This window comes from Schistocerca nitens, chromosome 11 (assembly GCF_023898315.1).
Source record: "Schistocerca nitens isolate TAMUIC-IGC-003100 chromosome 11, iqSchNite1.1, whole genome shotgun sequence".
Classification (NCBI taxonomy): Eukaryota; Metazoa; Arthropoda; class Insecta; order Orthoptera; family Acrididae; genus Schistocerca; species Schistocerca nitens.
The window spans coordinates 111558183-111702361 of NC_064624.1; the positions used below are offsets into that span (position 1 = coordinate 111558183).

The 144179-nt window shown below is 42.0% G+C and overlaps 1 protein-coding gene across 1 annotated transcript; it reads left to right on the forward strand.

Moving 5' to 3' along the window:
* Positions 1–2798: 2798 nt before the first annotated feature.
* Positions 2799–97391, forward strand: LOC126212941 (ankyrin-3-like). The gene is made up of 5 exons (XM_049940458.1): positions 2799–2873; positions 18135–18304; positions 58181–58757; positions 77347–77496; positions 96817–97391. The coding sequence occupies exons 2-5, from the start codon at positions 18217–18219 to the stop codon at positions 97301–97303; spliced, it is 1302 nt and encodes a 433-aa protein (XP_049796415.1). The 5' UTR covers positions 2799–2873; positions 18135–18216; the 3' UTR covers positions 97304–97391.
* The last annotated feature ends 46788 nt before the right edge of the window (positions 97392–144179 follow it).

The following is a 144179-nucleotide window of genomic DNA, read 5'->3' on the forward strand; positions in this document are numbered from 1 at the left end:
ATGCAGATGAAACGACCTTGGTTTGCATCTTGTGGTCCGCTGTGAGCACTCGTGGAACCCATCGTGAGCGCCTCTTTCAATATCGCAGAGTGTCGATCACTGCAGACGCACTTCCAATGCTGACGAACAATTGTAGAGCCAATTGTCGAGTTGTGTTGCGCCGGTCGGCACGAATAATGGCTTCCTCACGATTCAACATGTCTGGAGCAGTGGCTGTGACAGGACGTCCCGAGCGTGGCTGATGGTGGAGCTCTGTTTCTGCATTTCTTGAGGCTGTAAGTTTCTTTACCCATCACCCAGCTGTACTTCTATCAACTGCAGCATCGCCAAACACTGCACACAAACGTTTATGGATGTTAACAACGGTTTCTTTTTCTGCACACAATAATTCAATAACAGCATGCTGCTTGTAAAGTGAGTCATATGTAGACGCCATTTAGACGCTGTACTAACGGTGTGACATCTGCCACAGCTTCATCGGCACACTGAACAAACATAAAATGTGATGCAGCAACAAGGACGTTTGTTTATGTATATTAATGGCTTTTTAAAAAAAATGTGGGACATCACTTACTCAACGACACTGTTACAAAGAATATTCTTTTTTTGATTAACGGGAAACTCAGAAAGTCTTTTTTCCATACCTTTTCATAGGTGTTCATTTTACACCCTTTAGGTGAATGGCATATGTCAATCTGGTATTCAAATTGTTCCACACTACAGCGAGCAAGTCATGAGTTTCAGCTTCCACAGCTGGTGTTATGCGATGTCTCAGTTCATTCATTGATGTTGATAACCGAGGCACATACTTTTATAAACCCCCACAAGAAGTATCACATACAATCAAGTTCGTTGTCCATGTAGGGTCGTAATGTAGGGCTGAATCATTCGGTCCATCGCGACCAGTCCATCGTTCGGCGATTCTTTGATTTAAAAATTTCTACACTTCAAGACGCCAGTGTGGCAGTGCCCCATCCTGTTGGTAAATGGGGTCGTCAGAATGTGGGGCACGGAACAGCCACATGAAGTTGTACAACATGGTAGGAATTCTCCAAAATTTGATGTGTTTTGTGTAGTTTCACAGGAAAAGGTGTACAGTCCATTTTTCTTTGCGGAGAACGCTGTTCACTCAAGCACATATCTCGATATGATTCAGAACTTCCTTTTCCGAGAGTTTGAGACTGCTGAGGATGAAGTGGAGGGATGTTAGAAGTCACTGTGGGAGTTTTTATTATTTCTTTTGATTGGTGGAAACCGGAGAGCCTATCAGAAGTAGATAACAGCCATGTCTGCAGGTATATAAGAAACAATGTTTTCTGATTCAGCAGTAATCAAAAATACCCTGAAGAAGGTGTGGCTTACAACAGGAAAGGAAACGTCGGTAGTTTTGTATGTATTGACAATGCAGTCGCAAACCCACAAAAATGTTGAATGGCCGCGAAAGCCTACGTTTATAAATGTACCTGAGTACAGGCGTACGTGGAAGGTGGAATTAGGACTGCACTGAGTTTGTAATGAAGGTGGATTGAACACGAAGCTTGGTAAAGAGATGGCGGATAAGCAAATGAATATAACGGGAAAAGAATCTTGAGGACACCATTACAGAAAGACTAGGAGAAGTAGGAGGAGATGTGATAAGAGATACTATACTGGGATAACAATTTCACAGATCTGTGGAAGTTCTGAACTCGAAACAATGAACCTAGCGTAGACCTACATTACATCTGAATTATTGAGGCGCGTGGGAGAGCCAGACATGACCAAATTATTTCACGTGGTGAGCAGGACAAATGAGACAGGCAAAATATCCTCAGACATCGGAAATAATGCAATAAATGCAATACTAAAGAAAGCTGGTGATGGTGTGAATACTATGGAACCATCAGCATGGCTGCAAGATATGACATTATCTTCTGAAGAGAAGGCGACCTCGGGAAATATCAGTCTGGAGTCCTGAGAAATTCTGGAAAACGTAACTCCAGTAGAGGCAGCGAATCGATTTGAAAGTGCCGGCCGTTTTGTATGCAATGAGCACAAGACGGCAGGTCGATGTCGGGACGTGATAAATTGGCAAAAAGATCCTATCGTGTTTGTACTTGCCTCTGTCCGTACGTTGTCTGAAGCTGGTTCATTTGTACATAGTTATCAAAGAGGAATGGTACATTACACGCAGCCACGCACTGCGGTGCAAGGACAGTGCTCGAAACAAGGTCCTAAGTGACAGGGACCCAATAAGAGGGCCACACGTTGTCAATGGCAGTCGGTTTCAAAGCCGACAGGAGTAGCTATTGTCAGTTAATACGTACCATTCTCAAAAAGTTTCCCAGAGAACATAGAGAAGCGGACTGCACAGAGAGCACACTTGGAATCTGACACTTCACAGTGAAGACGTTTCCCACAGCCGCATTCACGACTGGACACCTCCTGTTGGCCAGCGACCACAGCAAATGGGCAGCAGCTGCCTGGCGCCGTGCAGTGTGTTCAGGCGTCTCGCCGTTTGGCCTCTTGTCAAACGATGCGTAATGTCCACCGACGGCGCAATGTGTGGAGGATGCAGAAGAGAGGGCAACACTGCGTTGGAATAAACACCGTGGTTTTTGTTCACATTAAAAAGCATTCCTGGGCCCACGATATACACACAGTTCTTAGTGCTTCGGCTAAGATCAGATGGCAGAAATACTTCGAACGTCAGACCTATGCAAGATTTATCGTTGTCGGTACGGAGGGGGGAGGGGGAAGGAGTGGGGGAGGGAGGGGGTCTCGAGGAAAACGGCGGACAGAGTGGGTGGGAGGCTGCAGCCCAGTCCATGACAAGAGGCGAGTCTCGCTGCCGACCACCACTGCACTGGCTGCCGTGGCGCCCGACGTGTCTGGTGAGTCTCTACATACTCCTTCCATCAACGTACGGTAGGTATATACTGTGCGTGTAACTTCCCTCAATTTGGCTGTCTCCTGTTCTCAGTGTTGTCCACACTGAAAAGTGCCGGCTATGAAAATGGGGAAAACTAAAGTGAGACCGAGATGTTTCTCTCTTTTCTAAATTACTTTCCGCGACCTGTAGCGCGACAGTTCTTATTAAGAACTCCCGTATTGGCTAACGTTAGCTTTGAAAGTTACTTACTATTGGTTCTTACAACATAATTTATGTATTGGTGCTACTAGCAGTGGTTCTTGAACGAAAGTTGCTTTTATGTAAACTTGTCGGATACAAATGACAAGTGAAGCAGGCGAGAGTTCCGGAATGAAACTCTCACTCTACAGCGGAGTGTGCGCTGATATGAAACTTCCTGGGAGATCAAAACTGTCTGCTTAACCGAGACTGGAAGTCGGGACCTTTGCCTTTCGCGGGCAAGTAGGAAGGTAGGAGACGAGGTACTGACGGAAGTGGAGCTGTAAGGAGGGGTCGTGAGTCGTGTTTAGGTAGCTCAGTCGGTAGAGCACTTGAAAGTCAAAGGACCGAGTTCGAGTATCGGTCCAGCACACAGTTTTAATCTGCAAGAACGTTCCAGAAATAAACCTATTGCTGCTTTCTTGGGTTTGTTACCACTTTGCATAAGTAACCAGCCATGCTACGGCAGAGATTGACATGATAGTACGTCGATCACACATGTTGAGCAGGTTTTTGTTTTCTCCACACATTCCCCATCCACAAAATTAGTAGAAATTGGCCCTTAGCTCAGGTACTGGGTACGATCTTGGTACCAGCAGTTATAGCTGCATGGCATGCTACTTAGCGACTACGATAGATCGACCATTATACGGTAGAAGGCAAGGTAGGACTGAAAACTGTACCTCTGAATGTTGATAAACTGAGGAACGAATGTGGTAATATGCCCACATGAGTGTGTTGCACTATGTCCAGAACATTCCTGATCACCCTGCCATGCATGTGTTGAACACGTATGTAAGAATACTTAGCATTTGTGTGTTGTTGTTGTAGTAATGATGTTAGTGGTAGTAGTAGTAGTAGTAATAGTAGTAACAGTAATAGTCTTTAATTAGTAGATCACTTTTTACAGGCATACTGGACACGTCTTGATATTACAATTTAGGAACGATAAATTACTGTAAGTCACATACAGAGACATTTGCAGCCTTATAGGCCTAGAATGGCAAGAGTGCGACAAATAGTTAGCTGTGACCTTATAGTAGGAATAAACCTAGCATTTACCGGATATGATTTACGGATACCACGAAAATCTAAATTAGATGAGTAGATGAAGAGTAGAGCATCCACCCTCCCAAATACAAGGCCAGTCTGTTTATGACGGTGCTACCTCATTCGGTTTATCTCTTGCGTACAGTACTTCCAGTGGCAGGGAGCTAGGTTGGAGGGGTAAGGTGCTGGTGCCCAAATGAAACAGTCTATTACACAATACGAATTCATCAAACAAACTCGATAACTTGAAAAATTACAGAGGTCCGTGATTAATGAATTTCGCATGTTATATGAGCCACAGCCTATGAAACGTTAACAAAATTAAACTGTATTTTTACTCTAAGGCCGTCTAGCAACACTACTCACACTTCACAGATCAACAACAGCGGTTGCTTCGAACTTAACACCGAGTGACGCATTCAGTTAAATTCAAACAGAATGAAATAATAGGTCAAAAAATGAAAGAATCAATAAGTGAAATTAAATGTTTATCAGGCTTGTAGTCAAATAAATTCTTAGTACACTAACCAATGGCAAAAGGTTTACTAGTTACATAGACAACAAAACCAAAATATCTTCATGAACAATATGGAGACGCTCTATACAAGCAAAATCTGAAATAAGAGCTGCTTATACTCATTAGGTTTTCCAACACAATTGTTCAAGAAATCTGACATGATTTAAAATTTACAGTCCTCGCTCCGAGAGACAGTTTGAAGTTACAAGTCAGTACCGAAAATCATGATAAGCCACTCAGTTCAAACCGGCGACCTATTGGCTCAATCTATTATTTTACACGTCAAACGGGCACGCTAAGAGGCGCCTAGTCTCTACAGTAATTAATCTTGCACCCAGAACACAAGGAAACAGTGTGCTAATGTAGCGATTAAGATAGTGGACCAACAATTATACCTGTTGTCACACACGCCAGCACTGTGTGGAAATAATTTTTACGCTCTCTCGGATTCAGGAACTTAGGTGACCAAACATCCGCCCCAAGGTAATGGTCTACCTTGGTCCTTTTAAAACAACTTCGTCGGAACTGAAACGTGTTGTTGTTGTGGTCATCAGTACAAAGATTGGTCTGTTGCAGCTCTCCATGCTACTCTATCCCGTGCAAGGTTCTTCATCTCCAAGTATCTACTGCATCTAACATCCTCCGAATCTGCTTAGTGTATTCATCTCTTGGTCTCCCTCTAAGACTTTTACCCTCCACGCTGCACTCCAATACTAAATTCATGATCCCTTGGCGCCTCTGAAGATGTCCTACCATCGATCCCTTCTGCTAGTCAGGTTATGCCACAAATTCCTCTTCTCCCCAATTGTATTCAGTACTTCCTCATTAGTTACATGATATACCCATCTAATCTTCAGCATTCTTCTGTAGGACCGCATTTCGAAAGCTTCTATTCTCTGTTTGTGTAAACTATTTATCGTCCATGTTTCGCTTCCATACATGGCTACACTTCATACAAATACTTTCAGAAAAGTCTTCCTGACACTTAAATTTATACTTGATGTTAACAGATTTTTCTTCACAAAGGCTTTCCTTGCCATTGCCAGTCTACATTTTATATCCTCTCTACTTCGACCATCATCAGTTATTTTGCTCCCCAAATAGCAAAACTCCTTTACTACTTTAAGTGTGTCATTTCCTACTATAATTCCCTCAGCATCACGTCATTTAATTCTACTACATTCCATTATCCTCGTTTTGCTTTTCTTGATGTTCATCCTATATCATCCTTTGAGTACACTGTCCATTCAGTCCAACTGCTCTTGCAGGTCCTCTGCTGACTCAGAATTACAATGTTATCAGCAAACATCAAAGTTTTTATTTCTTCTCCATGGTTTTTAATTTCTACTCCAAATTTATCTTTTGTTTTCTTTACTGCTTGCTCAATGGAACATTGGGGATAGGCTACAACCCTGTCTCACTTCTCTCCCAACCACTCTTTGCCTTTCATGCCCCTCCACTCTTATAACTGCTAACTGGTTTCTGCAAAAATTGTAAATAGCCTTTCGCTCCCAGGATTTGACAACTGCTACCATCAGAATTTGAAAGAGACTTCCAGTCAACATTGTCAAAAACTTTCTCTAAGTCTACAAATTCTAGGAACGTAGGTTTACCTTTCCTTAGTGTAAAATAAATCGTTGGGTCGGAATTGCCTCACGTGTTCCAACATTTCTACGGAATCCTAACTGATTTTCCCCGAGGTCGGCTTAACCAGTTTTTCCATTCGTCTGTAAAGAGTTCGTGTCAGTATTTTGCAGCAGTGAAATATTAAACTCATAGTTCCGTTATTTTGACACGCGTCAACACCTGCTTTCTTTGGGATTGGAATGGAATTATTAAATTCCTTTTTAAGTCTGAGGGTTCCTCACGTGTCTCATACATCTTGCTCACCAGATGGTAGAGTTTTGTCAGGGCTGGGACACCCAAGGCTGTCAGTAGTTCTAATGGCATGTTGTCTACTCCCGGGGCCTTGATTCGACATAGGTTTTTCAGTGCTCTGTCAAGTTCTTCATGCAGTATCATATCTCCCATTTCATATTCATTTACGTCCTCTTCCATTTCCGTAATAATGCCCTCAAGTACATCGCCCTTGTGTAGAACCTCTACATAGTCTCGCCTTCTCTCGACCTTGCCTTCTTTGCTTAGAATTGATTTCGATTTGAGCTCTTGATATTCATTCAGATTCACCTTTTCTCCAAAGGTCTCTTTAATTTTCCTGTAGGCGGTATCTATCTTACCCCTAGTGATGTATACCTCTAAATACTCACATTTGTCCTGTAGCCATCACTGCTTAGCCATTTTTCACTTCCTATTCTGGCGTTAGGAACTTGCTTATTCTGTATAAGAAATAGTAGTAAATAATTATAGTGATGCTGTCACTGTTGGTTGGTGGTTGGTAATATTTACTGGCAAAATAAAACCTAACACTAGATTGCGTACTTACATCTATCAGGAGACGTACTGATTGATTACGCGAAGGGGTTTTCTTAATTGACCTTTTGACCTGGATTGCCTTCACGCTATCAGAATCTTCGATGAAAATACCTAAGGGACCTATGTGAATATAAAAATGGAAATGAAAGCAAATTAGTCGAATTTCGTAAGAGAAAGCTTAGCAGATCGGAAGTTGAACACATTAGTGGTCTCCCAAATACAATCGAGACACTGCGATAGAGAGCGAACCTGTACAAAGCTCATATACAATTTGAACATCATTTTTGTTTAGTGTAAGAAAAGAATAAGAAGAAAATTACTGCATCGTAAATACTAATATATCTTGAACAAATTGGCTTGAAACTTCCAGACTCTGACAAGTACAGAATAAGTACATAACTTACATCTGATATTTCTTTTGTACATGGCGCAGTCCAATAATCGCTGCTTTGTCAGTCCATTCCTTCTTAAAATTAAATGTCCTTGCGTGCGCGTAAGTACATCATATCTTCACCCGCGTTACCGAAACGTTTGTTCGTCGTTTGACATAGTTTTTACATAAGATAAAAATACAGTTGGTAGTAATGCTATGTAGTACGTCTTAACACGTCGGCGACGAAACGTACAAGGGTAATGAAGTCTCTAGATTATTTCTTAACAAAAGATAGATTGTTCTTTCTTCTGTTTCGCTGCTTATTGTATCACGCACTGCGGCAATGATTTTAAATATCTGCGCCCAGCGTATCATAGTGTTTATTTAGAGTACTTAAACGCTGGACGCGCGTCTTGGTATAGGCGCACATTATAAAAAATATTTCTTATCTCTTGCGCTGTGATGCTTTGCCTCTTTACGAACTACAGCTCGTTGGCTGTCCTTTTCTTTTATGAGAAATACCTCATCTGAAAAGTAACTGAAATCCATTAATATTACATTGCTTCCCGAGTGAGGAGCATGACTCCAAAAAAAAAAAAAAAAAGTTGTTCCAATGGCTCTGAGCACTATGGGACTTAACTTCTAAAGTCATATCAGTCCCCTAGAACTTAGAACTACTTAAACCTAACTAACCTAAGGTCATCACTCACATCCATGCCCGAGGCAGGATTCGCGGTAGCGCGGTTCCACACTTTAGCGCCTAGAACCGCTCGGCCACCCCGGCCGGCGCGATGACTCCGTCAAGATCATCGCGATTCACGCGTAGTCGTAATATTATTGCTCTCGTGAATCAAGTTAGTATTACTCGCTACAATTCTTTACAATAGATTTCATATATGACATTAGACAAAGTGGTTGACATATAGAATAACAGTTGAATATATTCCTACGAATGAAACTGATGGTAAATTGCTCATGGAGTAATTATATGACAATTGAGCCGTACTCATTGTAATGTATTATACAAGGATAACAAATGTTCATTTCTTGGTAAGAGACAATGAAGTTAGGATAAAGATACACATACATGGATACATTATATATGGCATAATAAACATTAAAAAATAACAAAGAAATAAATTATTTGACTTTGCAGAAAGTCTGTGTGCAGTGTGCACTCTTGGATAAATGTATTACAAACAACTGACATTCTTGTTTTACAGTGACATTTACAGGAATATTTTTGTCGTGGTCTTGACGAAGATTTGTTGCGGTAAACTATTAGCACTTTACTGATTTACGGCTTTCATGACCTGCAAAAAAATATTTCGCTACACTTGGGTAGGTATGACTTGCACTGAGAGTGGTAGAACTTCGGGTATATATGGTAGCACTGCACTTGAGTGAGGGACATCGATTGCACTTTCATAGTGGAGGAAATTCCGGGCATCACTTTGACTATGGAGGTTGAAGTGGTTGTCTGTATGTGATGGTGCGTTGGAAATACGTCGTGGATCGGGAACTGGAAGACTGGTTCTGCAAGGTGTTGAGCCGTTTGGTGGCGGGCTCTATTTCACTTGACACATGTTCGAGCTTCCATTCATGTTCTCGTACATGAAAAATACAGAGAAAATCTGTATTAGAGTGTGCTTACTTATTAAGAACTTAGTCTAAAAGAAAAGTGGATTAGGTAAGGATAACAATAATGCTTATGTACATAAGGTCTCATTCTCTTAGGAGTGCTTAGTTCTCGCATTTATTTATTTTTCTGGTTTTAATTGGGTCGACAAGATTTCGTTATTACTTGGCCTGGTCTATAAATCCGGCAGCAATTGTCAAAGTCGAGTTTGAGACATTTCAGATTAGTGTCTTGGTGATTTTAGAAGGTATATAAGTGCTCAACTCATGGTTTTATCAGATTTTATATTGAAAGTATTTGAAACACATTTGGCGCCCGCGCTCGTTGTGCAAAGGAAAGTGGATTGTTGAGTGCGCAGCGTACTCTGTGTTACGTCCGTTTGTCACAGTCACGTGACAGTAACTTGACGGCTTCACAACGCTAGCAGCAGTGTTACGAGAGAGGCGGAACGTTAGGTGCCTACTAGCCGTGTTGTGAGTTTTTACAGTTTTCCATCGACTCGGAATTGCGGAAGCAGCCAGACGCGGCGACACCCGCAGCTGTGTCGAAGAATGTGTCCGTGGAAAGGCGTAAATAAACCGGTTACGGTACGTACAAAACTCGCTCACTTGCTCAGTTCGGTTTTCTACATCGTGGTACAAGTACTTATAACATTACTTCACACGTGGAATTCCACACGTGTCCGTGTAGTTATCACCTTTTCAGTTCACACGTTGTTATTATTTCGTGTCCACATGTATTTGGTCGCCATGTTAAAGTTCACACGCACCAGTTTTATACGTGTCCGTTTATTGCTTGTCTATAGTCGGTTCACACGCAGCAGCATATATGTTTCCATTAGTTGATGACTGCATTACTACTAAAAAGTAGAGTTAACATTCGGTATGCATATTGTTTCTAAAAATTATTTACAAAGGAAAAATAGTCTATGTCACTTCAAAACCTGACGAATAGCGTGTCTCTTATTCATAATTTGTGCTTCCAAGGCACTTTAGGTTTACACCTTGTTCGAAATCTTGTTATTCTTTTCTTATTACAATAACCACTTTTTTCTCAAGTTCAGCTCTTTTATTTTATCTGTGTTAATTGCGTCGTTAGTTTGAAGACATAGTCAATGTGACTTCGTTTACGTGATGAACGGTTCATGTTCAAGTTTCTATTAGGGAAATTCGGAAGCTTACTGTTCTCTGTCGTGCAATTGCACGTAACAATCGTTAATTGACTTCGCGGTTTTCGGAGAATATACATAGCCTGTCAACAACTAAAGTATCACGAACATCCATACGTTCAGTCTGTAAGTATCAAGCATGCAATCAGTCCGTAAAATTCACTTCTCTTCTGGGTAAGGTAGGAAGATAAGGATGCTGATTAGAGGAAAACACAATAGACATTTATGGGGTGATCTGAAGAAAAAATTTTAATGACGTATGAAATGAGCCTAACATAAACTGTGCATTATCACCCTAGTTTTCCATGACAAGTAGTAAGCGTAATTAAATCGATACGGTAGCCTCAGTATTGTGTGATTCAGCTCTCCAAGCATTTCTCTATACATATCTAAAATTACTTACCCCATGCATTAGCAGCGAACAGAATCTGTTAGCTATCTCTTGTTCTGGTACTAAATTAGTTTACTTATAAGTGATCTTTGTAAGTATTTCATCTGCACTGTGCCTTAAAATTCTTCTGAGCGGTGCAGTTTTCTCCGTACTGTAATAAAAGTAATTGAGTTGCGCACTTCTTTCCTGCTACCTGGACCGTTATTGATTTATTTGACTCTCATATGCTAAGCTGCTGTCTGTGTCAACTGCTTTTCACAGGTGTTCTCATAAAAATTGTTGTCAAACACTCCTTATACATAACATAACATTTACCTCATAAGAGTTAACGACCTTAATGAACTTTTATTTACGAGCAATCATTCGTGTCCGAATGATCATTTTCATTTATTTCACTAAAGAGGAGAGAGCTCTGCTGTACCTAAAACTAGTGGTAGCAGGTGTCACTTAGCAAGTCCGTGCTATATTATTCATTTGTCAGCTCTTTCGCTGTGGCCGTTCATGGCTCAATTAACTTAAAACTTACATGTAAAGCTAATCTTGCTATCCTACAATAAACGTATTTTATTTCAGATGCTCACATAAATTACTTCTCTTGTGGAGTCAGATCGACATGGTGTTGCCCTGTGCATTGCTCTCATCTATGCTTATACTTCACACATAGAATGACTATATATATATATATATATATATATATATATATATATATATATATAGTGCCTTAACTTAGCAGAGATCTTCAATGGTTGACTCGGTATATCTCTGCGTGATGAAACTATAGTTTTATTAGTCCACACACAGGGCACAGGGTCAGCTAATAGATAGCAACCAATGTTCGGCTTTCTTAGTATAATAAATGGTCCTTCATACAAGTGCTGCCACTTGCGATTCTTATGATAAGTCAAAAATGGTATGAAGTCGGTCTTTAATAGCACTCGTTCATTTACATGATACGATAAGACTTTGGTAATGTGTTTGTCGTGCGCCTTTTTTCGTAGGTTGGCATGAGTGGTTAACAATATGAGAGCTTGTCTTAACTTGTCGTGTAATGTTACTTCAGGATGTTGTAATTTTGTTCTGCAGCTTCCCCGTGGAGACATAAAGAAGCTGCTAATGGTTTTCCGACTTGGTTGGAGTTGAAATGACAGTTATTTTCACTTGATTAGTATTTTGTGTCATACCAGGCTGAAAATTTGCGTTCGTGTCCCATGTGTACTGTGCATCACTGAATTGCATGTCATTTGACATATCGTTTCATGCTTGGTTCGCCTGCGTGTGAAAAATGGTCGGATTTCCTTTGCTATTATGACTGGCGGAAATAAGAAAAGCATGCGACGGATTGTCCTGATTATTGTTCCTGAACTGTTGGTTAAGTTGGTAAGGAAATGCATTTTGAGGCTGTAAAGAATTCATTTGATGTGATGGAGTGAAGTGACTTGGCTGACTGTACTGTTGTTTTCCCTTGTGACAATTTCCATTACATTTCCTGTTGCTCGGATTCTGGTTATTACTTTTGTGATTCATTGGTTAATTGCCGTACTGTCACTATGTGTTTTGAGAATTCGGGTTATATCTATTCTGGTTTGGATATTTACTATGTGGTTTTCGATTGCAGCGGTTGAAATTATTATGATTGCTGTAACGCTGAGCGTTTGGTTATCCCGTGTTATGCTGGTACGACATTCCGTTGACACAGCTTCCTACGTGCTGTTGCGAATCGGGCGGTCCATTATTGTAATTATTCCGCGCACTCGCACGCACGTCCTCATAGATCATATCCAAATTGTCAAGAACGGAAAGAAAGGCTTTTTGGTCCTCTTCACTAACTAATTTTTTTCCTTATTGACACAACAAGTTTTGACTTGTTTAAGATCATGATGACATCTTGGGTTGAGATGGGTGTGTCCCAATACTGAATTTTACGTAGATATTTTTCTAAATAACGCCTCAAACCGACTCCCTTGGTGTTGAAAGATTCGGCTGCGTAGACCTCCTTTCGGAGTCTTTGTTGTATACCAGAACTCCAGAATTTATTAAAAAAATGTCTTTTGAACTCTGCGTAGGTGTGTCATTTGTCTACTATTTTAGTACCCCAAACTGATACTTCGCCATTTACAGACCCTAATAAAATGTATTCACTGTCGGTCGTTCCATGATTCTGGAAAAGCACCTGTGAATGATTTTAAAAATACCACGCGATGTATATTTAGTTTTTTAGGTATAAAAGGCTGGAAAACTCTGTGTTTCAGCACACTCTCATCGCGCAATAGTTCAACGAGTGTCAGTTGATCGGTATGACTACGTGACGTTGAAGCTTTATGGCGCGTATTATTTACAGTTGATGAGAACTGTACTTGATACTCGGGATATTTACGAGTTTCTTGTTCTGGCGGTAGTGAATAATCGCTTTGATTGTCACCTTGCACTTCTACAGTTTACCTTTTCAGCTGATCTCTGTCATTGGTCAGCCTGTGCTTCCATTCCGGAAGATCGTGGCTGAACGCTCGTCTGATTTCTCCTAATTCACTCTTTAAACTGTCACCAGAAGTACTGGGAGCGGTTAGGATTTCTACTGTGGCAGATTTAACTTCAGCCTTTAGATCAGATTGTACAATACTCTCAATGTACTGACCCTTAGATTTTATCCACTTTTCAAATTCCTTATTAAGTGTAGTGCTTACTCCTGCAGTGACATCTTCGATCCTTTTGTCAATATTGACATCGGATATTCGCTGAGCAAGGTTTCCTACTCGCTCGCCAATGTGGCTGACACCTTCTGTCAATTGGCCTACTATCTTTGAATCAGGATTGTAATGCCTTAAAGAGTCACTCGCTGTTGATTTACACACATAGACTTGGGTCTGCAAATCTGTAAAGTCTCTACCAATATTGGTATCGGCGGATTCCACCATGGAAACAACACTGCCAGTTTTTGCATGTACGCTTGAGTTTGGCTCGCTTGCGTAAGCAGTAGTAATGGCTTTAATTTTTTCCTCCATGGTGTCATTCCAACTTTTGATTTGTGTTTGCATGTCGGTAATAAGAGAATTTATAAAGCTCATTCACGCTTGAGTCTCCCCTATCTTCAATTATAAACTGTTGAACCTGCTGTGTACAGCTCTGTTCTGCTCCTGTAATCTGGCATATCATATACAAGTAAGTTCTTCTGTACACACAACAATTATGCAGAAACTACCAGGCAGATTAAAACTGTGTGTCGGACCGAGACTCGAACTCGAAACCTCTGCCTTTCGCTGGAAAGTGCTCTACCATCTGAGCTACCCAAGCAGTACTCACGCCGCGTCCTCACAGCTTTACTTCTGCCAGTAACTCGTCTCCTACCTTCCAAACTTTACAGAAGTCGTCCAAATCAATCTGTGGGATAAGAACGTTTTCAAGCATATCGTGATATGTACTTCTTGTAACAGAATTATCGGCACCATACACCTTTTCCCGTGATACTGCACAAATCACATTCACTTTTCGACAGTCCCTCTTGTTGAACAATTTCATGTGGCCGTTCCGTACCCCATATTCTCACATTATGACGGTCCACCATCCCATTTACATGGAATGTTGCCTCGTCACTAAACACTAAGCGTGGCAGGAAACTGTCATCCTCCATCTTGCCAAGAACGAATTCCAGAACTCCACACGTTGTTGTTTGTCACCTTCACGAGAAGCTTGCAGTAACTGAATTTTGTACGGTTTCGTATGTAAACGTCTACGCAACACACGCCAGACGAACATCGTAGGCATGTTGAGCTGTCTAGCTGCACGGCGAACGGATTAATGCGGACTCCTTGTGGATCTATGGCGGATGCGCTCGACGTCTGTGTCAGACACTCGGCGACGGCCCGGCAATTTCCCTTTACACACGCAACCTGTTTCTTGGAATTGTTCATCCCGTTGTCTAGCGCTCTGTGCTATAGGATGATACACACAAAAGTCGCGCTGAACGGTTATTACTGACCTGCAGTCCCCAAAACTTAGAACACAAAGCGCTTTCTGTTTTCCCGACACCATTTTTATTAGAACTGAAGTGGGCGCACACTGCTGCTACCTAGCTGAAACCGTGTGAAACTCGAGAGTTTGCTCTTTCCACAAGTAAGTTGTTCGTACACACATGTGAAATAACATAACAGTCACGATAGTTTTGGAAGCGGATGACACATTTTCTTAGAGTACAGTTTCCGCCAGCACCACGCTCGGAAGTACCCGCTGGCGTGTCCTTAGCCGCCTTGGGTTCTTTTAGCTGGCTAACACCACTGCTGTAGGCGAGACACAGCCCCGTCCTTCTCTCCCTCTGCATACCAGATCACCACGTATAGACATACACAATGGTTTCATTTGAAAAAGCGAAGTTGATCGCCGTCTTCTACAATTAATATGAGTATTACAAGGGACTATACGTCGCTCATACAGCAGTTTCTCAGAATTAATCAATAGCAAATATCGTAACAATCTCTTAAATGGTTTCGACAGTATTTGTCTTAAACAGTGCAGCTGATCAGTCAGTATACATGGAGGTTCCTGAACATACTCAAATATTTTAATATGTTATTCTACAACTAAAACTAAAGAAAAAGTTCATATAAACATCAGTCCGCAAATGTTTAGTTACGGCTGTAAGGTGTCAGGCAAATCCAACACCTTCCATGAAAACCCTGACATGATAAGCAAATCCAGTAGTATGTCCCATAGCTCCGAATAAATCGTGACATTAAATTAACCAAAGTAATACGAGTAACGAGTGAGCGAATGTAATACCACAGACTAACACAAGAATGCCTAAATGCATGTCATACCTTCCCACCGTGAGACAGACGCAGTTCCGAGGGGAGAAACGAGAACAGAAGCCGAGAGCAGAACCGTGTTAAGCTAGAAGGCCCTACGAGAAGGGACGGACACCGACGTCGCCAGCTAACCGCTAGGACCACACCACCTGCAAGTTTTAGCGTGAGACTTTTCCGCGTCTCTGTTACATCAGGACCACCCCCCAGCCCATGTTAACAGATAGAACCCTCCAGAAGAACAGTATAGATCTTACGATAACAGAAAAAGGACCACACCAGCTGCAAGTTTTAGAGTGAGACTTTTTTTGCGTCTCTGTTACGTTGCAATCTTTAAAAACATTGCCCCACCACGAAAAGTATAACGTTTCTCATTGGATAGACAGAATTTTTGTAGGCGGAGCTTAAGGTTAACATTGAGACCCTGATTGGTCAGATGAAAAGACAGCCAGATAGTTCTTTTTAACCAACTTCGGTAAATTGTAGTAAGGAGAAGTTAGGAAAGAGTTGCTTCCGAGACGGCGAGGTGAGCGGAGCTGTGCTGCTCGCCGCCCCCTGACGAACACCGACAAGGTAATGAACGCACGCGATGCCGCATAACAGTGCATATGGCTTCACTCAGAACTGCAGAAGTCTCATCTGTTACACCCCCTTTTTTGCGTAATACTAGTGTCAATCGTCAATTAAAGCTCATGGTGTTCACATTTGCCACTTGAAGTAAAAATCTGAAACGCGATGATTTTTCTGTTATATAGTTATTGAGAAGCCACATCAGCCACTGTAATTTACGACAAGTTAGATAAGTAATTAAAGACAATTGAGGGTCACTGTAGACGATTTTGATAGTTTTCTCTTTTATGAAACTTAACTTAAATCTAGATTATAGATGTGATATGGTATAGGTCATCCTTCGATCCATTGTAGAACTTGGAAACCCATTCAGGGAATATTCGTTCACATTTTTGTTGAACGCAGTTGGTTTTTATCATTCTGTATTAAAACATTTCCTTTTATCAATAGTGCAATTTATAAACAATGTTTTGTGAGTAGAACAAAATTTACAATGGTAAACTTAACTGCTTTTTCGACGTTATTTTACCAGCTAACTAAAAATAGGAAAGCCTTGAACCCCTTCCACTAAATTTAGTTAGTATTAAGATTCTTTTACAGGGAGTGCAGTGGAGCTGACGCTGAAATCATTAAGTATTTGGTTATATCATCGCTAGTCTCACTGAACTCTTCTGAATTCTACATGTCATGTGTGGTCTGGCGTCTCCTTACCAGCAACAGGTCCCAGGTTCAAACTAGTCAATTCCTTAAAAAACACGCTCAGAGCGTCGTTGCGCGAAAGTGGTAGGGAGACACGATATATAACAAACTGACCCCACGCAGAATTTTAGACGGCTAATAAAGGATTTTGCCTGAAATTTAGCATCTTCACTAATACGAATCCATCGCAAAACTGTAAAAGTAAAGCATGATTTCCATTTACTTCGTTGTCATTGATCTGGTGAATGTAATAAAAAATTTTCCCAAATCGTGTAATTGGCGAGACGTACTTACAATTCCTTCAAGAAGAAAATGCCCGCTTGCTCGAAGATGTTCCACTTGCTACGCGATCGCTAATGTGTTTTCAACGGGACGGTGCGCCTCCACATTTCGCCAACCCGTCACTACACATTTAAATGAACATTTTCGCCATAAATGGATTGGTCGAGTTGCTACACGTCTGTGGCCACTCAAATCGCCCGATTTAACACCAATGAATATTTTTGTTTGGAGATGGGTGAAAGACATAGTTTATGAGGACATAGTCAAAACACGTGAGCCATTACTTGCTCGCGTTATGAATGCAATCGGCAAAATTAAGAACAACCCTGTGAAACTGAAACGAGCAACAAAATCAGTTCATACATGTGTAGCTAAATTCATTGAACTCATTGGGCACGTTTTTGAATATTTATTGTGAATGTATTGTGAAACTGTATGCCCACTGTACAACTTCCTTAACACTGAGCTTTGTTTTATCCGCTGTAACATGAAATCACGTGTGATATAGTATTAATAAAAGCAGATTATCTGACAAATTCATACAGTTTCAGTTAAAGTTATTAGCATCATTATTTTAAAATTAAATTCTCTACAACTTCTGCTGAAAACTTTGTGCAGTCGCCTCGAATTTAAAAAAACATATTGGGCCAAGTAATAAATTAAAAATTTTACGAAATTACTTCTTTGCTTCACTGGATGTTCTGAAAAACTACTGCAGATACACGTCTGGAGCATCTCTTATTAGTTTCACCAGATGAATAAGAACAAAATAAGTGGAAATCGTGCTTTACTGTAACCTCGTGCAGTTTTGCGATGGCTTCATATTACCGAAGTTGGTAAATTTCAGGCAAAATCTTTCACTAGCCGTAACTCCGTAGATGAACATTTGCGGACCTGTGTTTACACGAACTTTTTTCTTTATTTTTCCTTGTAGAATAACATATTGAAATATTTGCATACCTTCGTGAATCACCCTGTATATTCGGAACAACAGAATGACATCCATCTTGTAAAATGGTGTACTTCAGATTAATTTACGCTTCTTTATTTACTATACAGGTAGTTGTAAAAAATTGTGTTTTGTGATTACACTTGTTTGTAAAATTTCAGGTTCTTCAGCAGACTGCGTGTTCGGTGAAGTTATTTTGAGGGAAAAGTTTTTTACTTGGCCCGACACCTGCGACCTTCCGTGATGTTCCGCAGAAACGCTAGTTGGTTCATCCGCATTTTTGTGGCGGTGGTCATATGTAGTGGCTACAGTTGCCCAGTTTCCGTTACAGGTAAAAATTATGTTTTTTTCGATTCCTATGAGGCTGGGTATGATAATAGACAGCAATTTTTTTGTGAAGTAATGAAGTAAATGTTTAAGTTTTGCATTGAGATCTTTACGAATTTATTTTCCGGAATCGTATACAGAAGTCACCGGACATAGTTTAACAGCCGACAACTCAGGTAAGTGTTTCATCCGTTGCTCATGGTCCAACTGGTTCTTTTGGTGCTAGTTTATTTAATCACGGTAGCCTTATTTCTGGTTTGAGATGTCCTCGCCGGCGCCGTGGGGAGGCGAGCGTGTGCAAGCTTCCCTCCAGCTGCCTGCGCCGCCTGTTCCCTGCTTGTCTTATTCATACACACTAGAATAGTGGCCTACTTGAATATATAGAGGTTCTATTTTTAGAACAGCGAGAGAAGATATAAAATAAATATACATCATTTGTTCAGAAATCTCTCTCGTCCAAGGGTCGCACAAACTTGTATTCAGTACAGTTCGTTGCTCCTGCATGATAGGCAATACGCACGTCAGACGTTATTGCTATGCAAGTAGCATAACTGGCAGAGTCGGGCGTGACCCACCCGTAGTACACACAGGCGTGAACTTGTTGGGGTAACTGCTTTGGGTCACAGGGCAGTCATAACAATACTGCGAGGGAACTGCGGAACATCGTTGGGTATCAGTGTATCATTGCCTTTGGTATTGTAGAAAGCTCCAGTTCGAATGCCATTTGGTCATGATGTTGCGTATACAGGGTGTTTTTTATCACCGTGTACAAACTCTAGGGATTGATCGATGACAGCATGCGGAACAACAAAGGTCTAACGGACTTACGTCCGGAAATGAATGATTTCCACGCTAGAGACCACTTATTCAATCATACACTGTTACGAAGACTGCAGTCTAATAGTCGCTGTACCACGCAGCTACAGTTACAGTATGTACTGAAAATGCTTTCCATGTGCCTCAATCCATGCGTGTATACGCGCCGTAGCGTGCTCTGTCTCACATCAGCCAGGCTGCATACGAACAGCGTCATAGGCAGGATGAATACGCTGCTCTAGTGTCTCCACATCTGGAACTGGCTACGCGTGCACGATACTTCTGAGGTGGCCCCATAACCAGAAATCGCACGGGTTGAGATGCGGTGAATGAGCAGACCATGCAACTGGACCACCTTCTCCAATCCATCAACCAGGGAAGACACCATTGAGATGCGTCTGGACGTTAACGGCAAAGTGTAGCAGCCACATAACCATTTGAATCATCAATAGCACTTCTTCCAGAAAGACGCGCGCAAGAAATGGCGATAGTTCAGGCCTATTAGGCGATGTGGAAAGAAGACTGGTCCCAAAATACGGCCGCCAATTATCCCGGCCCACACATACCGGCTGCACCAATGCTAATGATTCGCTGTCACCATACCATGGGCGTTCTGCGTACCATCCCACAGATGCCTGTTGTGAGAGTTGAAGATACCACTCCACGTAAAGGTGCCGTCATCTGTGAACAGGATGGATAACACAGATCCCAGAATCGTGGTTGCCTGGTGAACAAATGGTTCAAATGGCTCTGAGCACTATGAGACTTAACATCTGTGGTCATCAGTCCCCTAGAACTTAGAACTACTTAAACCTAACTAACCTAAGGACATCACACACATCCATGCCCGAGGCAGGATTCGAACCTGCGACCGTCACAGTCTCGCGGTTCCGGACTGCGCGCCTAGAACCGCTAGACCACCGCGGCCGGCCCTGGTGAACAAATCAGTGACAGAACTGTTCCCTATGTGGAAAGTCTGTCGCTGGTACGCCCTGCACACACTGTAACTGGTAACGGTAGTAACAATCGTCATGGAGAATGTCCCACACGGTCGTCTGGCTTACCCTGTACTGGCCGGTCCACTGCCTGCTACTGAGATGGCGGTCGCCTTCCACAGTGCTGATTACATTTTCTTCCAACTCTAGTGTCTGATCATTTCGGGTACGTCCTTCACGACTTCCTGCATCGTAGGCCATGATGTGCGAGAAACAGTACCACCCTCTATGAGGATATCATGCATACTGTAACTGTAGCTGCATGATATTACACTGCAGCTTCTGTAACAATGTATGATTGAATAAATGGTCTCTGGCATACGGATCATGCATTTCTGGGCATCATCAGACTTTTTTGTTCCTTATCCTCTCATTGATCAATCACTAGAGTTTGTACATAGTTGAAAAAATCATCTTGAATATTCCATAGACCCTTAAAGTGATAAAACTAATCTGTCTGTGTAACGTATCGGTAAAATTTTCGCAATGGTTTACTTAGCTGTGTTATGTTCCACACCGTAAGTTTTTTTTAGAGACATACTGACGTTACAGATTTCATCTTGGACATGCAAGTTCAAAATGTGACACTAAGCCAGCTGAATTGGAGAATCCCGCAGTTCCCATGGCTATTTACTCATAATTTCGTATACAAACCGACTTCCTCTATTTCCTTCGTGTCCAATTAAAATCAGATATGACAGATAAATTCTCCTCTAAGAGTCACGTCCTAAAACTTGACATCAATTTTAAACATATTTCGTGTTAACTGTATTTAAATCCTGCTTGAGTTGTAATGTATTCCGTTTTCGTGCGCTATGTACCATCAGATACGTATTTTGTGCTGTAACATCAGCTGCGATCAACATTTATCCTCCATAAAAATTATCGGAGTAGCAGCCTCATTCAAAGAAACATCTATCGAATCTTTAATTGTGTATCAAAGTGAACAGACGTAAATTTTTTAAAATTTTCATAAGTTACCAGTGATGTGTAGTACGTGTGTCGCATAAAATCAGTGTTTCTGTAGCGCTTGTTGTAAGTAACATGTATCCCATTGTCTGCATTTACTGTAAACTAACGATAATTTTCATTTGGTTTTCGACTACAACCTCTAAAAATACCACGAGATTAGTAGCGTTTATAGAAGATGCTACTGCACTATAAAGGAAACATCCAATTGCGTACGGACTGCTTCAGATCTTAACGGTAACTTGCTGTACTTGGAGCTTAACTGGCCCAGAACATAAGAAAGGATCTGCAGGCTTACTTCAATGATACTTGTTTACTGTTCTGTAAAACGTTACACCAGCCACACTGCAGCCCTACTGTGAACACCGTCCTCGAACGTGGGAAGAGTTAGCTGACGTTCGTAAGTTAAGATCAGTCGCCTGGAAGCTGCTGTATATGGGTGTTTCTGGAGAGTTACCAGCAGTCATGTATCTGATATACCACAGATACCTGTTACTATCTCCTGCTGTCACTTCTACACGGAGTACATGATCTGTCCCCACTGATCCACTTGGCTGTCATCAGCTTCTACAGGAAGTACATAATGTGTCACTACTCATCCACTTGGCTGTCATCAGCTTCTACAGGAAGTACATGATGTGTCACTACTCATCCACTTGGCTGTCAGCAGCTTCTACAGGAAGTATATGATCTATCACCGCTCAGCCACTTGGCTGTCAGCAGCTTCTACAGGAAGTACATGATCCACTAGGCTGTCAGCAGTTTCTGCAGGAAATACATGATCTGTCACCGCCCACCCACTTGGCTGTAAGCGGTCTGTCAGAGGTAGGACTAGGCTGCGTGGACAGTAGAGCGGGGACGAGGGAGGACCCAGCACGCGGTACCTATCACCCTAATCAACAAATAGGAGGTGCAGGCTTCCACTGAAATCGAAACTGAGTCAGTGAGACTAAGTTCAGCTTTTGAGTAATATGATATGTGCAGTGTCAAGAAGAGGCAAACACGAAAGGATAGCATCTGTTAACACTAGGGAGTTCAAATGTACGGCAAGTGAATGTATCCGTTAGGGAAATGCAAGAAACGATGCGAGGGAAGACTAAGTGTACCCACTGTCCGTGGCTGGAAGCCTTATTCAGCCTGCCGAAGAGGTCATTCCGTCAACTGCTGAGGGAACGTGGTGCTACCGGCAGCTGACCGCGCTCTGCGGCCACACTTGGATCATTCAACCGTCAGAGAAGGTTGAGAATGGTGGTCTCACTCATTTCACTGAGACAATTTGCTGCAGTGCAAAACTGGTCGTGCCCCCCCCCCCCCCCACGTTCTGAATCGAATGTAACTACTGAAGTTTCTGTGACAAAGCAGCCTGAAATTTCTTGGACTTGCGTCAAGGGGTTGAGAACTCTATGGAGACCCTACATGGGTCAGGTGTTTGGTACACATCAGAGGCTGCTGCTAAGGTAGCTGTTTGGGTGCGGAGTGGACACAACGGTTTTCAGATTAGACTACTCTTCATCCAGTCCAGGTAACGATAGGGACCAGAAAGTGTCAGTAATAGTTCCAAAGAAGAGTCACATACTGGTGAGAGTATTACAGTTCAAGTGATGAACTTCTGAAGCACTGATAACAACGTGCCAGGTTTGAAGCTGGCTCAGTAGAGCTCACATAATACCCGGTACAGAAGGCTGGTGGAAACGCGGAACTGACAGCAGTGAGATACTGATAAAAATTTCAGCATATATCGAAAATGTACGTGGAGATAGTAGGGCATTTGTCCCACGTCACAAACAAATTGTACCGACCAAAACAGAAACATAAACTGTATGTGCGGCTGTCTGGGAAAGACTCAGTATCATCGGTGGGCATTAATTTGGAATCAGGTCCCTCTGTCAACTTCTAGATATACTCCAGATGCAACCAAAAATTATAGAGAAAACCGAAGCACTGTTACATAAGTTTCCAAGTCACACTCTCATTGTTGAAGTAGACTGTGAAAATGACAGTTTAGTAAGAGGTGGGGGTGACAAGATGTCTGGTGAAACACCTCTAAATGCGTTGTCTGAGAATTAACTAAAACAGTCTGTTTGGGAGCCCACTCATGATGTTGCACCTGATAGTTTAAAAATGACCATAACTCTTTGAGGAAGCTCACACAGAAACTAATATCAATGACCATGAAGCAACAATGATTTACAACGTACAAATGGCAACTAAAACAAGTAGCAGAATACATATATGTTCAGCAAACCAGATATAAAAGCAGTTGTGACCTATTTGAATACAAATCTCGAAATATTTAGCTCTGGAGAAAAACATGTAGAAAAATTGTGGTTCGGGTTTATAAGAACATTCAGCTGTACACTTTGTACATATGTAGAGCAGTTCATGATAAGAGGGACACTCCACAGTCTGCTGTCATTTTAAAGAAATATCTAAGGAAAAAGAGACAACTGGTCAATGAATGCTAGGCAAAACGTGGGGCTACATGTAGGAAGATGCTAAACGAGATGTATTTGGCTGATGAAAGAGAATTTCGTCTAACCTACTAAGATTACCGAGTCGCGGATAGGCACAAGGACTCATAATTAAAGCTTTCGGTCATTAAGGCTGCAGTCAACAATAGACAACAAGCACACACACACACACACACGTACTCACGCAAACGAAACTCACACACACGACTGCACTCTCAGGCAATTGAAACCACACTGTGGGCAGCAGCACCACTGCATGATGGGAGTGGCGACAGGGTGGGGGTGAAGAGGCGGTTGGGGTGGAGAGGGGTAGGGGTAGTATGTGTGGGTGGCGGACAGTGAAGTGCTGCATGTTAGATGGTGGGAATGGGAATGGTGGGGAGGGGGAGGGAAGTAGCAGAAAAGGAGGGAAATAGAGAGACTGTCTGTGGTGGTGGAATGACTGTTATGTTGTGATGGAATGAGAATAGGGTAGGAGCTGGACGGGTGAGGACAGTGACTGACAAAGATTCCCACAACCCGCCTGGCGTCCTCCTTTGTTAGTCACTGTCGTCACCCCTCCAGTAAGGTGCCCTGTTCCCATCCCAGCACTACACAGCCGTCATTCCACCACCACCCCCAGTCTTTTTATTTCTCTGCGTTTCTGCTACTTCCCCTCCCTCCCCACCTCTCCGCTGCCCTCTGTCTAACCTGTAGCACTTCACTGTCCACCACCCCACCATACTGTCGTTCCCCTCCCTGCCACAGCCTCCTCCTCTCTCCGCACCCAGTCGCCACTCCCATCATGCACTCGTGCTGCTGCTCACAATGTGGTTTCAGTTGCCTGAGACTTCAGCCATGTGTGTGAGTTGCGTGTGTGTGTGTGTGTGTGTGTGTGTGTGTGTGTGCATGTCTACTGTTGACGAAGGCCTCATTGGCCAAAAGCTTTAACTCTGAGACTTTTTTGTTGCGCAACTCAGCATTTCTGCTCTATAATGAGTTGCAACTTTCGTTTTTGTAATATTGTTACATTCCATCCTGGATTTTTCATAATTTTACTCCTACTAAGAATACTGTAACAGAATAGCAATGATCTCTCACAAAACCAAGAAAATTCCGGTATTATGTAAAGCTGGTACCAAATTTAGTGTTCAGACACTCGCAGACCAGGTAATGACAGCAATTAAGAATAGCAAAGCAAAATAAGAAACTCTGAATTAGTATCCCGAAATGTTTCTTTAGAGGTGGTATTGTGGGATATTGCTCTAATTTGTGACGATGACAGATATAGATGTACCATTAGTGTCATTAGTGTTGAGAAACAGCTGAGATTTAACAAGGCTCCAGAGGGTGATGGAATCTCTATCAGACCCTACACCGAATTTGAGTCTGATTTAGCCCCTCTCTTAACCAAAATCTATTGTAAATCTCCAGTACAAATAACAGTGCCCTGTAGTTGGAAGAAGTTCGAGGAGACACCCATCTAGTAGAAGAGCATCAGGAGTCATTCACAAAAGTAATGTGCAATATCCTTGCCATCCATTTCTTATAGGATTTTTCAACATATTCTCACCTCAAACGTAATGAGGTTCCTTGAATAGAAGGAGCTCATTGCCAATCAGTATGGATTTCTAAAACTGTCACTTCTCACATTTCCTACATGACATCCTTAAAGCCATAATCAAAGCAGTAAGGTAAATGCAGTAATTTCGGATTTTCGATAAAATCATTTGACTCACTGCCATAACCACACTTATTACCAAAAGTAAGATTATATGGGGTATGATGCGAAATTTGTGACTTAACTGAGGATTTATTTGGTAGGGAGGACTCAGCGTGTTGCTTCAATGCAGATAAATTAGTGTGTGCAATGTAAGTGTATTGCTACTCGAATTTGATGTAATTCTAAAATTAATAGTCTGTGAAAGAATTGAAACGTTAAAACTTCACTTGAAACACTGGTTCATGCAAGCGGGTAGTAGGTGTGTAATCGTCTGAAACTTGAAAGAAAGGCTCCTTTGCACATACAGTAAATAGGTGGCTAGCACGCAAAGTGTTCACACAATGTGAACTGAACGATGCAAGAACGGCAAAATTATTTTATGTAGCCTCGGATGTCGAAAAACGTAGGCTCATTTTTCAAGGTATTCACTGGTTACCACTGAAATACCGTACCAAGAAGAGAATATACAGCAAGAGCCATGAATATTTTTGGCACATTTTTTGAATAGCCACACGAGATCGACACTGCCACCACCTGCATCTCACAGAATCATTTAAGTACTGACTACTTGCATAGACCACTTATCTGTTCTATTAATGAATAATAAGTTTTTGTTCCCTAAACAATGGGTTTGGACTCTTATTTTATGCGCAATCATTTACTTAAACGAGGTCCTAGTCCTAGTGCTGCAATAGTCCCAGCATTGAACTGAAAACTAATTACCTCCCATAAAAAAAACCAATAACTTGTGTGGAGTAGTTGACACTATAAGTATTCAGTCAGGCCAAGTTTTGACGTACTCCACGTATTTTTCGTACAAGGATAGTTGATTTTTTATTAAAGTGTAATTGCCAAGAATAGATTTCAAGTATCGAAGTTAAAGATTGTTCGTCTTAAAATCTTAGTACAGTGTAACAGTTATCTGTAAAAACTAAATTCATAACAGTGACTGGTTAGGCTTGAAGGGCAAGCTTAATGATGATTGTGCAGGTCTGAAGTTAAAGTGTTTATGATGTCATGTATACATAGTTAATAGTGTATCTCATATCGTGTTATGACTAAAATGTACAGCCTTCACCTGAGTCTACTGATGGACTAGTCTCAGGGTCCTCATGCTAACAGCTGAAGCAAATTTAAGTTTCATGTAACAATTACAGCATTAGTGATGTACACGTGCAAGTTTTCTAATATTTGTGTGCTATAATAAGCAACTGTCTACAACTATTGGAATTATATTACATCCAGGCACGACATATCCAATTTGTGAAAAATATTATAAAGAAGCAAATGCTATTTGAAATAATAGTAAGGTTGTTGTTATTATGGTCTTCAGTACAAAGACTGATTTCACGCAGCTCTCCACGATACTCTATGCTGTGCGGGCCTCTTCGTCTCCAAGTAACTGCTGCAACCTACATCCCTCTCAACCTGTTTACTGTATTCATTACTTGGTCTCCCTGTATGACTCTAACCCCCTCCCCCACCCGCCCCCTCACCCCGCTTCCCTCCAGTACTAAATTCGTGATCTCCAGATGTCTCAGTGTGTGTCCTATCAACAGAGCCCTTCTTCTAACTAGGTTGTGCCACCAGTTTCTTTTCTCTCCAGTTCTATTCGTACTTCCTCATTGAGTATGTGTTGTGGAACAGTGAGGCTTCGTGCGAGCGATATGCGGTAGGAGAAGTAAAGTTTGCTAAGAAAGTCCCGGATGTCACTCGCACTGAAAAAGTACCTAAGGGCCACTTTAAAACTGAGTTTGAGGAATATTACAAGGGGGTAATATAAGTAGTATGTTAACATCGGCCTCAACTGTTCTGCCCGCGGAATGACACGTCGGACACGGTTGGCTCTGTAAAAAAAAAAAAAAAAAAAAAAAAAAAAAAAAAAAAAAAATTGGCACATTGAAAGTAAATGGTTAACCAAACACCAATTTAGGGTAATTGACACTATAATTACGAACTTGGACTTAACGTACATATAACATGTTAACACTTACGTCAATAACAATGACAGAACTTGAGTGGTTTGAAAAGTTTAGAAATCACGTAGAAACGTCCATTCACTAACCAATATGCGTTTTTCACGTATGCTAGTCCCACATGCAACAAAATGACAGTATTTATCTGTAGGGTTTAACAAATTACAATAACGACCCCTATGTAATGGTGCGTCCGTATTATACAGGAGATAAGAAGAGACTGATATCGTCTGGCAGTGGACGATGGGTTGCGCGCTTGTTTTTCTTTAATATTCAAAAATCTTCAGAGTATGTGTTTAATATCGATGTTTTACATGCTCTATGAGTTGGTCTATAGTTTATTAGGAGCGTCAGTGGTGCTGGCTTCATTTCTCCTTGTAAATCGTCAAAAATACATTATTACAATGCATAGTTAAATATTATACATTGGCAAATAAATGACTCTTGGTCTCTTTCAGTACTCAAATCAGTGTTTTGTGTGATAAGATGTGGTGGTGTGGAAATACATCTCACACCACAAGCTTTTATGCCCTTCATGTTTAAACTCTTTATAGCCTACGTTCCACTTCCATACTTCGCTACACTCCACACAAATACTTTCAGAAAATTCTTCCTTACACTTAAATCTATACTAGTTGTTACCAAATTTCTCTTCTTCAGAAATGCTCTTCTCGCCATTTCCAGTCTACATATTATATCATCTCCGTTTCGACCATCATCAGTTGTTTTGCTGCGCAAATAGCAAAACGCATCGACTACTTTAAGTGGCTCATTTCGGAATATAATTCCCTCAGCATCACCTGATTTAATTCGCCTAGATTCCATTACCCTTGTTTCGCTTTTGTTACTTTCATCTCATATCATTCTTTCGAGACACAGTCCATTCTGTTCTATTGCTCTTCCTACTCCTTTGCTTTGTCTGACAGAATTACAGCGTCATAGGTAAACCTCAAAGTTTTTGTTTCTCCTTTCTTGACTTTATTTGCTCATACAAATTTTTCTTTGTTTTCATTTATTGATTGCTCAAAAATAGAGATTGAATAAAATTAGATATAGGCTACAAACCTGTCTCACTCCCTTCTCAATCCCTGCTTCCCTTTTGAGCAAGGATAGAAAATGTTTCAAGGACACTATTTTCCAACAAGTAAGCTGATCGAAGAACCTCTTGTAGAAGTTAGTATTGCTCCACAGTTAACAATTGTTCACTTGTAATAACCATTCGGTGTCTGCCTTAATATATAAGTGTTGTGGTGAGCCACTTGTTGCAAAACGGTTAGTACCCTTCTGTGTTGTTCAAGCAAAACTTCTGTTACATTGCTTGATAAATTGTGCTACTGCTCGGTGTCTTATTTCGAAAACACAATTTCAGTACCAAGTAAAGTCGATCCCAATAGTTAACTCCCTTTATGAACAGTGCTCGCTCTTGGTACCACTTTTCCTAATTAGGCTGGCGACCGTTTCCTTGCGTGTAATCGCAGTTTACTTTATTATTAAAAGAACCGGGATTCTAGTCTCGTTTATTCTGTTATTGCCTCTTTTCAATAAGAATGCTTAGAGAAACGAGAATAGTCCCATACCTTCACCATTAGACACAGTCACGGTGAAATTAAAATCCTTTGCCAGGAGGAACATTAGGGTATATTACTAATTGAGAAAGAACCGGTAGTATTATGAACCTTAGGTTGCCTTTATAATCGTGTAGAAATTTCTGACGTTTTCGTCACTGGCGAAGCAGTGCATCAGCAGGTGTGGCGATTCGTGCAAGGCGACGGTTCCACCTTGCTTAAAATGCTCTGGTCAGCGCTCAGTTTCAGATAGGCGATGTGTGGTATTTCTCCATCAACAAGAGCTACAACGTACAAGGGCCTACGCCACGTCGGGAAGGGTAACTGGTAGCTCACAGTACACACACTCAGATCGTGTACGACAGCCTCCCATTCCACTAATATGCCCGGATATTCCGCCACTAACTCCAAGGTTGGCACCAGAACCACCCATCGCTAAGCAAAACTATTCCACAAGACCGTCACCACCGCCACTGGCATCCCAGTTGGAAAGAAACAACCACCTGCCACTTTACAAATACGGCCCATACGACAATTCTTAGACAACACATGTGTATGGAGATAAACTGCGATTAATTTACTTATAATCAGTTATTCAAAATGAAAGTCACAATCGCATTATTTATTTTGCCGCCAACCGATTTCAACTCGCGTTGGAGTCATCTTCAGGGCAATTTACACCATTTGGTCGCTTGCCGCCAACCGGGTCGAAACCGGTTGGCGGCAAAATAAATTGTGACTATCATTTTGAATAATTGACTCTATGACAATGATTAACGCCCCTCCCAACTCCTAGCGGCTATGGCAGGATTTAGGGTACAACAATGGAATGCGCTATCTGCGCTCACCAACAAGGATGTACCCACACAAGACCTTTGGACGTGGAAAACAGCATTGGCAACCATCTCCGATACAAGTTCTCAACCTGACACTGCAGCCCCCTTTGGGGATATCAGGTATACTGAAAAGACAGAGAGGGAGACCGAGAAGGAGCTGCGCTCTTCACCAGTGGTGTGCTGTGCCACACACCAGTACTGATGTACCACGACGCTATTGCAGCTTTCAAGCGGTAGCGGTCAGGTTCTCGTCTGCAGTTGGTCGAGTCACTATTGTAACTGTCGGCTGTGGTATATTTCCACCGACGAGTCATATGCATTGCACAGCAGCTGGAACCTCCTGTTACTGGGTCTGCGACCCTCAGCCGCCTACCTTGTTTTTTATTCCCTCGTTCCTTGCATGGACTGCTATTCTCATCCTGTGGGATCGAGTCACGACACTCTTCTTGTATCAGTGTTCACACAGCTCCCTGTAACGGTCAACAGGTCACGTCTGAAATGGCTCGTACTGAAGGCGGATTGGTCATGGTACTGTGCAGTAATGGATGCACCATTTCCCTCGTTCCCCAGCGAGAAGTCACCGCATGTAAGGTATATTATCAGATTAGAATGGTGTTTGAAAAACCAGGAAAAGCTCCCCCAGACGCATTACGGATTTTCTAAGGGTAGAAGTATTTTTGACAACTTCACATCCGGTGCAATGGACACTGAAAAAATCTTGCTCACTTGAGGGTACCTTATGACTTAATTTCTTGATTTTTCAGGAGCTTATGACTGTACTACTGCTGCACCTCGCACTTTTACGAATTATCTATGATTTACTAGCCTGTCGCACCGTTTACATCAGTGACCAGAAAGAAGTGTCATATGGGCCTCACGTGACGTCTTGTGGCATTCCACAGGATGCGATACTGAGTCCCTTACCATACACCCTTCATGTCGCCGACCTGAAGACTACTTATCCACAACGCCAAAGTTCTTCAGTACATGGATGATATTGTATCTACGCCCATTCACCATATCACTAACATGAAAAAGTGTTCTGACAATTCAACATTCAATCGCATTTCATCCTCTTCATCAACAACTTCATGGCAACAGATTGATTACAGTTCTCTGAACATCATCTACGGAAAGTGCAAAGTGATCTGGCGTACCTACGCTAAATTGTGTTAAAAGATAAACATTGTTTTAAACCATGGCCAAGCAAATCTTTGCAATGTGTACTAATCGTCAGTTGAACTTCCACGCTAACTAAAAAAAAAAAAAAAAAAAACTAAGTAAAACTGCCCTCTTGCTACATTAACGTTTGATGCGTTTTCTCAAGACCTAACGTTTTACTGATTTTCGTCTAAGTACACTCAACTAAGTCTTAAGGTGCTGCTTGCAAATACTGCAACACATTCCACTGAAAACAAGGCAATGAGTGTGGTACCAACACGACGGATGTCCCTCCCATTCTGGACACTCACTGAAGAGCCAAAGAGACTGGTACACGTGGCCATTATCGTGTAGGGCCCCCATGAGCACGTAGAAGTGCCGCAACACGACAGAGTAGGCATTCGACTGATGTCTGAACTAGTGTTGGAGGGAACAGACACCATGAAATCTGCATGACTGTCCATACGAGAGGTTGGGGATTTCTTCTGAACAGCACGTTGCTAGGAATCTCACATATGCTCAGTAATGTTCATGACTGGGGAGTTTGGTGGCCAGTGGAAGTGTTTCAACTTAGAAGAGTGTTCCTGGAGGCACTGTGTAGCAATTATGGACGTGTGGGTTGTCGCATTGTCCTGCTGGAACTGCCCCAGTCCGTCGGATCGCTCAATGGTTGTGAATGGACGCAGGTGATCAGACAGGATGAGGTTGTCTCTGTACCCGTACACGTCTGTCCACTCAATACAATTTGAAAAGAGACTCGCCAAACACGGCAACATGTTTCCGGTCATCAACAGATCAATGTCAGTGTTGACAGGTCCAAGAGATGCGTAAGGCTTTGTGTCCGGCAGCCATCAAGGGTACACGAGTGGGCCTTCTACTGTAAACCCCCTATCGATGATGTTTCAATGAATGGTTCGCATGCTGACACTTGTTGATGGCCGAGCATTGAAATCTGCAGGAATTTGCGGAAGGATAGCATTTCTGTCACGTTGAATGATTGTCTTCAGTCATAGTTGGTCCCGTTCTTGCAGGTTTTTTTTCCGGCCACATCGACAGCTGCGACGTGATGTTTTACCGGATTCCTGATATTCTCGGTACACTCGTGAAATGGTCGTACGGGAGAATCCCGACTTCTTCGTTGCCTCGGAGATGCTGTGTGCCATCGCTCGTGCACCGACTATAACACCACGTTTAAACTCACTTATATCTTGATAACCTGCCATTGTACCATCAGTAACCGATCTAACACATGCGCCAGACACTTGTCTTATGCAGGCGCTGCCGATCGCAGTGCTGTGTTCTGCCTGTTTGCATGTCTGTGTATTTCAATACGCATGCCTATAACAGGTTTCTTAAGCTCATCAGTGTACAATGACAAACGTTCCTAAGAGAATATTTGGAGAGCATCGGAACGGTAGCTCAGGAAACGCAAATTGGCCTGCGCACCCACCGAACTTCTATATAGTTATCCGTGGCAAAAATTAGAGCGAAACATCTGTGATGAAACACCGACATCTCCCGAAAATATGAAATGCTTCGTGACATGGATCAATACTGCCGTTAACTCCAGATGAAATTCTACGTGCCGTATTGTTTCTCCAGAATCACTTTATTACGTATAATGAGCTCAAGGCCCGTCTTAGCAGCTTCTCCCTGTCTAGAGGAGTTATCCCAGTTCATCACGCCCGACGACCAAGTTACCTGCGTCGACCGACTGCCCATGCGTTCGCCTCCAAGTAGCACGAAAAGGCGAAGCTCCCTTTGATCGTTCTGTCGGTTCGCACCAAAAAAGCATATTTTGTTGCGTTTTGTTGCCAATCACGGCAGAATAAAGTTCCTAGAGACTCTCAAACCTCTCTACCAGAAGAGTTTGTCTTGCAAACTCTCTGCACAATTCCTTTGAATAACCTGGTGGGATTGCTAAACGTCTGTAAGAGAGAATGTGGACTGTGGTTACCACTCTGACAGAGGAGGAAGAATGGGGAAGATACCTTCAAGTCCGTCGAGAACCAGTAATTTCTGCAACTACGTGGAACTCTTTTGCTGTTGTCGCATGTGGTAGCTTAATGTGGCTCGAGTTGTGCAACCTTCGACATATTAGTGGCTCATGTGTTCCATCATGCCAAAACACCTTAAAAATGAGCAGCGGATGCATGCATAAATCTAACAGAATGGCGATTGCAAAGCACTTTCGTAATAAGCAATTGGAGGGACGAGATTATAGGAAAGGTGGTGCACATATTCATCGAACTAGCTTTCCATATCTGAAAACGGCGGTTCAGCTTTACGTAACCTGATTCATGCGCATATTCGTCAACTGATTCGGTGGCACATATTACAAAAACAAACGCCACACGAGAACTGAAACATATATATGAATGTTTCTTTATTTGTCCCTCCTTCGATTCCATACTACTCGATCTTTTGCTATTAAACTTTGCTGATTTGTTGTGTATCAACAAACGGAGATTTCTCAATTGTATTAAAGTTGTCGAAGGAAAATCTAGAAACTGGAAGTGTCGAGAATAAAACATGCCAAGAATAAACAAGAGCAATTAATGAAAAAAATTAAGCAAACATTTTAGCAGCCGTTAACACACAATGGAAATGTAACTGACAGGCATCTCAGAAGTTGCTGACTTTCAACTGAATGCAAGTGGCCGAAGGCGAAAACGCTATCCATCTGTGCAGGTACGTCAACATTGAGGCGTTACCATAGACATATACTCAAATTTTATTTTCGAATAGGTGGTGCGCGAGTCCTTTTAACATATTTGTGTGTGTCACATTGTGCAGCGGAAGTTCTCGCGTTTCCGTATGTATGAAGTATGTGAAGTGAGTGAAACATAGATATAGACATATCTGTTCGTGTGTGACGTAACAAGTCGTGTTAATTATAAACTTCAACCTACAACTCGGAATAACACAACTGACACAATTTTCTCTTCTTTTGACAAACTAATTATAATAGTTTCCGCGAAGTAATACTTTCACTATCAAGCGAACCAGATGATGCAGTCGTTAGCAAATTTTCTTATTCGGGAAGATGAAGATTTCGAACCTGCGCATCCAGATTTAAGTTTTCGTGAATACCTTGTCGCTTCTGGAAAATTCTGGAGTGGTTCCTTAGAAAGGGAATTGCCGGATTCCTTCCCCGTCATTGAAACATTCCGACCGTGTGCTCTGTCTCTAGTGACCTAGATCTCGACGGGTTAGAGCCCCAATTTCCTCCCTTCCTCTTTTAAATCAGTTACGCCATCTTTACAACGAGCTGTTGGTCAATGTAGACCTCCAGCACGGAAGAAAAAGGCATCACGAACCGCAGAAACAAACGAGCACCTTGAAGTAAAATTGGAAAGCGATCGACTACGCGCTTTTAGATTCAGATGAGCACTGCATACCGATCTATATCTTGGTACATTACACTGTGGCGCTAATTTTGATTTGAGGCATCACACAGAAACATAATTAAACTTGTAGTGCTCTCTAAAATGAAACACCAGCAATACACAAAGCAGGTGGATAAGCGAAATAGACGAAATTACATTCATCACCCTCAACATTATCAACATTAGTACCAGGTGACATAAACCTATCGAACATTTGTATGCAGAAATGGCCACTCAGGTTATTTTAACATATTCACATGCAGCCATTCATGGCACGAAGTAAAAAAACTTAGGTTCACTGGAGGGTCATCAAATGAATGCCATAATATTTTCTGACTTTATACAAACATTAGTACAATTCACGTTCCCAAATGACATTACCCGGAGCAACATGTATCTTGTGTGAAAATTCTATCGCAACATTCAAAGTACAAGGGAAAATTTATCATCTTACAGGATCTCTATTAGCGTAGACAAATAAAAATACAAATTATTTCGCATTTACTTCATGGAAAACACTCATGTTAACGTTCTCAGTTCAGTATAGATGCTAAAGGAGAAATTGTCACTGCATTACAAATTTTATTCGATCTACAAACGAATTAAAACTATAGTTCATATCTGGCCTTGAATGAATACCTGCTGATGCTACAAAGTTGTAGCTAGAGCAGGCGGAACACCTGTCAGCCAACGGGAAACTGAAAACATAACTCCAACAATTAATGAAATAATGACAGTTACAGCTGATGCAGAGTTAAACTCGCATGTTCGCAGAGAATTTAGCTAACTTGATGTAATTCTTCTTCGCAGATATGGCGATGTTCATCGAGTATCCAAATCTCATCTCTCATACGAAGGATTGCAGTATCGGAGTGTATTTTGACGAAGAGAACATTGATGTCTTCACAATATCAAATGGTTCAAATGGCTCTGAGCACTATGGGACTTAACATCTGTGCTCGTCAGTCCCCAAGAAATTAGAACTACTTACACCTAACTAAACTAAGATCATCACACACATCCATGCCCGAGGCAGGATTCGAACCTGCGATCGTAGCAGTCGCGCGGTTCCGGACTGAAACGCCTAGAACCACTTGGCCACCGCGGCCGGCCACAATATAAAGCTAAGAAATTGAGAGAGTGCTACGGAAACAAATAAGGAAATTAGAGCTACGAATTACTATTCACATCGATTGATGGTTCGCGAAAAAGCTGAAAATCAGATCTTGAAATGTCAACAATTGTTCAGTCCGGAACCGCGCTGCTGCTACGATCGTTGGTTCGAATCCTGCCTCGGGCATGGATGTGTGCGATGCCCTTATGTTAGTTAGGTTTAAGTAGTTCTAAGTCAAGGGACTGACCTGAGATGTAAGTCCCATAGTTCTCAGAGCAATCTGAACCATTTTTTCAGTATAAAAAATCCTAAGTTGCTGATGTGCAAGTGCCTAACCTCCAAGCTGCTACACAACTCGCTGATCTTCAAGCTACCACTTAACTGGGCCGCGACCAGTCGGGCGCGGCGCTAATTCGTCTTCGCGTAGGGGCCTCCGCTCTCGCGTTGTCATCCTGGAAAAGCGTCGGCCAGCGTGCGATTGGCCGACGTCTTCTCACAGCCATCTCCATTCTATCGTCCACGACTGGTATACCGGCGCTTGACTGTAGCAGAAAACATCAGCGAACAAGTTGCAACGTCGCCAACCACGTAGAGCAGTTGCAGGACGTCCTAGTTTGTAGTCGTCGGACGGTTTAGGCCGCTTGTATACTGGTCGCCCAAACAATGCACAATGCTTCTGTTTACGGTTACTGTTAATCAGCGTACGTAGACCGATATCCTTCCTACAACTAAGCAGAGAAAACGGTGAGGTAGGCTATGATCCACTTATTTTGGAGCCCTTAAGGAATATAATCGCCTTTAAAACGAGGCACATAGGGACACTTCACTCTGTGATGCAGCGAATATTGCTCAACCATAGCAAAAACACACCTCATCTGCAGTAAAGTTCACGTCATGCTTAACCGGAATCGTGGGTCATTTAGGACACGCCGGAAACAATAAAACCGTCTAACAACGGAAACGCATGGAGATTTCTTCGTGCGCCACCCCCCTCTCCCCCCCTTCCTTAGTTTACTCAAAAAAACGCCAATATTAGAAGAATACCCGCTTTTGAAACCCCGTGCCACAAAATAATCGCGCACTGCGCTTCGTTGGCGTAGTGAACGCTATGGAGAAATGAGGCTGCACAAAATAGCTGTGCCCTGTGGCGGGGTGTCTACCCCCACCCTCACTACGTGTGCAACGGAAGTGAGTGCAAACTTGCCAACCGTTGCGGAATTCCGCTAAGCGTATGGAGTTTTTTGGCCTTCGTGGCGTAGCGGCGAAATTCTGACATTGTTAAAAATGTAGTGGAATTCAACTTTCTTTGGCGAAATGTAAAACCCTCGTAAATTTTCACTGCCAAGTACAAAACATGTAATATATGAACGGGAATGCAGGTACTTTCTCCATGATGACAGACATTAAAAGTGAAAGACTTACTAAGCCACTCGCAGAAACGTTAAGTGTCTTGTTGTAAGTATGACTAGACATCCAAAAAAAGAACGGTTATTGATCATTATTAAATTTCGTACGTAATTACGGAGGGACATTTCCGTAAGTTTGAAAAAACGTATCAATTATTATCTGAGAACTGAAGGTGATCAAAATATTGCTGCATCAACAAATTCATACATTTCACTGTGATTTTCATAAACATTGAAACGTTTCACACACACAATGCTAAAAATAAAAAAAAACTTGTAAATTAACTCCTTACGCCTTAGTTCAGATTCCATATAAAGAGGAAAATTACCTGTCGGATCAAACTACAATTACTATATTAACAGCAACTATTTGAATGAAGCACGATATTCAGGTCCACCACTGGACATTGTCGTCCTAGCTGTCGCTGATCGTTAAATGCCCCAGCTGGAAAGATATGGAATATATTTGTTTATAGCTTAAATTATTTATTTAGCATGTATATCGTCAGGGATTATGTAAACTATATCATAAATTACATTTGAAACTGTAGTGGAATTTGGATGTGCTAATAGCGGAATTAACTTATTTTTGGCTGGCAACATTGAACGGAATAAATCCAGTGTGTTCTATAGCTTCCCCTTGGGCAGTCACAATTAGAGTGACGAAGTTTCGGGCGTAGTATGTTAAAAGAGCCGCGTTTGAAAAAAAAAAACTATGAAACGGACAAGACAGAAATCGCTTCTGTTTTTTTATTTCTAAAAAAGAGACACAGAATTCTGATGCACTTGTTTCGAAAGAGAGTGGCATGTCACCACGTGATGCAGAATCTCAGCATGAAGAAGCGGGACCATCCAGAAAAACTGAGGATGAACCAAAGAAGGGTGAGTCTCCTATTTACCATTATAAAAAGGGTTACATGATTTTGAGCCGCAGTTTTGCAAAAATTAAGAAGAATCTTCTAGTTTAAGATTTAATTACAAATGAACAAATGGGCCTATCACTTGATACGTTATACCAATTTTTTCAAGTTTAATTCTGCGTTAGGCTATTATATGAGAGAATTTGGTTATAATGTTTAATAACTATTTTCTACTTATATTTATAGTAACAGTTGCCTGGATTATGGGCGTTTTCCCTAGGAACTACTCACTTTAAATCTCTTGAAACGTGTTAGTCTCATCTTAATGAAATTTCGTGTGGTTACAGCCACATGTATTGGCAGAGTAAATCTCAACTTAAGGAATTATTCAATCACTTATTGAAAGTTTCTTATAATTTTTCTAAAGTAAGTTTTCCATGGACAATATAAACATAGAAAGCATGTGATTGTTTTGGAGCTCTCTTTTTGTGGTACCTAATCTTCAAACTACGATCACTGTGACTGTTACAGTGTGATATAATTTTATGAAGTTTAATAATGAATAGTAGTTGCAACTTTGTCCATGTTGAAGTAGTTTCTTTGCCAGCAAAAATGGTGGACTGTTCATTGGCTGAAAAGTAAATGTGACAAAGAATGGTGGATAAAAAAATTTTGCACCCCTGGTGGTGCAACTAGATTGTGAAGAAATTATTAGTAAGTTAGTAGCAAGACGTAAAAGGCTAAATATAATACTTTAAAGTAGAGTAATTAATGTTTCTTTTTAAAGTAACTTACTACCTGAAGTTGCAGCAAAATGCCAAAGTGTCACAATTTAAATACAAAGACTAATATAATAATATTATTACTTAATATAAATGATTAATAATGATATTCAAAAATATATAATTACCTCCAATGTTAGCTTAGAATTAGTTGCGTTTTCGTAAATAAATACCTCAACAGCTACAATACATATGTTTTATTTAAAGACGCTTGCATCAATTAATGTTTCTCTACAGTTTTACCCACATGTAATATGGATGCTAACGTATTTATGGGTTTTTAAATTTCTGCTTGATTAACTATTGGCGTTAACAGCAAAATCTGTTTATGTGGTGGGGCGAAGACAGGTTTACCTTCTTAAATGATAGTGTTACACCCCCCCTCCCCCATGCAAAAGCTGTAGGTACGTTCCTGTCTCAGTACATTGTGAGATGCACCAGGAACAGGGAGCTCGCTACTTGAAATTTACTGAAAGTCCAATGTGACCTACGATTGCAGATAAGGGCTTCTTTTAGTCAGTGTATATTGGATTATTTTGGGTTTCAGGCACTTTGTTCCCAGAATGCAGCAGAGTCTCACCGAAAAAGAAATCTGTCAACTGTTATTAGACGAAAAATATTCAGATACAGAATCTTTAAGCGATTTTGAACCTTGAGATTAAGAGAACATAAGTGACGATGACACAAGTGGCGATGAAAATACACAGCAGGAAATTGCTTCTCATTCAAGTAATTCATAGTCTGGTGATTCAGTAGAGAGAGTTAGCCGGCTCTCAAGTAGTTCAAGTGGTCTACCCATCCACCAGCTAGGTCCAGAGCAGAGGCCACATCATCATCACTCACCTGCCTGGTCTCATCGATACAGTTCCTGAAAAACGCATCATGTCACCAATTCAATCACGGCAGTTGCTGATATCAGATGAAATGATCACACATATTTGCACTCACACTAATCAGAAAATAACAGAATATTCAGAAAAGTATTAAACTATTGCTACTTCCACTAACCATGTGAGTGTTATGGAAATGAAAGCGTTCTTTGGGTTGTTACTGTTATCAGGTGTATTGAAATCTGGCCATGAAGACATACAGGGTTTATGGGCAACTACTAGAATAAGCCGAGATATATTCAGAATAACGATGTCAATGAAGCGATTTATGTTCCTGTTATCTGCTTTGAGATTTCAATATATGAATTCTAGGGAAGGAAGAAGAACTAATGAAAGCGCTACTCTCACTCCGAAATATTTAGAAATTTCATTCAGAACTGTCAAAAAAAAAGCTGCTCAGAGTATTTGACAGTCGATGAACTGCTTTGCTCTTTTACAGGGAAATGTTTTTTCAGGGTTTATATGAACTCGAAGTCTGCTAAATATGGCATCAAGATTAAGTGCCTTTGCGATGCTAAAACATATTCTTTATACAATGCTTTTATCTATGTGGTTCACGAAAAAGAGGAAAATATTATTTATGTGGTCATAAAACTGACAGCAAACAATCACAAAACTGTGACACATGTTTTAAATTCATCTGTAAATGGCTTGCAGGAAAAGAAGTGTTGTGTACCAAGTGTCATTCTTCGTTCATGTACTGATATAGATAACATTTGGACAGTTCCATGTTTCGTTTTCATTATTTTTGTTTCTGACTGATGGCATGTAGAGTCGTTATTTATGTCAAGGGAATGTTATGAGAAACCCCATAGTGTATCTAGGTTTTTTGACGTAAGCCTTTTTTGTTATCATATAGCATTCAAAAGTAACATACTAAAAATCTCATAAAACATGAAACATAGGTCTTAAAGCTAGACAAATAATACAATGTAAAATTTTTACTCAATAAAAGTTTATTTATATTTGAAATAAAATTTATTTTAATACAATCATTATGTATTTTCATATGAATTATATCTTTTATGGGGATTATGTTGAATTTTTATTTAAGGGTCCATTTGGACCCACGATTATAGTTATGTTCGATAAAATATTGCTTCCAAGGGTTAACATCCATGCATTCTAATAATCAAAATCCAAACATTCGATTCACGCCAAACCTCTATAATGAGGTATTGGTTTCGATGGACGACATATGCTTATCAGTCCCTAACAAACTATTGGGAATAGCTGCCGCAAATCGAGCCTCAAACAACGGTTTCGTTCACAATAATATGAAGTTGACTAATTAGCACATTTGTTGAAACGAATGTTCTGGGATTGGTTCCAGAACAACGTATAGGCTATGACACAACCATGCATACAATTACAAGTCAATGTCATTGATAGTATATCCTACATGCCCCAGGAGGCTAAATCAGAACGTTGCCATTTCATTTATTTTGAAAAACATATGGACGGAATAAAGTCGTACCCTTGCAGCTGCGTCATCTGGAACTGCAGCAACTCCTTTCGATAGTGGCCAAACATCACATTCAGCAATAAAACTACTGTCGACTGTTCAGTCACTGTGACATCTTGTAAGGGATCCGTGATCCCACGAACATTGATGCTAGTATCCGACGCCCAGGCTGATAGTAGACAGGAGTCGATTGTCAAGCGCTGCAGTAGGCAGTGAGACTAGTGTCGAGAGCGGAGTACTACTGGAGAATATCGAGTGAGAAGTGGTGCTGGAAAGACGGACAAGAATGGTGGTCGAGTAAAATTCACCGGAGTATGACGACTGAGCACGTCCCCCTGATCGTCGTGGGGTTGACCCTCACTAACACCGGTTCGCGAGTTTTATGGAACAGAAAGTGACAAGTGCCGAATTACGTGTTTCGTGTCAACCACGTTGGCCAGCAACAACCATGGATTGCAGTGAGGATTGTTGTGAATGTTAACCATCAGCATTACGTGTGACAAAGAACTGAAAATTAACAACCAATAAAAAGATATAACTGTGATTAGACGTGTAAGGCGAAGGTAGCAACTGCCTCATCATTTGTGTGTTAGTAGGAAATATATATATCAGTTTGTACATCGCAACCTTTGTGGTCCTTAATAATAGACAAACTTTCTATCATTTCCACTATTCAATCTCAGAACAGCTGCACTTGGTTGAAATACCCCCGAAACCAACAGAAAACCGATAGCCTTTCTTCCATTAAGCACACGGTCATATAATCGTAATAATTAACTGTTTGGCGGCTTCGGTAAATTACACAAAATCCATTAAGGAATTTTAATCGGGGGTGTTTCATCTTGGCTCCCGTGAAAAGGACAGTTGCAATCTTCGGATCCGAACAATGATTTCTTAAGCACCATTTTTGGTTTCAGTGGAATGACATTTGCAATTATCGGACGATTTTAGTGCAAGAATAATTCGGTATTGTCGTTACCGTGACAAAAATTATAGTATTCCAACTAGAAACAGTGTAATGTAACGTATTTATGGTGAAATTAGAAATCGCGGGAACGAAGCACATTATTTAGACAATACAGTGCAAAAGTGACTGAGAAACAGTAAACAGTTTATTTTTACGAGTTGAAGTATGGACACGTAAACCTGCGTGAATTACTATAAAATTCATACTCTAAGAAAAGGTGCGTTTGTGCATAATAGCGAGTGAACCAGCCAAAATTCCTTTACAAAAGTATCAGGAACATGTATTCAAGTGACTTTGTATCCGAAATTGTTTTTTGATCGGGGTAAATCGCTCAATTTGATGTGGACCCATAAACTGTTACCGCATTCGCTAGTGTTGTTTTTGGCGTAATTGTTGGATGACGTCACCCAGAGTGTGAGCGGCTAACGAAAGCATCTGAAGCAGTGAAGAGATTCCACACGCCGCGACATCAAGGATTTAGACAGCAGAGATGTACCACACTGACCAGTGACTACAGCGGAGCCAAGTGGCTGAAGTAGAAACAACGACGACGCGGAGTTCGACATCTAGTGGCGTACCCCGGAAGTATACGACGCCTGCGCCACCTACCCGCCAATGAACGAAATACGTGACAACAGCTCCATCCCGTCGCTAACCACCGAACTACGAGACTGCGTCAGCGCGATTCGCCGCGAGCTTCGCTTTGCACACGGCACCACACCAGCTACAGCGACGCTTCGCCTGACAGCCGCCGCTCCAGAGGAGCCAACGCCAACACGACTAGTAGCGCGACTTCAAACGTCAAGACATCGCGACTTCGACGAGCGTCAAGGGGTGAGTGAGGACGAGTTGCTGGCGCGAGACTAATTAATATTGCACTATCTTCAGAGAGCGGAAGGAACTTCAAATTAAATTTGACAATTGCAGAAATTATAAGAACAATATTTTTTAACATTTTTTTGCAAATTTTCTCTGAAGCCTGGGATGCTAATATGCGCTTGTGTTCATGGTGTACAGCGCATAATTGTGCCTCATTTGCATTATTTATTGTAAACTACGTATTTATATGTCTTCTAAGTTGTGTGTTTGTTACTTCGAGAATTTGTGTATAAATGCAGTCATTGATGTTTGATGTGGATAGGCTTCTGTAATTTATGGTGTTCAATGGAGAGGTCAATTTTGTCAGTCTGCGTTAACCTAATACATTGAAGGATTATTTCGTTATTAGCTAATTAGTAAGTGTTTGGGTTACTTGGAGGTTATTTTAATTTTATTTTATTTCTCTTTCTTGTCTGTGCATAGTGAATAGTTAGAATGGATCCTGAATTGAAGGAAAAGGTTGTGGAGGAGGTAGTTAGAAAAATGGAGATAGGGCAGGAGGACAAGGATGAGTCAGGAATTGGTAGCAGTGGAATGTCAATGGACAGCCCATTGGGTCATTCAACCGGTTACCCTGAGACACCGGTAAAAACAATTATAAAGGAACTGAGTCTTGAGGATGGACTATCGCAGTCAGTAATACTTAAGGTGCTCCAAGGAATCGACAAGCATATGAGAGAGATGATCCAACAAATCAACAAGCGAATAGAAGGGATGTCCAAAGGAAGTGAAGAAACCAACAAACGTATAGAAGAAATGTCCAAAGGAAATGAAGAAATTAAGAAAGAGAACAAAGAAATCAAGAAAAGTATAGCAGAGATGTCCCAAGAAAACCAGGAAAACTTAAGGAAAGGACTGCAGAAATTCCAGGAACAGATGAGAATAACTCTTCAGGAGAGAGATGACAAGCTACAGGTGAAGGTAGATCAACTCCGAGAAGAGATGAACGATAAGAGAGAAGAGATAATCGGAAAAGCTGAGGGAGATGTGAAGGATGTCGAAACTGAATTGGAAGGGAGAATGCGAGAAATGGAAGCATACCAGAACCAACGGATTGAAGATGTGATACAAATTCAACAGCAGTGCCAAGTGAATATTGGTAAATTGGGAAATTGGCAAGTGAAATTGGAGGAGGCTGTCGAGCATGTAGTCACAAATGAGATCAAACAGCTGCAGGAGGGAGTCCAACAGCTAGAAACTAAAACCGAAGAGATTGATGGGAAGATAAATAGTGTCACCTTAACAGTAGGAGAGGGCAAGTTCGTTACATTAGTAAATGCTGATAATAGGTATACCCAGACCAACATGGGGCAAAAATATAAACCCAAAGGGGCATTACATCCAATGATATTTACTAAGTGGTTACGAGGAGTTTTCCCAGCACACTTACGAGATTCAGATAAAATTCAGTTCGCAATAGGCCTGGGGAGTTAGGAAGAAAGAAGAAGCTACCAGCTACAGTCAATTTCAGGAAGAATTTTTAAAGAAATACTGGTCCAAAAGTCACCAATGTGCGACACTTGAAGATTTACTGCATCACAAGTCCCTTAATATTTGGAGAGGTACCTTCAGAGAATTTGCTGAGCATCTATGGGAGTTGAATGAAACATTACAGCAGCCATTGAATGATGACATAATGATATCAGCAATTAAAAGGAGGTTAAGTCGTAGGATGCAAGAAGACTTATCTGGAAGCCTGATTAAAGATAAAGATACTTTAATGGAAGTATTGGAGCAATTAGAAACTATTCGTGCACAGGAAAACAATCAGATATGTGATCAGAACCAAGGTGGAAATAATTACCGTCAAAATCAACTTAATGGCCCACCGAATTACAGAGGTAGAGGTGGAGGTAATGGACATACGAACCATGGCAATGGTCGACAGTTTTACCACAATCATGGGAGAGATGATGATGATAATGACAGGAATTATGAGAGGGAAGAAGATAGACGAAGGGATCATGAGGTACGAATTGAAGAAAGTTAGTTGTAGGGAACCAGCAACTCTTTTGCTGGTATACCAAGTGGCGATTGGTACACTCCCAGCCGGGTGAGACTACATTTCTCATTTCAAGTTTCACTTCTCTATCATCTTTCTCTATCGCTAGATTAAGAAAGTTAAAGTATAGTACTTAGAATAGGCAGTGGTCATCCAAATAATACAGTCAGCAACGAATTGAAGAAAGTTAGGTGTAGGGAGCCAGCAACTCCTTTGCTGGTATAACAAGTGGCGACTGGTACACTCCCAGCTGGGTGAGACTTTATTTCTCATTTCAAGTTTCACTTCTCTACCATCTTTCTCTATCCTTAGGTTAAGAAAGTTAGTGTGTAATAGTTAGGATTGGTAGTGGTCATCCAAGTAATTCAGTCAGGAACCATGTAGCAGATTTATAGTTGACTTAAAATAAGGATAAGTAGTTACTGTTGATGTAGAGTATGAGATGTCAAAGAATCAATAAGTAAAAAATCAGCTTAGTGTCAGTACATTGCAAAATTATTAGTTCCAGAAGTAATAAAATGAGAACTAGATCATAAAGCTAATGTTTATAAAATGTGGTGGGAAGCTAATTGGTCAAACAAGAGTTTGTGTAATCTTACAGAGTTGTTTTATGCGGCATGAAAAGGTCAAGCAATTGTAAGAGAATTGAAGTAATGAATCAGCTTGTAAGTAGATGAACATATAAAGACACAAATACATGAGGAGATAGTTGTTCGAATAAATGATGTGAAATATTATGTACAGAGAGACTAAGGAGTCTGGAGTAGTATTTTTATGCAGTTATTGCAGCGAATATGGAGGATTGATGCAGGTCGAAGATATATATTTGTTTGCAGTTGAAGTTGCTGTGAATTTGAGGGAGTTATGTGTAATGAAGTGTATTGAGTATGAGATGTTTGAAGTATTGAAGTATATGGAGGATTGATGTAGGTTGAAGATATATATTTATTTGCAGTTGAAGTTGCTATTAAGTTGAGGGAGTTATGTGCAATGAAGTGTATTGAGTATGAGATGTTTCAAGTATTGAAGTATGTCATTTAGCACATGAGCAACATCAGTTTGCAAGTTAGTTGTAGGTATACATGTTGATCTAAAGTGTGCTGATAAAACAGAAAGTGCAACTCATGAGTAATGATTAATTCATGTATCCAATTAGCTATCAGAGTCAATTATGGTTGTGCTTAGGTCAAGCTTTAGAAGCAGAATTCTGGCACTGTGTAATGAATAATAAATATCCATATAGCAGATTTGAATTAATGTCAATATAATAGGAAATATTGTACCTTTCATGTAAGCTTTAGTGATAACAATTCACATATGGCAGTAATGTTTGGCAAAATGAAATGATCCGTAATTAAAAATGTTTCATTGGGTGGCCACATTAGTTATGGCGATGCAAATAGTTATGTAAGACATATTTAGTGGTATAATGGAGCATTTAATATTATTGAATCTGTAGAGGTATGAGGAATTGTAAAATAATTGCATACGTCAAGGTGTAAATGCTATATTTTGTTTTGATATTCAATTTTGCTTGTGTTAAAGACTCAAATGAATAAGTTGTGAATTTCTTCCCTAAGTTTGATGTGTGTTGCCCAAGTGAGTTATAAGTTAGAGTGATAGTAGTATGGACGGCAGGAACCCCGCTAAAAAGGACGGCATACCAAAGGGGTACCTGGCATTCAACCAGTTTGTTTTCTTGTCTTTGCTGTAGCTAGTTATAAGAGATTAGCCAGTAACAAGTATGTAATTAATGGCCCAGACAAACCTTTGAAAATGAAGATTTTTGGTAATTGAATGTAAGACAAAAATTTTTATAAATATTTACCATGCTATGTTAATTAAGATATATTGATGTTGTATAATGTTTCTGTAGGGGCAGTTTGCTACCAGAGTCAATAGGGTATTAATTGTGATATGATGTAATTTTCAGTGTTTGAACCAGAACTTAAATGTTCCTCATTTTCATTTATATGCTATGTGATAATTTTTCCTAGTATTCTTTTTCCCCTGTGGCTACAAAGAAAGTTTTTAGGGCAGGGATGCAAGGGATCAGTGATCCCACGAACATTGATGCTAGTATCCGACGCCCAGGTTGATAGTAGACAGGAGTCGATTGTCAAGCGCTGCAGTAGGCAGTGAGACTAGTGTCGAGTGCGGAGTAGTACTGGAGAATATCGAGTTAGAAGTGGTGCTGAAAAGAAGAGCAAGAATGGTGGTCAAGTAAAATTCGCCAGAATATGACGAGTGAGCACGTCCCCCTGATCGTCGTGGGGTTGACCCTCACTAATACCGATTTGCGAGTGATATGAAACAGAAAGTGACAAGTGCCGAATTATGTGTTTCGCGTCAACTGCGTCGGCCAGCAACAACCATGGATTGCACTGAGGATTGTTGTGAATGTTAACCATCAGCATTGCGTGTGACCAGGTACTGAAAATCAACAACCAATAAAAAGATGTAACTGTGATTAGACGTGTAAGGCGAAGGTAGCAACTGCCTCAGCATTTGTGTGTTAGTATGAAATATATATATCAGTTTGTACATCACAACCTTTGTGGTCCTTAATAATAGACAAACTTTCTATCATTTCCACTATTCAATCTCAGAAGAGCTGCACTCGGTTGAAATACCCCCGAAACCAACAGAAAAACCAATAGCCTTTCTTCCATTAAGCACACGGCCATATAATCGTAATAATTAACTGTTTGGCGGCTTCGGTAAATTACACAAAATCCAATAAGGAATTTTAATTGGCGGTGTTTCAATCTCCATTGAGGAGGGGGTTAGGTTAGTGGAGGCAGGCCAAGTGTACATCCTACACCATATGGTGGGTATTCTGGGTCTAGCCATCTTGATTGACATCACGGTCGCCATCTTGGATGACGTCACGGTGGCGATCTCTGGTGGCGACGATATGAACTAAGTCAGTTGGAGTCCAGACTCAGTGGCACACGCACTTGTTTGAAACTGGTTAAATAATAAAGACAAGTACATTTTTCCCACCATTTTTATAGATGTGACGCATTATCATGTTGGAATTTGAGCTTCCCGCCATTTCATGGGGGAGGGGTGGTTGGGTTAGTGGAGGTAGCCCAATTGAACTTCTTCCCGCCAAAATCCGCCATCTTGGATAATGTCATCATGGCGCTCTCAGGTGGCAACGATACCATCTATACAAGTTGTGCTCTATAGCTCGTGGCGAACACACATGCTTGAAAGTGGTTAAATAATAAAGAGAAGTTCCTTTTTCCCGCCATTTTTCCTGGTGTGACGCATTATCCTGCTGGTATTTGAATTTCGTGCCAATTTTTTTTTCTGGAGGGTTAGGTTATTGGAGGTAGCCAAATTGACCTATCTTCCTGCCAAAATTCAAACTTCCCGCCAAAATCCGCCATCTTGGATGATGTCATGCGCTGTTGCCAAGTCTACAGGCCGCCATCTTGGATGACGTCATGGCCGAAATCCTCAATACATCTGGCACAATGGAAAGTGTGGCCACAGCAGCCTTGGTTCTCTACTGCCCTGATACGTTTGGACACGACTCTTGACAGGTGACACGTACATAAGCTTCCTGTCTGATAACCTGCATCCATTCGTGTCCATTGTACATTCCAACGGACTTGGGCAATTCCAGAAGGACAATACGACTCCCTACGTGTCCAGAATTGCTACAGAGTGGCTCCAGGAACACTCTTCTGAGTTTAAACACTTCCACTGGTCACCACACTCCCCAGAAATGGACATTATTGAGCATAAGTGAGATTCCTTGCAACGTGCTGCTCAGAAGAAATCTCCATCCCTTCGTACTCCTGCGGATTTATGTACAGCCCTGCAGGATTCATAGTGTCAGTTACCTCCAGCACTACTTGAGACAGTAGTCGAGTCCATGCCACGTCGTGTTGCGGCATTTCTGCATGCTGACAGGGCCCTACATGAAATTTCTTTGGTTCTTCAGTGTATGTAACATTCAAATGCTTAGTGTGGGTAATTAGTTATACTTGCAGATCGTTAACCTTCCTACATGTAGACATACATGGTGTAATGGGTATAACTGGAGATATTTCTACAGGTGACTGAGAACAGTGTACTAAACAATATTATATCAGTACTTGCGCTATTTGCAGACTAATAATTATGGCTGTTAGTGGTCGTACGTTTTAGATGGGTTATTACTTGCAAGTACACATGGCACAAGCAAGCCATTGAAAGTGTACTTTTCTATGGGCAGCAGATCAGGTATTGAAGGGTGGATGCGTAGAGGCAAAATGAAAGTCTATAGTGACAGGCGTAGTCCATTTTTTCGTACAATTATGACGGTGAAGTACACAAGATATATAAAAAAGAACTGAAAGAAGTGTATATGGTTGCTAAAACCTTAAGTGCCTATACAATTTAAGTTAATCTTATTAAACTTTATTTTGTGTCTCAAATATGTTTAATTTTTGTGTCAGAAAAATCTGATAAAAAACAGATGTAATATGCATACAGGAGAGACGTCTTTCGTTATTCGGGAATGAGACTAGATATTATAGATAAACCGTAGAGTATTAACAAAATGCACACAACAGTATAATGTTCACGGACGAAAGAAAAACACTGGAGCAATCGCCTGTTCTCTGTTGACCACACAGGGGCAGAAACGAAAGTAGGAGAAGTATTGTGAAAGCATCACGGAGTTTTTGAGCATCGAGGAACAGGGTGTGTAGTCTCCAGATGGACTTGCATTTAGAGCAAAACATCTTTCCAACCCTGATTCCTTGGCCACCAAGTTGTCTTGGCGTGGAATACGACGACCACGGTGAGGTACAGCTATCTGTCCTCAGCAGGGAGCAGCCTCAACGACAACAACATTTAATGCGTAAGCACTGTAAGTTGTGTATGGATATATGTACAAAGAGACATAACCAACGAAATGTTTGACACAACACAAAATATAAACGTTTTCCTTGTGGTTACAAGTGTGTGAAAGGAAAAGCCAACAGCCAATGCACAAAAGATGTGTATGTGAGTATGCAGTGATTCTGTATACCTGCTTCAATATTGCCTATATGTGAAAGGGTAGTCCATGGTGTAAGCTGTTCTGAATCAGCAGCTTAAATGTCCAAACGCCACCTCTATTAACCCTTTAGCGACAGGTAGACGCGAGTGCATATTTCGTCCAAGCTATCCCTTTCCATGATGTTGCACCTGGCGCACGGCTCAGCTCCAGAAACAGGTGTTCCTCCTGTGCCAGTGCGTGTCTGCGGCCAATCACTGGCACTGAGGACAGTTGACAGTGATCAAGGACAGCGACAGGTCATACATAAAGCACGCCAGTGGCGAGACGCAATCAATACCTCCACTGCACGATTAACAACGGTGAAGTCATTGATGACAGTGCCATTAAAGCACAGTTATCAAACACATTTTCCGAAACTAATTCACCAAAGAAGACGAAGTAAATATTTCTGAATTCCGATAAAGAACGACTGCCTAGATGAGAAACATAGAAGTAGAGACATCCACGGTGTAGCAAAGCAGGTTAAATCACTTAATAAAGGCAAGGCCTCCGGTCCACATTGTATCCCACTCAGGTTCCTCTCCGATTACGCTGATGCTGTAGCTCCATATTTAGGAATTATATACAACTGAGTGCTCACAGAAAGTTCCGTACCTAAATTCTGGAAAATTGCTCAAGTCACACCAATACCCAAAAATGGAAGTAGGAATACTCCGCTGAATTCCAGACCCACATCAATAACGTCGATTTGCAGTAGGGGAAGATACACTGTGTTCGAACATTATGAATTACCTCGAAGAAAACGGTTTATTGACACATAGACATCCCGGATGCAAAACACATCGTTGTTGTGAAACACAACTACGTCTTTATACTCATCAAGTGATGAGTGCTATCGACAGGGCATGTCAAACTTATTCCATATTTTTAGATTTTCAGAAGACTTTCGACACCGTTCCCCACATGCGTCTTCTAACCAAACTGCATGAATATGGAAAATCGCCTCAGTTGTGCGACTGGCTTCGTGATTTCCTCTCAGTAAGATCACAGTCCGTAGTAATAGACGGAAGGTCATCGAGTAAAACAGAAGCAATATCCTGCTTTCCCCAAGGAGGTGTTATAGGCCACCTGTTGTTGCCGAGCGGGGTAGCCGCGCGGACTGGGGCGTCTTGTCACGCTCCCTGTGACTCCCCCGTCGGAGGTTCGAGTCCTCCATCGGGCATGGGTCTATGTGTCGTCCTTAGCGTAAGTTACTTTATGTTAGATTAAATAGCGTGTAAGCTTGGATGACCTCTGCAGTTTGGTCCCATAAGACCTTACCACAAATTTCCAGATTTTTCCCTCCGTTGTTCCCGAACAATATTAACGACATAGGAGACAATCTGAGTAGCCCTCTCAGATTGTTTGCAAATGATGCTGTTATTTACCGTCTTGTTAAGTCATCAGATGACCAAAACGAACAGCAAAATGATTTAGATAAGATATCTGTATGGTGCGAAAAGTGGCAATTGAAGTTGAATAAAGAAAAGAGTGAAGTTATTCACATTAGTGCTGAAAGAAATCCAAAGAAATTTTGATTACGCGATAAGTCACACTTAATGTTAAGGCTGTAAATCCAACTAAATACTTGGGGATTACAATTACAAATAACCTAAATTGGAACGATCACATAGATAATATTTTGCTTAGAGCAAACCAAAGACTGCAGTTCATTGGCAGAACGCTTAAAAGCTGCAACAGCTTTACTAAAGAGACTGCTTACACCAGGCTTGTCCGTCCTATTCTGCAGTATTGCTGTGCGGTGTGGGATCCCCATCGGGAGGGACTGATGGACGACATAACAGTACTGCGCTCGTTTTTCATTCATAATTGACTCTTGTCTTCCAAAGCTGAAAAAAATGTATTTGCCTAAGGTGAAAGACGTAAGAGCAATATACTGGCGTATGTTTACGATTATTTGGTTTATTAAGGAATGCCTACGTTTTTAGCATTTGTAGACTTAGAGAAAGCTTCTGACAATGTTGACTAGAATACTCTCTTTCAAATTCTGAAGGCGACAGGGGTCAAATACAGCGAGTGAATGGCTATTTACAATTTGTACAGAAACCAGATGGCAGTTATAACAGCCGAGGGGCATGAAAGGAAAACAGTGGTTGAGACTGGAGTGAGACATGGTTGTAGCCCATCCCCAACGTCGTTCAGTCTATGTACTGAGCAAGCAGTAAAGAAAACAAAAGAAAAGTTCAGAGTAGGAATTTAAATCCGAAGAAGAAATAAAAGCTTTGAGGTTTGCCAATGACATTGGAATTCTTTCAGAGAGAGCAAAGGACCTGGAAGAGCAGTCGAATGGAACGGACAGTGACTTCAAAGGAGGATAAAAGATGAACTTAAACAAAAGCGAAACGATGATAATGGGAAGTAGTCGAAATAAATCAGGCGAGGCTTAGGGGATTATATTAGCAAACGAGGCACTTAAAGTAGTAGATGACTTTTGCTATTTGGGGAGCTAATTATCTGATGATGGTGGAAGTAGAAAGGATGTAAAATGTAGACTGGCAATGACAAGGAAAGCGTTTCAAAAGAAGAGAAATTTGTTAACATCGAGTATAGTTTTAAATGTCAGGAACTCGTTTCTGAAAGTATTTTTATGGAGTGTAGCTATGTATGGATGTGAAACATGGACGATAAATAGTTTATACAAGAAGAGAATAGAATCTTTCGAAATGTGGTGCTACTGAAGGATGCTGAAGATTAAATGGGTATACCACGTAACTAATCTGGAGGTACTGAATAGAATTGGGGAGAAGAGAAATTTGTGGCACAAATTGATTAGAAGAAGGGATCTCTTGGTCTGCCTTTTCTTGAGGCATCAAGGTATCACCAGTTCAGTATTGGAGAGCAGCGTGGAGGGAGACCAAGATATGAATACATTAAGTAGAAAGCCGTAGGTACTTTGAGATGAAGGAGCTTACATAGGATAGAGCAGCATCAAACCAGTCTCTTAACTGAAGACCAAAACAACAACAACAACATGTTTACGATAGAAATCAGGAAGGAAAGTTATTCATACAGGGTAACACTTCGAGATTGAAATTTTCACACTGCAGTAGAGTGTGCGCTGATATGAAACTTCCTGGCATATTAAAAGGGTGTGCCGGACAGAGACAAGAACTAAAGACCTTTGCCTTTTGAGGGCAAGTGCTCTACCATCTGAGCTACCCAAGCAGGACTCACGTCCCCTCCTATGGGCTTCAGTTCTACCAGTACCTCGTCTCCTACCTTCCAAACTCCACATAAGCTCTTCTGCGAATCTTGCAAGGCTAGCACTCCAAAAAAGAAAGGATATTGCGGTGACATAGCTTAGGCACAGCCTGGGGTATGTTTTCAGAGTGAAATTTTCACTCTGCAGCGGAGTGTACGCTGTTATGAAACTTCCTGGCAGGAGTGCTAGTGAAGTTTGGAAGGTAGGAGACGAGGTACTGGCAGAACTGAAGCCCAGAGGACGGGACGTGAGTCGTGGTTGGGTAGCCCAGTCGACAGAGCAGTAGCCCCCTGAGTTTCGAGTCTCGAGAGGAGGAGGAGGAGATTAGTGTTTAACGTCCCGTCGACAACGAGGTCATTAGAGACGGAGCGCAAGCTCGGGTGAGGGAAGGATGGGGAAGGAAATCGGCCGTGCCCTTTCGAAGGAACCATCCCGGCATTTGTCTGAAGCGATTTTAGGGAAATCACGGAAAACATAAATCAGGATGGCCGGAGACGGGATTGAACCATCGTCCTCCCGAATTTTAATCTGCCAGGAAGTTTGAGGGTGACAATTACTGACCTACATGAAATGAAATATTCATAGCTTCTGAACGGTTTCCTTTATGACGTTCAAATTGCACTGTTGGCTGCGGGGGATGATGGGAGTTTGGTTCAAATGGTTCAAATGGCTCTGAGCACTATGGGACTTAACATCTATGGTCATCAGTCCCCTAGAACTTAGAACTAATTAAACCTAACTAAGGACATTACACAACACCCAGTCATCACGAGGCAGAGAAAATCCCTGACCCCGCCGGGGATCGAACCCGGGAACCCAGGCGCGGGAAGCGAGAACGCTACCGCAGGACCACGAGCTGTGGACGATGGGAGTTTGCGTATGCACGTGCGCCTTGTTGTTGTCGGCTATGTGCACGAGAAAACGTCACGGTACAACGTACCTGAACATATACCACTTGTGAAGGCCCACTACACGAGCAATAACAGCCCAAATTCGGCTCAAAGGAAGTGGTGCGACAGAGATCAAGATGAAGACAACCGGTCCGTGTGTGCTAAAAATCAAGGATATAATTCGCAAGTTTGAGAGAACGAGTAGCTTTCGTGCTGACAGTGTTCGCAATGTCGGTGGACCAAAACGGATGGAAACGCCTGAAAACATCAAGATGACAAGCGTTGTGTTTCAAACCAGCCCCAGGAAATTATCAGACGCGCTGCACAACAGCTGGGAATCAACTGGGAGGCACTGCGACGTATAGTTGTTGAAGACCTGCATCTTTTCCCATACAAAATTCAAACTCCTCAGCCATTAAGCCCGAGGGCCATGGAACAGTAGTTTTGTTTCGCCTACACTCTTGTCTACAGAATTGACGAACAGGACTTTGATGTGAATATGGTTTCGTTTCGCCCCTAAGCGAAATTGGCACCTGTGGTGGACTAAGACTGCGCATTCGGTGATCGAGAAGTCTCTGCACCCTCAACGGGTGACTGTGTGGTGTGCAGTCTCCAGTCACACAATAATCAGTGCAATATTCTTTTGGTGACTACCGAACGGTACATAAAAGTTTTGGAAGATGATATCATCACGATTATCCAAAGTTACCCAGGAGGCACAGGCATGGGCCTCGATTGGCCTCCATGTTCTCTGGATCTGAATACATCGACTTCTTTCGGTGGGGCTATATTAAGGTCAAGGTGTACAGCAATAGCCCAGAGACTGTTGCTGAGCAGAAAACAATTCAGGAACTCACCGCCAGCATCGATTTTCCGACACTTCAGCGGGTCACGCAGAATTTCGCTATTCATCTGCGCCACCTCATCGCCAATGACGGCAGGCACATCGAAGATGTCATAACCTTAATCCGAATATATGTAGTGACGTTTACATTTTGAATAAATTGTAACTCGCCGAACTTTGTAACTAATTAACATTTTTTTTTCTTCTTTGTATACAGTCAGCCAGAAAAATGTATGCACACCATAAGGAACGAAAACTATTATTTATGTGTTTATTTTACAACTAATAATTCATCACATATGTTGTACAACTTTCAGCTTAGCATAGGGTTACTTTAAGTGTTAAAATGTTTACAGTCGGCGGCTATACACATAGCAGAATGACGAGCGGTCGTTAAAATTCTCTAAGCACTATGGTACTTAACATCTGATGGCATTACTCCCTTAGAACTACTTAACCCTAACTAACCTAAGGACATCCCACATATCCATGCCGGAGGCAGGATTCGAACCTGCGACTGTAGCATGAGCGCGATTCCGGACTGAAGCGTCTAGAACCGCTCGGCCACAGCTTCCGGCTCGTCGCAACTATGTCTGTCACTGTTACAGTGGAGATCGCTGCACATGTCGCTGTAATCTCCTGGCGAAGTTCCTCCAGCATGCGTGGCTTATGTCGATAGACGTTATCTTTCACAGTTCCCCACAAGTAAAAGTCCGTAGGTGTTAGACCTGGCGACCGTGGAGGGAACACAATGGGTCTTCTTCATCCAGTCCAATGCCCCAGCTGCGGGACACGGTGGGAATTAGAATGCCCATCGAACACTCCATGTTGTTGTCGGCCACTTTTATGTGTATGGATTCGTTAGTAAGTGAAATTGGCACGGTTGGGGCTGAAAGTCAGTATTTGGCGATCGAGATGTCACTTCACCCTCAATGGGAGATTGTGTGGAATGCAATGTCCACTCATGGATTATCCAAATTCACCATGGAGGTGCACTTTTGGGACCATTCTGGTTCTGATGCACACAGAGGCCACTAGCATTGGGCCTAGATTGTATTCACTTTCAGATAAAACAGCTATGCCATGCATACCTGCTCTATTCTCCTGTATTACTACATGTAACACTTCTCCCCCTTCCTAAGTACCTGTTCGTTGAATAGATTAAAGACAATTGTTTATAGTACACCACCCTGCCGGACTCATTTGTGAACATGCGTAGAACCTGTGTAGAGTGCACTCCAATGGAAGTCTTCTCTTTTATTATACAGCTTCCACACAACATATCACTCTCTATGCGTATTCCTACTCTCTCCTGCATCTCAAACTTTATTTGGCCATTTTACATCCTGAGACATTTCCTGTATACCTACCAAAGCTATGTATTTACAATTTCAAATTAAGTTTAATGATATTACTCCTTCTTGGATTCTTCGTTTTTTTTCCAAATCCAAACTGACTTTCTGATAATCGTGTGTCAACTGTTCGAAGAGAGTGGAAGCTTTTATTTGATAAGGCATTCACAACTAAGCTAAGACTTCGGTAATTTTCGTATTTTAAGACATTCCTCCTTTAAGGACAAATATCGTATAATGTTTTCCTAGAATATGAGGGCAAATTCCCCTGTTTCTATATGTTACGATCGGGAGTATTTAACAGATTTCTAATACCAATTCTTCCACATTCGACAAATTCAGCTAGAATGTTATCTTTCCCAGGGCTTTCTTGTTTCTCGTATTTTCAGAGGTAACTGATAGAAAATAAGTGCAATAAATAATAGTAATTTAAAATGTCAATTAAAGGATCAACCTGATCATCTAACGTAGTAACTGGAACTGTGACTATTTTCAAAGCTAATAACAGCTTGTAATGAAGAACTCACACCAACAAAGGTCAGTTATCAGTGCCATCTGCAACAATTTGGTAGGGTGTCATCAATTATCAAATGACAGAAAAAATGTGTGTTGAAAATATGGCATATTCTCTATGACTGGCTCTGACATAGCCCCCTACAGTAATGGCTCCCTACCTTTCTGAGACCATTATCCCAGAGTGCAAACAGACACTATCTAGAGCTCCACCTCCCCCACCCCACCCCCCCTACCCTCCCAAACACACACACTAAGTCATCGTCTTTAGCAATTAACTAAACTCCACTAAGAAGAATATTTCCTTTGAAAATTTTTATTTTGAAGGTGATGAAAGGTAAATGATACTTAGCATTTGTAGACGTTTTATTAAACCTCAGACTAATGTGTCAATTATACAATTGGTACTTGTTATTTGTAATGATGTAGCCGTTCTCACTGCGTCTAAGACTACTCAAAAATGGAAGTTAGCTAACTGTCTGCAGTGAAGTTACGCAGTTGTTACAAAACTTGTTTCCTCTACACCACTTCTATCTCTATTGACACTTGTGTCACCCTCACCCTGCACCTTTACTTAAAATCAATCAAGTGAAAATTCGTGCACTCTACTTACTGTTTCTGAATCACTTGATTGCAGGGCTCCTTACTTGTGCAGTGTCAGAAATCGAACGATTTTAACTTGCCATCGCTTTGAGTCTGACTAGGTGCCACAAACAATAATAAAAATAAAGTACTGTAGACATCTTACACTACAATAGTAGCCACTACATTGTAAGTGTTGAGTTGAAGATTAATATTTTTTCATTTATTATTCTGAAGTGAGTGATGACGAAATTTCTGGTCATTTGCTACAAATTTTTATGAGATATTGAAATATATGTGATCTATATGTCTCGATTTCTCCATCATGGTACAAAGTGAAAACTATTGTGTGCAGCAGGAGGATTATGTGTGGAAGATGAAGTTCATATATTCGTTTGACAAGCTGTAGCATGCACCACATTGTGTCATTCATTACTTCTATAATTTAAAAATAAAAATTAATTAATGTTAACTTATGCAATAACTATTACATTGTTGTGAAATAGTAATGATAAACATGATCTTTTAGAAATAATTTAGTATTGTGAGCGAAACACAGTTGGACACAGTTGTTTGTACCCCACATAAATTTTAATTTTATCCACTGGGGGAGGGGGGGGGAGGGGGCCGTTATGCCACTACCCTACAAAATATTGGGTGTTGTCATGTTGGAATATTTCAGAAGTTGCCATCAAGCTATGCCCGCACCTCTATATCATTTTTCTAGAAAGTCATTCCAGACTGTGACAGCAGTTAGTTGATCCCCTGTATCAGTTCCTGGAGAGAAACATGCTGGGCTAGCGGTTAGGGGCAGAGGGATACAGATTTCAGACATAAAATATCATTGTTTTCTTAAATAAGTGCAGAAATTGGGACTGTGTGTTGAATAAAATATGCTCTTAGTTTTGTGCTAGATCTCCATTTTGATACTTTGAGCAAGTAATTGTAGAAAGAGACAAATGATAGGCAGCCTGTATTCCTTCCGTGGCATTTTTTACACGCAAATAGGGAAGTTTTAAGAGGAGATGTAATAGATTTTCAAAAGTATTATTTCCTTCATCTACACACTTTAATCTATGTTGTGTGTGAAATTTATCCTGATGGCAGCTTTAAAAATGCCTTTAAATTGATAAAATGATTAACTCTGCACTGGCAGCCAATCCCACCTTTCCCTTGGGAAACTGTTCCAGAATCCCTCACAGTGGGACGAGTTCAGGAGGCTGAGGAGGCCACGGCCGTGGATCTGGGTGCCCTGCTGGACGCCGGGGACGGCGCTTTGGTGACTCTGCTGGCCGGGGACACGCGGCTTGTGGCTCACAGGGCTGTCTTGGCCGCCAGGAGTCCCGTGTTTGCGGACATGTTCCGTCGCGTCACTGTAGAGGGCAGCAGCAGCCAGCTCGTACTCTCAGACACAGAGGGTCCTGTGCTGCGCCAGGTGCTGGCATACCTCTACACCCTGCAGGTGCCCCAGCTGCCCAGCATGGCCCCACAGCTGCTGGTCGCCGCCGACGTATACGGCCTGTCTGTACTGAAAGCGAGCTGTGAGGAACAGGTGGTCGCCCAGCTGTCTGTCGAGACTGCGGCAGCCGCAGGTGTTATCGCGATTAGGCACTCCGCTAACAGGCTGAAGCAGGCCGCCGTCGCCTTCATAAAGGCCCACTTGCTCCATGTGATGGCGACGCAGGGCTGGGCTGAGGCTGCAGTCAACGACCCACAAACTGTTGTGGAGTTGACTCACCTGATTGCAGAGACACCGACAGACACCAGGTAAGCATGAGACAAGCTGTTCAACTATGTTACACAGCTCTAAGTGTGCGTACTGACAAGCCTTCAATGTCCACCACAAAGTTTAATTAGATGTGCATGTGCAGTAAAATACACTACTACTGATATCCATTTTCTTGTATACACTATGTGATCAAATGTATCCAGACACCTGGCTGAATATGACTTAGAAATTCAATGAAGCCCTCCATCGGTAATGCTGGAATTCAGTGTGGTGCTGGTCCACCCTTAGCCTTGACCTCAGCTTCCACTCTCGCAGCCACAAGTTCAATCAGGTGCTGGATGATTTGTTGGGGAATGGCAGCTCATTCTACAAGGAGTGCTGCACTGAAGAGAGGTATCGATGTTGGTCGGTGAGACCTGGCACGAAGCTGGCGTTCCAATATACCCCAGATGTGTTCTGTAGCGTTCAGGTCAGGGCTCTGTGCGGGCCAGTCCTTCACAAAGACGTCATGCAACCACTCAGCCACAGCCCATGCATTATCAAAAGATGCTCTTTCATGTTGAAAGATGTAATCACCATCCCCGAACTGCTCTTGAACAGTTGGAAACAAGAAGGCGCTTAAAACATGAATGTAGGACTGTGCTGTGATAGTTCCACGCAAAACAACAAGGGGTGCAAGCACCTTCCATGACAAATACGGCTATATCATAAAACCACCGCCTCCGAATTTTACTGTTGCCACTACACATGCTGGCAGAGAGCGTTCACAGGGCATTCGGCATACCCACACCTTGCCATCCGATTGGCACATTGTGTACCATGATTAGTCACTCCACACAACGTTTTTCCACTGTTCAATCGTCCAATGCTTACGCTTCTTACACCAGGCGAGGCGTAATTTGACATTTACCACTGCGATGTGTGGCTTAAGAGCAGCCGATCGATCAAGAAATCCTAGTATTGTCACCTCCCGTCTGACTGTCATTGCACTTGTTGTGGATACCGACGCAGTTTCGATTTCCCGTGTGATGTTCTGGATAGATGTGTGCCTATTACAGATTACGACCCTCTTGAACTGTCGGCAGTCTCTGTCATTAGACAAACGAGGTCGGCATGTACGCTTTTGTGCTGTATGTGTCCCTTCACGTTTCAACTTCGCTATCACATCGGACCTACGCATGTTTAGGAACGTGGAAATCTCGCGTACAGACGTATGACAAGTGAGACATCAATCACCTGACCACATTCGAAGTCCGTCAGTTCCGTGGAGCGCCCCATTCTGCTGTATCACGGTATGTAATGTCCACTGAGGGCGCCAATATGGAGTACCTGGCAGTAGGTATCAGCACAATGCACCTAATATGAAAAACGAATGTTTCTGGGGGTGTCCAGATACCTTTGGTCACATAATGTATGTCATACAAATACCGGCGTTGTCTGCATTAGGTTGTCACACACTAATAGAATAGCTTGTCTAAATGCTCTCAAGGAACACGCATGCTCGAAGTAAGCAAACATAAAGACATTGTACTTCGCAACTAAGCAGGTTAAATGCCACAAACAAGAGCCGATGTCGAACATTTCAAATACGGTATCTCGTAAACGACTCGTACTTGGATCCTGCAACAAACACCACTGACATTCTGATCTACGCTACTTTTCGTTTGTTAATGTCAATAGGAGTTGGTCTATTTAGAAAAGTGTATCTTGGCACAACAAATACACTTCCTAAGTATTAGTACAATCTATGGATTGGCTAACAATAAGACCTCCAGACTACCAATCCACAGTATGAAAACAGCAGATGAATAGCACTTTCAATATCCGCAATGTTTCTGGAGGGAGCATTAGGTGATTTACCCTATATATTGGCAAAATAGTAAAATTTCTTCCATACTGACACTCTAACCTGGATCCTGGAAGTTGTTAAGGCCATTGCTCGCATAAAGTGGGAAATCCAGGTTCGGGTCCCAGTCTGGCACAAATCTTCTAATGTCACCAGTAGATTGTAGAGTGAGAATCTCATCGTATTTTAAACTGCAAACACATTTCTAATGCTAAATACAGCTGTGAACTGCAGCAGGGTCTGTTCCTTCAGACATGCATCCTTGTCTGAAGGACATGCCATAGGAGGTTTTTAAACACAGGCACTGTAAGTAGTATTCATATGCCCAGGTAAAGGTCGTGACAACAATAAGTAGGTTTCTTCCTGTGTGTGAGTTACAGTGATTGTTCTACAGCAAGACATGGAAACTCACGGTGATGTGTGGAGTTTTAGGTCGGTCATTGAAGCATGCTCGCATAGACGAAGTTGTTCGGCGATCGTACTTGCACATTGGGAAATTCAGATTCCAGTCCAGGTCTGACATCAAGCTTTTTACATCACCAGTAAACTGTACAGTTGGAGTATCATCGTATTCACGATTGTGAATACATTTCTCGTACTTCATGCAGCTGTAGCTCACAGCAGTACCTGTTTCTTCAAACATACATGGATGTCTGAAGGCCATTGCACAGTAGACCCATAAACACACACACTGGAAGTAGAAATAGCACTTTCTGATGGCTCACAATGCTTTCGTTGAATTCTAATAACATTTTCAACAAATCTTTTGTTAGCAGATAAGTTAGCAAGAAGAAAATCATGCAATAGCCAAGATTTCCATAGCTACGTGGATTATTTAGGTCTTATTTGCAGTCAACATTTCTATTGAATTGCATGTGTACAACAAGCTGTTATTTACGTTAGCTCCTGAAATGTTTGAAGAAAAAGGAAAATTAGCTGTGGCCACTGCAGGTTCCGTTCTAGTGATGAACACAATCATGGACTGCTCAGATCACAGACAGACACCACAGTGACATGAGCTGTTGGCAGCTAGGGAAAGCCCGCTCTGTTCTCTGTGCTGTACATGCTACCCTAAACCGCTTCCTTCAAAGTACCCTCTGTTCTCGTTTGTTGTCTCCCCTGCTTCTGGGAATGAGATACCTATAAATGGCGTTATACTCTCTAAAGTGAAGGTGAAGAAGCGGAGCAAGTCTGTCGCTCCTTACCAGGACCAGGGAAACATCTACACTAAGTGGTGAAAAGTATCCGGACTCCCCATAAAACATACGTTTTTCATATTAGGTGCATTGCGCTACCACCTACTGCCAGGTACTCCATATCAGTGACCTCAGTAGCCATTAGACATCGTGAGAGAGCAGAATGGGGCGCTTCGCGGAACTCATGGACTTCGAACATGGTCAGGTGATTGGGTGTCACTTGTGTCATACATGTGTACGCGAGATTTCCATACTCCTGCACATCCCTAGGTCACCTTCTCCGATGTGATAGTGAAGTGGGAACGTGACGGGACATGTACAGCACAGAAGCATACAGGCCGACCTCATCTGTTGACCGACAGAGACCATAGACAGTTGAAGAGGGTCTTAATGTGTGATAGGCAGACATCTATCCATATGATCACATAGGAATTCCAAACTGCATCACGATCCACTGCAAGTACTATGGCAGTTAGGCGGGAGGTGACAGAACTCGGATTTCACGGTCGTGTGGCTGCTAATAGGCCACACATCATACCAGTAGATGCAAACAATGTCTCGCTTGGTTTAAGGAGAGTAAACATTGTACGACTGAACCGTGGAAAAACGTTGTGTGGAGTGATGAATCACGGTACACAATGTTGCCATCCGATGGCAGGGAGTGGGTGTGGCGAATGCTTAGTGAACGTCATCTGCCAGTGTGTGTAGTGCCAACAGTAAACTTCAGAGGCGGTTATGATGAAGAGCAATTCATGGGTGGTGATTGCATCTTTCAACCCGAGCAAACACCTGTTCTGAATGCACGGCTTGGGGCGGAGTGGTTACACCTCAGTAACATCCCTGTAATGGACTGGCCTGCACAGAGTGCTGACCTCAATCCTACAGAACGTCTTGTGATGTTTTGGAACACCAACATCGTGCCAGGCCTTGCCGACTGACAAAGATACCTCTCCTCAGTGCACCACTCCATGAAGTATGGGCTGGCATTCCCCAAGAAACCTTCCAGCACCTGATTCAACGTATGCCTGCGAGAGTAGGAGCTGTCATCAAGGCTAATGGTCGGCCGACACCATATTGTATTCTAGCATTACCTATAGAGGGCGTCACAAACTTGTAATTCAATTTCAGCTAGGTGTTTGGATACTTTTGATCACATAGTGTATCCTAGAATGCTGCAGCACAGTTCAAGGTGTGCAGCAACGTATTTTAAATTCGCCATTCGTGATGTTTCCATTCTGTAAAACCTGAAATCTTCGTTGTAGTGGTCAGTCACATTAGTCGCTACACCCATATCAGTACAACAGTTTTTTGTGTTGTGTATCTCCCTTTTACTTTCTAGGTATATATGTGGGTTTCGCTGACAATTTCTGTAACAAAATTCATTAACTCTAAAAAACTATTCGAGGGGAATTAGTAAAAACTTTTTTGAAGTTTACTAATCTCTAAGGAATATGTTGTCATTCTCAATCGGAGCATATTTGGAACATCTCCCTTGAAGAAGATGATATAAAAACATAATTCTGAAACACCACATGACCACCTCACAAGAAAGGCGACTGGGTTTCACAACAGCTCTGCCGCTTCAGGCAGTTCCACATAATGCTCTGTCTTCCTTCATATTTCCTTCCCGCTTCTAGTCTGTTCTTTCCCATGACATTGCCATACTTCAGTGCACTCCCTTGTGCAACACACAAAGGAAGGCGCCTTTTTGTGTGAAAACTCCATACTAGGCTCTTAGAGGAGGGTCTGTCAAATGTCTACTGACCAGTCTTTGCTTAATTTTCCCTGTGCTTTTTGTAAATATTAGTCCTGCAGTGTTTTCTTCTGGTAGAACTTAGTGTTTTCCTTTTCTGACCTGTTCCAGTTATTGGTCCATCCCCAACCACGTCAAAATGAAAGACATCTTTAGATACATCTATTCTTTCTTATGAACATATCACATTATAAATACTCACTACAATGCTAGTGACTAGTAATTATCATAAATTACTTTTATTTTTAGATATATCTGAATATTTATGCACCACTTACTGAGCTGCTCCAAAAACTGGAATTCATATCATTCACATAATAATCCTTACACTCAATGATTCATTTCTCATTTATTTTTATTGTTACAGAAGTGTATTCCATAATTTTAAACGAAAATCAATGTTTGAATGAAAATGCTTATCGCCACAGCCATGTTTTCAAGATGCCTATTATTTACACATTAACTTTAAATATGTAATTCTATCTCAATTATTTAGAAGTAAAGTTGGGAAATCCATTTCTTAACTTAAATAGCGTGCATGTCACAAGACCCAACCAGTATCTTCTTCATTGCCTCAAGCTATGTACACTATTGCATTATAGCTATTCATCTGCTTACCATGACAACCAGTTCACACACAAGTATCCATCCACGTTACGTGCATATACATGAAGCCTCTATTCTTATGTCAATGGTAAATTCATCGCCCAGTTTCGTCGTGAGAAATCACAAACGTTAACCAACACACACACACACACACAACTACAACTGCCAAAAGTAGAAATTGCCACATCTTCAGTAACATAGTTCTCATTTGATACACGTATCTCCAACCAGGTTACTGCCATTGAACACCACTGCTACATGTAGCATTGTTTGCAGAGCTCTGGAAATACTTGTATTTTTCCATGACAGCACTTGCTCCATAAGCACTACTTGTAAACTGCACGTCGTCCAAACACCAGCCACAACTTTTTCACTGGTTATCACACTACATACAAATTTCCATCAACTGGCATATGTAGCATAGTTCCTTTGTCTGTGCATTGCACTTATGTTTAAATTATTATGCACTAATATAAAACACACACACACACACACACACACTCACACACACTCAAACACTTCAGTTACTACCTTGCAGTCTCCAGATATTTGCCTGCATCTTCTTCTAACTTGAGGAAGGCACAATGGACTTTCTCTACTTTCTATGTGAAACCATGATTTCATGAATTTTTACTGAGATATATTTGGTGCATTGCCTTATGTAACCTATTTCTCATGGTTTTCAATCATATTGAATCATTCTTGTATCCATGACATATACTAATACAGTCTGATAAATATCTTTACACTGAACCTAGTAACAAAACCAAATTCTTGATTTCAGTGAGAGACAACCTGTAATCAGCCCTTTATATATATATATATATATATATATATATATATATATATATATATATATATATATATATATATATACTTACTTATCGCGAATGGACCCAGAAGGATCACGCAAAGCTTTCTGACGTCGTTTCTTCCATACTTCTTTCATTCGTTCTCCATGTTTTCTTTTTCTTTCTTCTGTCCATTTTGTTCCTGGTCTCTTTAGTGCTTCCTTCTCCAACAACACATTCCACTTTTCCACCTTATTTCTAAAAGTTTTTCTATCTTTGACATCTTTAAGTTCAATATTTGCTTTTTGTAAATCTAATTTTACTTGGCTAATCCATGGTGTTGTCGATTTGACTTTTTCTATGTAAGTGAGAATTCTGTTGGTGAGTCGTGTGGGGGGATGTCTAGTGACATGTCCATAAAATTTTAATCTTCGCCTTCTTATGTCTGCTGCCAGGTTTGATATAGTTTCTGTGGTTCTTCTTGATTGTATCCGGTATCCTTCTTCTGTTAATTTTGGACCTAAAATCTTTCTCATAATTTTGCGTTCTTCTTTTAGTATTTTTTCTAAATCACATTTTGTGTGGAGTGTGAGCGTTTCACTAGCATATAGTGCTGCTGGCTTAATTACTGCGCAGTAGTGTCTGATTTTTGTGTTCGAGGAGATGCATTTTTTATTGTATATTTCATGTGTCATACCATATGCTCTCTTCATTTTCTGTTGTCTGATCTTCTGTGCAACTTTCTCTCCTCCGGTTGGCTCCAAAATTTCACCTAGGTATTTAAAATGTTTTACTCAATTTATTTTTCCATATTTTGTGTTCAAACTGTGTATATGGAATTTCGTACAGAAAAATTCTGTCTTTTGAAACGAAATTTGTAAACCTACTTTATCCGCGCATTCCTTAAGGATCTCTATTTGTTTGGTGGCGATTTCTTCATCATCTGCAAGTATGGCCAAGTCGTCCGCAAATGCTAAACAAGATATCTCCACGTTGTCTTTGGTTCTACCAAGATGGATTGGTTTCCAGTAGGATTGATTTTTTAATTCTTTTTCCCATTCCTTAATGACTTTATCCAGGACTATATTAAACAAAAGTGGAGATAGCCCGTCACCTTGACGTACTCCAGTTTTTATGAGAAAAGGTTCAGAGATTTCTCCCCTGAATTTAACTTTAGATACAGTGTCTGTCAGTGATTCTTTGATAAGCCTTAGTGTTTTGGAGTCAATTCCAAGTTCCTCTAAAATGTTAAACAAAGATTGCCGGTCAATTGAGTCATAGGCTTTCTTAAAATCTACAAATGTACAAATTATGGGGGCATTTCTAATTGCTTTGTGTTTTAATATTGTCTTTAAATTAAATATCTGTTCTATGCATGAGCGACCGGGGCGGAAGCCTGCTTGATAATCACCAATTTGGCATTCCAGCTGCTCTTGTGTTCTTTTCAGCAGGCGTGTTGAGAGAATTTTGTAGGTGACTTGTAAAAGTGAGATTCCCCTGTAGTTATTGACATTTGTTCTGTCTCCTTTTTTATGAAACGGGTGAATAAGGGCACACTTCCACTCCTCTGGTAATTTTTCTGTTTCCCATATTTTTGTTATTATTTTTGTGAGCTCTTGCAACATCTTTGGTCCTAGGTTTTTTAATAGCTCTGCAACAATGCCATCTTCGCCAGATGTTCTATTATTTTTTAAGTTATTAATGTGACATTTGATTTCTTCCTGTGTTGGTGGTAATGAATCCGGTTGAGCGTTGGCACAGATTTCTTTGGGAAACCTTAAACTAGGTTCTGGGCAATTTAGTAGGTTAGAAAAATATTGAGCCAATACTTGACAGTTTTCCTGGTTTGTTAGGGCTAATTTACCATCTGGTTTTCTGAAACATAAATTTTGAGGGATATATCCTCGTATTTTATCTACGAAAGTTCTGTAGAAGTCTCTTGTATTATAGTTTTGGAAATTTTCTTCTATGGCATCCAGTTGTGCCTTTGTGTACTTCCTTTTTGCTTGCCTAATAGATTTTGAAACCTGTTTTCTAACCTCGTTAAATAAATGTAGACTTTCTTGTGATTTTTTACTGTTATATTCTTGAAATGCCTTTTTTCTCCTTTCCAATGCATTTTCACAGTCTGAATCCCACCAAGGGTGTTTGAATATCTTTTTCAAGGGAATAGTTTCCTTAGCTATTCGCGTGATTTTAGAATGAAATTCTTCCCATGTGTTTGCCTTTTCCTTCTCCCATTCTTCTTTTACTTTAGATTCTTTAATCTTCTTGGTGTCATATTTCTGTATTTCTGTTTTCTTCTGATGACTTCTTCGTGCTGTAAACTTGATTTTAATTCTAGTTAGGTAATGGTCTGAATCAATGTTTGCTCCTCTGCGTACTTGGACGTCGTAAATTTCTTTTTGTACTGGGTATGAAATCGCCACATGATATATTTGAAACTCGCCAATTTGTTGTATAGGAGATCTCCATGTCTTTTGTTTTCTTGGACATTTTCTTAGAGATGTTGACATTATCTTCAGGTTATTCTGCTTACATAGTTCGACGAGCCTTGTACCATTTTTATTGGTAAATTTATGTGCAGGATATTTGCCTACGGTTTTTTGGTGGATTTTCTCTCTCTCTCTCTCTCTCTCTCTCTCTCTCTCTATATATATATATATATATATATATATATATATATATATATATATATATATACATATATATATATATATATACATATGTGTGTATATATATATATATATATATATATATATATAATAATTGTGTCTGCTTATTTTGCTGATCATACTCATAGACTTTTTCAGCCTCCCAGTCAGGTACTATTCAACGTTCACCTGTTTCGTGTGAGTGCACATTGGCCAGTGTGAATCAAATAAATCTATTGGCCGAAGCTTCAATTCTGTAATAAAGGTTTTAATGGAAGTTAAATTTTTACTGCGGTAGCTTCGTAATATGACAAATACTGTGCTCCATTTTTCTCTGAATTTCCTTCCCCAGTCATTTCAGAAGTATCTGTCATCATATTTACTGTATGTTCCCCCTACTGCCCAGTCTGTAGCATATGACCTACAAACACCATCTGATGGACATAGTAGCAAATTAAGTAAATTTTAACGTTTTGCCAATCTAATTTCTGAGTGATTGTAATTTGGTATGTTAAACTGCTAGTATGAGGAACTCATGAGAGGCAGTGTGTAACCTGATTGTCTCACTAGGTAAGTCATTTATCTTAGTGGATTAGTCGATCCACTGTCGCCTTTGTCTGTATTGGTCCCATTATCTGTGGATGGACAGCTGCCCAGTGGTCTCTGTGTTAATACATGTATCGGAGCAGTCTACCTCTGCACTGTGGGGCAGCCACTGGACACAGCAGGACCAACCCCCAATATACAGCCACACAGTGAGCATAGCGACTGTGGCCGGACCCTCATCACAACCGTGCAGACCACAGGTCCCCACTCAGGCCCCGTCTGTGGCATGTCGTGAGTTCTGTCACTACGTAAGCATATATTTAAACAAATTAGAGGAGGGTGGCGTTAGCGAAGTGTTATGGCGAAAAAATGGAATTTTAGTTTCTAAAAAGCAGAGATGGCAATGGTTAACAGTAAACTTATTGTTTTAAGCGATGTCAACATCTTTCTTTGTATTATGTTGATTCACTGTGGTAGTATGGGGATTGTTTCCTAAGCTAAAATTCTTTTCCAAAGTTTCTGTATATATTAATGTAGTGGATGGCGTTTCTAGTTTCATTGTTGGTTATATATCTCCCAAATTAATCTTGATGGGAATGGATGTGGAAGTAGGTTGCTGGTGCATTGCTATATGAGATGAACATAAATTTATGGACTTTACCAGCTGCAAAAGTGAAAGGTAGAGTCTGCAGAAAGTGAAGCATGTAAGACTGGAAAGATAACCTCCACGTAAGACTATGAACATCACTTCATGTGGAATTTATGTTTAAATATACATTACATCAACAAGAACTGAAGTTTCTGGAACGGCTAACGAAACTAAATGATACTTCACAGGTTGAGACAGTATGTGACATTATGTCAGTCATTGAATAATCCAATCAAATTTACACAGAACTTAGTGGCATGAACCGATTTATAATTTGGCATTGCAACCACACTTACCTGGACACATGCGTTGGTCCTGTTGGGAAGAACATCCTAAAGTCATTATATCCTCTCTTGAGGCAAAGTGGCTCATAACCATTGCAATTTGTCCTTGATATCACGGTTACTACGACTGCAATGGATTGACACCCGACATGATCCAACTTGTTAGATGTGGATGTCTTTCGGGACATGGGGGTATTTCAACGTCATGCAGACAATTCATGGAGATACATCCTATGTGTGAGTGAGCATTTTCATGTTGATTATTGATGTCACAACACTGTTGCAAGAGAGGCAGCAAATAGGGACACGGGATGTCAGTGGCGTACCATTGTGCTGACAGTGTCTTCAGTCAGTATGATTCTTGAGCTGAGGTCATACCCAGTGGTTCCACACACCATGACACCAGAAGTAACACTGCTGCACTACGACTGCAATGGATTGACACCCGACATGATCCAACTTGTTAGATGTGGATGTCTTTCGGGACATGGGGGTATTTCAACGTCATGCAGACAATTCATGGAGATACATCCTATGTGTGGGTGAGCATTTTCATGTTGATTATTGATGTCACAACACTGTTGCAAGAGAGGCAGCAAATAGGGACACGGGATGTCAGTGGCGTACCATTGTGCTGACAGTGTCTTCAGTCAGTATGATTCTTGAGCTGAGGTCATACCCAGTGGTTCCACACACCATGACACCAGAAGTAACACTGCTGCACTTCTCCAGAATACAGGAAGAATGCGACCTCTACCAAGGTCGCCGCCATAATGCCTGACGATACAAAATGTGATTCATTGCTGTAATGCCAGTAGTCTATGCGTTATATTCACAGCACCACCCAAGTAGTAGCCTTTTCTGTGTTGGTAGTAATGACAGCTACACGTGGCTCAATAATTCCATAGTCCATCTGCTAGTAGTCTCTGACACCAATGCAGGGACGAGGAAGACATGCTCATGGCCTTAGGGACTGTGAGCAAAACAATACATTACAGCGATTGGCTGGTCCAGCAACAAAAGTGTTATGTGAGGTGACCACGAGTGTATCTAAGAAGATTAGAAAAATGAGTGAAATGTAAGTGATACACTTTGATCGGTTGCAATGCTGTCTCGAGGCAGTAAAATATTGCCGGACATGATAGTGTGGCCAATCTGGCTCCAAACCTAGAGAGACCTTAGATACTTCTGTTAGTACAGGGTGGAGCAAATCAAAGTGGCCTGGGAGGTTGGATACGATTGCACGTGAATATATGCATGTAGCCACACCCTGTGACATGCACGACATGTGATCCACCACGTGATCCACATCAGTTCAGATTGTAGTGCGGGCTGTGCCAGTGTGAGTGGAGCAGAGCAAAGGGGGCGATGGTACTCTCAGTGGAGCAGCAGGCGTTCGTTGTGAAAAGTTATGAGAGAACGAAGTCATGGAAACGGTGTGGTCAGTTGTTTTCTGCAAAATTTAATGGTGTTAAAGTGTGAGCAACGAGTCCCATGCAACGCTTAATCCGAAAGTGATGTCAAACAGGATCTGTTTTGAACCAGGAAAAAAAGATGCCTAAACTCCCCTGCACACCACAAAACATGGCTACAGTGCGCCAGAAAATGTTTCAGAGACCTACCAAATCAATCCAACACCTGTCACAAGAGACCATGATATCACACTGATAATGCAGACCTGCATATCCAGGGTGGTCCATTGACTGACTGGGCCAAATATCCCACGAAATAAGCGTCAAATGAAAAAACTTGTCTAGCTTGAAGGGGGAAACCAGATGGCGCTATGGTTGGTCTGCTAGTTGGCTCTGCCATAGGTCAAACGGATATCAACTGCGTTTTTTAAAAATAGGAACGCCCATTTTTTATTACATATTCGTGTAGTACGTAAAGCAATATGAACGTTTTAGTTAGGCCCCTTTTTTCACTTTGTGATAGATAGCGCTGTAATGGTCACAGACATATGGCTCACAATTTTAGACGAACAGTTCGCAACAGGTAGTATTTTAAATTAAATTACGGAACGTAAGTACGTTTAAACATTTTATTGCGGTTGCTCCAATGCGATACATGTACCTTTGTGAACTTATCATTTCTGAAAACGTATGCTGTTACAGCATGATTACCTGTAAATACCACATTAATGCAATAAATGCTCAAAATGATGTCCGACAATCTCAATGCATTTGACAATATGTGTAACGACATTCCTCTCAACAGCGAGTAGTTCGCCTTCCATAATGTTTGCACATGCCTTGACAATGCGCTGACGCATGTTGTCAGGCGTTCTCGGTGGATCACGATGGCAAATATCCATCAACTTTCCCCACAAAGAAATCCGGGGACGTCAGATCCGGTGAACGTGCGGGCCAGTGAAAATCTTATATTTTAGACATACCATATTATAATGTTCAAAATAAGAAAGAAATAAGAGAAAAATAAGATTGACATATTTGAGGTACCTAGTAGTTTCCTGAGAGCATGGCAGAGGATGTCCTGAGGTGGTATTGTGTACCAAAACCAGTAACGAGTAGGCTAAATGAAAACTGCTACTAAGGACTAAAGCATAAACACTCATCAGCCAGAACATTATAATCACCTATGTAATACCTGATATGTCCACCTTTGCAATGGATAGCAGCAGTGACCCATTATGGTCTGGAAAGGAATTGGCACCACACTGCCCACACAAGGCACCTAATTCCCAATAATTCCTCACCGGAGGAATGAGCTCTTATGCCACATCGAGGCACATCCCAGATGTGTTCGATCGCATTCCCATCTGGTGAGTTGTGGGACCAGCACATTAATTGAAACTCGCCACTCTGTTCCTCGAAATACTCCATCACTTCCATTCCTTGTGATATGGTGCATTACCTGGTTGAAAAACGCCACTGTCATCGTGAAACATAATCCTTATGAACAGGAGTATGTGGTCTGAAACAAGCGTATATTACTTGTTGGCCATCATGGTACCTCGAACAATCTGTACTGGACCTATGAATGTCAAAGTGAATTTCCCTAGAGCACAATGGAACCAGCGCCAGTTTGTCTCTGTCCCACAGCATAGGTGTCCAGGAGCTGCTAATGGTCAAGTGCCCATTTCAGTCGTAGTTGTTGATGTCATGGTGTTAACATTGGCAAATGTATGGGTTGTCAGCTGCAGGGTCACACTGTTAGGAGTCTTGAGGGCACTGTGTGTTCAGACACACTTGTAGCCTGCACCATCTGTCGCGTTCTACCAGTCTGCCTGGCCCCAACCCCATGACGTCTGGACATAGTTTCACCTTGGTTTCGCCACATGTCGAAGGCACTCATCATAGCGCTCCTCGAACACTCAACAAGTCGTGCATTCCGAAATGCTCGTGATGAGGGTTCAGGTCATCATAAAATTCCCTCCTTCAAAGTGAGACATATAGCATACCTTCCCCATCCACAGATGGACAGCACATTTGCTGATCCTACATCGACTGTGCATGCGTCTGACTAGCAGTCATTCCTCGTGAAGTGACGCTGCTATTGCCAGTACACGTTTAATCGATGATAGACAGGTGATCATAATGTTCTGGCTAATGAGTCGGTTATTTATAAATTGCAATGATCGCTGTTCCACCTGAGAGGGTATTGAGAAAATGCTCAAGAGTCGAGCAGCTTCCAAATTATGTCAGCTGCAGATAACACATGCGTAGAAAGTGTCTCTGTGTCCTTCACAAGTATCACACAACATCTGACACTGTTCACGGGCATTATAAAAACGTGCTGTGGTGTCCAGTCTACCATTCATGGAGATTTGAAACCTTGATCAGTTACACTGCAGCTGGTGGTGTGTTTGTGTAAGAAGCCAGAATGACATCTCACCGCTTTTTCGGTATGCTTCAATTTATCTGTCACACATCGAATTATGTATTCTGAAACAGTAACTTGTAACAGTACACTTGTTTCAAACGGTGTCTTCACTCTTCTTTGGATTCACAGACTGAATAGCGTTCGGTTTTGAATTTGAATGTAACACCTTTTATTTCACAGATAAGAGAGACATCACAAACTACCGACCTGTTTCACTACTTCTATCATTTACCTAAATTTTTGAGAAGGTGATGTATTGTAGAAGATTATATCACCTTGGCAACAATAATACTGTCATCAAATCACAGTTTGCCTTTCAGAAGGGGCGCTCTACTGAGAATGCCATGTTAACACACCAGATAGTACAAGTATTAAATAACAAAAAAGCACAGGTGGGTATTTTCTGTGACCTATCCAAGGCATTTGACGGTGTAAATCATAATATACTGCTAGATAAATTTTGTATGGTCGATGGTGTAGTCAACCAATGGATCTTATCATATCTAACCAAAAGGTTGCAAAAAGCTGTATTTAGTAGTAACTCAACCAACAGAATCCAGGTACATAATTCTGACTGGGTGGAAATCACATATGGGGTTCCCCAAGGCTCTATCTTAGGTCCACTACTGTTTCTCATATATGTTAATGATCTACCATCTAATGTACAGCAAGCAGAATTAGTTCTTTTTGCAGATGGCAACAGTATTGTTATCACTCTCAGTATTAATACAGAACTGGAAGAAATGGTAAACAAAGTTCTCAAAAGTATCATTGTTTGGTTTTCTGTAAATTGTTTCACCCTGAATTTCACAAAGACACATTGTATACAGTTCTGCAGCTCTGGGGGGTACTGCATCAGTGATAAGTGTAACACATGATGGTGAAGTAATACATAGCGTGGAAATTTTTAAAATTCTTAGGTGTCCATCTTGATGGCAATTTTAATTGGAAAAATATAAATTAGGGAACGCCTAAAAAGCTTAGTTTAACTACATATGCACTTAGAATCATAGCAAATTTAGAAAAGAGATAAATCAGTAAGTTGACATATTTTGCTTCTTTTCATTCAGCAATGCCATATAGAATAATGTTCTGGGGTAATTCATCTTTAAGAAAGAAGCTCTTCATTTCCCAAAAACGAGTTGTAACAATAATATGTGGCGCTCACACGCGATCGTCTTGTAGCCATCTGATTAAGGAGTTGGGCCTACTGACTACCGCTTCATACTACATTTATTCCCTCATGAAGCTTGTTGTAAACAATCTACTACAGTTGAAAAGGAACCATGAGGTACATGATTACAATAACAGAAGAAAAAATTACATTCATTACTGAACATTAATGTTTTCTTTAGGTTGCCATTAAGGTTTGAACAAAAAATTTTGACAACTTACCCTGTGATATAGAATGTCTAACAGACAGTATGGATAAATTTGGAAATAAGTTGAAAAAGTTTCTTCTTGAGAACTCCTTCTACTCTGTAGAAGACTTTCTATGTTTGTAATGTGTAAAAGGTAATGGGTGGGAATCGATAACTCAATCTGTATTTCTTGTTACCATTTTGGTGATGTTTAGAGTACAAATAGACGTATAAATTAACCGGCAATTTGAATCTAAAATGACTCATTCCACGGCATGACAATCTATCGTGCAATTTGATGCATGGAACATGAAAGTAAGTAACAAGCGTTTCTTTCTATTGACCATGAGTGGGCAAAATTCACTTAAACATCTGAAAATTCGGTAACTGTCTTCTATCGTACCTCATTCGTTTCATATTATGCAACATTTATCAACGACATTGTACCTTGTAGACATACTGTATTTGGTTATTTTGTCACCTCCTTGTGAGGCATTAAAATACCAATATACATAAAAAAACTCGCAGTGTAGCTATCACACGGTAATGGCGTACGAGCACTCTGTCTAAGACTCGAGGAAGTCTAACGACTTGATGGAACAGTAAGTGATAAGAATCAATCCCTACATGTTATATGTTTACTTCTAGTACTCATAGATCAACTTTTTCATTATACCAAAAATACCTTACGCCTCAGTTGCCTTTGATGGCGAGTAGCGAGCGGCGAGACGGAAATGACGTCCCTTGTGACAGTAGTCTGCTTGGCAAAGGAGCAGTTCTGCGCTGTCGAGTTTCTCTCGCTGTACACAGACACGCAGGTCGACCCCAGTTTTCGGCGCATCATCCGCCTCACCCAGTGGTGACCCCCGATGCAGCCGCCGGGCTGTCTGCCGTTCACCCAGGGGGCGACGCGACGCCTGGGGCGGCTGGCGACTTAGGCTGTCGTCATCCTGGCCCCAGGGCAGAACAGGCGCCATTCACCGTGTCATCTCACGTCACGCGAGCGTTGCCTTCCTTGTGTCGTCTTGGGTCACCAATAATGTTCGGAAGCGACATCCCACAGACTAACAACCTTGCACAACATCATATCACTGACATAATTCATCTCCTTCTTGATTTATATCCCATTTCTTCGTGTTCTGGGATTATTTTCGCATCATTCTGACAGACAACAGCGACGAAAGAACCCAAAGAGATTTTTAGATACCTGTCTCCAATTTCTTCCCCCTATAGTCCGATTCCTTTCTCCTAAGCGGGTAGGAAGTCAAAATTTTTTTCAAAAAATCGACTTTTCGAAAATATGTCTGTTTTGTAGAGTACATCTTTCTGAATAGTTTTATGTATAAAACAAATATATTTCAGTGATTATAAGGCACGCTATTTGGTCCTACGTGTACCAAGATGAAGTGCTACACCCCTTACCACAGACGTCTGCTGTCATACATACGTGTATTTCACTGTGTAGAACTCGAATGTTTATATTTGCGCCAGAGATGGACATACGTGTAACAAAGGACTATTGACATAGAAGAAATGTCTTGATGGCGGCACCCAAACACCAATGAAAGCTTTAATGAATGTGCATGGAAAAGATTGCCAAAAACCAATTTTTGTGTGGAAGAGATGCACTTGCTGTTGGTGTTTATGATGCAAAGCCGGATATGTATTTTAGAGGAAATGGGAATCAAGGGCAAAGCGAACTGCATCAAACCTTTATATGCAATAAACAGAGAGCGTGTAGTGAAAGCACGTAAATCATTTTTAGAAGTGGAGGAATGTGGAAAAGACGAAAACTGATTTACAAAATGGAAAAAACCTCTTTATGGTGCTGGACAGTTCTAAAAGATGCCAAATGCAGTCAGAAACTTTAATGGCCATTTCCTGCAAAACACAAATTTCTGTTCTCAGGTACATGTAACATCCAAAATAAATATCCCATTCCTTTTCCAACGTGGTATCCTTATTAAACACAAACTCCTTAATGCAAAACTCTAGAATTTTCCATCTCTATTAAAAACTGTGGTAAAGTTTGAGATAATTAACTATAAAATTAGAGTTTTTTTCTAAACATGAAGCTTAAAATGTAACAGGTCATCCATTTTCTTGTAAATTAAATTAAATCTAGAATTTCATACACCTTTATGTATGGATTGTATGCTGTGCAAAATTAATCGAAGAATCTCTCTTACTTATGAAGAAAAGTGTACCTATAGCAAAAAATGCAACCAATAGTAAATGAACAAATTATAAAGTTTCACATGTAAAAAAAATTTATTTCGTTATGTTTTTGATCTTTCACTGCTATGATTGTGAACCCAGGTCATACTGACAAAAATTCTATAAATTTATTTGTTAAAATATAGACAGTAGAATTTAGTATCTTGTGGTGCGTCTTCTGCTCCAAGTCGGCCCGTTTTACCTCCAACCCCCCTTAACACACGTGCTACAAACACCATCTCAACCGAGCGAGGTGGCGCAGTGGTTAGCACACTGGACTCGCATTCGGGAGGACGACGGTTCAATCCCGTCTCCAGCCATCCTGATTTAGGTTTTCCGTGATTTCCCTAAATCGTTTCAGGCAAATGCCGGGATGGTTCCCCTGAAAGGGCACGGCCGATTACCTTCCCCATCCTTCCCTAACCCGAGCTTGCGCTCCGTCTCTAATGACCTCGTTGTCGACGGGACGTTAAACAACACTAACCTAACCTAACACCATCTCATGACGGCAGTACCACAAGCGCATTGATGGGGAACTCTCTTTCAAATTTCTCTGTGATTATGCTGTTGTCTATTGAAACTATGTTGACCAATGGTTGTTGTAAGCACAATTGTTGAGCTTTCTACAAATCTTATATTTATACTTTATTTTGTACCAAATATTGTGTAATATGTTAGGCTACAGGTATGAGAAAATGAGGAGAAGTGAGATGTATGAATACCTGAATGCTGTCATTCGTCTTACGTGGGCCACTACTGTCGTTGGCAGTGTGTGTTCTATTATCTGTGTGTGGACAGTACCTCAGCCGTACAGTCTGTGGTAATCTGCCCACTGGACTCGATGTGAAAACCGTTTTTGAGGCAGTGTTCCTTCTGCGCAGCACGCCAAGCGCTGGAGAGAGCAGGACCGGCCCCTCCTCGCAGCCGCACAGTGGCCACAGCGACGATGGCCGGAGGCCAACCACAGCTGTGCCTCCCACCTCTCCCCAGACGACTCCCCAGCCTGATGACGTCGCCATCTCTCTCCTGCGGTGAGTTCAGCCACTGAACGTGTAGACTGACCACAATCACAACGCGACATGTTGGGCAGTTAGCCAAGTGATAAAGTCAAGAAATCGAATGTCGCTATTTTACGTTTTTGACGAAGCAGAAGTTGTAGTTCTCGTATAAAGTTTTTCCTTTCATTAATTGTGGCGTTCGACGAGGCAAGGATATAAGGGGATCTATACACCCTTCTACAGGTTTGTTGCATGACTCGTTTTCAGCTCCTAACACAGCTGACTTGTGTAAGATAACACTAAATATTTCCCCAAAAATAACGACTGTGCTGGTGTGTTGGAAGCAATTTCAGTTTTCAGCGAAAACTCTGTCTAGTAATCTCGCAGAAATCCCTAAGATATTCTGGTAATACATTAAGCACACTAGTGGAAAGAAGCAGTCGATAACCTTCACTGTGTCATAACGATGGTGAAGTCACTGGCGACAGTGCCACTAAAGCAGAGTTATCATACATAGTTTTCCGAAACACCTTGACCAAATAAGAAGAAATAAATATTCCTGAATTCCTATCAGGAATAACTTCAAAGTGAGATACATAGAAGCAGATATCCTCGGTGTAGCAAAGTAGCTTAAATCACTTAATAAAGGCAGGGCCTCCGATGCAGATTGTATATCTGTCAGGTTCCTATCAGAATATGCTGTCACAAAAGTTCCATATTTAGCAATTACCTACATGAGCTCGCTCACAGAAAGATCCGCACCTAATGACTGGAAAATTGTTCTTTTCACACCAATACCCAAAAAGGGAAATACGAGTAATCCGCTGAATTTCACCCGACAACCTAAGACAAATTATTGTTGTTGAATGAGAGACAAGACATGGAAATTGAAAAATATTTCTGCATAAAAAGACTAATATAAAAAGAGGAGAAAGCTGGCTAAAAAGCGACAGAGAAACATCAGCATGAGGAAATAAACTATTAAGAGCAGGAAATGAAACACATTAAGACAATACTCGATAATGGAGTGAAAAGTTTGTTGAGAGTGAGTTAAGAAAACCAGCCTGGAGAGCAGATCGTGTGTAACATGGTAGTAATGTGAATAACAATGTACGGGGCGAAGAGAGCCAAGGCTTCCTTTTTCCTTCGGCATCAGACGGCTGTGGTGGGAGAGGTCCTACACAAATATAGGCTTTGGAAGACTAAAGGCGAGAACAGCTTTAAACAAAAATAGTTTACAGTTATAAATACATGGATTTAAAAGAATCACAAAACCAAAAACTTGTTAATATAGAACAGTGAAACGTCGGGAATACATTTCCCGGGGTAACATATTTAACTGATTAACATTGCAGGATCGCAAGTTAATGTAAGTGCGAGATAAGCCACTGGAAACGTGAAATGCTGGTGCACTGCCAAAAGGTCGAATGCAGGCATGCAAACATGTATGGATTGTGTTGCTCAAGTATCAGATATCAGTATTTGAAATGGAGTTCGATGCGTGATGCAGCTGGTTGGTCAGTACAGGGACGGTTAATGCTGTTGGTGAATGATGCTGGAGTTACTGTATGATGATGTCCCATATCTGCTCGACTGGAAACAGACCTGATGATTGAAAATGCCAAGAGACTTGTCAATACTCTATAGAGCATGTTGGGTTACAAGAGCGGTAAGAGAGCGAGCGTTATCCTGTTGAAAAACTCCCCCTGGAATGCTGTTCGTTAATGGCAGCAGAATGGGTCGAATCACCAGATTGAAACAGACAAGGTGTGTGGGATAACCATGAGAATCTTCCTGCTGTCATACGAAATCGCACCACAGACCATAACTCCAGGTGTAGGTCCAGTGTGTTAACACACAGAAAGGCTGGTTGTAGGCCCCCAACTGGCCTAATGAAAACATGACCAATACCGGCAGCGAGGCTGGTGGTTTGGGATCAGTGAAACGCATGCTACAGAGCATCTGGTTCGGAGCTGTCTTTAAAGTAACCGATTTGTAATACTTCATTGTGTTACTTGGTGACACCTGCTGCTCAAACTGCTGCTGGAGATGTATTGCAATGCGCCAGAGTAATACGCAGAACACGATGGTATTACCTCTCAGTTGTTCCACGTGACCGTATGGAACCCAGACTTCTTGCAACCGAATATTCTTGTAATCACCGCTGCCAGCAGGCATGTATTGTGGCTACATTACTGTGAAATATTTCTGCATCACAGAAGGAACAACCAGCATCTCGTAGCCCCATTACAGACTTCGTTTAATCCCTATGAGATGTTGATAAATGCGTCTTTGTCCTCTCAAAGACATTTTTGCCCTATATCAACTCACTGCGTCCAGTCTCAAAATGTAACTACCGCTCGAGCCCGTTACAGCGTATAATTAAAGCAGGCTTCATTTGCTCCCTCACTGTGGTGCTACTAGCGACACTCTTAAGCGACGTGACTGCCGCGAAAAGTCATCATCATTCAGATGTAGAAACACGCCAACCAACTTTCGTTTATGTCGCACTCCTTCTTCTTGGTGCAGCAAACCTTCATTGTATGTACTATTTCGAAAGTAAAAGACGTTGTTAACAATGATACTAAAATCTCAAAAAGTTCTTGAACGACTTACTTCACATTTTTATACGATACTCTAATAAACGTTGGGACAGTGTTTGCTTTTATATACCAATGGCTTAGGAGTGCGTCATTGACTAATGATCAAAATTTTTTGTGTCCCAGTTTTCAACACAGGCACTGCTTCACCTCTGAACAAAAACTAACAGCAGTGTCAGCAGAAGACGTCCAGCATAAGAAGTCGCCATTTTCCTGACAAAGGCTTTGTCAAATATGGTGGAGGAACGATAGAGCTTCAGGGCATTCCCTTTCCCTTGGGGTGGGTAACTGCCTTTAAAAGGGAGAAGAGTCAGTAAAGATCAACGACGCGAGGATGCAGAAGGCAATGGAATGGAATAAATTAAACCCACATAACGTGTATCCGTAGGACATACGTCATTAACAGGGAAACTGTCTTGAAGCAATCTGCATTGAGAAAAGATTCCGTACTAGTTACCCTTTTGGATCTCTGGGAGTGGACTACCAAGGTCGAAGTGACCATGAAAACGAGACGGAATAATTAACAAAGGGATAACCTTCTACGACTTGGAGCTTTGAATTCAGAAGTTTGGTCGTAATTGGAGAGCTAGGGAGTCCGTATTTAGGTGCAAAGGCCCCAGTCTAGATACGGTGGGGGTCATTGATGTGTAACAGAAGAAGGCTACGGATTTGTCATAAGACACATTGGGTAATATCAACAGCAACAGAAAATTGTGTAACGGGAGTAGGAATCGTTATGTATAAGAAGTAGGAGAGAGAGAGTGGGCTACTGTGAATAGCTCTATGCCAGAGTTTTTCTCACCAGATTCGAAATCAAACCAACGCCACAACGATAGTTCAGGTACACATGGCAACAACACAAGCAAAAGGAGAAAAGAGAGGAAGTATGGAATTGAAATGCAGTTGCAGGGGAAAGAAAAGAAGAAAGGGTCATGGGGTATACAGGCTTGGCATAGGGATGAGACAGGTGAAAGTCTAATTGATTTCTGCAATCAAATTGAGATGGTAATAACGAATACTCTGTTCAGCAATCATGTGAGGAAAAAAGAAACTTGGAAATGACCCAGAGACACTGGAAGATTCCAGCTGGATTACATCATAGTCAGACAGAGATTCCGAAATCAGATATTGGAATGTAAGGCGTTCCCAGATGTAAACATAGATTTAATAATTATGAAGAGCAGAGTGAGGTATAAGAGAGCCGACCAGAAGAATCAGTGTAGAAGGATGTAGCATACTGCAGTACTGAGAAATGAAACTTAAAGTTTACCAACGATGTGGATATTGCGATAAGGAATATCACAGTGGGCTGTTCAGTTGAAGAGGAGAGGACATCTCTAGAAAGTAAAATCACAGACGGTGGACAGACGAACACAGATAAAGGGAAGCTAACTTCGAAGAAATATTCAGTAAGAAAATAAAATACAACTGATCGATGAAAGAAGAAAGTATAAAAATATTCAGAGAAAGACAGGAAGACAGCTACATTCACTAAGGTGGCAACAGTCGTGGGATACCTCCTAATATCATGTCAGACCTTGTAACGGAACATATTAAAGGCTTTACTTTAATGAAGTATGCGATCCCTTCCAAATTCAACCAGTTTAACGAGTATTTATGATTATAGAAAAGTTATTGTGTATGTTAACTATGATTGCACAACATGTCTCCATAAACAGTCAACCCATTAAATTATACTGAATAACTGACCCACACAAAAGTTTATATCACTTGATCACTGATACAGCAAATGTCATCATGAAAAACACTAAGTTTATCTTAAATAATTAATATGAAGTACGAAAAATAGTGGCCAACTTAAGTATTTTGGATCTCCTTAAATAAAAATCACCCAGTGAAACCTATTTGTTCACTAGGAGCGTTTTCACTCAGTATTCACGTAATCAATCCTATTTTAGACGAAAACCAATGTAATTCTTAATAATTCATGTTACTTACTTATTTATGCAAATTAGAGAAGTCAGTTGACAAACTTCTAAAAAACGGCCTTTTTGTAACAAAGAATTATTCTGTCAAGCCAACAAATCTGTCTGTCATTTTAATAACATGTTAAATTATGTCACTCGATGCAAATTAATAACTTTTCTGCACAAATTATGATAACAGATGTACATGTGACTTATAAACTACATCTCTTTTTAGTAGTTCTTTGACAATGTTATAAATACAAGCAGCAAGAAGGGTCGAAGAACAGTCGGAGGCAGTCAGGGGGGCAGTCGGAATGTCACTTTGGTGAAGTGTGTTTCTGTGTTATTGTTTGGCAAAACAAGGCAAAGAACATGTAAAGGAAGTACTACTTTGTGTTGTGTTATAGTCTTTGGTGGACAGTGGAATTAATATGGCCACTAAAGTAATAAATATTTGATGTTTACATACGTGTTGGTTTCGCTCGTTCTTTATCATCAAAAGCACATGAAAAACATGGGACCTCATGTTTTTTAACCATAGACAACTAGATTTAGAGCCAGCATCAGCATCGAGACACAGCAGCGATCCAGCAAGCAGCAGCGATTACTACAATACAATACATTGTAATGGCGCCAACCTAACATCAAGTGCTAACAAGCTCCGTAAATTGGAGTGAAATAGTGCGTTTACAGCAATTAGCGATATCAACGACGACCAGGTGGACCATTGCAAAAGTGGGGGCTCGTCCGGGATCTTTAAGTGCATCGATGATAATAGTGCAGCAATAAATTTCGTAAGTGCTTAGCACTCCAAAAAAGTTTATTTGTGCAGTGTGGCAACAGTGAAAATATGTCAAAAATAAATAAATAAATAAAGTGTGTTTGTGCGACTACGAAGAACTATCATCACACCGCTCGGGAGATTAACGTCTGGATTATGTCAATGGAGTTCATCAATCAAGACTTCAGCTTCGATAAAAAAGAATATAAGTGAAGAAAGCCAACAAGAACACCGACCACGACATCATAGCATAGACATAAAGCAAGGTATTTTGTTGTTGTTGTCATTTAAAATAATTAATTGTTAACATGTCTCTACCTGAGAGGGGTGAGATCGTAGGAAATGTAAAAATTGAACCAGGGGGTGGTGAACAATTAAACTTAACAGAGTGGCTAGCAGAGTTTGCAACTCAAATAAGCTCGCAACTCAAACAATCAAGTGAAGAAAGCACAGATAGACTGGATAAGTTACGTTTGGATTTTAAACAATCAAATGAACAAGTAAGTTTGAAACTTAAAGAAAACACAGATAGACTGGATAAGTTAAGTTTGGATTTTGATCTATTAAGTACTCATCTCAATGAGAAGTGTGAGGAAATTAAAACTACCCTCAGTAAGAACACTAGCGAACAGTTGATACACTTCAGAAAAGAATTTCAAGTTAAAGTTGAAAATTTAAATGAAAACATACAAGCGAACACAGACAGCATTGCTGTCATCTACAACAGAGTAGATACTGAAGTTGAAAGATTAGATCAGAGAATAGACAAAACATCAGAAAACCTTAAACAGGAATACAACCTGTACACCACTAATGTAGATACAAAAGTAGAAAATATACACACTAAATATTCACAATTGGAAGATGCATTGATGTCCAAACAAACGATTTACAATCAAAATACAATGTATGGGCACATCCAAGTGAAATGCTTTCCTGGTGAAAATTTGCACCCTATTGACTTTATTCACCAATGTAAGGATATGTTTGTTGTAGGAATGTCAGATAACCTAAAAATTAAGTTAGTAAAACGGTTTCTAGAAGGGGAGGCCCTATCCAGGGCAAATGAGAATAATGATTCTTGGAATACTTTTGAAGAGTTTGAAGCTAAATTTATTTGCAAATTTTGGTCACAATCCATACAAGCCAGATTAAAGTCAGAATTTCTAAATGGACCAGTGTATAGAGGGAAAGTAGGGGGAATGCAAAAATTTTGCAGAGATCAACTGAAAAAACTTGCTCATTTAAATAACTCTTTTGATATTATGACACAAATTGATGTTTTAAAAAGAAGATTACCAGAGAGACTGCAGTGGGAATTGGTCCATGGACCAGACGATTCAATGGAAGAGTTCCTGAAATTTGTAGATAGATTAGATAGGGCCTTGGAAAGAGAAAGTAACCAAAGTTTTGGCTCTGGCAACAACCAGTATGGGGGGTGGAACAGGAATGTAAATAGAGATTATTATTGGAGGAGAGACTTTGAAAATTCTGGAAATAATGCTCCAAATAGGGGAGATAGGAGATATGAAAATGATTTCAGAAACAATACGCAGGAGGGAGGATGGAGGAGAGATAACAGGAATGATAGAAATAGGTATTGGGGAAGAGAACAAGATAGAAGGGGGTTTGTTGAAACTAGTGAACAAAACGACAGCTACAAACGGACAGACCGAGGAAACCAGCCGGGAAACGGTGGACAGTCCCACTAGATGTCCGTAGTTTTGGGGCTAGACAATATTATGACAGGACAACACATAACCGATACTGGAAAAGGAGATGATACAATGTAAAGAGTAAATACCATGAAAATACTGAAGTTGTTAGAATGAATAAATTAGAATTTAATAAAAGGTTTTGGGATACTATGAGTAAAAGTGATACAGTTAATAAAAACTGTGTTCAAGCACAGGTAGTTAGTGAAAGTGCAGAAGTTGAAGGTATTGCAGAGTTCCATAGTTGGGCTGAAAAGGATACTGGTGTGAATAACAAGTCAGACACACCACAAGTAGAATCTATTTTGGGGGGTTTATTTGATAAGAAGGGGGATGACGATGTGTTTAATGGAGCCAAAGACTCAATTGCTGAGATACAGATACATAGGGGGGAAACTGAAGATGGGGTTGTTGTTGAGGAGGAGGAAGAAGTAATAGAGGGACATTTAAATAATGATCCTAAATCAAGCGATGTTATTGATGAGAGTGTGGAGGAAGAAATAAAAGTATTTGTAGAATTGAAAAGTGATGTGGTAAAGGTAAGTGATATGACAAACATGGGTAATAATGAGGTTAATTTAAGTGAAATGCAGACTAGGGAATGTGTATCTGAGGACAAGCTATTGCCTATTGGGAACTATGAAACGCTAATCTATGAGAATGGTAATAATAATAATATTAAAGAAAATATAAAGGGATTGAATGTAAATGTGTGTTTTCAAGAAAAAGGGGAAAAGGTTTTAGAAGTTTTGTGGAACAACTATGGGAACTGTATATACAAAGATGCCTTTTGGAAAGAATTAGCAAAGGTAAGTGCAACCTTGTATCCTATATGGTGGATAAGAATCCGTAGTGGACTTTATAAAAAATGGGGTGAAAACAATAATTTGTTGAGTGGCAACACAGTGTTAAGAGGAACAGATAAAAACAAAGGTTTATATTTAAATGTCAATGCTTTGCAAACAGAGAGGGATGTGGCTAAGCGTAGGAAAAAGACATTAGACTTAGGAACTAAAGAAATTGAAAATGATCTATTGTTTGAAAATACTGAAATAGACAAAGATGTTGATGTAGGTTGGCTATATGTTAAAGTAAACATTGACATTAGTCCATTTGAAATAAAAGAAAGCCCACATCCTAATGCGTATAGACTTATCTTTCCCAGATCGAGAAGGTTATTTGGATTAAGAAACATCACTGAATTGAAACCATATAAACATGATTAAGCACATTTCCCTGTTTGAATACAGTTACTTACCCATTTTCCGTAAAGCATGTTATCAGCAAAGATTTTTACTGGGTGTGTCAAATAGCACTTACCACTCATCCTACAGACCCTGGAAAAGTTCCAGATCTCTGAGAGATCGTTTTTATATTTTTATTGTCACTATTGAATATTAAATTTGGAGACATCTTCTTTACTTGCAAGGAGCAAGTTTAACCATGCACCCAAAGAGGTGACAAACATTTATTACTTTCTTTTTATATTGTTGAATATGGGACATACTTGCACCAAATATAAAAGACAATGTAAAAATTGTTGTGCAAGACCCATCATTTTGTTACTATTCTTTTCTTAGGCATAAGATTTGTGTACAATTTTCTACAGCCAATCAGATGTTTACCAAGTTTGATGTTTGTGTTATGTTGTGACCAAATTAAGTGTGCAATTTTGGTATGAATATGTTCTTGTACTATCTTGACTATGTGTCTCAATGGGAGACAAGTTTTTTAAATATTTTCTTTTTTTTAAATGCATATTATATTCATACATGTGACTTCTCTAGTGTTTGTGTTTATATATCATGTCCATACTTATAATTATGTTCTTTGTTTTCATTTCCTTTATGTGGCTCAAAACGAGCAGACAGTTGCATTGATTTTCTTATGGACATATGACCTGTCCATCTATGTAATATATTTATGTTCCTTCTATTATCTTGATTAATCTGTGACTCAATGCGAGCTGACTTTGAAATAATTTACATATATATTTTTTATATATCTTAAAATCGCATGTGATATATTTGTGTCTGTTTTTGATCATTTTCCATGTGGCTCACTGGGAGCAAAGATTAACAATTTTTTTACTTTCATATATTACTAAATATTTTCATTATGCTGTCATACTGAGAGCCATAACACAAAGTGCATGTGAAACAACACAACTAAAATATTTGCAGGAAAAAGTCATTTTGAAATGGTGTAACGGTCGTTGTATACATACACATTATGCATAGTAATTGACACATTTGTCCTAGTCGGCTAATATCATTAACATTCTGTAAATGATATTACCCGAGGGGGGTATTGTAACGGAACATATTAAAGGCTTTACTTTAATGAAGTATGCGATCCCTTCCAAATTCAACCAGTTTAACGAGTATTTATGATTATAGAAAAGTTATTGTGTATGTTAACTATGATTGCACAACATGTCTCCATAAACAGTCAACCCATTAAATTATACTGAATAACTGACCCACACAAAAGTTTATATCACTTGATCACTGATACAGCAAATGTCATCATGAAAAACACTAAGTTTATCTTAAATAATTAATATGAAGTACGAAAAATAGTGGCCAACTTAAGTATTTTGGATCTCCTTAAATAAAAATCACCCAGTGAAACCTATTTGTTCACTAGGAGCGTTTTCACTCAGTATTCACGTAATCAATCCTATTTTAGACGAAAACCAATGTAATTCTTAATAATTCATGTTACTTACTTATTTATGCAAATTAGAGAAGTCAGTTGACAAACTTCTAAAAAACGGCCTTTTTGTAACAAAGAATTATTCTGTCAAGCCAACAAATCTGTCTGTCATTTTAATAACATGTTAAATTATGTCACTCGATGCAAATTAATAACTTTTCTGCACAAATTATGATAACAGATGTACATGTGACTTATAAACTACATCTCTTTTTAGTAGTTCTTTGACAATGTTATAAATACAAGCAGCAAGAAGGGTCGAAGAACAGTCGGAGGCAGTCAGGGGGGCAGTCGGAATGTCACTTTGGTGAAGTGTGTTTCTGTGTTATTGTTTGGCAAAACAAGGCAAAGAACATGTAAAGGAAGTACTACTTTGTGTTGTGTTATAGTCTTTGGTGGACAGTGGAATTAATATGGCCACTAAAGTAATAAATATTTGATGTTTACATACGTGTTGGTTTCGCTCGTTCTTTATCATCAAAAGCACATGAAAAACATGGGACCTCATGTTTTTTAACCATAGACAACTAGATTTAGAGCCAGCATCAGCATCGAGACACAGCAGCGATCCAGCAAGCAGCAGCGATTACTACAATACAATACATTGTAATGGCGCCAACCTAACATCAAGTGCTAACAAGCTTCGTAAATTGGAGTGAAATAGTGCGTTTACAGCAATTAGCGATATCAACGACGACCAGGTGGACCATTACAACCTCATTGTGCACAGCCTACTGCAACAACTCGACGTGGCGGCGAACCAAGAAGTTGTTGGAAGTCCCCTGTACAAATAATATGCCATGCTGCCCCTATAGCCACCCACAACTGCTAAAGTGTTGCTGGTCCAGGATTTTGTACAGGAACTGACCTGTCGATTATGTCCCATAAATGATCGATGAAATTCATATTGAACGATCCAGGTGGCCAAATCATTTACTCGAGTGGTCCACAATCTTCCCCAGGCGAGTGGTGAACTGTTGTGGCCCACTTACATGATATCGTTATTTGAGAGCATGAAGTCCACAAATGGCTGAAAATGATCTCCAAGTAGCTAAACATAACCGTCTGCATTCAATGATAGGCTCAGTTGCACCAGAGGATCCTGCCCATTCCATGTTAACAGAGCCCACGCCATTATGGAGCCAACACCATTTTCCACAGTGCCTTGTTGGCAACTAGGGTCTGTAGCTTCGTGCGCTCAACGCCACACTCTAACACTACCATCAGCTCTCACCAACTCAATCCGAGACTTATCTCACCAAGCCACGCTTTTTCACTCGTGTAGGATTCAACCAATATGGTCATGAGACCAGGACTTGCAGGTGATAACATACTGTTAGTAAATGCACTTGCATTGGTCATCTTTTGCCGCAGCCCTCTGACGCCAAATTTTGCCGCACTTCCGAACAGATACGCTGGTAGTACATTCTACATTGATTTCTGCGGTTATTTGACACAGTGTTGCTTGTCTCTTGCACTGACCTACCTATGTACAAGCCGCTGCTTTAGGTCGTTATCTGAAGGCTCTCAGCCACAGCATTGACCGTGGTGACAGGTAATGCCTGAAATTTTGTATTCTCGGCACACTCTTGACACTGTGGATCTTGGAATACTGAATTCCCTAACGATTTCCGAAATGTAAGGTCCCATGCGTCTAGCTTCAACTACCTTTCGGTGTGAAAAAACTGTTAATTCTCACTGTGTGGACATATGGCCACAATCACGTCGGAAACTTTTCACATGAATCACCTGATTACATACGATAGCTCCGCCAATGCACTGCCCTTTCATATCTTGTGTACACGATACTACCGCTATCTTCGTATGTGCACATCTCTTTTGCACAACTTGTCACCTCGATGTAAGTCATTTAGGAATGACATAAGTAACATGTTCTAGGTATCCAAGGCTAAATAACTGCAGAAAATGTAGGACAAAACTTTAAACAAACAGTCGTAGGAAGGACTGACACAGAATATATAAAAGTCAAAACAATAATTACCATGGGAATTCCATTCCCAACGTCAGAAGAGAGAGCAGATAAATGGAAAGATTACACTGACAGCCTCTATGAAGGAGGAACTTTTCTGATGACATGGAAGAGGAAGCAATCTGTGTTGGCGTGGAAGATATAGAGGATGTACTGTTAGAGGAAATATTTAAAAGAACTCTGGTCGATTTGATAACAAATAAAGCTAAAAGGATACATAAAATTTAATCATGACTACTGAGTTCATAGGGGAAAGTGGCACCCAACGACTGTAGAATCAATGAGACTGGCAATGTACCATCACACTTTCAGAAAAAAATCATCCACGTATTTCCAAAGGTAAGAAGGGCAGATAATTGTGAAAACAACAGCACAATCGTCTTTGGAGCTCAAACATCCGAGCTGCTGATGAGAATGATATAAATAAGAATGGAACAGAAAATTGAGAAACTGTCAGATGACGGTCGGTTTGGCTTTAGGAGAGGTAAAGGCGCCAGAGAGGCAGTTCGAAAGTTGTACTTGATAATGGAAGCAAGTCTGACGAAAAGTCAAAATACAGTCAAAAGTTTTTTTCCCTAGAAAAAGCATTAGACAATATAAAATTCTGCAGGATCTTCGACAGTCTTACATAAATATAAGTAAGTTACAGGGAAAGACAGGTAGGTTACAATATGTACAAGAACCAAGAGGGTAGAATACGGGAAAATAAAGAACAAAGTGCTCAGATTAAAAGTGTGTAAGACAGGGTGCAGTCGTTTCCCCTACCATTCAATCTGTTCATCGAAGAAGCTATGATGGAAATATAATAAAGGTTGAAGTGTGGGATTCAGATTAACAGTGAAAGGATGCCAAAGAAAAAATTTGTTGATGGCATTGCTGTTATCAGAGAAAGTGAAGAATTACGGGATCTGTTGAATTGAATGGAGAGTCTGATGAGTAAGGAATATTAATTGAGAATGAACCACAGAAATAAATTTCTAATGAGAAGTAGCAGATATTGGAATTTTTTACATTGAAATTGGTGGTCATGATGTAGACGATATCAAGGAATTCTAGAAGCAAAATAACCCATGATATACAAAACAAGAAGGACATAAAAAGCATACTAGCAAAGGCAAAATTGGTACAACTAGCCAACATAAATCTACTACTATCGAAACAGAGGTCATAATTTGAGGAAGAAATTTATGAGAATCTATGTTTAGAGAACTACTTTGTATGATACTGAATCGTAGACAGTGGCAAAAAACAACGTGACTGAGGAGACTACGAGCGTCTGAGATGTGGTGCTAGAGAAAAGTGTTGAAAATTAGGTGGACATGTTGGATATGGAATGAGGGGATACTTTGCAGAATTAGTGACATGGGGAAAGACTGACAAGACGAAGGGGATGTAAAAACTGAAGAGAAAGACAGATTGGCCTACATCCAGCAGTTAATTGAGCATGTAGTGTGTAACTGCTATTTTGAGATGAAGGTTGGTGCAAGAGAGGAATTCATGGCAGGCCACATGAAACCAATTAGATAACTACTGGCTAAAACAATTTCATTTGACAGATTAATAGAATTTATTTGTACTTAATTGTCTTTAGTTCACAAAGAAAGTTTTACATATTATTCCTGAGGCTGCAACACACAGTTTGTAACATCAAAATGTACGTGTTGCTGTCACTTGCAAATAACATGGCCCGTTTCTCAGTAGACATTCAGTTACGTTGACAGTTTCTGGACACTCATTAGTGAACATTAATAAGGGATGTTTCAAAGTTCATCTCTATGAAGGCTTTGACTCTGCTGAGGAAACTTTCAGTAATGGGTCTGAACTTCAGTGGAAAAATTAGAACCCATCCGTCCTCAACGTTGGACTCTTCAATCTGCAGCGAAGTCAGCTTCTACTCATCCCAAAGCAGTTACATTGGATTCAGCTCGGAATTCATGGCAGAATAGTACATTCATGGAATGTTGTTGTCCACAAACTCTCACGTGACAGATAATGATTTATTACAAGGAGCACTGTCTTGCTAATACACACAATGATACTGTATTGTATGCAGTACATTAAGCTGGAAAACGTGATTCATATACTGTCGAATTTAGTGTTCTCTTAAGCTCAATAGGGAAATAATAACATAGCCATGGATATACCCCATAATGTAACGCCATCTCCTCACTCCCTCACTTTTGGCATTACACAAAATAGCAGGTAATAGTCATCAACCAAAAACAGAACCTTCCATCGGACTGCCACAGGTGGTTCATCTGTCTGGACCATTCGTTTCCACTCATCCATCGCCCAGAAGCGTCACGCTTTACACCAATGTAAGTGTTGCTTAGCACTGACTGCAGAAATGTGTGGCTCATTGGGAGGGGGGGGGGGGGCTACTCGACCATTTTACCCCCTTCTTTTTACCTCCCTGTGCACAGTCGTTGTGCTGGCTGCAGTGCTTCATGCGATTTTTTACAACGACCCTCCATAAAGCTCCATGGTACCTATCGGTCGGTACATGGATCCGCCTCTTCTACCTTTTGCTATAGTTGTTCGTTTGCATTTCAACTTCACAAGGGCTACTGTGTAAGGGTCGAAATATTACTGGTACATTTGTTACTCAGGCCCACATAAGAAATTACTGAACCTCCCTGATGGACCCATTCTGCTATTTCTGGTTCTCTGCTGACAACACATGTGTCTCTGCAACCTTTTATACTGGCGGATCGTCCATTAATCACATTTGTTGATCAGTCACACATTAGATAGAGGTGCTTAGTTTTGATCCTATTGTGTAGCTTGTCCCCAATGTTATTCAACCTGTATATTGAGCAAGTGGTACAGGAAACAAAAGAAATATTTGGAGTAGGATTTAAAAGAAATAAAAAGATTGACGTTTGCTGATGACATTGTAATTCTGTCAGGGACAGAAAATGACCTACAAGAGCAGTTGAACAGAATGGACAGTGTCTTGAAAAGAGGATATAAGATGAACATCAACAAAAGCGAAACAAGGATAATGGAATATAGCCAAGTTAAATTAGGTGATGCTGAGGGAATTAGATTACGAAATGAAACGCTTAAAGTAGTAAATGAGTTTTGCTATATGGGGAGCAAAATAACTGATGATGGTCGAAACAGATATGATATAAACTGTAGACTGGCAATCGCAAGGAAAGAGTTTCTGAAGAAGAGAAATCTGGTAACGGCGAGTATAGATTTAAGTGTCAGGAAGTCGTTTCTGAAAGTATTTGTATGACGTGCAGCTATGAATGGAAGTGAAACTTGGACGATAAACAGTCTACACAAGAAGGGAATAGAAGCTTTCGAAATGTGGTGCTACAGAAGAATGCAGTGGATTAGGTGGGTATATAATATAACTGATGAGAAGGTACTGAACAGAATTGGGGAGAAGAGGAATTTGTGACATAACTTGAAGCAGGGATTGGTTGCTAGGACATGTTCTGAGGCGTCAAGGGATAACAAATTTAGTACTGGAGGGCAGTGTGGAGGCTAAAAATCTTAATCAGAGACCAAGAAATGAATACACAAAACAGATTCAGAAGGATCTAGGTTGCAGTAGTTACTTGGAGATCAATAAGCTTGCACCGGGTAGAGTAGCATGGAGAGCTGCATCAAAGCTGTCTCTGGACTGAAGACTGCAAGAACCTCAAAAGTTTATGTAAAAGCTGTCAGGTCTTTAGTGTGTTCACGCAGCCAAGATCCAGATTGCCTAGTAATTTGAATGGTATGAAAAGTGCATGAAGTTCGATGTACACTGGTGTCCAAAATTAAAGCAACAAACTGAAATTTTGCGAGGTTGCGTTTATTTTGCCATAAAATAGTACAAACAGGTGATAGTGAAGTAGGAAAAAATGTTAAGAACAAAGAACATAAACAACTACAATATGCATAAAGGTAGAAAAAAATGTTCTTCGTTTTTTCCAACTTAACAGATTTGCTACACAATCCAACAACTGGATAATGTGCTCATCATGGGCCGTGACCACCTCTGGCTCATACCACCCTGACATCGACAGGGCAAGCTGTGAATGATGTCATCAATCTCACGTGGAGGCAATAACTCCATTCCTCCTGAAGAGCTACTCTCAAGTCTTATGGAATTGTTGGTGGATGCTTGTGTGATGCAACCCATCTCACTACTAGATATATTTCGTATGTGTACTAAAAACAATTTACAATAAATCCACACATTATAGAATAATTTGTCCTCTATAAAATTTACAGTATGACAATGCTAATTTATAAAATAAAATTCATGGAAAGCTATATACAGTATAATAAAATTTTATACAGTCTTTGTGTCACATGTCATTGTTCCAGAAGTCCACATATGCCCTCGCTACTTTGCTGCACGCCATCAGGTCTTGGGCCGTGCACGCTCTTGGATGGTTTAGTAATGGACACTGAACCAGGTGGTTCATCGTCTGGATGTTCCCACACGGACACAAAGCACTTTCACTAATTCCCCACTTGTGCAGATTTCTGTTACATCTGTCCGTTCCTGAACATAGCCTTTTCAGGGTTTTCCATCTCTCCCACACAAGTTCCGCATCTGATGGCAGCACTTCCTCAGAATCGTGTGCATATTCTTGTTGTTCCTGCCACAGTCTTTTTCTAGAAGTTTTTGGTGAATCTGTGAGCGGTTCGGTTGAGTGGAGAAAACTACTTCTTGACGTAAGGCGTTTTGGTACCATTTGGTACCCATGAAGCAGATGACATTGATCTTGAACCTGTTTTGTTCGTTCAATTCTGATATGTATTGAACGTCGGACATTTGGCGGAGCAATTCCTGACCAGCAGTATAGGTGTTCTACTCTTGTTGGCTTAAGACATCCAGTAATATGTCTACACCTCTGGTTCAGGACAGTGTCTAGCTTGCAAACTCAGCAGCAGAGTAACAGAGTGCCATTGCAGTGGTGCGTAAAACTTTTGGGTTAGGTCGACGTTTGGATGTTGTTAGTTTGCCAAGTAAGTTATTCTGCGATTGGATTTCTGCTCTGCTCTTCTCAATGTGCCACTTGAATGACAGTGTCCTATCAAGAGTACCTCCCAAGTACACTGGGAGAGGGCAGTGTGTTAATCTTGTGCCATTCCACCAAACATTCAGTTCTTGTTTCGCATCTCTGTTGTTAAGGTGGAATAGCCAAGTCTGGGTCCTACTTGGATTGGGTTTCAACAGATTTTCATTGTAATAGTTGGTGAGATTTTCCAGGTTCTCAGCTAGTATTTTCTCAATATCCTTGTAGTTTTATGCCTGAGCTGCTATTGCCCTATCATCAGCATAAATGAAAGATCTTGACCAGGGACTAATAGGCTGGTCATTTGTATAAATACTGAATAACATGGGGGCAATAACACTGCCCTGGGGAAAGCCATCTTTTTGTAGTCTCCATCTGCTCTTGTTACCTTGGAACTTAACAAAATACCTTCTGTTAAATAGAAGTGATTTGAGTACAGCAGTCAATTGAGGGCTTTTTGTTTTTTTTTCACTTTTGCAATGAGATTTCTGAAGTTGATGGTATCATATGCTTCCATAAAATCTATAAACACCATCCCTGTAGTAAGTCTTTTCTCAAACCCATCTCCAATACAGTGGGTTAGGCTGAGAGCTTGACTGGTACAAGATCTGCCAGGCCGAAATCCTGCTTGCTCTTTTATTAGGGTACCCTCAGTAAGCTCTTTGAATCTGCTTAGTATCAAACAGTTTGTGTGTTGTGGACAACAGAGAGATTGGCCGATAACTCTTAGGATCTTCTGGGTCCTTATCAGGCTTAAGATTTGCAGTTATTTTTGCCTGTCTCTAGATTTCAGGAATTCGTCCAGAAGGCCAACAGCAGTTCATAAACTCCAACAGCCACAATTTAGAGCGAACACCAAGACGTATCATCTGTTCATTTTCAATATCTTCTAGGCCTGCTGCCTTACCAGTCTTTAAACTTTTGATTGCTTCTTTCAGTTCTGATATTGTAAATGTATGATCGAGTATATCATTATTTTCTTCTTGGACAGCATTTAGTCTACTCGTTTGCCCTTTCTTCAGTCTGTGTTTCGCTATACCGTTTTTCAGCAGTTGGGAGGCTATTTGGTTTGCTGTATCGCCAGCAAAGCCTGGTGTACCTGCAGGTATACCATCTAATTTTTGTGCAGTCTCTACGCTTTCCGACTACTGTGAGTCATGTTAATGCTTTCTACAGTGTGTTACCACTTCTATCTCCTATTTTCTATCATTGTTGTTATGACTTCTTCGCCTGCCTCCATTGTTTATAGGGAGAATGGGTTGGCGTCATAAAGACCACAATACGTTTCGTATTTCTCTTTTGTCTCTTCGCTGTAGCCTTGAATGTACGATTTTCTACATCCCCTCGTGTACTCTGCCGTGCACAGTATTTTAAAGCTTTAACAAACTCACTGCAGTTTTCTAGTAGAGGTGTGTATCCGCGATATGCTCTATGGGATTCAAATTGGGAGATCGGGCATACCATCCCAGGTGTGCAATATCTCCCATTTCCAAGAAAACTTCAATCAGCTGATCTCTATGGGGCATACCTTTATCGTCCATCAATATGAAGTGGTAGACCACAGCACCTCGCACCGACGGCATATGAGGTTCCAAGATCTCGTCACGATACCTGACATGAGTTAAGCCTTGCCAATTCACCCATACAATGTCATGAAGAGGTGTTCATGTAGTCCACGTAATCGCTGAGGACACCATTAAAGAACCTCCCTGATATCAGTCTCTTTTGCACGATATTTGGGTCACGAAATCCTGTTCCACGTTTCCTCCATATGAAAATCCGTCGAGAATCACTCTCCAGACCATTTTGGGACTCACGTGTTAAAATAACATTGGCCCACTGTTCGGCCATTCCGTGGGATGTTGGCGACTTCACTCTACACATTTCTTTTTGTGAAGTGTCAGAGGTACATAAACAACGGGCCCCTCACAATAAGTGGCACTCTGGTGAGATCTTCTGTATAACGTTTGCCTAGATACAACACATCCAGTGCATCCTGCGAGGTGAGGTGCCAGTTGCCGTGCAATAGTAAGGCAGTACCGTGAAGCCCTTTTAACCGAATAACGGTCCTCCCTTTCTCGTATCACGTGGTCTGCCCTCGTCTTCGAGATACAGTTTCCATCTCTACGAACAGTCGTCACATCTGAGAAACAACAGTGTGATTCACATTAAGCCATCGGGCCACATCAGGTTGTGACTGTCCTCCTCCCATTCTTCCTATGGCCCTGCACTGCAGAGAGCCTGGTATGCGTCTTCTCTGTACCATACTGCACCATCTGTGACTGTATCTACAGCGATTGCGGATGTGGGAGTACCCAGCTGCCTTCGTCGTGGGCGTGGTTGTCCGTTGACTGGAATGCTAACTTCCGTGTAGAACACGGTTGTGCAGACATCTGTTGACAGTTTGCATGATTACATCGTGGATTGGGCACAGGACGGAAAATCGAAGTTAGAAGCTTTAATTTTGGACACTAGTGCATTGCGGTAACTTTCTTGACCTTTAGGGACTCATCACAGTTCTGCTTCTGCCGTAGTGTTTCGTCCTCGGGCGTGTGTGTTTGGAGCAATTTGTAAGTATTCTCCTTTTGTTGCAGGGATTTTTCTGGAGAAGAGAAGGGCAAGATGCTGATTGCGGCAGCTAAGGAGGGGTCAGTGAGCAAGGTGCGAACGTTGCTGCTAGTGGGGGCGGACGTGGAGGCGATGGACGAGAACCAGCAGAACTCACTGCACTGGGCAGCAGCCAAGGGACACGTGGAGGTGGCGAGGCGTCTGCTGGAGGATGGAGCTAATGTCAACGCCAGGGACCGCTGGCAGAACACGCCTCTGCATCAGGCTGCATGGAAAGGCCATGCACCCGTGGTGCAGCTGCTGGCAGCATCCGCTGCCGACCGGAACGCCAGGGATCACACAGGGAACACGCCACTGCACGATGCGGCACGGCGTGGCCACCCAGACGTGGCGACTGCACTACTGGAGGCAGGGGCCGACAGAGAAGTCAGGAATGACAATGGGGACACGCCGCTGGACCTAGCCAACCAGAACAACCACCAGCGGCTCGTAGACATCCTAGGATCAAGCTAAATATAGTGCAAACGACTCTGAAGTAAAATAAAAAAAGCCTTCTATGTGACCTTTGTTACCTATAAAATAAAGAATACAGAAAAGTTTATCCTGCAGCCTTTGTTTGCACGCATATTTACATAGTACATACAATGACTCAAGTACCATTACGCCAAGAGTGCTTATAGACTACTATAAGTTCAAAGAGGGACTCTCCTTTTGTTGAAAATTCAAAACAAACTGAATAATTCTCGATTACTAATGAACACCAGTTTTCTACAATACTTTTTTACTGAAAAGTACTTTTTAGGTGCATGTTTGGTGCTATGTGGAACTTATATAAAACTCATGAATTTCCTTATATCCAGATTGCTGACACATAAGCTCTGCACTTAAACTACATCTTCATTTGAGATCTTTCACTGAATTTACTTCTGTACTTAATGTGCTGACAGTCCAGCAACTTGTGTCTGCAGTTAAGAAGTTGTATTATTACCAGTACAACACATTAGTTCCGATTCCAGACTGAATTTGGTTGTATACTGCCAAGCTGTCGAATACCAGTGGCCTACGAAATTTCCTTCTCGGATCACTAGACAATAGTTCTAGCAAATCATAATAAAGAGTTTCATTACGAAATGAATCAATGACAATACTTAACTCTGACAATAACACAGAAGTGCTGCAAGCAAAGGGCGACATGCAAGAAAGAAATCTCTTCAGTATAAACAATTCCTAAGTCACTGGTCTTGATGTGACTAATCTCTGATGTAGAAGTGGCCGCGACAAGTTGGGCGTGGCGCTCATGTTCTCTTCCCCTGAAGGCCGCAGCTGTCGCGTTGTGGTCCTAGATAGAGGTCGGTCAGCGTGATATTGGGTGACGTCTTCTTCACAGCCCTGTCTGCTCTATCGTTCCCGACTGGGTGCCGGCGCTCGACTTTACGCCATAACATTCCTCCCCCCAAAACGACGGACCGTCGTCGTATAAGGAGCGCGACAACGGGAGGGAAGGCAGGAGTGTGGAGGCAGCGATGGACTGGAAACTGCGGCTGCAGCGGACGTCAGGCTTCCAGTTGTAGCCCGCCATCTGGCCTGCGCTCAGGTGCAAACGTCCCCCGGAAAACGCACAGAAGGGCACGCACCCAACTCCTGAGACCCATAACCAGATGGAGAAGCCGCAAGCTGCTGCGGCGTTGGCGGGTCCAGCTCCTTGGGTAGGACGATAGGAGGAGGCGACGCCTTCGTCTCCACGGGGTCGTCCTGTGGTGTCGTGACGACACTCTTTGACAGCTGTTGTGGCCACACCGTCCTCGGGATCTGTGAATCTGGGCAAAGAGATACACAAGTATCACTGTGCACATTACAGTGGCAAATTTGATCCTGATCTCGGCGCTGCAATCCGTCTGGGCCTGAAATGGGATATACGCAAGCACCAAGTCGACGAACGATCTCGCCTCGCGCCCACCGTCTGCGTCCATACTTCGACGCCGGATATTGAGGATGGGGGAGCAGGTGGAGCAGTGTCCGCCAGCGATGGTCCATCTTGTGGATGCGAACGTTAGGAGGTGAGAAACCGTTGCTATAAGTGTATACCACAAGCAACCAAAAAGATCCCACAAAATCTATGTGCACACGTTGCCATGGTGATTGCGATTTCGGCCAAGAAGAGAATTTGTATGGTGGAGCGGACTGAATTTCCCCACATGCGTGACGCTGTTCTATTTGGCTGTCCATACCCTCCCAAGTACAGTCTCGACGCGCTGTTTGGTAATTATCCCCCAGTGTCAGTCCACTATCATTTTGAACAAGAATCACCCCGCGCTTTATAGCGAGGCTATGCCGACGTGCAAAGTATTGGCGCGCTACGGACTTCTTAATGCTACACTATGAGCGAGGCAAAATTGTGCGAATGTAGTTTAGCAGAATCTCCAAATCTGAATCAGCTTCCGTGGCCTGTGCAATTTTCCTGTTGTTCAGAGGCAAAGGTTGAAGCAATTCAGAATCCTGACCATCGATGTGACAACAAAATGCTGCAGAAGCGTCAAAGTCTGTATCAGGGTCCATCGTAAGACGTGAAAGTACGTCCGCATTACCATGTTGATCTGTCTTAAGATTTACAATCTCGTACTGATATTGAGACAACAACAAAGCCCATCATTGCAATTTTTGGCCAGTAGGTACAACAACTGCAACGGCTTGTGATACGTTACTAAGTAGAATTTCATGCCATACAAATAGTGGTGGAATTTGGTGACACCATGCACAATAGCCGGTGCCCCTCTCTCTATTCGTGAATAATTACACTGAGCTTTGGAAAACACTTTTGATGCGAATGCAACAGGCCTGTCTTTATCACCAAATCTATGTGAAAGAACTGCACTGAGTCCATAAGAGGAAGCGTCAACTGGCAATACAGTTGATTTGTCAGGATCAAAGTCAACTAAGCATCGATCACTGAGCAACGCATCTTAAAGTTCTCGAAAAGCTACTTGGCACTTATCTGTTCAAACAAAGGGGACATTCTTGCGACGCAAGCGGTCGAATAGAGCTCCAATTTCTGCAGCATTCGGTATTAACCGAGAATAATAGTTCATTTTCCCTAAAACTGACTGCAATTCCTTGACATAGCGAGGAACTGGCAGGTATCGTATGACTAACAAATGCTACTGAAGAGGATGTAAACCTTGACTGTTTATGACATGACCAACATACTGTAACTCATCTTTAGAAAAGAATCACACTTGTCCAGTCTACACTTTAGTCCTGCATCAGGTAACACACAAAGCACGCAAACTTGCAGTGTGTTCTTCAGGTGTACGATCTGCTACAACGATATCGTCTAAATAGTTTGAACAGTTTGGCACTTGAGCAGTCAGCTGTTCCTAATAACATTGGAAAACATCATGTGTGGAAGCACTGCCACTAGGCAAACGCAAATATTTAAACAAGCCCAACTGAGTATTCACTATACACACTTTTCGAGATTCTTCATCGGGCGTTATTTGAAGACGCGCATCACACAAATCAATTTTTGAAGAGTAGCGACCAGCGCCTAATCTATCAGAGAGATCCTATGAGCGAGGTAAGGAGTAAGTATGAATCACAGTTTGTGGGTTGACCATGCACTTGAAGTCGAAGCAGAGGCGAATGCGACCTGAAAGTTTGGAAGAAAAACCAATGGGAACAATAGCTTCGATAGCTTGCAATTCTTTATTTCCAGCGGCTATTTCGTCCAGTAATGCAATAGAAACAGTTCTAGCCTGGTAAAATTTCGGTTGACCATAGAAATTCATAGTAGACCAATATGTGGAACAAAACTGTTAGCCTTGCCTAAACGTTCAGAAAAGAGTTAAGGGAATTCTTTTAGCAAACTAGCTACACTGTCTTTAGCATTGAATGCATTGAATGCCAGCACATTGTACTGAATTTGAAAGCCAAACAAATCAAATGAGTCAAGACCAAATAAGTTCTCACAATCGCATGATTGTAGCACACTGAAAGTTAAAGTTCGCGAATGTGAGCGATACATGACAGGCAAAGTACATTTACTGAGAACAGGAATGTCTTGTCTGTTGTAAGACATCAGGTACATGCTAGGTTTATACAGTATGAAACGTCCCCTTTTGAACAATTATACAAGACTGTACTTATCCTGACACACAATATTTTTTGCGCAACGCAATCTGACTTTCAATAATCCCTACAAAAGAATGGCCCTGACTTACAATATCCTATACCTTTCACAAATCACTTACCTCACAAAAATCTTCGTTACACGAACTACTGCAATACAGTGAGCGGCACTACTGCCAGCTAAATAAAAGATTCAAACTACTGAAGGCACTAACTACAGATAGACATAGTTAGCAAAAGAAAGATTTTGTTAGAGAACAAACAATGTATTTACCTTAATAGTGTTCAAAGGTCATAATATATATAGCAGTTCATGACATCCAGTCTTACAAATGTATTGTCTCTGTCCAGATCATCCGCTCTCAAAAATCTGCCATCTTACTTCGCCACATCCACCACTGCTGGCGGCTCACCTCCAACTGCGCAACGCTACGCGCTGTTAACATCCAGCTGCCCAACACTACAATGGCGAATATTCCAACAATGCCAACCAGCCACAGACTTCACACAGCACAGCCAGTGATTTTCATACAGAGCGCTACGTGGCGTTACCAATTAGAAAACCTAAACAACCTACTTACAACAGGCGTGAGGAACCTGAAAGTTACGATTCAGCGATGTTACTGAGACACTTGTGTACAACTGAAATTTCACATGTTTTCCACTAATGTGCAAATGAACAATAAGTTTTCCCACAAACTTTTTGTGCCCACTGAAGAAACTGCACTGAAGAAACTGTTCGCTTGCTAGTTATGGTGATGCCTCCAGCAGGCTTTGGCTAGACTGCATTGATTACATGGGCCTTGTGACTACAATTTCGTTTCTGTTTGTCCTGTTGCATACATACGGATTGTACATGACCTTTCTTTCCCAAGCATAACACTGTGCTTGTCTAGACAGGCAGTCTTGGCGTTTGTGAGTAACACCAAGGGCATGACTTAACTCTGTTTACAGCATTTCTTCATTATATATGGACATGTTACATCGCCAGGATTCAAAAAATCGGCAGGCAAGGTAGAGTTCACGTTATTATGGCTATTAATTGTCTGATAACTCGCCAGACGTCCTTCGGTGAAGCGCACACAATCGTGTCTTCCTCTATGTCTATCAGGTCGCAATTCTTGCGTGTTGGCGAATTTCTCAGATGGACTTCATGTTTTGCTGTGGTTGCTACTTTCCTGTTTACCGCCCTGTGCTAGTAGTTTGCACAGTTGTTGGTACTGGAGGGCTGCTGATATTTATCCAAATGACCTTCTAGCTGTAGTGCAGCTCTTTTGTACAGTCACATTTCTGCTTTTGCTTTCCAATAAATTCCACATATATGTTCCTAACTTCTACCATATTCGATGGGCGAACTCTGTTTCGAGTATACCTGAGTTCAAATGAAAATTGTGCACAATGATAAAAGCCATTGTGGATGTGCTCTACATCTAGGGTTGGATTCAAGACAGTTGGAGTAATTTCGTCTGATAAGTGGGACGTGAGGATCGTGGGTGTCTTCTTCCATAGCATCGGTGAGATTTTATCCCCCAGGTTTCCAGCGGAAATGGTCAACATGTCAAACTTTACCTTGAAAATGTTACCAAGAGTTACAAAATGACCCAAAGCTGTGACAAATATTGCTGCTGTTTCACGTTTTACGGGTAAAACCTGTGCCACACAGTTGACTTCAGAGACCATGTACATATCTGCAGAGTCTGGCTTTTGGATGTCGTCGAGTCTTCTCGCGCTATGTTCTCCGATGCTAGCTGGAACGCTGTGAAGAATTTTCCTAGAGTTTGCTGCAGTAGCACGATTGATATTAGACCTGTAGTCAATATCCTAAATTTTCGTATGGGCAACCACATTGAGGTCTCGTCTGTTTTGCAAAAATATTCCACACTCCACTTTCAGGATGCATGATTTTATGTTGATTAGCTTCGCACTTGATGCAAGTTCAAATTTGCTGATGACCTCCAATACCTTCTCCCAGTCGCTTTCGCCAGTGATCATAAGACCCACATCACCTGCTATGTAAAGGGTACAGAAAATTATGTGGCAGATGCATTGTCTCAATGCTACTGATGAGGTAGCCAAGGAATGCAATGAAGATGGAACTTTACAAAATAATTACATGAAGGAAGTTTCAGGCAAAAAAGAAAACTGAACAAATTTACAAAAACATGAGATACCACCACAATGAGAATTCGACTTCTATGGAAGTAAATTTTGATAACACACAGTATTCCCAGATTGAGAAACATTCTAAAATTCTTAAAAATATCTTTTATAGAAGGAATGAGTTCATTACTGACGAATGGAGGGTGTGTTGGTCTAGCCAATTTGATACAGATGCCAGATTATTTTCGCTTAGTGTTGGACCATAGTGAGCCAATGTACCGTCTAGATAACCTGGCTAATGTAATAGTGATTGCCAACAGTGTGAGTAGAAAGGTCACTGAATGTATTAGGTCTTGTGACATCTGCCAGAGAGCTAAGCTGAGCAGTGCTGCAGTTAACATCTCGCTAACAGCAGCTCATCATTATGGCTAATATTCTTTGAGTTTTGCGGCCAGAGGAGGTTAAGAGCGTTATTTATGGGCGTTGGGTGCTGTACTTGGTGATACTAATATCATGGCTTGCTTTTTGGACCTGTAAAAATAAAATTCCGACGCCAAGGTCTGCAGCAGAGTGAGGCCAACAGTATTGCTATGACTGCATCGCCGCCATGTTAACAGCCACTGCAAATTATGCCCCCAGTGCCACCTTCCTTCGACGAAATTGTTATATTTGGCAGTCTGTAAATGGGCGAAGTATTTGTGAAATATGGTTGATTCTAACAATAATCGTGGTGCTGCTAAAAGCTCCACCTCACACCCATGATTATCCCAAATTAAAAAACAATTCGGTGTGTCCTCACTTATGACAGAGACTTATTTGGCAGCTGTAAAAATAGTTGTGATTGCTTTCTAATTTGTGGAGTTATAGTGTTGATAGTTCAGTTTTTTATTTTGAGAAATATTCCATTTCCAGTGCATTTTTACATATATCTGCTGTCATTTCCTTAAATAATTTGCCTTTCCTGACCAGCAGCCCGAAAATATTAAAGTTGTTAGTTAAAAGATAAGTAATATGGCTTTTAAGTCAAAAAAGATTATTAATTGTTGCATTTATGCACTTTGATCATAATTACGAAGTTTTATCACTGTTCATTTCACGAGAAAGTGTCTGAACTTGATTTTAATGTTGTGTTGGCATTTGCACAGCCAAATATATTTTGAGTATGTTAAAAGACTGCTTATCAAAGCACATTTGTTATTTAGAGAGCTACGTTTTTGTTGTGCTTCACTTAATAAATATTGATGAGAATACTTACCATTTCCCATACATACATGTGAAGTTTTGTTAATAAGCATGGTTCTTCAAACCACAAAAGTTTAAGGGCCCTCATGTTGTAGGCTAATTAGTTAATGAAGCAAAGTAAAGGCTCCTTCAGAGCCAATGCAGTTAGATTTGAATTCTGTTCAATTGCTTCAGACTGAGCTTAAGAAATAATTACTTCCTGTGTTAGCTGTTCTAATTCAAGTTGGTTAATGCACAGGCATATAGAGCCTGTACTAAGCAATGATGTTATAGATTATGACTTTAAGACCCCTTCATTTAAATCAGAATCCTTTACTACTGCTATTAGTTTCATGTGTGTTGGTGATTGATTCTATGAACTGCTGCATCTAGTTCATTTAAGGTACATGTTGTTGAGAGGCATGTGTTACTGTTTGCTATCTCATTAGCCATTTGTTTGTCTGACTTCCAAGTTATTACTACATTTATCTGCAAGGTTTTGGTTTCTGTGTTGCACTGTGAACAGATATAAAGAAAGAATTTGTGTGTGTGTGTGTGTGTGTGTGTGTGTGTGTGTGTCAAGGAACGTTGGGTTAGCCTTAGAAACAGCCTTCTGCTTTATTATATTGTTTGATACAAGAATGCCTAATTAGGCTGGTGACCAATATTAATACATAATGTTACTACTTGCTTTTGTGCTGGGAGAACGTCTGTTCCTGACCCCACCTGTTTACTGTTGGTTATACTCTACTGGTGTGTTTCTGAAAAGAATCCCAGCCTGATTGTTCTGTTCTCATTAGGTTACCTCACAGCCACAACTTTCTCAAAAATTCCTAACAGATGTTTAACGTTAGCATCGATCGCTAAGGTCGTCGGTGTTACTGTTACAAGCGCTACCTGTGGAGGAGCCCTCCTGCATCATTTCGCCACATGTTCTCGATGGTGGACTTGCTGCAAGGCTATACCTTGCATTCTGTGACATTTGCATGACTGCTTCTGTGTCTCAGCGTTTTCGGCTCTTAGGGAGGGAGGCGGATGTATAGATGGTAAAGACGTTTCTAGCTGGAGTACATCACAACCAGACACACCTTCCGAAATCAGGTATTGAATTGTAAAGTGTACCAAGGAACCGATTTGCAGTCAGATCAAAATTTAGTTATGATGAGGAGTGAAGTGAATTTTAAGAGAATTCTCATGAGGAATCAATGTGTAAATAAATGGATACTGAAGTGCTGAGTAATGGAATGGAAATTTGAATTTCTATGAAGCTCTAGATAATGCGATAATGAATGCCATAGCTGGTAGGTCAGGCATACAGTGGTTGACGTCTCCGAAAATATGAATAACGAAAATTTGACAAATAAATGTAGGTACAAGGAGAGGAACTCTGAAGAAATATTTGTAACAATATAATGAGAAGGAAAGTTGGCAGTCACCATATGGTGGAGATGCTGAGTTGTTGATAGGCACAACAAAAAGACTCTCACAATTGAAGCTTTCGTCCATAGAGGCCTTCATCAACAATAGATACGCGCATGTGCACACACACACACACACACACACACACACACACACACACACACACACACGGGAAAACGTAATTCACACACATGACTGCAGTCTCAGGCAACTGAAATCGTTTGAACTGTTTGACGAAAAGGACAAGGCAGGAATACAGCATTACAGTTTACTAAGAAATGAAATCAGTAGAAATTTGAGGGACGTAAAAGCAGAATGACTGCACGAAGAATCAGAAGAAATGAACGTAGGAAGCACACATTCGGCACACGAGAAAGTCGGAACGACCTTCAGTGAAAATAATGCACAAGTGTCAACAAGAGTTGGAAAGGAATTCCTCTGTTAAACGTGCAGGGGGAAACAGATGGCAGAAAACGGTACGTTAGAGACCTCTATGAGTGGGAGGAACTATCTGAAGTCATAAGAAAAAATGAAAGCTTAATTGGAAAACGTGGGGGACTGTCCGTTAGAGTCACATTTTAACACCGCTACAGAAAAGTTGCATACAAACACGCCAAAATGGTCAGTTAATGTTCCTTCGGAACTAACATGACCATTGGGGAACATGGCAATCAGATGAGTATTCACATTGGTCTTTATAATCCATGAGACAGGAGTTATAACAACGGACTTGCAGAAAAGGATAATCCAAACATTCTGGAAGCACGCAAGGCCAAATTACTGACAAGAATGGTAACAACATACAGGAGAATGGAAGACAAAGCTGAGGACCTGTTTGAGTACGCTAAATTTGGAGCAAAGGATCCAGGGCGGCCGAGCTGACCTTCGACTTGTTAGAAGAAGAAATGAATAAGAAAAATCGAGAGATCTTTATTGGATTTGTAAATCTTTAAATGACGACCGACAATGTGAAACAGTGAAAATGTACGAATTTTTTCTTTAAAAATAGATATGAGACAAAGGGACAAGCAGGTAACATAATATGTACAATAATCAACAAGGACTGGTACTCTAATGAAAGATGGTGAAAGACAGGGATGCAGGTAGTCTCCACAGATGTTCAGACTGAACACTGAAGGATGGATGGTGGAATTGAAGAAACTTCCAGGAATTTAATTTAAATTGAAAGTGAATAGGACTATGTTGGTAAAATTCACTGGTGTTATTTCTTTGTTCACTGGAAGTGAGAAGGAGTTGGTGAATGTAATGAACAGTTCAATGAGCACCGAATTAGGATTAATGGACAGAAGAAAGAGGAAAGTATTGGGAAGTGGCATAAATAACATTGGTGGCAAAGTTTACTTCAGAATTAAGAACCACAAAGTAGACGAATTATATTTATTTAAATTCTTCTACCCATGAAGCCATTTCACGCTAAGGGACAAAGCATGGTTGTTGTAGGGAGGAAAGTAGCATAGAAAAACGGGAATTTCCTCACAAAACAAAGTTACTAATACCAAAGATGCCTTAATTTGTGGAAGACAAATCTAAATGTACGATTGCAGCACAGTAGTGCATGAAAATGACTCGTGGATTATGGGGAAAACAGGACGGGAATTGGGGAATTCTAAATGCGGTGCTATAGGAGGATGTTGAAATTAGGTGAACTTATAACAGAGGAACTCTGGAACGTCTGTGCTGAATAGGTGAGGACAGCGATATGCGGGAAACTGTGACAAGCATCGGGGTAATAGGTTATATGCAAAGGCATCAGGGAATAACTGCCATGGTGCTAGAGGTAGCTGGAGAGTGCAGGAGTGTAGGAGAGTGTTGGGCAAGACAGAGACAGGAATGCGTACCACAAATGATTGTGGACTTTGGCGTAACAGCCAGTCCCAGTAACCACACATATGCAAAGCAAAAGCTCTGCCCGCTGTAGATGATGTTTCTGTCAGTTTGAGCAACAGGTTTAGAGCGCCGTGAGCACCAAAATTACAGAGGGGCGATCAAGGTGGTCCACACACTGACAAGTTGAGGCTCTGCTGACGTTTTCTTCTGTTTGGTGCTTGGCGAGTATATTTCTTTTTACTAGCAGAAATGTCATGGCAAATTATTGGGTTCTTTCTCCTCTCTCAATCTTGCCAAGCACCCGAAATGGTCTCCTAAACGTATGTTTGCCTGACCCCTACTAGACCATTCCAATACATCTCTTGTGATGCAGCGTGTTTCACATTCAGTGCACTCATACTCTCTCCCTGCGACTAGATTTTCTGTGTATGGCATTGTCTGAATTATTGTTGGCATCGGTTTGCTGATTTTGATCAGATTAATCACTGAACTGTTGACAATAAATCACTATTTCCCCTACCAACCTGTTCTTAATTAACCCCTCTTTCATGATACTACGACCTGATCCTGTGGATACCACCCTATTATGCATCTGACTGTATGTTCTGATTTTATTTCCACTTCACTTTGATGAACCTAACTAAATTTAGACTGAGAATTTACACTTTAATGAGGGAACTCAACCCATGTGAGAGACAGCAATAAGAGACTGGCGGTATGCGCCGGCATTGGTGGTGGCGGTGGGCCTACACACACAAACACAAACACACACACAAACCCAGAACACACGCTGACAACAAGAGTAGCTGTCCAGATAGTGCAAACGACTTGCCAGTGACAATCACATCAAGTTGTACCATGCGAGTGGGTTGTGCCTATTTGTATGTAGCCCAAAGAACGTAACTGTCTTGCAGTTCGTCTGCTCCCTTTTCTATATTGTCTTTTACTATACATAATAAACGTCCTAGGATTGGGTGGATACCAATCCATGATGTCTGGCACCTGAAACCAAACAGTATGGAGCAAACAATGTGCTTCAGGTACAGGCATTTGTATGAGTGTCTATCTTTATAACTGTTATAATAGTAACAGATAGTAAAATGGTAAGGACAAGTGACATTTCGAAACTTCGAAAAGTATCATATTAACACATCGAGCGACTAAGAAAATTTCTTATTCAACAACAAGTTTTGAAATGTATATGATCTCTGGGACATCATATCCAGGAAAAATTTCAAGACATTTGGCCTAACATGTGCTGTCATTACTGAATGGTCCACTGTGGGATTTGCTCATCAGTACAATGAAAATGGTACGCAGAGCAGCACCTCCATGAGGGAAACGAACTACTGGATCACGCCATAGGAGGAGGAATGAAAGTAGATTTGGGAAACATTAGTCATTATACCCAGAGAATAACACAGGAATAACAAAGCTATGGAAGACTAGCATAAAAACCAAGCAGAATGGTTAAATAACATTCCTTTGGAACTTATATGATGCTTGCAGAAGGTTGCAATGAAACGACTGTTCATCTGTACCATCTCTAACATTAGAGATAAACCAGCAGCCTTCCCAAAAAATATCATCTGTAAACTTGAGATGCGAGGAAGGACCGGTAAATGCAAAAGCTTTTGCACAATGAGCTAAACAGCTAATGAATTCGAATTTCTGGCAAGATTAATATGTAGAAGAACGGGAGGAAAAACCGAGGATCAGCTAGAGAACGAAAAGATTGTATTTAACAAAGGTAAAGGCTTCAGAAAGGTAGATCTGATCTTGCATTTGATAAGGGAAGCAAGGCGTAAGGTATATCAATGGAACCTTCATTGGATTAGCCCACCTTCAAAAAGATTGACAATGTAAAATAATGTGGCACGTGAAATTCTAAAAACACAAATTTTATAGAAGACAGGAAGATTATATACGTAACTGAATGTACAATAATCAACACACAACAGTAAAAAATTTAAAAAAGTAATACGACTAAAAAGTGGCAATACAGGGATTCAGTTAGTCTCCCCAGTTATTCAAACTTAACATCAAGGAATCGTTTGTGGAACTGAATAAACTTCACAGGAATTAAATTAAAACTGAGGGAGAAGGTATTACATTAATAAAATTCACTGGTGATATTGCCATGTTCACCAAAAGTGAAGAAGAATTACCAGAGCTGTTGAATGCAGTGAACAGTTGGATGGGCACAGAATTGTGATTTAAACAAAGAAAGATGAAAGTATTGCAGAGCAGTGGAACAGCTCAGTGACAAACTTATTAAAATTAGAGACCACAACGTAAAGGAATTTAAGTGATTCTGCTACCTGGGAAGCAAATTTACACAAAGAGACAAAGCCAGGTTGTTACAAGAAGTAAAGTAACACAGGAAAACATCTTTTTAGGAAAAATTGGGGCTTCTGGTACCAAAGATAGGCCTCGATCTGGTGACGAAATATGTGAGAATGTACATTCGGAGCACAGTATTGTATGAAAGTTAATCATGGGTTATGGGAGATACAGGAAGAGAACTGGAGCATTCATAATGGGGATGTTGAGAATAAGGTGAACTGAATAAAGGAACTGCAGAAGTTCTCTGCAGGATCTATGATACTGGCAGTACATGGAAAACTGTGAAAAGAAGGGGCTGCATAATAGGATACATGTGTAGACATTAGGAAATAAATGCCATGAAAACAGTAGAGAGTAAAACCTGTAGTGGGAGACAATGATTGGATTATATCCAACAAATAACTGAAAACTTTGGATGCAAATACTGCTCTGGGGTAAAGAGGCTGCCCCTGCACCCCTCTTCCCAGCAATAAATGATGTGATCTCAGCACTCTAAATGTGTTGACGGAGAGAAATGTGATCTACTATAGGCTGAGTTTCTGTTTATCATGCCTATTGTTACTTTTTTTCACTATTGTTTTAGGGCACAAAACGGCTAACGTCACAACCGCCCATTCTGTGGCTCAGTGAAGGGTAAAAACAGGAATATAAATCAGCAGCAATGGGAGCAAAACTGGACGAGGGGCACTGAAAACGGAAAGAAATCTTAGAAAAGTGCTACTGAAGTGGGATTGTTTTCCCAGAAACGAGCTTCAAAAGACGAATCTCACCTCACTAACACTTATAAACGCAAGGACGCCATCAGCTGAGTGTGCATTATCTTCTAAAAGGGGAGAATATCAGGCGACAGCTGTAAACAGGCATATAGCGGATTAAAATAGGGGCACTCAAGTAAATGGTGTCTCTTGAGAGCAGTGGGGACAGAGCAGGGGAGAATCACCACTTAGAAACATGTCGATGGCTAAAAAGACAGAGCCGGCTGCAGTGGTCTTGCAGTTCTAGGCGCTGCAGTCCGGAACCGTGGGACTGCTACGGTCGCAGGTTCGAATCCTGCCTCGGGCATGGATGTGTGTGATGTCCTTAGGTTAGTTAGGTTTAAGTAGTTCTAAGTTCTAGGGGACTGATGACCTAAGATGTTAAGTCCCATAGTGCTCAGAGCCATTTAAAAAGACAGTGCCGGAGTCTAGCTTTAAAATATTCTCCTCCCGACGACGAGGCCGCGATGATGATGTCCAAGCACAGGGAAGAAGGTTTGTGTCCCGATATTTATTATCAAGATGTACAAAATAATGTGTGTGTGTGCCATAAAAGATCAACACGATGACATAACACGTTCTGTATATTGGCCAAGGGAACCATGCGAACAGCGGGCCGAGGAAGATAGACAGCAGCCTTTGCTTCTGTATCGGCCCCCTCGTTTCCACACATACCAACATGCCCTGGGATCCAGAAGAATGCCATAGAGATGCCACCTAAGTGGAGTATGTGTAGGCAGTCCTGAATCCAGTGGACCAGAGGGTGGATGGGATAGAGAGATGGTCAGGAAGCCAAAATCTAATGGGGGTGTTGTCAATAATATAGACATTCCCAACACCAAAGGTGGTCTTGGAGCCGTCAGTGCAAATAAATGTGGCATCCTCCATTTGTGCAAACAGAGCAGCAAATGCCCAACAATAAACAGTTGGGGGGGTGCTAACCTTGGGAAGGTGAGAAAGGTCACGGAGAAGGCAGGTCTGGGGGTGAAGCCAAGGTGGTGAGTGTAGCAGTTGACAGAAGCATATTCCCGGAGGTAGTAGAAAGGAAGGGCTGTCAGCATACCCTAAATCCAAGGACGGGTCGAAAAAAAGGGCACGGGTCATATGAGCAGGCACGGAAGATAGATGACTAGCGTAACGACTCAGATGGACAGCTCACCAACTGAACAGTGGAGTGTCAGCAGTCTAAGCGTAAAGGCTCTCCATGGGGCTAGTGTAAAAAACTCGAGATGTTAAACGCTGTCCACAGTGGTGGACAGAATGTAGACGCTGAAGAAAAGATAGCCCTGTAGAGACGTAAACTACGCTTTTATAATCCAATTTCGAGCGCACTAAGGCGCGATCTGCGCAGAGGAGGAACACTGTCTACTCCCCAGTAGATACCACTCAGAACATGGAGCGTGTTGAGGGATCGGAGATAGTGAGCCGAAAGATATGAAACGTCGGAAGAACAGCTCATTCTCAAACATGTCCCAAGAATTTGGCGAGGTCAGTGAACGGAAGGTCTACAGAGCCTATGTGTAGGGAACGTGCATAAAACTTCGTACGACGCCAAAAATTTACACAGACGATCTTACTGGAAGCCAGTGTAGATGCTTTATGAGTGGAGGTGATCGATATATCCTTGAAGATGAGGTCCGAAAAGGCTGGTCCATTGAGAGCTGTAGTAGACTGCAAAATCATCGACAAAAAGGGAGCCTGAGACATCGGGAAGGAGGCAATCCATAACTGGGTCTATGGCGATGGCAAAAAGTGCAACACTTAGCATGGAGCCCTGGGGCACCCTGTGTTCTTGGGAGAAAGTACGGAGTAGTGTTCACCCGCACCTTAAATGTACGCTCTGTCATAAATTAACGAATGAAAAGGGGTTGCCAACCACGAAAGCCCAAGAGAACGGTGTGCAGATTACGTCTGCCCCCTCGAGATCAAAAAATACAGCTACAATTTGGCGTTTCCTGAGGAAATTGTACATGATATAAGTGGGGAGAGCAACAAGATGATCAAAGGCAGAACGATGCTGTCGGAAACCGCATTGGTCAGTTGTTAAAAGGCTTTGGGATTCCAGCCACCACCCTAAATGGCAATTTACCATGCGCTCCAAAACATTACAAACCCTACGTGTGAGAGACTTTGGGCGATAGCTGGAGGAGCGATGTTTGTCCTTTCCCGGTTGTGCAACAGGAATGACCATTGCTTCCCGCCATCTTATGGGAAAGTTACTGTTGACCTAAAGTCAGTTACAAAGGCGAAGGAGGTAGCATAACTAGGATATGATAGGTGCAGCAACATTTGGACGTGGATATCATCCAATCCCAGTGCAGAAGAGCGAGAGGGGGAGAGTGCATGTCTGAGTTCCAGCATAGGAAAAACATCATTATAGCTTTCATGACTTTGAGAGGAAAAAGCAAGAGGTCGCTCTTCAGCTAATCGTTTCCTCGGCAGAAATGCTGGTGGGTAATTAGAAGAGCTCAAAATCTCAGCAAAGTGTCGACCCAGTGAGTTATACATTGCGAGTGGATCCACTAAGGAATCCTGCATGACAGTTAGCCCAGAGGTCACGGAAAGCTTGATGTGCTGGTTATCAGTCGGATTCGACTCCAAACAATTGATGTGGGAGTGTAGGTATTAAATGAGCTACTAAATAAGTCCCAGCTTGCCTTCTTGGTATTGCATATGATGTGACAACATTGCGCATGTAACTGCTTATGGCAGATACAGTTGGCCAACATAGGATGATGGTGGAAAACGCGAAGAGCATGTCACTGCTCACGTACTGCGTTACAGCACGCTTCGTTCCACTAAGGAACCGGGGGCTCATGGGCAATGGGGAGGTATAAGGTACTGAACGTTTCATGGCTGTAAGAATAACTTTCGTAACATGAGTGACCTGATCGTCAATGCTAGGAAATTTATGGTCATCAAATGTTGCTAGAGAGGAGAGAAGTGTCCAATGGGCTTGGGAAAACTTCCAGCGCCTGAGGCACATAGATGGCACTTGTGGCTGTCATCGAAGGACACATGGAAAATGGTCACTCAAGCATGTATCAGCAACGAACCATTCAAGGTCAAAATGAGAGTAGGTTGACGTGGAGGCAGACGAAAATGTGGGTTCCCCAGTGCTGAGGAAAACAAGAATTGCTTGGTGGAAGAGGTCAATCAATAGGGAGCATCTCGGATAAGGACACAGAGATCCCCAAAGCGGCTGGTCAGCTTTGAAGTCCCTTACCAGCAAGTAGGGGAGGGGGGGTGCTGACCAAGGAGATGAAGCAGATCGGGTATTGTCACTGCTGTGGACGATGAGATGTATATGGTACAAACAGAGAAGGGAAAGATGTACAGCGCCAGCGCCAGCTTGGAAGGAAGTGTAAGTGAATTGGGTGATCCCGGATAGTATCATAAGTACCCTGTGTGCCACAACACCAGCAACAGAGAGGAGATCAAGCTAGACTGATTGGAAATGAGGGAAGACAAAGTGATATTGCAAAGGATAATTGACATATGGTGGACGAAAAAAGGAAAAATCTCACCATGGTAGCCGTAAGCTCAGCGACCACTGAGAGCTGGTGGCCAATGAGATGGAACGGCATTTAGTCAGAGGCAGAAGACCCTGACCCGTATATTGTTTGGGAGTAGCTCTTGCCACCACTAATCAGGTTGTTGATCGGCCGCCAGCTTTGCATCTCTGAGAGCACAGAAGATGACAGAGGGCGGATACCGCTGGGTGGCGCTTTAGAAGAAACAAGCCATGGCAGAGAAACTGTGTTACTTATGAGCCTACTTTGAAGCAGGATTTTGAGATGAAGGAGTAGTAGATGATTGTGAGGTCTGGCTACATAAAAAATCTTCGAGTAGGCTCTTTTTGGAAGTCCAGGAGTCCGATTTTGGGACCCATGATTTAGCAGGAGCCGATGAAGGTTAAGCCTTAGAGTCGGCGGGTGATAGTGGGGAGGTGAAATGGGCGATCTTTGGGCTGGTCCATATGACGACCGTGGCGCTAAAGGTGAGATCGCAAGTCTGCATGGCTACCTCCTTAGTAGGTGGAGGAGAGGTATGGACAGTGCTATATTTACCCTCTGAGAGCACAATGGGCTTACTACTGGCGAATAACACTCCTTCACTCAGGTTTCCTAAATAATTCGTTCATTTTTAAAAATAGGACGGTCTCTAGAAGAAGCAGCGTGGTGGCCCATACAGATGATGCAATGAGGGGATAGTGGTGGACAATCACCCTCAAGGGCATCTCTACCACAGGTAACACATTTGGCCATATTGGAACATGACTGGCTGGAACGATTAAACCTCTGATACTGACAGCAACGCGTAGGATTGGGGATGTAAGGGCGAACTGAAATTATCTCATATCCTGCTTCAATGTTCAATGGAAGCTGAACTCTGTCAAACGTCAAGAAGAGAGTGTGGGTTGGTACCAATTCCTTCTCAATCCATTTCATTACTCAATGTACGGCCGTTACTCCCTGATCACACAGGTAATTTTGAATGTCCTCATTTGATAATCCATCGAGTGATCTTGTATAAACCACACTGTTGGTTGAGTTTAAAGCATGGTGAGCTTCCACCCAGACAGGGAAGGCCTGCAACAGTGTAGTTCGAAGCAATTTTTTGCCTGTTTCTAAGAACAAGGCGCCATTTCGTAACTGGAACCAAGACTACAGGATCTGCAGTTGTGTCGACACCTTTCTGAATAATGAAAGTGTTTACTGTTGAGTAGTCTTGACCATCAGACCGAGAAACAACTAGGAACTTTGGCACTGACTGAAGAATTTTCTGTGGCTGAGAGTCATCTAGCTTTCTCTTGTGGACAGAAATTGTAGAAGTAGAAGAAACAATTGCGGAAATATCCCCCACGATTACTGGCGTCTCCGATGACGTGCTCCTTCCTAGTGGGGGCCCTCTCTGAGTGATTGTCCACACCTCAGTTCACAGCTCCCAAGAAACAGACGGAGGGAACAATCGGCAAGTTTGGAAGGTACCAGGTCAAGTAATCACCCCTCCCTGGGTCTGGCCTTTACCAGGTGGTACGTATGTGTCTTACTTGTCTACCCGAGGTGGGGAATTACGCGTCACCCCGTCACTGGCTACGTATGAGAACACGTGGGTTTGTCTTCAGATGCACAGGGAGGAAAGAAAGAAAAAGGGACGAACAAAGATAAGGAAAGAAAGTAAAATTTCTCAAACGCCGCAGCGGAGAATGTAAAGGGAAGAATCAGCGAAAGAGAAGGATAAAGTAAGGACAGATACTTTACATTGTAGAGATGAAAAAATAGAAACCACTTCATTCGTTCAAAAGTGTCTGTCTCCGGATGTAGGCGCAAAACATACAACAAAGAGAGGGAGAAAGGGAGGGGGGTTAGGATCGGGCACTGGGTGGGATGTGAAGAGGGAAGGTATGCAGCCTGGAAAGGAAAGAGAGCTGCACAAGCTCGGGGTCCCATGCTTGCCACGAACGTATCCATAAAAGAGTTGTGGACCCCCTGGAGGGGCTGTGGTTGCTTGGACTACCTGTTATACAGTGGTGCAATCAATGTGGTGCAGATCCTGAAGAGGTTAGGCAGTACAGACCTTCTTCTCTGACTATTGCTTTTGTTTTGATTCTTGAATAGTTTAATTCTTGTTACTAGCACAAATTGAATCAAGAACTCTAGGATTATTTCTCGTTCCTCATTTCTACCAACGACCCTACATTTACTCTTCTGCCTGCTACAGCATTCCTACACCCCATAATTTTTAAATGTTTACATCCTTTTAAATACAGTGTTACAGCTCACATACTCTCTTTGACTAGATTTTCTGTGTGTGACGTTGGCTTATACGTCTGAGTTAATGTAGGTTGCATTACTGATTGCGATGGGAGTAAATCACTGAAATGTTCACAACAGATCACTCTTTTCCCTAGCAAAGTATTACAATGTTATTTCTCTTATACAAGTGCCTCATTCTGTGGATACCATCCCATTATTCATCTTCCCTTACGTTTCACCTTGCTGATCCTCTTTTAATCTAGAATGAGCCCTTACATTTCATTTTTTTTTGCACCTTTTCCACAATGTAGAGCTAATGTGTAAGGGGGGGGGGGGGGGGGGTTACTCACCACATGATGGCAGGGACAGTGGCTTCTTCAGGTGGAGGACACGTGGGCAGTGGGGCCGCAGCAGGTGTCTGGCGGGGTGCGCCGACAGTGGTGGCTGTGGTGGTGGTGGTGGTGGTGGTGCTGACGGTGGCGGTGGGCCTCAGCTGCGTAGCGGCTGGTGCGATGCAATACAGAGAGAGGCAGAGTGTGAGCTGGCTGGCGTGTCCTCGTGGGGACCTGGGGGTGGCTCACTGTAGCCAGCACTGCTGAGGGACCGTCCACACACTGGCAACCGGCAGACGACACGAGCCGAACACGGGGATAGCTCTCTACTTAATAAAAACGAATTACCAGTAAGCTAATAACAATCAGTCGCACCATATGAGCTCCCCACATCAGTCACTCACAGCACCATCCAACAGGTAGTTCAAACCCAGGTCCAGCCAGAAGGTACATACAACGGCCAACACTTGCACAAAATGTAATTACAGGATTACTGGACAGGTCACTTCAAGTACCATCACCCTCAAAACTATCCAAACGGACTGAATTCCACTGCACCTAATTTTTAGGCACCCACATAGTGTTACTGTCTTGCAGTCCCTCTGATCTCTCATTGGTAGAGGCATTTCACTCTACAAAATGGTTACCATAGGCGCCACTTGACAAAACGGATATGCAACACTGTGAGTCCACAATCAGACTCTCACGATAATGTAAATATTACGGAACATTTTACAATTAGAAGTCTCTTAAGCGCTTCTAAACTCTTATTTATTTAAATAAATGACAATTTAGTACGCAGCTCGTGGTCGTGCGGTAGCGTTCTCGCTTCTCACGCCCGGGTTCCCACGTTCGATTCCCGGCGGGGTCAGGGATTTTCTCTGCCTCGTGATGACTGGGTGTTGTGTGATGCCCTTAGGCTAGTTAGGTTTAAGTAGTTCTAAGTTCTAGGGGACTGATGACCATAGCTGTTTAGTCCCATAGTGCTCAGAGCCATTTGAACCATTTTTGAAATGACATTTTAGAAACTAAGTTTCAACTTGAAATAACATGACGAAAACTTTTGTACTAGTCTAGAATCCACAACTCCAATCGAGCAACTGTTGTCTCTCTTAACTAAGTACGAAAGCTCTTAAATATTGTATCAGCCACAGGTAAGCCTGTGTGTGCGTGTAGAAATGACGTAGCACAAAGTTGTGTGTTCGTTGAGGATTCAACCCATCACCTAATAGGACTGTTAACTATGCACAATAATACGTAATATACCAAATATTTCGCTAGTAGCGAGATGACAATCTGAAATGTTGAGACAAAGAATTTTGTTCCTCTCCTGGGATTTGGATCCAACTCCTATGTTGTTTTCTAGCACCAAATACACGTTAAACATCTGCTTAGTTCACCAGTAGCGAGATGTGCACACGTCTGAAGTGGAAATAACGTACGAAAAGTTCTGTGTGGGATGGGAATCTGGGGCCTGCACGCAGCACCGTTCTTGACTGCACACAAGGAGACGTTGATTAACGAATTATTTCGCCAGTTGCTAGGAGTGACATGTTTTAACCTGAAATGATGGCTTGAAAAGTTTTGTGTGTGACGGAGTCTAAACCAACACCAACCGTCGTCGCTGGCAAGGTACACAGAGGCGATAAAAAACATAATTACTTTTCTCCTTTAGTTTAATGTGCACATACTAAAATTTCAAATAACACAATGCAAATCTTCGCAGCCAACCACGATTACAATACATGCTAATTACTACACACATACCCCTGGGAAGCATTTCTTAGCTCAAAAGATCTTCATTACACCAGATGCGTACTGTTACATTCTGAGGACTCACATTACCATTTAATTAAACAATTTTTCTGAGGACAAACATTTTCTTTTTATAAATCCAAGGCCCAATGGTTCAAATGTCCACCCGACCATGCTTATTTACGTTTTCCTTTGTTTCCTTAAATCTATCAACACAAATGCTGAGGCTTTTCCTTTGAAAGGGCACTGTAGATTCCCTTCCCCACATTTGCTCTTGCAATCGATGGACGTTTAACCCTAAATTACTTTTTTCTTTCTTCCTTAACATTTCCTATTGAATTCAAGTTGAGAGGCACCCACATGCCTTGCTCATACTGTGGCATCAAGCAGTCAGGCCTGCAAGATGAGTGGTCTGCCAAGCGAGTGGATTCATTCTTATTTATCGAGTAATATGAACTCTTGAACTCTCAATTAAGTTACTGTCATTCTGATAGTTTCTGCCGTTCCTATCCTCGACACTATCTGACCTATGAGTCGTGTCTCCGTTCACGATATTGCTCTCATTACCCAATCCTTGTAACAAGTGCTGAAATGACGCAGAATGGTCTACGCCTCTGCCTGCTATCGCTATATCTCTGCGCAATTTCCCTGGCAACTTCGCTATACAGATCCTAATGAGCTCCCCAGGTTCGTATGGCACATCCAAATACCTATTTCGTCTCAGCATTTCCTGATAGCACGACACTGGATCTCTTATACCACCTTCGTTACAATTTGGCCTCATCTATATGCTTTGCGTAACCTGGTCCTGCTTACTTTTCGACCAGAATTCATTTAAATAGCTACTACAGTCTTTAATAACTTCCTGCATTTTCGCTCTAGCCTCGTCCCTCAAATGGTTGCACACAAACTTCATTTTGAGGAGCGGTCCCCACGATGCAGGTAATGAATCTTGAAATTGAGACAGCCACAAACATGGATGTTGGTAGTTATCAGGATCCGGAAAACAAGTGAACTTTTGTACCGACACGAAGTGTCTCCTACATTCTTCTTCCGCATTTATGTTTTCCGACCTTGGGCTATACCCAGTTGGATTTGCCACCTGTTTTATCCGACACAACCGTTCATCTAACTCTCTGAGTTCGTCTTCCTCTTTCTGCCTATTTTCTTTTTTTGAATTTATCTCACTCTCCCTCTGCAATCTACCTGGTGGTGTGTCACCTCCGCTACTGCATGCTAATTGCAACTGTGCTAGTTCTTCCCTTTGTTTCCTATTTATTTCTAATTGCGCCTGTAATAGTGATTGTATCTCTTCCTGCTCGGCATAAACCTCTCGCTGCGTACTGTCAGAGCCTGTCTCGCCTCTTACACTGACCTTTTCTTCATCTGCACTAATTGTATTCATTCTGACCACTACCTCCACAACTTCATCCCTGTATTTATTTAGCGCAACTTCCTGCTGGGTGACTTGAGCTTCCACGCTGTCTAATGCCCCTTGTTTATCTGCAAGTAAGTCCTCCACTACCTCTTTGATTCGCTCATCTGGCAACACGTCCCTACGTTCTGTAATATCACTCTCTATTGCACTTATTCGTACCTCCAAATCATTGGCTTTTTCTTTCACGGCATCACATACTTGCTTCAATGCATCCAGATTCTTCTCCCCCTCGTCTAACCGATTATTAACTGCGGACAGACGCTCATCGATAACTGTGTGTAGCTTCCTCATTGCCTCTTTATTTCCCTTATCCATTGCCTCCAATCTTTCCTTATTTGCTTCCAATCTTTCCTTAGTCTCCCTATCTCTCTCCTTATTATCTCTATCCATCGCTTCCAATCTTTCCTTATTATCTCTAACCATCGCTTCCAATCTTTCCTTATTTGCTTCAAATCTTTCCTTATTCTCCCTATCTCTCTCCTTATTATCTTTATCCATCCTCTGTAAAAACTGCAGTAGCACATTGTCATTTGCTACTTTCGGTGCGCTCACCTTGTTCGCCTGAGAAACCGTAGCTTCGCCAAGGGTAGCTTCACTTTCACTGCATACCTGACCTAGTCCCGGCTCGCCCGCGTCGTCGAGAAAAGCCCCCGGTTGTGGACAAAGCCCGCCGCATAAAGGATCACCTAGCCGCGGTCCGCAGAACAATTCAGCGCCTTCCGAGTGTTTGCCGTTCCCGCTCATTAACCCAAGGTCGACACCTACTTCCTGCTGCACTGCTACGTTCACGCCAGAATCACTATTCTCCATGCTGACTATACTTTTCGACTGTGACCTAGTTACTATGGACATTACGCAAAAAAAATTATGCCCGCATCTCGTGGTCGTGCGGTAGCGTTCTCGCTTCCCACACCCGGGTTCCCGGGTTCGATTCCCGGCGGGGTCAGGGATTTTCTCTGCCTCGTGATGGCTGGGTGTTGTGTGCTGTCCTTAGGTTAGTTAGGTTTAAGTCGTTCTAAGTTCTAGGGGACTTATGACCACAGCAGTTGAGTCCCATAGTGCTCAGAGCCATTTTTTTGAAAAAAAAATTATACAACCATCTTCCAGCCTACGGCGATATAGCAATTACTTACATAAAAAAATAAAAGATCCTCACCAATCCAGAAAGAAATTGCAAACAGAAAAAATTTTACTTCTTAGCGCTATCACAATATATTCCATCAAAAAACAAAAAAAATCTTAACAGCAAACCCTAACAGCAAAATATGCTGGGAGGGTCGAAATTATGAGAGGCACCCACATGCCTTGCTCATACTGTGGCATCAAGCAGTCAGGCCTGCAAGATGAGTGGTCTGCCAAGCGAGTGGATTCATTCCTATTTATCGAGTAATATGAACTCTCGTACTCTCAATTAAGTTACAAATTATCCTCCTGTGTGAATAATACGCAACGGAAACGCACATCTGACTATCAGTAATTTACAGAACTCTGACTGTTCACTACACACTGGCAATACCACATTTTCTTTTTGTCTTTTATTTAACGGCTTTTATCAACACGTGGCCACCGCACTGAATATGAATGGCGCACACATTATAAATTCGGGACATCGTGTCAACATACAATTCGAAGGAAAAGTCCACCAATCTTTTTCTTTTCACTATCTTATTTATTCCGATAAATTTTATAACCTAAACACACAAATTCTATAACCTACAACAATAACACATGAGAAATTCCGCCCAGTGGACATGGCTTTACATTGGTGATTCTGTACCTTATGGTCTCGTAATTATTTAACGCCACAGTGGACTTTCTGGATAGGATGGTGGATTTTTTATTATATGTCACACTTCGACTCTCACAATCATCATCACGAAACTTTCCTCCAGATCGAGCGGTACAGAAGGAACAAGCATAACCCACTAATCTTTTGAAACTACCTTGCTACTCTCCCATGCAAACTACACATACCCAAATTACATGACATACAGCACACTACAACATGGAATACAAAACACTAAATAGTCACAATGTGGTGTCACCGCTAGACACCACACTTGCTAGGTGGTAACTTAAATCGGCAGCGGTCCTGTAGTACACGTCGGACCCGCGTGTCGCCACTGTGTATTCGCAAACCTAGCGCCACCACATGGCAGGTCACAAGACACGGACTTGACCTCGCCCCAGTTGTACGGACGACATAGCTTGCGACAAGACGTATCACGTCTTCCTCTCATTTGCCGAGAGACAGATTAAATAGCCTTCAGCTAGTCCATCGCTGCTACCTAGCAAGGCGCCATGTGTATCATTGCTAATTGCTTACTACTATGCAAGAGATGTATTTCAACAAGAAGAACATCATTAAAAGTTAAGTAGATGACAATCTCTCTTCTTTTCTTTATAGTTTTTCATCCAGTCTCCTGTTTCAGAATTTACGCCCGTCTGCGTTAGTTTCGCGTGCACCTAGCCACTCATTGTGTCGAGACCTTAGGGAATCGACACAACAATATTTTGGCGACGAGGATGGGATGCCGCGCCCACGTTGCAGTCTTTGTGTTATACTTGCTCTAATTTGCTTGTGTCATGGCTTCGCCGCATTCTCCAGATGTACTGTCCGAATTTTTTCGCTTGCAGAATCAGCAGACGCAGGCGTTATTGGAAGCCCTTGGACAGCTCGTCCAGGGTCAACGTGCGCTGCAAACCGATGCGGCGGCAGCCGCTTCTTCGCTACCGCAGCCACACAACGCTGTCGCACCGCCATTTAGGCCCTTTGAGGCCACAACCGAAAGCTGGACTGAGTGGGCCGATCAGTTCAACTTCCACCTCACTGCTTATGGAATTCAAGGTAAAGAGCGGCAGCCGTTTTTGCTTTCTTGTGTCGGTGTGTCTACCTACCGGGTGATAGTGAAATTGTTTCCCCGACGCGACGTAGCAACTCTGACCTACGAGGAAATTTTGTCGGCTTTAGATGCCTATTTCAAAGAAACAGTTAATGTTGTTGCAAAACGGTATGCGTTTTTTCGTACAAAACGTACCGCCGGTCAGACTAATAGGGAGTGGGTAGCAACTTTGCAAGGCCTTACTAGAGACTGCGCGTTTGCCTGTGAATGTGGCCTCCCATATTCAGATACTATGGTGCGTGATGCAATTGCACAGAACGTTTCTGATGTTCGCATACGGGAACAGATTTTGAAGCTAGTTAATCCCTCCCTGCAACAAGTGATAGACATATTGGTCAGGCAAGACACACTTGACTTTGCTCAGGCATCATTTGAACCTTCGCCGGCAGTGTGTCACGTTAATCGGCCCGCCGGGCCCGCTGCACGGGACGCTAAGCGGCCCTCGCGCCCGACTTCGCTGCGGCCGCCTAGCTTGCAACCACGTGCGCCGCGTAAGCAAGCAAATGCAGTGAAATCTTGCCCGCGGTGTGCAACTAGACATTCGCGTGAAAATTGCCCGTCACGCCAAGCTATTTGCTTTTACTGTCAAAAGAAAGGACATGTACAAAGTGTTTGCCAGAAAAAGCTTAGGTCAGACAATCACACAAATTCCAGGCCCTTTGCTTCGCGCCGGAATCGAACCCAGGACAATCAGGCTCGTGGACCTTCACCCTTGGACATTCATGTGGTTCATTCCCACCCGTCCAGTGACACTTTAGCTAACAGTGACTGTGTTCGTCCCACCCAAAGTGTGCGTCGACGTCGCCGGAAATCCCGTAAAGTTGCAAGTGCTTCTGGACCTGTATCAGTTCAAATTGCACGAGACAGTCGCTCTTGTCGTCAACAAGACAATAAACTTTTTGTGGACTTAGACTTTGCAGGAAAAGTGATCCCATTCCAGCTCGATACCGGAGCTGCTGTTTCATTGCTCAATCACGACACGTACAAACAACTGGGCGCCCCGCCATTGCGTGCCGCAAATGTTACGTTAACTAGTTACTCAGGACAGCATATACCTGTGTTAGGACAGTGCAGCCTTATTGCAACATACAAGGGACAGACAAAACTTGTGTCCTTTTATGTTCTTCGTTCCTCTAGTGCAGTGAACTTGTTTGGCTTAGATTTGTTTCAATTGTTTAATATGTCTATTGTAAATCAGGTCCTATCCGTGAATCAGACTGTGCCTTCCGCCAGTGTTTCTAGTCTTTGTGAAGAATTTGCAGACATTTTTGCACCGGGCCTTGGTTGCGCTCAGAACTATGAAGCGCATTTGGAACTGAAAGACAACGCGCAACCGAAATTTTTCAGAGCGCGCAATGTTCCCCACGCATTGCGTGATGAGGTCGCACGAACATTAGCCGAATTAGAATCTCAAGGTGTCATTGAACGAGTGCAGGCTTCTCTCTGGGCCTCACCCTTAGTAATTTTGCCCAAACCTTCCGGAAAATTGAGACTTTGCGTGGACTTCAAGGCAACTGTGAATCCACAACTTGTGACTGCTACTTTTCCTTTGCCCCGCCCGGAAGATCTTTTTGACAAACTGTGCCCGGGAAAATATTTTTCAAAATTGGACCTAGCAGATGCGTACTTGCAAATACCTGTGGACGAAGAATCCCAGCGCGTCTTAGTGGTTAACACGCATCTTGGCTTGTATCGCTTCAAAAGACTGCCATTCGGGTGTGCATCCGCCCCTGCTTTATTTCAGCAATATTTACAAACTATTTGTGCGTCGGTCCCTACGGCTGCGAACTATCTGGACGATATTGTGATCTCAGGAAAGACAGAAGCAGAACATTTGCAAAATCTCCGAACATTATTTCAGGTATTGCGTCAGAATGGTCTTCGCTTGAGGAAGGACAAATGTGTGTTTTTTGCTCGTGATTTACCGTACCTGGGGCATGTCATAAATGCCCAAGGTATACATCCGAGTCCAGAGCACCTTCGTGCCATTCAGGACTTGCCGTCACCGCAGAACTTAAAACAGCTACAGAGTGTGCTGGGTAAGGTAAATTATTATCATCGGTTTGTGCGCAATGCTTCTTCTATTTCAGCTCCGCTTCATCGCTTACGCCGTAAAGGTGTTCCGTTCGTCTGGACGACGGAATGCGAACGCGCCTTTCGTCAGTTGAAATCGGCGTTACTTTCAAATACTTGCCTTACGCCATTCGATCCCCGAAAACCCCTTTTGTTGATGGTCGATGCATCGGCTTTCGGGATCGGTGCTGTGCTTGCGCACAAAGATGGTTCGCATGATCGCCCTATTGCCTTTGCGTCAAAATTGCTCTCATCTGTGCAAAGAAATTATTCCCAAATAGAGAAGGAAGCTTTGGCTCTTGTGTTTGGTGTAACAAAGTTTCACGATTTCTTGTATGGTCGTCACTTTACCATCATCACGGACCACAAACCGTTGACATCGCTTTTTCATCCGCACAAGCCTGTACCTCCACGTACAGCGCAGAAATTCATTCGCTGGTCACTTTTTCTCTCGCAGTACCGCTACGATATTTTGTATCGGTCCACTGCTAAGCACGGAAACGCTGATGCGTTGTCCCGTTTGCCTGTTGCTGAGGATAAAGCATTCGATTCTTCCGAACTTGCTTGCATGTTCATTGATTCGGAAGCCGATGACGTGGTCGCATCGTTTCCGATTGATTTTCGTCGTGTAGCTACTGCCACAGCTGCTGACCCTGTCCTTGCTTCCGTTTTGCGTTTTGTTGCTACGCAATGGCCCTTGTCAAAGTCACGGATCGAGGATCCTTTGGTTCGCCGTTTTTTTGCTCACAAGGAGAGACTTTTTGTCCGACGTGGTGTTTTGTTGTTGCGTTCCGATAATGATCAATCCCGAGTCGTGGTCCCACGTTCGTTCCAGTCCTCTGTCTTAAAGCTTCTTCACCAAGGACATTGGGGTATAGTGCGAACGAAACAGCTTGCTCGTCAGCACTGTACTTGGTTCGGAATCGATGCTGCGATTACGAATATGTGCTCCTCTTGCGTGGTGTGTGCCGAACAACAATCCGCACCGCCGCGGAAATTCTTTGCATGGCCGAAAGCCACTTCCCCTTGGCAACGCTTGCACATCGCTTTTGCTGGTCCATTCTGGAATGCTCGATGGTTGGTTGTGGTCGATGCTTTCAGTAATTTTCCTTTTGTTGTCCGGATGTCTTCCACGACGTCTTCTGCCACAATCCAAGCCTTGTCTGCTATCTTTTGCATTGAAGGTCTTCCGCAGACTCTTGTTTCCGACAATGGCCCACAATTCATGTCCGCAGAATTTCAGTCATTCTGCAAGGCCAATGGTATTCAACATCTGACATCCGCGCCGTTTTCGCCTCAGTCAAACGGTGCCGCGGAACGATTGGTCCGGACTTTCAAGTCACAGATGTTGAAGTTGAAAGAGTCGCATTCTCGGGAGGACGCTTTGTTGCTCTTTTTGTCTTCATATCGCTCTCAGCCTCGCGATGGTCGCTCGCCGGCTGAATTGCTCCATGGTCGTCCTCATCGAACTTTGATGTCTTTGCTGCATCCGCCACATCAGGTTCCTGTGCAGCGGCAGACTCCTGCTTTTGCTCCTGGCGACGTTGTCTATTATCGCAACTATCGCGGTTCACAGCGTTGGCTCGCAGGGCGCATTCTTCGCTGCCTCGGCCGCGCGATGTATTTGGTTTTGGGGGCCTCTGGTGAGGTGCGTCGGCATCTCAATCAGCTGCGCCTCTGTCGTCGCCTGGGTTCTGCCGCTCCCCGTCTGCTTTCAGCGACGGAGCCGTCCGGTCCGCGCCTTGGGGACCCATCTACTGGCTCGCCTCATCCCCAGGTGTTACCGACGATGCCTTCCATTTTGCCTCATGGCGTCGCGCCGCCGCAGCCGCCGCCGGCGCCGCCAGCAGCGGACGCTTCGCTGCAGCCGCCTCGCGCCTCCCTGGGTCACGCGCCGCCGCTCGCTTCCCGTGACCAGCCGTCCTCCGCCATGGACCTCTTGCCCGCTCCGGACCAGATGTCGTCTTCGCCCGTCGGGTGCTCCGACCACATTGAGGTCGACCCTGCGGACCCTCTCTCATTACGTGCGCATGCACCTCATGTTGACGTGCACCCTGGACTAGGTTTGCAGGCGTTTCCTAGCTCCCCTCGGACCGAATGGCCGGGTGCGGGTGGCACAGCCTCGCCTGTTGTTAGGCTCCCCACCTCATCGCATACGTCAACATGGGGTCCTCCCCACGGCGGGCGGAAGCCTTATCTCACGACCGTTCGCCGATTTGCGGGGGAGGAATGTGGTGTCACCGCTAGACACCACACTTGCTAGGTGGTAACTTAAATCGGCAGCGGTCCTGTAGTACATGTCGGACCCGCGTGTCGCCACTGTGTATTCGCAAACCTAGCGCCACCACATGGCAGGTCACAAGACACGGACTTGACCTCGCCCCAGTTGTACGGACGACATAGCTTGCGACAAGACGTATCACGTCTTCCTCTCATTTGCCGAGAGACAGATTAAATAGCCTTCAGCTAGTCCATCGCTACTACCTAGCAAGGCGCCATGTGTATCATTGCTAATTGCTTACTACTATGCAAGAGATGTATTTCAACAAGAAGAACATCATTAAAAGTTAAGTAGATGACAATCTCTCTTCTTTTCTTTATAGTTTTTCATCCAGTCTCCTGTTTCAGAATTTACGCCCGTCTGCGTTAGTTTCGCGTGCACCTAGCCACTCATTGTGTCGAGACCTTAGGGAATCGACACAACACACAACACTATCACTTTCAGCTTTCCCACTTCAATTAGTATTTATCCCAGTTTCACACGACACTGCCCCACTTTGTAATTCTACTTTCCTACTATGAACTCTGGAGATATTTGCACGTCTTCCTGTGCAATGCAAGCCAAGTGGCGTTGCTGGATAGACGGCCGACTCACCTTGCTTCTCTCTCAGAGTTTGAATCTAGCGTCACACGGAATCATATCACGCAAAGTAATATTAAGGACATATTCATCGCACACGCGAGTCCTCAACTGATACCATGGACGAGTACTTCTCTTTATCCTTTGTCTCATACACAGATTGAGACTCACACAGTACTCACCACGTGGAAGTACTCGTCTCTAATTTCAAGTCCTGCAAACGCCATTTCTTAAATATTTCAACTTATGGTACACACGCTATTTCTTAAATATTTCAACTTATTGTACACACGGAAGTATTTCAGCTTATTGCTACACGTGGTTTCATTGTGACCGTTGGTCACTTCCGAAGATTACTACGATCCCATTAATATTACCTGCCTGACATTTAATTCTCCCCACAAAAGTTCCTAAAATAGAGAAATTAGTATTTCAAACTACTCTTAAATATTCCACATGCATACCATGTCTTCACTCTTTTGTCATTACAGAGCACAACTAAAACATCTACATCTACATCTACATTTATACTCCGCAAGCCACCCAACGGTGTGTGGCGGAGGGCACTTTACGTGCCACTGTCATTACCTCCCTTTCCTGTTCCAGTCGCGTATGGTTCGCGGGAAGAACGACTAGCCGGTCGGAGTGGCCGAGCGGTTAAAGGCGCTACAGTCTGGAACCGCACGACCGCTACGGTCGCAGGTTCGAATCCTGCCTCGGGCATGGATGTGTGTGATGTCCTTAGGTTAGTTAGGTTTAAGTAGTTCTAAGTTCTAGGGGACTTATGACCACAGCAGTTGAGTCCCATAGTGCTCAGAGCCATTTTTTGAAGAACGACTGTATGAAAGCCTCCGTGCGCGCTCTAATCTCTCTAATTTTACATTCGTGATCTCCTCGGGAGGTATAAGTAGGGGGAAGCAATATATTCGTTACCTCATCTAGAAACACACCCTCTCGAAACCTGGCGAGCAAGCTACACCGCGATGCAGAGCGCCTCTCTTGCAGAGTCTGCCACTTGAGTTTATTAAACATTTCCATAACGCTATCACGGTTACCAAATAACCCTGTGACGAAAGGCGCCGCTCTTCTCTGGATCTTCTCTATCTCCTCCGTCAAGCCGATCTGGTACGGATCCCACACTGATGAGCAATACTCAAGTATAGGTCGAACGAGTGTTTTGTAAGCCACCTCCTTTGTTGATGGACTACATTTTCTAAGCACTCTCCCAATGAATCTCAACCTGGTACCCGCCTTACCAACAATTAATTTTATATGATCATTCCACTTCAAATCATTCCGCACGCATACTCCCAGATATTTTACAGAAGTAACTGCTACCAGTGTTTGTTCCGCTATCATATAATCATACAATAAAGGATCCTTCTTTCTATGTATTCGCAATACATTACTTTTGTCTATGATAAGGGACAGTTGTCACTCCCTGCACCAAGTGCCTACCCGCTGCAGATCTTCCTGCATTTCGCTACAATTTTCTAATGCTGCAACTTCTCTGTATACTACAGCATCATCCGGGAAAAGCCGCATGGAACTTCCGACACTATCTACTAGGTCATTTATATATATTGTGAAAAGCAATGGTCCCATAACACTCCCCTGTGGCACGCCAGAGGTTACTTTAACGTTTGTAGACGTCTCTCCATTGATAACAACATGCTGTGTTCTGTTTGCTAAAAACTCTTCAATCCAGCCACACAGCTGGTCTGATATTCCGTAGGCTCTTACTTTGTTTATCAGGCGACACTGCGGAGCTGTATCGAACGCCTTCCGGAAGTCAAGAAAAGTAGCATCTACCTGGGAGCCTGTATCTAATATTTTCTGGGTCTCATGAACAAATAACGCGAATTGGGTCTCACACGATCGCTGTTTCCGGAATCTATGTTGCTTCCTACATAGTAGATTCTGGGTTTCCAAAGACGACATGATACTCGAGCAAAAAACATGTTCTAAAATTCTACAACAGATCGACGTCAGAGATATAGGTCTATAGTTTTGCGCATCTGCTCGACGACCCTTCTTGAAGACTGTGACTACCTGTGCTCTTTTCCAATCATTTGGAACCCTCCGTTCCTCTAGAGACTTGCGGTACACGGCTGTTTGAAGGGGGGCAAATTCTTTCGCGTACTCTGTGTAGAATCGAATTGGTATCCCGTCAGGTCCAGTGGAATTTCCTCTGTTGAGTGATTCCAGTTGCTTTTCTATTCCTTGGACACTTATTCCGATGTCAGCCATTTTTTCGTTTGTGCGAGGATTTAGAGAAGGAACTGCAGTGCGGTCTTCCTCTGTGAAACAGCTTTGGTAAGAGGTGTTTAGTATTTCAGCTTTATGCGTGTCATCCTCTGTTTCAATGCCATCATCATCCCGGAGTGTCTGGATATGCTGTTTCGAGCCACTTACTGATTTAACGTAAGACCAGAACTTCCTAGGATTTTCTGTCAAGTCGGTACATAGAATTTTACTTTCGAATTCACTGAACGCTTCACGCATAGCCCTACTTACGCTAACTTTGACGTCGTTTAGCTTCTGTTTGTCTGAGAGGTTTTGGCTTCGTTTAAACTTGGTGTGAAGCTCTCTTTGCTTTTGCAGTAGTTTCCTAACTTTGTTGTTGTACCACGGTGGGTTTTTCCCGTCCCTCACAGTTTTACTCGGCACGTACCTGTCTAAAACGCATTTTACGATTGCCTTGAACTTTTTCCATAAACACTCAACATTGTCAGTATCGGAATAGAAATTTTCGTTTTCATCTGTTAGGTAGTCTGAAATCTGCCTTCTATTACTCTTGCTAAACAGAAAAACCTTCCTCCCTTTTTTTATATTCCTATTAACTTCCATATTCAGGGATGCTGCAACGGCCTTATGATCACTGATTCCCTGTTCGGCACATACAGAGTCGAAAAGTTCGGGTCTGTTTGTTATCAGTAGGTCCAAGATGTTATCTCCACGAGTCAGTTCTCTGTTTAATTGCTCGAGGTAATTCTCGGATAGTGCACTCAGTATAATGTCACTCGATGCTCTGTCCCTACCACCTGTCCTAAACATCTGAGTGTCCCAGTCTATATCTGGTAAATTGAAATCTCCACCTAAGACTATAACATGCTGAGAAAATTTATGTGAAATGTATTCCAAACTTTCTCTCAGTTGTTCTGCCACTAATGCTGCTGAGTCGGGAGGTCGGTAAAAGGAGCCAATTATTAACCTAGCTCGGTTGTTGAGTGTAACCTCCACCCATAATAATTCACAGGAACTATCCACTTCCACTTCACTACAGGATAAACTACTACTAACAGCGACGAACACTCCACCACCGGTTGCATGCAATCTATCCTTTCTAAACACCGTCTGTACCTTTGTAAAAATTTCGGCAGAATTTATCTCTGGCTTCAGCCAGCTTTCTGTACCTATAACGATTTCAGCTTCGGTGCTTTCTATCAGCGCTTGAAGTTCCGGTACTTTACCAACGCAGCTTCGACAGTTGACAATTACAATACCGATTGCTGCTTGGTGCTTGGTCCCCGCATGTCCTGACTTTGCCCCGCACCCGTTGAGGCTGTTGCCCTTTCTGTACTTGCCCAAGGCCATCTAACCTAAAAAAACCGCCCAGCCCACGCCACACAACCCCTGCTACCCGTGTAGCCGCTTGTTGCGTGTAGTGGACTCCTGACCTATCCAGCGGAACCCGAAACCCCATCACCCTATGGCGCAAGTCGAGGAATCTGCAGCCCACATGGTCGCAGAACCGTCTGAGCCTCTGATTCAGACCCTCCACTCGGCTCTGTACCAAAGGTCCGCAGTCAGTCCTGTCGACGATGCTGCAGATGGTGAGCTCTGCTTTCATTCCGCTAGCGAGACTGGCAGTCTTCACCAAATCAGATAGCCGCCGGAAGCCAGAGAGGATTTCCTCCGATCCATAGCGACACACATCATTGGTGCCGACATGAGCGACCACCTGCAGATGGGTGCACCCTGTACCCTTCATGGCATCCGTAAGGACCCTTTCCACATCTGGAATGACTCCCCCCAGTATGCACACGGAGTGCACATTGGTTTTCTTCCCCTCTCTTGCTGCCATTTCCCTAAGGGGCCCCATTACGCACCTGACGTTGGAGCTCCCAACTACCAGTAAGCCCACCCTCTGCGACCGCCCGGGGCAACCTCTGGAACAGGACAAGCAGCCATGTCAGGCCGAAGATCAGTATCGGCCTGAGACAGAGCCTGAAACCGGTTCGTCAGACAAACTGGAGAGGCCTTCCGTTCAGCCCTCCGGAATGTCTTTCGCCCCCTGCCACACCTTGAGACGACCTCCCACTCTACCACAGGTGAGGGATCAGCCTCAATGCGGGCAGTATCCCGGGCAGCCACAGTCGTAGTCAGATCGGGGGATGCGTGGGACGAGCTGGCCGTCACCGACAAACCCCCATCCGGACCCCCACAGTGATGCCCATTGGCAACAGCCTCAAGCTGTGTGACCGAAGCCAACACTGCCTGAAGCTGGGAGCGAAGGGATGCCAACTCAACCCGCATCCGAACACAGTAGTCGCAGTCCCTATCCATGCTAAACACTGTTGTGCAAAGAACGTCTGAACTAGTCTACTGAGAGCACGAACAATTCGACACAAAATTTAAACGGTTATTAAAATACAAGACTGCCTAGTAAATGCAGTAATGCTGCTACATGCGCACTGCTGACACACTGCTCGGCGGCGGAAGGAGACTTCGCGATTTTACACTATTCAGGTACTAAAACGCGATGCTACAACTCTCAAAGACTATAATACGACCGAAATTTATGAATTAAACAATGCAAGTACCAAAAACACACAAAGAAATTAAGAATTAAACTATGTAACAAGTGAGTGAGCTAGGAGTATACGACTTGCTGCTGCAGCTGCTTATCCAACGGCGGCTGGGAGCACACTGACTGTGACCAACCGACACTGGCCATTCAAAACAAAAACAGAAGACAAACGACTACGCGAATTTACACTATTCAGGTACTAAAACGCGATGCTACAGCTCTCAAATACTATAATACGCCCGAAATTTATGAATTAAACAATGCAAGTACCAAAAACACGCAAAGAAATTAATAATTAAACTACGTAACAAATGAGTGAGCTAGGAGTATACGACTTGCTGCTGCAGCTGCTTATCCAACGGCAGTCTTAACAGCATAAGATCCAGCGGCAGAGTGCTGAAACATGGCCGTTCTCCAGGTCCTCTCACACCTCTGTCGAAGTGGGGGAGCACCTTGCTACCGTATTGGTCAGCCACATTTCAGGCGCTCAGAGCTCAGGTAAATTTCATCTCTTTGGTCCCACCAAAGGTGGCCAAAGGATCGACTCCAAGATGATCATATATTCACATTCACTATCTGCGGTTAGCAGACGTCATACATTCATTCATTTCACAGATCTCACCAAACTGGATGTAGGGATTTACTTTGTGGGAGTGCACATGTGATCAATTAAATAAATAAATTGTCATTCTTTCCCACACTGGTATCCGGCTTCGATGTATTAATTGAAATTGAGTTAGTTTTACAAAAAAAATGTGTTGTTCTGACAAAAATAATGAAGTATGTTTTACCTATTTTCAATATCGGGCGGTACTGTACCCTTTCAAAGTGTCACACGAAAGATAAGTGGTCGCTTGCCAGTAATCGATTGGGCCATACTGGTAAATCATCACATCAAAACAATCCTATCGAAATGAGAAAACTATTTTCCGATGTAATTTCTTCGACGCACTTAACACACAAATGCACAAAATATTTCGTGCTCCGTTTTCGAATGCGTAAACAACAATCCCTATACCTTTCAAAAATACAATAGATCACTTCAAGAATAATTTACAGCTTCAAATAAAAGATTACAATTGATAAATAAATTTATATTGCAACCTGTATGAGAACACATCAAACAAAATCTCTACGACCTTATGCAGGGATCTCCTTGTTTCAGTTAGTTATGCCTCTTTAGGCTATATGCATCAATGCAGTACGCTACATGAGAAAAAAACATGCACTTTCTTACGCAATTGCATGATACTTTTTTCTAGGCCTCCTTCCACACCCCTACAGTCTTTGATAAATTTTTCCGCGTGGAATCTATCTGGAGGGATCATCTGTGCTATATAAATTACATTTACTGAAGGCAAGCCTCGTCTTTGCCAAGATCGATGGTGTTAATAATAACAGAAAAAATTATAGTAATGAATGACATCTTCAAAAAACTGTTAGGTTGGATAAACGAAGCTGCTTAGTAAGTTAATACCACCTCACACTGAAAAATAAATTGCTTCTGAAAATACAATAAAAGAAAGACACTTCCAGAATAAGAATGGATCCATTCTCAGAACACAATAGTGACTGTCTAGGATCGACTTCCTTGCAAACAAAATACATCTCTTCTCTTAGTAAAATTATAAGCCTCCAGCACAAAAATAAAAGACTAGACAATAATTAACTGACCTAGACACAATTACACACTACAATGACAATATGACAATAATATCTCGATAACGTTCTGGAATTTGATTGATACTTGTCGCCGAGATTACTTTGTATGATCCAGTGCTGGTATAACCATAAACTCTTATAAAGTCACAGCTGCTCAGATGGGAGACAACACTTCCTGCAGAAATTTCCGCATCTTACGATAATGCCAGTAGTGCAGCTGACCGTTACGGGATTTTATTTCAGCGACTACAAAATCAAGTCGAAAGCACACACTGAGTAGCTGAGGCAATTACTGAACATCAATATGGATTAACAAGGAAAAGAATGTTTTGAAGAGGCTGTAATGAAGCTCCAGGGAAACAGAATGCTCATCCAATGAGGAGCATCATTTGCTAACTACAGGGCAATGGCACTGCACTTAGAGTAGTGGGGTCTGTTGAAATGACTCTAGCTTCATATGCATAAGGTCTGTGTTCGAGTCACCGATCAGCCAAAAAGTTAACGTGTACGAACAGGCCCTCTTCAGCTCCGGTAACTTCTGTCATACGACATAAGGTAGCACTTTTCTTCCTAACCTACAGTAAACACGACGTAACTTCGCTACCTGCTGGAGGAGAATCAGTGTAGGTTGGGCCATGACAGAGGCAGAAGTCTAGCAAGTGGAAGCTCACCATTAACCTTCCTTATACCATAAATTTTATTTCATTACTGAACCAGTTGTCATTTAAAGTGACAGCGGACGTATTCCTGAGATGTAGAAAACGTTGGTACTGACCTGGGAGTGTAACTCAGACGTCCCTATGCTACGTCTTACACTTTTCGGACGATACAGTTCCATCGTTTTGTGTTGTCCCCAACATTCTAAAGTCATCCAGGTTTCAATTAAAGGCGCAGGTAAGGTTGTAAACAGTGGTCGGGTACAGAAATTCAGGTTGTGGCATTTGCACTGCAAATCATAGGTGAAAAGCAATTATGTTTTTTAATATTTCTGCATGCAATGTCAACAACAGCGATTGATGCGGGTTTCGACTCTCAATAAGGCACAGAACTTTTTATCATATCATTTCAGATTTATAAATTCCACTCCTAGTTAATGGTGAAAAACTATTTCACAGTGAACACCTCTTCGTGTGACGTCAGTTCGTGATAGCATGTACAGGGTTAAGAGTCCCAGTCAGCACAGAACCTTTCCTCGCCTAATTTCTAGGTCAGACACGAGCATATCTCGTTAGTGGTGAAGTAAACCGACATTGTACGTTTATACGTGGCTAGAAAACAACGGTGATATGTGCTGGGTTCTAAATGCATTAGGTCAATACTTTGTTGTGTAATCATTGCAGTTTCATCATCCCTCTAGTGGTGAAAAATTTCGATTCGTACCATTTTATTGTCCTCCATTCACAATCCCTGCCCAAAACAAAACTTGATGCAACAAAATGTTTGAACATGCACACACGCTTGTACATGTGGTTAAAATGATTGTTAAGATCTATCGTGGTTATTTATCAGAGACAGTAGTGGCTGGATTGGAGTCCTGGGTCCAAGTCCAGTACAATTGCATGTAGTTTGAAGCTGAATCTTGCTTTTTGAAATGTCATCTGTTGTCATAAACGTGAGTTTACAAGCATTGAGGATTTCCTGTTCTTCACAGTATTGTGGTATTGGTTTCCATATGGATAATAGCCGTGAAGGGCAGTTTTTTCTAGTAGTCTCTTGTAGTAATAATTTTGTATAGTGAAATGACTGTATCGGAAAGAGAGCAGACAAAGTGCAAGACAGTTATGTTATGTGGTTGCGTACAAACCAGGTGGAATGCAATTCAGGTCATTTGGCTACTTCTGAGCATGATAACACATGAATATGAATTGGACAGGCACAACACTCATCTCGTGAAAAAAATTTTAATGTAATTTACGTGACACTTCGATTATCAGACATTATTGAAATCATGTTTTAAAGACTGGCAGATAATGGAATGGCCGAAAGGATTTTTCAAGCTGAGCTAGAGAAGTAATTAAGTACAGCAGGCAGTGCAGGAGGGTGAAAATCATGATTCAACGACAGAAAGAGGCTGTGGCAGTGTGAAATTTACCTGTTATAACAGTATTATCACATAAATCTAAATTTCATCCAAGGAATACAGTTGACAGAAAAGTAAGTGTTTTTCAAGCGAGCATCCTCTCTTTGTAAGCACACATGAAACCATGAGGCAGTTAAAGGAAGCTGTGTCATTCTCCTCTAGCCGTGGAAAAACAAACAATGTGTGTGTGTGTGTGTGTGTGTGTGTGTGTGTGTGTGTGTTTGTGTGTGTAATGATATTGTTGTCTGTAAGTGGTGCTACGTAAATAAAATGAAGTTTGTCCTCCACATACAGTAAACGTCAATGATAAATTCCATTGGTAAACTGACGTCTAGAAGGCCTGCATGGATACAAGGGAAGGAGGTTGAATATGGGATCATGAGACATCCTCCACGAAAAATAGAAAAGCAGTGTATAAATTCACTGGGTGAAGTAAAAATAAGTCTGCTTGTATGTGGTTTGATGCATCTTATTTTAATTATTATTAAAATCCTGGACACCTGTGGTGTATAAAATTTGAGCGTGATGCTAAGTATAATTTTTGAGGGAGAGCTGGAGGGGGGGGGGGGAGAGGCGAGGAAGGGAATCAAACAGTAAAAGACGGTTGCAGCCCGAAAACTGAACATTGTATGTGTGTCAAACAGACACCCAATAGTGTGGGAAGTATGAGGCAGTGACCTGGGTGAAGATCAGGAATTACGCCAAGGACCTAATATACATCAAGATAATTTGTAAAATGTAGAGAAAGATTAGTTAGTAAAAAGATTACCATTAATAAAAACTTTCTCAATCTTAAGAACTCGTGTCATATCCCAAAGCGTGCAGGACAAGTCTGGAGTAATGTAGAGAAATACATTTACGTGTGCTGTTTTAAATTTTTTTCAAGAACGTAAACAGCAATTGTAATATGTTCGTTGTTTCAAACCAGAATTTTCATATTGATCTTTATTGAATAAAAGAGAAACACACTAAATGATTTACAATACAGGCTATAAGTTTGTTAAAATTGGTTCAGGGAATGCAGATTAGTGTCACCTCAGACAACGTTTCCAGTATGTCAAATAGCACATAAAACATTACGTAAATATTAAAATTTCGTTGAAAAATAAATGACGATTTATCAGTGTATGTGGCAATTAGACTTGTACAGACATATGTAACTGTAACATGGTGCAGGAAAAAAAAAAAGAAATTTTGGTCTCGGAGACTTTTAATGTTCTGACTATCAAAGGTGGAATAGCAACAGCAATAGGTAGGATAGATAATGCCATAGGACGTGCCACAGTAGGACGAAAGTCTGTGGTACTCATTGGGTGGCTATAATAAAACCATAGAGCAATAGAGACAGGCAGACAAGGGTGGGATACCTGTTAATCGAAGACGCAGTTAACCATCTTATTCTGTGTGTCACACAGAGGAATATATCCAAGTACTGCACGAGCTTTATATAACGGGTGAGCAGAGAGGTGAACGAAATGAGGAGGGCAGACTCAGCCACCTTTTCAGAAACACACTGTGGCTAAAAAGAAAACAAAAATGTGCGGGACTGGTGGTGTTTACACAAACACACCCACCCACACACACACACACACACACACACACACACACACACACACACCACGCAAGCGTCAAATCATTTAGCGTACAACAAGCTATAAAGTTGCCAACGAGCAGATTTCAAAAATGGTTCCGAGCACTATGGGACTTAACTTCTGACGTCATCAGTCCCATAGAACTCAGAACTACTTAAACCAAACTGACCTAAGGACATCACACACATCCATGCCTGAGGCAGGATTCGAACCTGCGACCATAGCTACGGCGCGGTTCCAGACTGTAGCGCCTACAACCGCTCGGCCACTTCGGCCGGCCGAGCAGATTTGTTGAGTTACATGAGCAACTGGTGATTTGACACGGAATGATAAGTACCTTATGTTGGTAGTTTTGCGAACTTGACTAGAGGAACAGTGTAAACGAACATGTGTGAATTTCAGCCACGCAACCGAACCGTCGACCTTGTAACCGCCTTCTACAGCTGCAGACAAAACAGAACCGGAGGAGCAAATGTTAATCCACTTATCTGCTAAGACGTAACAGTCTCCTGAAAACAATAACAGACGACACTGCGAATGGGAAAAGAAGCAGAGCAACATCGCAGCTGAAATACCTCATTGAAATTATGAAAGATGTCAGCAGCAACGGTACAGCAGAAGTGAACGGACCAGAGACGTGGGGACTGGAGATCCACTACCACACGTGATTGGACTGCACAGCAAAACACGCACACGCACACCGTTAGCGTTAAGTCCATGTTGTTTTCGTCCTGACCAATTTCACTCCTTCTTTTCCACATGCGTAATTTACATAACAGCAAAAAATTACACATATACCAAATTTTATCTATCTCAGTGGCGGATCACTCGTTCTTCAACTCATACAGAACTCGCAATCTGGCGACTTATGACAGTTTTCTGAGTCAGCACCTCACTGATTCCAGTAACGTATTATGCCTGGTTAGGAACACTACTGCTGTAACCCAGGACTGAGTTCATCCACTGGACGTCAAAATGTTTTGATTCCTACACTGAAGGTAAATTAGCTCGCGACCTTGCCGTTTAATGTCTTCTTGCACATACTTCTAGTTCCACATGATTTCTGTCACGCAGACAACACATACAAACGAATGTACGTCTGATAGATGACTAGCAGGTGCTACACCAGTTTATAACTTTTTAGTACATCTCGTGTGACTTCCTGCACAGAGCCAAAGTCATGCTGTCCGAGGAGTTTGTTTATGTTCGACCCTTTCTTTTCTTCTCCACTTGTACAATTAACGCTTCGATTTAGGATTGCGGTTACACCGAGACAAGCTGGTATCTGAAACACTGGAAGGTTTGCAACAGAGTAAACTGACGGACCGTGAGTACTCTTATCGTTTTGGTCTTACGTTTCTAGTGTTCTGCAGTGTGACTCATTCTGCACTCCAGACCTATTTTGACAACGCATGTAAGGCACAGTACGTAACGCGACACCCACCATCTGGTCTCTGTGTACCTGAGACACGGTCCCATACCAACACTCCTGCGCTAACTTTTCCCAACGACAACAGCGTAAATCGATCCACTGCTCAAGTGAACCGAAAACCTTATAGCGATAGATTCAACAGATCACATCACAAGTAAGGAAGCTATACATCTCCCTAGCCTTTACCTCATGTGTAGCCTACACTTACGACACTTTGTTACACTGACCTCTTTCAGCTGAAGCAAACACTTTTTCACTTTTGGATGGTGAGACGGGTGGTCGAACACAGAGCAGACAGAAAGGAATCGCACAGTGGGTGCAGGGCAGGGGCCAGCGAGACCGCTGCAGAGGCGTCGCGGGCAGCCGGCTGGCGGGGGCGGCCGCCCCTGCTGTCTGCAGAGCTCAGCTGCCACACAGACACACACAGACACACACACACATAGAACTCACTGACAGGGGGGGACACCGCAGCTACCCTTCAACGCCGGCATCTGTGGTATGTGCAGGCGTCCGCCGCGAATGAAAATGAGCACGCAGCAGCTCCATACAGCCAAGCGAACTGTGGCGTGGTTTGGTCGCTGCGTGAGCCATTTATGGTACCCTGGTTCCCAGGTGGCGGTTGTGGCAGGGGGAACAGTTCAGAACGATAATCTCAGGATCGTGGGTACGAGTCCCTCCATGGAAACTTTTCGATTTTTTAAATTTATTTCCATATAAATTTAACGTGGAATTGGTCTTCCACAGTGCTGTGAAACATTAATACTCTCTAATGAAGTCTGCCATGTGTTTATGTTCGTGCATGAACCAACGGAATATTCCATAAATAACTTTCCTGTCAATCTCTACGCTACTTACATTTCAAATAAACCAACGTAACGCTCAGTACATAGTAAATGCTAACACTTTAATGAAACCGAAAGACAAACAAATCCAAAAATATACGACGAGATTTTTCAAGCTAAACGATCGCCGTCGTGCACTGTTGAAAGCGATTCTTCCCGAAATGCAGTCCGCCGTCGTCACGCACAGAATTTGATCAAAAAGCTTCACAACCATTCTTATCTCATCGTGAGAGAAAAGGAAATGACATCCAAAGAAGACTGCGTCAAAATATATTCCATTCTACATCACCAGCTATCTTCGCCTGTATTTGACGAAATGATGCGTTACATGTGGTTTGCTGCCAAGCTACGCACTGAGGGAGGACTTTTTATGTATCTGAATCAAGTTTCTTTCCCTCGGGAATCCCTAAAACAAGCATGTAATTGTAAAAATTCAGCGTTTGTAGCATGTCTAAGATGCCGAGAATATCACAGCTTTCCCTGTTTTTAAGACGACTATTGAACCAGCACGTCTAAATCGTCAACTGTAAAATGTTACAAGTATCTAATTTTACACACAAAGTTCTCGTACACGTCCTACAATCCTTCCTAGGATATTTACGAGACCGTGCTGAAAGCCAGCGCCTCCGAATTTTTTAATCTGTTCCCAACATCGGCTGAGATATTACACGTCGAGCACGTTCTCACTCACAGCTTCCCTGATGCATGTTACAACCGTCTGCCGCTAGAGGGCTCTGATATGTAGCGAGTGACATGGCGCTGTGCCACGTAATTATATCAGAGCGTGAGAGACGGTGTGCTGTACTTCAGTTTCTGGCCGCAGCCGAGTCCGCCCACACACGCAGCGCCCCCTCCTTCCACGTGACACAGCCGGACCTCACACGGCCGCCGCCACACTTCCCACCCCCGACGCCCTGGAGCCACCGCCGTCCATCATCCTCCGTGCAGTCCCGACTTGGCCCACGACGATTTTCATGTCCTCCTGAAACTTAAAGAAACGCCTTCGAGGACTTTGCTCTAGTAGTGTTGCAGCGGTGCGTGCAGAGCTGAGGTTGTGGGTTCGTCAACAAAGTCAAACATTCTACAGTGACGGCGGCGAGAAACTGCTCTGTAGTTGGCAGGAATGTATTCGTCACAAGGGGGGCTATGTTGATTAATAGACACGTAGACATGAAAGATAAAAAGGAAGGTACAGTTTGATTTACTCAAAGCGCTGTAATTTACTTTCCCATTCGCTTTTATGCCTTTTATTAAAATATTAATAATCACAATGTCTTGAGTATCATCCCGGTTTACTTGCAGTGTGACATACATAATGGAAAAAAACTAAAAAGACTGCACGTAGATACTCGATCCCAGGAGCCTCGGATTACAGCTCTGAACTCTCCCTGGTGCTCCAACCGCTGGCTGGGAGCTGTGCTGACATAGATGACTCACTCCCCGTCCGACCTGCGCCAAAAAACCTAAAGTCTGCTAAGCGTTTGGTCTTCTGGAGTCCCTCTTTATATTTTCATTTCTGGCCGCGCCCTGCATAGACTATAAATTTGGAGAGAATCAGTGTCGACGATCAAATTAGCTGCCCTTTGTGTGTGTAAAGGAATATAGAGACCTCTGTTCGATAGGCACAATAATTTCTGGAGGCAAAAATGCAAACGATCTGAAATGATTCAACCTTACGCTTTCCCAAATTTCCTCATTTATGTATGCATCTGTCACTTCTTGCAATGTAAGAAAGATTATTTTCTGCATTGAAGAGCAACCCAGCAGACAGATGCAGAAGCCTAAATGAGGAACATTTGGATTATCATTTATTTGTCATATTGCTTTTAGCGGCGGGAGTATCTGAAGAGATGCCTGGCACGCGTTTGATGCAGCTCTTGCCATTTGAACAGAGGGGTGCGTCTTCAAGGGAATTGGATACTGTCAGCAAAGAAAGGCGTCCGGAAGCGACTGGCTGTGTCCAATAGTAAGGGACCAACCTTGGCGTTTGCCAAAACCGAAAATGAGAATCCACTGAAAATCATTTTCAACGTTGGCGGCGGGTTGCTTCAAACCATCTCGCCTCCCAAATCCAATTATTGCTAGCTGAGCGGCTCAACTCGCAGACCTACCCAAAGTCTGTATAGAATTTAGGAAAACAGGTTGTTGTACACTGTTTTACAATAAAATGAAATGCATCGCAACAAACGATTGAATTCGGACATAGCTTGTTTTTCCTTTACACTGTGTGTTTAGTCATTTGACATTGCATGAATGAGTGCATATTTTAAGATTTAATTGTGCGTGGAACTGCTGGCTTCAGTTACTACGGTGTTACAAGAGCACAAATAGATTTCGGACGAAAGGGTGAGAGAGGGATGAAGGGCGCTGCCGGCTCGGAGGAATTGAAGCAGCCCGCTTTCAGAAACGAACCAACTACAGAATGTGTTGTCGTATCCTGTACCCCTTCCGCTCTTCCGCACCCCCCCCCCCCCAAAAAAAGTTCCATATCGGAACTGATTTTCATAACTGATGGTTGGTTCCTAACTGTGGCATCCACTAGTCAGGCCTACTAGATGAGTGGCTTGGCTTGCCAAGCGAGTTTATTTATTTATTTATTGTTCCGTGGGACCACATTAAGGAGAAGTCTCCATGGTCATGGAACGAGTCAATACATTAAATTATACCACGATTGTAGAAACAGATAAAATGAAATACAAGAAACATATTCAGTTGTAGATTGTAGAAACAGATAAAATGAAATATAAGAAACTTATTCAGGCGACAATCCGTTAGTTTAAATAAAGAAAATCAAGAATGTAACACTGGAATTTGCTTAATTTTTCTTCCAGGAGCTGCTCGACAGAATAGAAGGAGTGAGCCATCAGGAAACTCGTCAGTTTAGACTTAAAAGTCTTTGGGCAACTGCTAAGATTTTTGAGTTCTTGTGGTAGCTTATTGAAAATGGATGCAGCAGAACACTGCACTCCCTTCTCCACAAGAGTCAAGGAAGTGCATTCCACATGCAGATTTGATTTCTGCCTAGTATTAACTGATCGAAAGCTGCTAACTCCTGGGAACAAGCTAATATTGCTAACAACAAACGACATTAACGAAAATATATACTGTGAGGGCAATGTAAAAATCCCAGACTATTGAATAGGGGTCGACAAGAGGTTTTCTAACTCACACCACACATAGCTCGAACAGCCCGTTTTTGAGCCAAAAATACCCTTTTTGAACCAGAAGAATTACCCCAAAAAATAATACCATATGACATAAGCGTATGAAAATATGCGAAGTAGACTACTTTTCGTGTTGAAATGTCACTTATTTCAGATACTGTTCTAATGGTAAATAGAGCAGCATTTAGTTTCTGAACAAGATCCTTAACATGGGCTTTCCACAACAGCTTACTATCTATCCGAACGCCTAGGAACTTGAACTGTTCCGTCTCGCTTATAATATGCCCATTCTGTCTGATCAAAATATCAGTTCTTGTTGAATTGTGAGTTAGAAACTGTAAAAACCGAGTCTTACTGTGATTTAGCATCAAATTATTTTCCACAAGCCACGAACTTATTTCATGAACTACATTATTTGATAATGTTTCAATATTACACACAAGATCCTTCACTACCAAGCTGGTGTCATCAGCAAACAGAAATATTTTTGAATCACCTGTAATACTAGAAGGCATATCATTTATATAAATAAGAAACAGCAGTGGCCCCAGCACCGAACCTTGGGGAACGCCCCACTTAACAGTGCCCCATTGGGACTGAACATCACTACCACTCTCAATATTGCGGGGAATTACCCTCTGCTTTCTGCTCTTAAAGTAAGAGGCGAACCAATTGTAAGCTACTCCCCTTACTCCATAATGGTCCAACTTCTGCAGTAATATTTTGTGGTCAACACAGTTAAAACCCTTCGTTAAATCAAAGAAAGCACCTAACGTTCGCAACCTTTTATTTAATCCGTCCAAAACCTCACAGAGAAAAGAGAATATAGCATTTTCATTTGTTAAGCCAATTCTAAAACTAAACTGTACA

Excerpts from the sequence above, each read along its gene's own strand:
- LOC126212941 (XM_049940458.1), top strand. The coding sequence starts at position 18,217 with ATGTTCCGCAGAAACGCTAGTTGGTTCATCCGCATTTTTGTGGCGGTG. Across the intron at positions 18,305-58,180 it reads TTGCCCAGTTTCCGTTACAG|AATCCCTCACAGTGGGACGA; the intron begins GTAAAAATTATG and ends AAACTGTTCCAG. Across the intron at positions 77,497-96,816 it reads GTCGCCATCTCTCTCCTGCG|GGATTTTTCTGGAGAAGAGA; the intron begins GTGAGTTCAGCC and ends CTTTTGTTGCAG.